Source organism: Gobio gobio (assembly GCF_949357685.1).
Source record: "Gobio gobio genome assembly, chromosome: 20".
In the NCBI taxonomy this organism is placed as follows: Eukaryota; Metazoa; Chordata; class Actinopteri; order Cypriniformes; family Gobionidae; genus Gobio; species Gobio gobio.
Genome location: NC_137113.1, coordinates 10,916,907 through 11,061,085, shown reverse-complemented (window position 1 = coordinate 11,061,085; position 144,179 = coordinate 10,916,907). Strand labels below are relative to the sequence as shown.

The 144,179-nt window shown below is 39.4% G+C and overlaps 1 protein-coding gene across 1 annotated transcript; it reads left to right on the top strand.

The window, feature by feature from the left end:
* Positions 1 to 58,813: 58,813 nt before the first annotated feature.
* Positions 58,814 to 129,268, top strand: cdh10b (cadherin 10, type 2b (T2-cadherin)). Its single transcript, XM_079801389.1, has 12 exons — positions 58,814 to 59,024; positions 66,733 to 67,071; positions 92,151 to 92,445; positions 98,764 to 98,883; positions 99,872 to 100,039; positions 101,027 to 101,214; positions 101,922 to 102,175; positions 113,172 to 113,308; positions 113,765 to 113,883; positions 114,070 to 114,178; positions 115,633 to 115,884; positions 127,990 to 129,268. The coding sequence occupies exons 2-12, from the start codon at positions 66,874 to 66,876 to the stop codon at positions 128,478 to 128,480; spliced, it is 2,331 nt and encodes a 776-aa protein (XP_079657515.1). The 5' UTR covers positions 58,814 to 59,024; positions 66,733 to 66,873; the 3' UTR covers positions 128,481 to 129,268.
* The last annotated feature ends 14,911 nt before the right edge of the window (positions 129,269 to 144,179 follow it).

Genomic DNA, 144,179 nt, shown 5'->3' with positions numbered 1-144,179 from the left:
CATGATTTACTGTTATGGTAAGTACATGTAACATTTGTAACAAGGACACTGTAAAATAAAGTCTAACCGAAAATGTTTGTGTTTACATGAAAATGGTTAATCAGGGGCCCGTTTTAGTAAGGAGGTTCAACCAACTCTGAGTTTAAACCTGAACTCTGAGTTGACTTACTCTGAGATGGGAAACTGTGAGTTTTGGGTTTCAGAACAGCTGAATTGAGGTAGTTCAATCAACTCTGAGTAGACTGACTCTGAGTTAAGCACATGCACCCTAACTATGAAAAGCCACGATCAATGGAGCTACGAAATTACGATTCACCATGGCAACAGCACTCAACAAAAAGACGTTCCCATACTTCCGGGTCAATATGTAAGTTTAATTCTTAATTATTTTAATTAGGTTTAATTTTCATGGTATCCAAAAGGCAAAAAAAGAATGTGGCAGCAGCTAAAAATGAAAAATAAAAACATAATTCAATCAGATAAAGTGTTAAGCATAAAATGTTCATGGGTGTTGGTTTAATGACTTTACAAACATTTGACATATTAATTAAATATCATTCAGTGTCGTGCAGCAGCTTTTCCCACATAGACCCTTTTCTCAGACTGTGATGACGCGTTTTAATGGTCATCAATATCGTAAATCCTGAAAGTTTTTTTTTTTTTTGTAATGTATGTACATCACTAATACTTTGTATTATATTACTTTTGCATCAAATTACAAAAAACAAGTTACCGCTCCTGTGAGAGTGTTTCTAATACAGTGTCTATGGGAGTGATGATTAAATCACTATTGTGGAGTTTTTCTTTTGCTATTTGAGCAAATGGGGACACAAAAAAATATGTATTTAATTTATTCTTTCATTCACCGCTATAAAAGTTAACCCTATGACGATTTCCGCTCTGAGAAACCCAGAAATGTGAAAAGGGTCTATGCTCTTTTCACATAATGAAATGTTCTCTGATCCCATCTGTTACATTTATTAATTAGGGTAATGACATTAAACATTTGACTTCTACTCAGGCCAGCCAAACTCCAGCACCACTGACAGATGAAGAGGAGATGGAGGAAGAATATTAACATCCAACAGGATAAAGAATAAAGTATTTGTAGGAAATAAAGATGACCAAAAAATTGTAAATAAATGTATTTAACAGCTGTGGTGGTATATGGCATATATCTCGTACTACCATCTGGCAGCATCCTTCCATTCCATACAGTAATTCATTTTCAGAAAGTGTGATGATGGGAATATGAGTGTCATCAATGCGTCCAACCACTGGAAATCCTAAAGGAAATTCTAATTATCAGGTTACTTCTAGAGGTTTATCAAGTGAACGTCAGGATCCGTCCTGTATAAAAGGACATTGAGTATCAGTTTGACAGTGTCCTCATGATCAAAATATAAGCAATGAATGAATGTACCTCCACTGCAAAGAATGATTTTCTCACTATGTATTTTTGTCAAGTGGCAGATAATTTAATTTGTTTTAAGTAAACTTCGCGTACTTTAGTGTTACTTACTTTAATTTATAATTTTTTGATATTTGTACTTGAAATACGACCAAAATACTCAGTAAAAAAAGCATTTGTGCAGTTTGAATGAATGAATAAACAATTTAAACACAGCTGGCACTTTAAAAAAGGAGACTGAAAGAACCTCTGGGTTTACCAAAGAAAACCTGCTCCTGACCAGGGGTGCGTTTCCCGTACAACGACGTAACTCACTGCTTAACTACCATAGTGCGATGGATTGTTGAAGAAATCAACTAGCTAGTCACGCCTGTTTCCCGAAACCGCATTGTCGCAAATTTGTCGTTCAACCACGTTGGTTAATGATGTCACACAGATGGTGGAGTAATAACTTATTTTAATGAATCTGTTTAAGGTTGAATTAATGCTAGTTTTTTTGCTATAAATTATGAACATGGCATCTGAGGACTAATTCAAATTTTTCTCAGTTATTTTGCTTTATTTTCAGATTCAATCATTGGCTCGTCATTACGTACTAGAGCACGTACGCACATGCGCACTCTTTAAAAAACAGTGCTTTAAACCTCTTGACAAACTAAAAGACTTAAATTACATTTGTATGTATTCTAAATAAAATATATAGGTAGTACTGAATGTCAGCTTGCTTATTTTGCTCAAGATAAGTATTTTTTAAGTCCACATGTTATGCAAACAATAAACTATGCTTCAAACCACAGGTCGAAAGCTGTCGTTGCAACCACACAACTTTGCGATGCTATTTGCGAATGTTCGTTGGAACGATGGTTTCGGGAAACACCTCCTCATTGAACTATGCTGATAACGACGTAACTTGCGACCATAGTTGGCTAACGATGTTTTCGGGAAACGCACCCCAGGTTAGGTTCACAGAGTAATTTACCCTGGTAACTGACCCGGAGTATAAGTTACCTCTCTTTCAGAAACGGGCTTGACTTACCCTGCTTTCTCGGGTTTGACATACCTCCCATTCTGAAACAGAAAACGTCTCAGGTTATGACTATAACCATGGTTCCCTGAGAAGGAAACGAAACACTGCGTCCACTAGGGACAGCTTTGGGAACGCCCACAGCGTGATAGCGTCTGATGCACGTATGTCAACTCAGCCAATGGCGAGAGTGAGCGTCACGGATGGGTGACGTCACGTCCAGGAAAGGATAAATATACATCCGGTCCGATCGCACTTCAGCTAAACTGCCGAAGCAAGGGATCACAGGGATGCAGGGAGTATGGCAAAGGGACGCAGTGTTTCGTTCCCTTCTCAGGGAACTATGGTTATAGTCATAACCTGAGACGTTCCCTTTCGAGGGAACTTCACACTGCGTCCACTAGGGACAGCTTTGGGAACGAAATACCAAAACGCCATAATACCAAATGCCTGTCGTGTGAAACTGTGGCACATTCAAGACAGGAGCACTGAAGAACCTGGAGCACATTCCAGGTCAAGATCATAGTATCTCACGAACGTAAGAGGCGAGGACCAACCGGCCGCATCGCAGACTTCTTTGAGGGAAACCCCTGATACCAAGGCCTTAGAGGCCGCCATACTCCTAGTAGAGTGGGCTTTGACAGCTAAGGGACACTGCTGATCAGAAGACCCATAAGCCAGTGAGATAGCCTCGACTATCCACTTGCTCATTGTATGTTTGGACGCAGGGAGACCCCTGTTCTGAGGTCCAAAACAAACAAACAATTGATCCGCTTTCCTCCACAGGGCAGCTCTGTGGACATAAGCATCCAGTGCTCGCACTGGACATATAAGGTTCAATCTTTCCTGGTCTGGATTAACAAATGGAGGAGGACAGAGAGCCTGCAGCACTATAGGCCGTGGAACAATGGTTAACACCTTCGGAACATACCCTAATCTGGGGTAAAGGAAAGCTTTAACCATCCCTGGTGCAAACTCCAAGCACGAAGGGGATATTGATAAGACCTGAAGGTCTCCTACTCTCTTAATAGAAGAGATGGCAAGAAGGAAGATGGTTTTCAGAGTCAGAAAACTTTTCTGAGATGATGTCAAGTGGCTCGAACAGAGCCGCAGATAAACCTTCCAACACTATAGCCAAATCCCAAGTGGGAACTCTAGTGCGTACCGCAGGCCTCAGCCTCTTAGTGCCACGAAGGAAACGAGTTACCAACGGGTTCCTACCCACAGTAATACCATCCACATGGGCATGGTAAGCAGAAATAGATGAAACATACACCTTTAGTGTAGCAGGGGTCAACCCAGAAGAGAATCGCTCTTGTAAAAAATCTAGCACTGAACCAACAGGGCAGTTGACTGGATCTAACTGTCGTTCTTGACACCAAGAAGTGAACAACCTCCACTTCAGGGCATATAGTCTCCTCGTGGATGGAGCTCTGGAGCTAAGAATGGTCTCCACTACCTCGGTAGAGAGACCAGACTCTATGAGCTCGGCCCCCTCAGCGGCCAAACCCATAGGTTCCACATTTCTGGGCGGGGGTGAAATATTGAGCCCTCCGCCTGAGATAGAAGATCCCTCCTTATCGGAATCTTCCAAGGTGAGCCATCGAGCAGTGTTACAAGGTTCGAGAACCAAATCCGGCTCGGCCAGTAAGGAGCTACTAGCAGTAGACTTATCCCCTCCCGGCGAAATTTCTCCAGAACTCCCTGGAGCAGAACAACTGGGGGAAATGCGTACAGACGCCGCCTCGGCCACGTCTGTACCATGGCATCCAGTCCCAGAGGAGCTGGATGAGTCAAAGAGAACCAGAGTGGACAGTGCGTCGTATTCTGAGACACAAACAGATCCACTTCTGCCTGGCCGTAAATCTCCCAAATGAGCTTCACCACCTCGGGGTGAAGTCTCCATTCCCCTGGCCTCAGCCCCTGTCTCGACAGGATGTCCGCTCCTATATTCTGGGCCCCTGGGATAAAGATTGCTCTCAAGGAGAGTAACTTCCCCAGAGACCACAGGAGGATCTGGTGCGCTAGCTTGCACAGTGGGCGTGAACGCAGACCCCCCTGACGATTTACATTTACCATTTACGATTTACCGTACGGACCAACACATGATGGCCCCTCAGGTCTGGGAGGAAGAACTTCAATGCATTGAAGACTGCCATCATCTCCAGGCAGTTGATGTGCCACGAAAGATGATGGTCCCCCCACAGACCCTGAGCTGAGCGGCCTTCCATTACCGCTCCCCAGCCCGTGAGAGAGGCATCTGTCGTCAGGGTGACTCGAAGACATAGTGCCCCCAACACCGGACCCAGGGACAGGAACCAGGCTTTTTTCCATATGACCAAGGCGCGGAGACACCGCCGCGTGATCTTGATCATATGAAAAGGGTTCCCCCTCGGGGAAAACCCTCTGGTCCTGAGCCACCACTGTAAGGGCCTCATGTACAGCAGGCCAAAAGGAATCACGTTGGACGCCGCTGCCATTAACCCCAGCAACTTTTGAAACTGCTTGACAGTGAATGACTGGCCTAGTTTGACTCTCTTTACAGCTGACAGAATCGCAGCAATGCGCGTGGGTGAAAGCACTGCCCGCATTGCTACGGAATCCCAAACCACGCCTAGAAAAGTGGTCCTCTGTACTGGAGAAAGCACACTCTTCTTCGCGTTCAGCCTCAACCCCAACTTTTGAATATGCGCGAGGACGACATCTCGATGCCGAACCGCCATCTCCTGCGACTGTGCCAGAATCAGCCAGTCGTCTATATAGTTCAGAATGCGTATGCCCTGCAGCCTGAGCGGGGCCAGAGCTGCATCTACGCATTTCGTGAACGTGCGGGGTGAGAGAGCTAGACCAAATGGAAGAACCCGATACTGGTACTCTTTGCCCCCGAGAGCGAACCTCAGGAACTTCCTGTGTTGTGGAAGGATGGAGACATGGAAGTATGCGTCCTTCAGATCTATTGTGACAAACCAATCCTCGGATCTGATTTGGGTCACAATCTGACTCAGCATCAGCATCTTGAATTTTAGTTTTCTGACTGTACAATTCAGACGACGAAGATCTAATATGGGGCGCAACCCTCCATCCTTTTTTGGAACTAAGAAGTACCGGCTGTAAAAACCCGACTCTCTGTTCTGTACAGGGACCTGTTCTATAGCCTCCTTTTTTAACAAGGTTTCTACTTCCTGTTCCATTATCAGAGCCTGCTCGGGAAGTGCTGATGTTACCAGCACTCCGTTGAAACGAGGTGGGTGGAACCCAAACTGAATTCTGTACCCCTTTTCTACCGTCTGCAGGACCCATAGCGATATATTTGGTAGACGTTTCCATTCTGCCAGAAAATCTACTAAGGGAACCAGCCTCTCGAGGCTGGTCTCTGATATTTCCACTGCAACCATCTCGGCGGCCTGAAGCGTACTGTCAGCACCTAACCGATCTGGCTGCGTTTCTAACCTCCTTGGAGGCTGCGAGTGTGACACCTTGTCCTGTGGACGCCGAGTCACGAGCTCGCTGGAAACCGCTGCGCCCCGAAGCACCAAGGGTGGCGGGGTTGGCAAAACGGTCCCCTGAGGGCAACGAAGTGGAGTGGGCACCGTATACTGAGGTGAACACCAATCCACCCCGCGGGGGGGCGCCCTCGGAGACCTGACGCTGCTGGCGTCAGGACCTCTTTTGGCCTGAAACCTTCTTCGCCTGAAGCACGACCCTCAGGTCGGTCTTCGGCTTAGAAGGCTTCGGCTGAGAGTGCCGACCTGGCCCACCGTATCTCTGAGGTGGAGCACGAGATGCGACACTCTCTTTTTGCTGCTGCCTGTATGAAGAGCTAGACGGCTGGGGCTGCTCACGCCCAGCAGCCCCAGAGGGTTGGTGGCGGCACGGGAGATATTTTTTAAAATATCTTTTTTGCTTTTTATTCTCCTGAAATCTGTCGATGACTTCATTTACAGCGTCGCCGAACAGCCCAGCGGGTTCAACTGGCGCATCAAGGAGAAAAGCCCTGTCTTTGTCTTTAATGTCAGACAAATTGAGCCACAGATGTCTCTCTGTCGCCACCAAGGCTGCCATAGACCGCCCAATAGCTCTAGCGGTCTCCTTGGTGGCTCTCAGAGATAAATCTGTGGCCCGACGCAGTTCGCGCACTGCCTCAGGGCTCACTGTTTCACCGCCATCCAAATCCCCCAGCAGTTCAGCCTGGTACGCTTGCAAAATACTCATTGTATGCAAACACGCACCAGCCTGCCCTGCTGCCGTGTACGCTTTCCCCACTAGCCCTGATGTTGTCTTTAATGGTTTAGTGGGGAGCGTGGGGGCCTTCAGGGACGATGCCGACGCAGGGGACAGATAACTCGCAAGCGTCTGATCCACTTTAGGCATCGCCCCATAACCATATTCTTTCAGCCCCCTTATATCACTGTATGTTTTTACTTGAGGGCTGAAAAGACATGATGAATATGGTTTCTTCCATGATCTACACAGCTCACTGTGTAAATCAGGAAAGAAAGGAAGACGCCGTGGTGAAGGTGACACATTTGACGTCAAAAAGCGCTCGTCTAATTTGCTTTTCGCTCGCGCTCGTCTCAAACCCCGCCGAGAGATCCATCTGCGATCCCCATGATGTCCTTCTCCGCTGTGCCTCGGCAGCAGCGGGTCCAGAACCAGAGGGAACGCGATCCTGATCACCCTTCTCAAAGAGTGACAGGCGGGAGCGGAGCATGCGAAGCGGCAGCTTCTCACAATGCTCACAGTCAGCCCCCTCGAAGGCTGACAGAGCATGCTCCACTCCCAAACACATCACACACAAATCATGTGTATCTCCACCCGTAAGGAAACGGGGACACGGAGGAGTACACTGTTTGAATACTGATGCATTCGCCATTTTTAAACTGATAATTATTGTGCTTTTGACGGACAACAATAAATAGACAGAGACAGTTTTCACACAGATCGCTTAGCTGAGGCAAAAGAGCTGAAGTGCGATCGGACCGGATGTATATTTATCCTTTCCTGGACGTGACGTCACCCGCCCGTGACGCTCACTCTCGCCATTGGCTGAGTTGACATACGTGCATCAGACGCTATCACGCTGTGGGCGTTCCCAAAGCTGTCCCTAGTGGACGCAGTGTGAAGTTCCCTCGAAAGGGAACCCAGAGTTTCCCTTATTTCAGGGTTAACATACTCAGAGTTTTCACTTAACCTCCTTTCTGAAACGGGCCCCAGGTGTATATGTTTACACAAAATAATAATAAGTAAGCGCTAACAACAAGATTATGTTGGTTAATGATGTCAACACTTTTGGGAGCATTGTTCTTCCACTATCCCTCAATATGTTAGCGTTTCAAAACTCAGGTGGTTACAAAGCAAATCACAATGGCATTCATAGAATAACTTTAAAATAGTCATAATAACCTTAATTTGTAAAGCTTTTCAATGGTCCAGGAAAAGCATATTTGAATGTGATTATTGAATTTAGTGAATTCATATTCTCTATTATTCCACATAAAGCTCTAAACGTATTTTCGCCTTTAATTTTGCAGCTCTAGAGTAGATACCAGCTTTTACAATGGGCCATGAAAGAATGGGCGCCTAGCGCCTACATTATAAAACACTGCTGCAGTCTGGAAGGTAAATTATCACTTTGTCTGTTCAAGAAATATTGCACAGCTTTGAAGTTATAACTGCAGGTAAATTATACATTCATATTCTGCTCTCTGTATTTGGCCTTCATTGTGCCTTGGAAGTTATTACCTGCTCAGGACTTTGCATATTTGTTTAAAGTGAAGATATAGGAAACATGATTAACTACGGAAAGTATTTGATGTAAACCAAATGCAAGCTCTTGGAGGTAAAGGAGGAAATGGGAGCACCAAGAATAAGAATTTCATTGCATTTAAAGAACAAATTAACATTTAGTATTTCATAACTGTATTCAAATAGAGAGGCACAGTTCAAAGGAAGTGTTCAGAAACACAGAGATCATTACTCTAGCTGTGAATGTTTTCTACGTAACTGTTTTAAAGGTTCTGTAAGTAAATTCAGATGTTTTTTTTTTTTTTACTTCTTAAACAAGAATTGGCTACTACCCTGACTTTATGCTAGCTTATACAGATGGTATAGGGCTGTTGCAGATGAGAGATATGTTATGATTTTGCTTTACCCTAAAAAGATCATACAATTATGGAATATTATTATCACACATCTGTTTTTGTGCTCATTGTTGGTTTAATAACAAATTGTGGGTAGTTTTCTTTCACATGACCCAGTCTGTCCAACATTGTGAAAAATGCTAATTAAGGGATTAATTATTTTGGATTTTCAAAATGAACCACTGTAATCCATATGGTGCATAATTTATTCACACTAAGAAATAATGAGTTACATTTTTAAATAGCATGACAGTAGCTCAGTTCAGTTTTCAAAAGAGTGCAGATTTGTCAGTAACTAGTATTTATTTGTGTTGTTCACACAACCTTACAGCTGTGCAAACCTAGTCAAACACAATCTCCAAAACTGTCTGCGAATACTTTTAGGAAAACTGTTCTAATTTTTCGATACAACAAGAAGATTCACAGATATATATATATATTATTGGCACCCATTTATTAAATACTTTTTGCAACCTCCTTTTCCCAAGATAACAGCTCTGAGTCTTGTTCTATAATGCCTGAGGAGTTTGGAGAACACCTGACAAGAGATCACAGACTCTTCCTCCATACAGAAACTCTCCAGATCCTTCAGATTCCCAGATCCATGTTGGTGCTTCTTCTCTTTTGTTCACCCCACTCATTTTCTATAGGGTTCAGGTCAAGGGACTTGGATGACTATGGCAGAAGCTTCATTTTGTGTTCAGTGACACATTTGTGTGTTGATTTTGATGTTTGTTTTGGATCATTGTCCTGAGGGAAGATTCAAACACGGCCCATTATAAGATTTCTAGCAAAGGCCGTCAGGTTTTGATTTTTTATCTGTTGGTATTTGCTAGAATCCACAAAACCATGTATCTGAACAAGATGTCAAGGACCTCCAGCAAAAACATAGGCCCACAACATTAAAGATCCAGCTGTATTTTTAACCGTGGGCATGGGGTACTTTTTATCCTTGTTTGCACCAAACCACTCTGGTGTGTTTGCTGCTAAAAATGCTCTTTTTATAGTTTAATCTGACCACAGAACCAGGTCCCGTTTTAATTTCCAGTCGTGTCTGACAACTGAAAATGCTGAAATTTGTTTTTGGATGAGTGAGGAGGATTTTTCTTGAATCTCTCCCAAACAACATGTGGTGATGTAGGGATTGTTAGAATTTTTTTTTTTTTTTTTTTAACTTCTTAACCCGCACCGGTTCGTGGGCGGGGGGGTTGACGGAAGTGGGGGGGGGGGGGGTGTACTTTTATTTACTTTTGTTTTATACAAAATATTCAATCAACTATCACAAACTATGCATCATTTGAAAGCTAAAACACTCAAGATTCATGTTCTGAACTTGTTTTGCAATAAATACACCAGAGAGGAAAGGGTTAAATGAAATGCTAAAGGACCGTCCATGTAAACATTAGCATAATATCAGCGTTACTCATCTTTCATCTCCTGTCGTTCAGATCAGATCGGACGAATCCAATAAACACCCGCATACATCTCTGTGTAAGAGTCCATTCTTCAAAATGCATCCCACTTTTTAATCCAAAACAACGAAAAAATAGGGAAAAAACTAAAAATCCTCCGTTGTTTGCAAGAGAGTTTTGAGTTAGCGTGATCAATCATGTCCATTTTCAATGAAATATCGATTCTATTCCGTGTCTGGCAAACTCCCCCTGCTAGAATAGCTTCTCCCACGTGCAATGGTTCAACCCTCGTCTCTCTCCTTCAATCAGAGACTCTTCTGGGATGCATCATATAGAGGAAGTGCCTTACAGGCTTGGTGAGCTGTCAATCATTGCGCCCATGGTTTTCGTTGGATAAAGGCACTCGGTGCCCAGCCAATGCCTTTCCAACAAAGGTTTGATTGATGGACTTAGTAACCAATCAAAAGGCATTATCTTGCGCAGTTTGCGTAAGTAGGCTTTGGTGAATTCTGTTTGTGCGCTGGCTGCGCGTTCTCCATGGCGCAACTGCAGTGGAGCGCGCAGTCTCTCACTGACGCTTCCCATCAGCTAAATGAGTTTTTTACACTTTGTAATTTCTGTAAATAGTTGCTTTAGTTTTTCAGTAACTGTTTATCCATTATAATTAGTAGTATATTGCAGTTTATTGCAGATTTATTTGAATGAAAAACTACTCTTTACAATAGCAAATGTTCTGAAATAAATGGCCTTTTTGAAATGACGCCTAGACTTTTCTTGACATAAAAGCTCACAGAAGCTACATTACTGAGAGAATCATCCTCATATTTGAATCATGACATGATTAGACATTCAGTTTTATATTTAAGTTATTTTCAGGCTCTTAACATTAAATTATAATATTTTTTTCCCTAAGTGAAAACAAAAAACAAAAAACGTGAGTCACTTACATGTATATTTACATGTATATTACTCTGTTCCCATATTACTTTGAGTTATTATGACTCTTGGGTAGCAATATTTCAAGTGTCTAGTTTAAAATAAGACCAGGTTTATGAATATAGACCATAGGGTTTAAGAGCTGCAGACATTTTCATTTGGGTATATCGTTTTCAAAGAACTCCTAAAAAATGGGGCGCTTGTTAAGAGGTTAAGTCTTTCTGACCCTAAGGCTCAACTAATCTCTGCAATTCTCCATCTGTGATCCTTGGAGAATCTTTGGCCACTGAAACTCTCCTCCTCACGATGCATTAGGACGATATAGACACACGTCCTCTTCCAGGCAGATTCAGAACATCTTTAGATGATTTTTTTTTATTTAGTTAATCTCAAACATCCCAGGAAACATCTGAGATAAATGTATCACTAATAATCGTAAAGGAATAATATATAACAATTATTTAATGTTACATTAAACTATTACAAACATGACGTATAAGGTTTCCATACCTACCTATTTTTCCACTTTGGCTAAACCCATACAACTTATTAATTATTGCCCTGATGGCTATTTTCTTACAGTCACTTTCTATTTTGTGAAGCTCAACAATCTTTTGCTGCGCATCAGAACTATATTCTGTGGTGTTACTCATTGTGATGAATGATTAAGGGAATTTGGCCTTTTAGTTTCCTTATATTTATACTTCTGTGAAACAAAATGTCATAGCTAGACAATTTCATGTTCCTAGTTACCCTGGTGTTCTAAAATAATGTAAATATAAATGGGAGATATTTTACTCATTAACAATTCTAGGAGGGCCAATAATTGTGGCCAACGTGTTTTGGAGAAAAACATTTATTTCGTAATATGAGTTTCCTCCAGTTTCAATTATTTTACTTCAATGAAAGTGAATTACCAACGAACACAATGTTTTTGCAATTTTTTTGAATGATAGATCAAAAGGATAAACAATGCAGATTTATTTTTACAGCCATCTTGGATCATATTTACCAGGGGCCATGACTGTATATTTAAGGGCTGTCAAGTGATTTAAAATGTTCATCTAATTAATTACTAGATGTGGCGATTAATTAATCTTATTAATTTATCGCAAATTAATCGCACGTGAAATTTGGCTGAGAAATTACTCCCAAAGGATCATTTAAAGTTGTCAAATAGACATTACAAACAAACTTTAACTGGACAAACTACCTTTAATTTTTTTTTTTATAATATGGAAATATTACATTATTTTTAATGAAATTATACTCTAGGTAAGAAACTAAAACTGCCAGTAGGTGGCGATAGATGTCTAATTGAGTAAGTCATTGAGTCATTCATTCATTCGATTCGTTCACATGACTGATTCATTCAGGACTGAAGTAAATGGTTCTCTTTAGGGTCCATTGAATCATTGGTTCACCCAATCGTCCAAAACAACACAATATTAACTTATTTATTTTATTAAACTGTTGATTAAGATCAGTATCGCATTTGCACTCGTCTCAGACAGAAAAACAGAACTTATATTGCTATAATATGTGATATTGCTAATACTGTTTATCATGATGTAAATGAGGGCGTTTTCACACTGGCAGTTAAGTTTCGAAACAGGGCACGGTTCACATGTAAAATTGGTAATGTGAAAGCTGTCATGTGGACCTGGGTGAGCTGAGCTCAGGGGTACCGAATTCGAGACTGCCCGAATGAGGTGGTCTGAGTTCGGTTGCACAACTTGTGTTCGAACTGTGCCACGATTCCTGTGAATGTGAAAGCAACACAGAATCAGGTGCGTGAGAAAAGTAGCCTGCGCGAATGCGTTTTATCAATAAAACACATATAAGGCATGATAGTGTTGATGATTTACCTTGGATACGAGTGAGAGTGAGCCTGCATGTATATGTGTATTCATGCATAACTTCTGGGACCGGAACAATCGTGGTCTGGGACCACAACAAACGTGCCCAGCATAAAAACGCCCTGAGACTAAACAGGCATTTTTGCCCTATATCTTGAATTTTAGGGACATTCTAACTGCATTCTATAGGCTTAATCACACAGTGAGTTATTGGCCTGCATAATATTATTCATCAATAAATTGTATGAAATGTAAGATGATCTAAATAAGTCTGGGGCGGGGCAAGTGCGTCAAATGCGTTAATATTTTTAACACGTTATATTTTACTGTAACTTATTAATCAAATGAATGCATATATATATATACACACATGCTATATTGCCAAAAGTTTTGGGACGCCTGCCTTTACACATTAACTTTAATTACATTCCATTCTTAAAGGGTTTAATATGTAGTTGGCCCAACCTTTGCAGCTATAACAGCTTCAACTTTTCTGGGAAGGCTTTCACAAGGTATAGGAGTGTGTTTATGGGACTTTTTGACTATTCTTCTAGAAGCGCATTTGTGAGGTCAGGCACTGATGTTGAACAAGAAGACCTGGCTCGCAGTCTCCGCTCTAATTAATCCCAAAGGTGTTCTATCGGGTTGAGGTCAGGACTCTGTGCAGGCCAGTCAAAGCCTGACAAGCCAGACCCACGTTAAGATGTTGGGTCTGGGAAGTCACCATTGACAGGGCTCAATCCGAGGGGCGGGACAAATGGTTGTCTTTCAAATTCCCTCTGCACGCAATTGGATAGCGCTACTACCAACCAGAGAGTAAGGTGAAGTGGAGCTAGTTTCCTTTCTTAAGAATGACTTCAGTGCCGTTCTTTGTTCTTTTCTCAAAGAAAAGCTTAAATCAAAGTCTTCCAGAGTCATTATGTTAAGCCCGCCCACCGACTCTATGCGCAATGTGATTGGTCTGACCAGAGTTTACTTTGGCCTGACCAGTGGTTTTTCCAGCTCGCAGGTCTACCGAGAGTTGCTGGACTACACTCGCGGCAAATTAGATTTGCTGCCGCTAGGGTGCGTCTAGATTTCTAGGCTAGGCCAGTCAAGTTCCTCCACACCAAACTCGCTCATCCATGTCTTTATGGACCTTGCTTTGTGCACTGGTGCGCAGTCATGTTGGAACAGGAAGGGGCCATCCTCGAACTGTTCCCACAATGTTGGGAGCATGAAATTGTCCAAAATGTCTTGGTATGCTGAAGCTTTGAGTTCCTTTTACTTTGGAACTAATGGGCGAAGCCCAATCCCTGAAAAACAACCCCACACCATAATTCCCCCCCTCCAAACTTTAAACTTGGCACAATGCAGTCAGGCAAGTACCGTTCTCCTGGCAACCGCCAAATCCAGACTCGTCCATCGGATTGCCAGACAGAAAAGCGTGATTCGTCAGTCCAGAGAACACGTCTCCACTGCTCTAGAGTCCAGTGGCGGCATGCTTTACACCACTGCATCCGACGCTTTGCATTGCACTTGGTGATGTAAGGCTTGGATGAACTGCTCGGCCATAGAAACTCATCCCAAGAAGCTCTCTATGCTGTTCTTGAGCTAATCTGAAGGCCACAGAAGTTTGGAGGTCTGTAGCTATTGACTCTGCAGAACGTTGGCGACTTCTGCGCACTGTGCGCCTCAGCATGCGCTGACCCCGCTCTGTAATTTTAGGTGGCTGCCACTTTGGCTAAGTTGCTGTTGTTCCCAGTTGCTTTCACTTTTTTATACTAATACTAATAACAGTTAGAATATTAAGTAGTGAGGAAATTTTCACGAATGGATTTATTGCACATGTGGCAACCTATCACAGTACCACGAATTCACTGAACTCCTGAGAGCGACCCATTCTTTCACAAATGTTTGTAGAAGCGTCTGCATGCCTAGGTGCTTGATTGTATACACCTGTGGTCATGGAAGTGATTGGAACCCCTGAATTCAATGATTTGGAGGGTTTCCAGTACTTTTGGCAATATAGTGTATATAGCGTTTATACAACATTTCGGCAGCACAAGTGTGTAAATCAATAAACAACAACGGAGTGTCTTTGAAAACACTTTTTTGTGCAGAAATACTTCCTTCAGCCACAGATTCAAATCTCCAGTTGACAGTTGTGACCAAGCCTCTGTTTAGAACTAAAGGTCACTTTAGAACTAGTAAGGAAGGAACGCTTCATTGACGTTTATTGTATTATGTTGAGTAGAGGATTATGAGAGACAGATCAACGAAAGGGTGTATTACCTGCATCTAGATGATATTCTTCAGGTCAACCTTATATTCAAAACCACAAAATCAGTTTGAATGTCCACAGTTTGTCCTTTTAACAGTTAAGGGGATTTCCCATGACAGCACTAGTCAATGCATTTGTAAGTTGCATCTTAAGGAGTTGTTTAAAGTAAAAAAGATGTCCTTGTTTCCTTGTTTTTGTCTTTGCTGTCATCTAATGGTGTAATGTAAATTTCACTGAAGTCGAAATCACAATCACAAACAGACTCTCTCAATCCCAAATAGTTACATTTATATATATATATAAAATGTTACGATATGGCAGCAAGGCATAACATGGAAGAATGCAGATGTTTGAGACCTGTTTATGGAGCCAAAAATCATGAAAATCATTCCAATGCTAACTTCCAATATAAAAAACAAAAAACCATTTAAAACAGAATACATTTTCCCACCGTGCTGACTGATAACAGCTTAATTTAAAGGTGCAGTGTGTGAATTGTAGCGGCATCTAGTGGTGAGGTTGTGAATTGCATTCACCCAACACTCACCCCTCCCTTTCGAAGCACATAGAGAAGCTACAGGGGCCAACACACAACAAAAATGTTGTCGTCGGAGAGAGCAGAGAGTGACTAGCGCTCTGTAGAGAAGTTTGTCAGTTTAGGGCTACTGAAGAAACATGACGGCGCAAAATGGCGATTTCACTGTAAGGGGATCTGCGGTTGTCTGGCTATCACAAGACCAAGCTTAATCTTTTAAGATTGAACATTGGTCTGGGGAGTCTGCTATGTATTTTCTACTGCACAAGAGGCGTGATCAACGGGCATAATTCAAATGACTCTGTACGCAATTGGACAGTGATCAACTGGCATCGATTCATCGCTTCTCTATCCGTCATCGTGTTAAACCCGTCAATAGCGCGCCAGGTGGATACTGTGATTGGTTCCCGCAAATGTGTAACAGAAGCAAGATAAATTAATGTACAGATTTCCAGTCTGAGCTGCAGGGCGAAATCAAATCGCTGGCAGATAAGGCTGGGTTTACCCAGTCTAGATCCGCGGTGTATGTAGATAGAAATGCTCATTATAAGGTAATAAAAACATAACGGTACATTATGTAAAGTCTTTATACACCACTGAAAACATAGTTATGCTTCTTATATTATATTGCATTTCTGTCAATAGATCCTCATAAACACTGCACTTTTAAAGACCAAACTACCAACAACACAAGCGCAGACTTCTAAATGCACACTTTCTTTCTACCTTTCGACATATACACACAACTGGGGTTGACTGAATTACCCCTCCCTTTTAGCAGACCACAGATATCAATACATGACAAGTGATCCACCTCAGAACACAAACCTGCTAATTGTTTTCAGTGCATCTTTTATTTAGGGGCTCATCCAGTGTCTCTGTGTGAAAGGGGGACTCTAAATCCTGCACTTCTGTGCTTTATTGTAATTATGATGTCAGGCCCAGTTGGGAATTCACTGACCTCTGTGGTTTCTAGTACATCAGATATGGAATCAAATGAATAATTAAATTTTTTTTTTTTTTTTCATTCGATGGATTGCGATTGATGCTGTTATCTTGGATATCCAATACCATTCATGTCAAGGATCAATCAGCTTGATGATCAACATCTCATATGTTCAGTCATGACATTGTGGGTCACAATGGGAAAACGAGATAACCTAATCCTCTTCCTTCCTGTACATACAGGAACTCTACATCCACAAACGCGGACATGCGGATTGGATGTCAACTTTCACTTACAGCTTCCCGCCTACCTTCCTTTCTTTTTCCTCTCTTCCATCAGTCCTACACAGATTGCGAAGTAGTATTTTCATCATAAGCAGCAACAAGGGAAATAATCTAGTCCCAGTGAAGGTTACAGGCAGTAATAAAGGAGGAAAAACCCTCAGTCTGGAAATGAAGCATTTTCTAATCAAAGACTCCACACACCTCACTATTGTGTGTTTAACTAAGGATGTGAGAGAAAGAGAGGGCAATGCAATCTCATAAAGAAACAAAACGTTAGTGATTTTTCTCCTGAACCACCATAGTGCCACTGCGGTGCTGTATTTAAATGTGGCTCAGTGCCGTTTCAGAGGAAATGTTTTCATCATTTCACATTCATGTTATTCAAAACCTGCATGATTCTCTGTCTTTTGTGATTTTTTTTAAGAATATTAAAAAATGCACCAAAAAAAAGTGGTCCATTATAGTTGTGCACTACATTCCAAGTCCTCCCTAAACCACTTCTCAACAATATAAAAAATATAATAGGCAGACAATATATATAAAAAATACAATCATTTTTGTTACAATACACTATTATATAGATATTATTATTCATTTGTTTGCCATTTTTAAACCACAATTGTACACTGGTAAACAAAATAGGAATGAAATGATTAAGTAATGATTAAATGTTGACAGCATTTCCATTTGTTTTTACAAATATAGGTTTGGGTATCCTTCAAAGTGAGTTTAATATGACACCAGAAATCAGCACAGAATGAAACAGTTATGATGTCTAATTAGTTAAATGTCCAAAGGTATTGTATCATTAAAACCTGCATTTTCTGTAAAGCTGTTTTGAAACAATATTTATTGTGAAAGGCTCGGCACAAATAAACTTGAATTGAATTATCTGTCTTCTGTGTCTCTTTTCTTTCAGGAATATTTGCAGCAATGCAGGTAAAGTTCCAAAAATGACAAATGCACGACAAAAGTAGTCTATTGCAATAGAGTGCAACAGTCGGGTTCCAGAAGTAAAAACTCCATTCTTTTTCTCCATATAGAAATTGATTTTTAATGATAACTTATAAACCTCTAAAGACAACCTTACTGCGAAATACAAAGTTGCTAGCAGAGAGTAATTCTGCCATCAGCCCTCATTATTTCAACTTATTTCAAAATAAATTAAAAAAACAATAACAAGGAATAAGGAATTGATTGTATATATATATATGTATATATATATATATATATATATATATATATATATATATATATATATATATATATATATATACATATATATATATATATATATATATATATATATATACATATATATATATATATATATATATATATATATATATATATATATATATATATATATATATATATATATATATACATATATATATATATATATATATATATATATATATGTATATATATATATATATATATATATATATATATGTATATATATATATATATATATATATATATATATATATATATATATATATATATATATATATATATATGTATATATATATATATATATATATATATATATATATATACATATATATATATATATATGTATATATATATATATATATATATATATATACATATATATATATATATATATATATATATATATATGTATATATATATATATATATATATATATGTATATATGTATATATATATATATATATATACAAAAATATTTTTCAACATAGGGCACGATTATGGCACAAATCATAATTACACCAATAATTATTCCCTTGAAGTTGAAATTGCGATTATTAATTATGATTATCACAAGTTACATTGAATGATGTTTTGAATAGCTTTATGCTACTGTTATATTGTTATATCAAAATAAACAAGCTGAAAACACTCTTCCTGAAAAACTATTATTGCTTTTGTACCATTAAAGGAACACTCCACTTTTTTTGAAAATATCATTTTCCAACTCCCCTAGAGTTAAACAGTTGAGTTTTACTGTTTTCCAATCCATTCAACCGATCTCCGCGTCTGGTGGTAGCACTTTTAGATAAGCTTAGCATAGATCATTGAATCTGATTAGACCGTTAGCATCTTGCTCAAAAATGACCAAAGACAATGACCATTTAAAACTTGACTCTTCTGTAGTTACATTGTGTACTAAGACCGACGGAAAATGAAATGTTGCGATTTTCTAGGCCGATATGGCTAGGAACTATACTTTCATTCCTGCGTAATAATCAAAGAACTTTGCTGCCATACCATGGGTGCAGCAGGTGCAATGATATTACGCAGCGCCTGAAAATAGTCCCCACGCTCCCTGTGCAAGCAGGTTGTCACGTTGGTTATGTTGACGGAAGTTAGCCTATTTTCAGGCGCTGCATAAAATCATTGCGTCTGCTGTTCATGGTACGGCAGCAAACTTTTAATTTTCCGTCGGTCTTAGAACACAATGTAACTAAGTGTCAAGTTTTATAATACGAAAAATATCAAAAGTCTTTGGTCATTTTTGAGCGAGATGCTAACAGTCTAATCAGATTCAATGATCAATGTTAAGCTATGCAAAAAAGTGCTACCGGCAGACCCGGAGATTGGCTGAATGGATTGGAAAACAGTAAAACTCAACTGTTTAACTCTAGGGGAGTTGGAAAATGAACCTATTTAAAAAAAAAAAGTGTTGCTTTAAGCCTCAAATGTCAAATATATATATATATATATATATATATATATATATATATATATATATATATATATATATATATATATATATATATATATATATTGTGACGAGTCCACCCAGAGGAATCAGCGTCGCCCTGGCAACAACACACCTGCACGTCATCACCATGGGCTGATCGGTCACAGCTGCACCTCATCAGCCCGGAGACATAAAAGCAGCTACGGATGAGCAGACAGACAGACTCTGGTCTCGAGCTGAATGTACTGCTGGACTAACCTCTCTCTTTGTTCTCCTAGAAAGCAGCGAGTGACCGACAGCCCACTTCATTGGAGCACGTTTGGGACACCCACTTTCACCAGGATCGAGCACCACACGGGACGAGGATTCACCAGCCATCACCTACCGGCTCACTACCTGTTTTCACCCTTATCACGAGCACTGTAATTAAAATCCACCCTCCGGGGCCTTTTTCACTCAACCTGCCTTGTCGTGTGATTCCTCACCCCGTGACAGTGGTGGAGAATGCGGGCAGAAGCGTGAGGAATCACCGACAGGTTCACCGCACCCAAAAATCCTAATCTTCTCTGTTTGTTTTGTTTCTGCACGCCAGGACCCGGAAGTAGCGCGCTCGCTCCCCGAAGATGGAGGAAGTGTTGCTGCGCCTCACGGAGGTGAGCATCCGCCAGCAACAAATCGCGGAACATCTCGCCACCCGCCAGGGCAAGACGGAAGATGAACTTACCGCCATCCGTGTTGCCGCCGCCCAGCGCGTTCCGCTACCTGATCCGCGTGCCCAAGCCACCCGCCTGCTGCCGAAGATGACGGCGGATGATGACGTCGAGGCTTTCCTGCAGGTATTTGAAACCACTGCTCAGAGCGAAGAGTGGCCAGAGGGCGATTGGGCACGCGCGCTGGCACCTTTGCTGACTGGAGAAGCCCAGCGGGCTTATTTTTCACTTCCCCGTGCGATCGCTGAGGATTAGGACGAAGTCAAGCGGGAAATCCTGGCGAGGTTGGGTCTCTCATCTATCTGTGCCGCCCAACAGTTTCATGAATGGGAATTCAAGCCTCGTGTGCCAGCCCGTGCCCAAGCAGCCGAACTGAAGCGCATCGCTCACCATTGGCTGATGGAAGGAAGTCCCACGGAAGCCCAGGTAGCGGAACGGGTGGTGATCGATCGCCTCCTCCGTGCTCTTCCCCGTTCCATCCGGCAGGCGGTCGGGATGAAAGACCCGGCCAACACCGCGGACCTCGTGGAGGCGATCGAGCTGGCGGATGCCATCCACCACCGTGAGGCAGGGGAGCGAGTGTTGCCGTTCCCCTGGAGGGTGGTCCAGGAGCGACGGCCGCTCGAAGGCACCTCGCGACCAGTTAGCAGGCCGACGGTTCCCCCGCCGCGAGACGAGCCCATGCCCAGCGCCGAACCCATGCCGCCTCCGCGTGCGTGGCTGGCAGGCTGCATCATCCACCAGCGGATGCCATCGGGAGCCCCGGAAGCAGACGTGGTGATCGAGGGAAGACACTTCAGAGCCCTGCTGGACTCCGGCAGTACGGTCACCCTCATCCAGTCAAGAGTGTGTGGGCCCCGAAGAGGCGAGAAGAGCTTCCTCCCCATTACGTGTGTGCATGGAGACACTCGCCAAGTGCCGGCCCGTCGAATCACCATCTCTTCGCCCCAAGGTACCTGGCCGGTGGAAGTCGGCCTGGTAGAGGACCTTCCGGTGGCCGTACTGCTGGGGAGAGACTGGCCGGGCTTCGATGCCCTGCTCGCCGCCGCCACTCAGCCTGTCAGCCAGGAGGGGAACCGTCAAAGACGGAGACGGCCGCGAGGACCCCGCCGCCGACCAGCGCTACTAGCCTCCGACAGCGGGAGAGATGGTGAGTCCCCCTCCCAATCTACTAATCCGTTCTTTGATGTGTATCAGCAGGCTGCCGGAGGGGGCTCATTCGCCAAGGAACAATGGGAGGACGATCGCCTGAAGCACTGCTGGTCCCAAGTGCGGACCATCGACGGGAAAGACGTCCTCCCACGGCCCCATCCTCTCCCGCATTTTGTCGTTGAGAAGGGCCTGCTATACTGTGTCGCACAGCGGAGGGGGGAGGAGAAAAAATTGCTAGTTGTTCCTCGGACCAAGACCGAAACCATCCTGGAGTTGGCGCACTCCCATCCGATGGCAGGTCACCTCGGGGCAGCTAACACCACGCAGCTAACACCCACCACTGGCCGGGACTGGAGGCAGAGGTGAAGAGGTTCTGCCAGGCCTGCCCGACCTGCCAAGTGACGTCGCCCAGGACTCCTCCCCCCAGCCCACTCATTCCGCTGCCCATCATCGAGGTGCCCTTCGAGCGGATTGGGATGGACATAGTGGGGCCGTTGCCAAAGTCTGCCCGTGGCCACGAACACATCCTGGTCATCGTCGACTATGCCACCCGGTACCCCGAAGCGATTCCCCTCCGCAAGGCCACCGCGAAGAACATCGCCCAGGAGCTGTTCCTGCTGGCCAGCCGGGTTGGCATACCAGCGAAGATACTGACTGACCAGGGTACCCCGTTCATGTCCCGGCTAATGGCAGATCTCTGCAGGCTGCTGCGGGTGAAGCAGTTGAGGACCACGGTCTACCACCCACAGACGGACGGGCTGGTAGAAAGGTTCAACCAGACCCTCAAGCAGATGCTGAGACGTGTGGCGGCGGAGGATAAGCGGGATTGGGACCTCATGATTCCTTATGTGCTCTTCGGGATCCGCGAAGTACCCCAGGCCTCAACTGGCTTCACCCCCTTTGAGCTTCTCTTCGGCCGCCAACCACGAGGGCTCCTGGACATCGCCCGAGAAGCTTGGGAGCAGCAGCCTGCCCCTCATCGCACCCTCATCGAGCACGTCCACCAGATGAGGGAACGGATCGACCGGGTGATGCCATTAGTCCGGGAACACCTCAGCAAGGCTCAACAGGCGCAGCAACGCCGGTACGACCGGGCAGCCCAACCACGGGAGTTCCAGCCGGGAGACCGCGTCATGGTCCTGGTCCCCAGCTCTGCCTGCAAGTTCCTGGCCACCTGGAAAGGACCCAATACCGTGATCGAGAGGATTGGGCCAGTCACATATCGGCTGCGGCAGCCGGGACGATGGCAGGCAGAGCAACTCTACCACATCAACCTCCTGAAGAAGTGGGTGGGGACCCGGGACCAAGTAGCAGCCTTGAGTATCACCGACCCCGTGGTTGTAGACGTCAACCCCCATCTTTCGGCTGCCCAGAAGGCGGAGCTGCAGCACCTGGTCAGTCAGTTCCAGGATGTGTTCTCGACCCAGCCCGGGCAGACCAACGTGGTACAGCACGACGTCCGAACACCACCAGGAGTCATCGTCCGGCAACGGCCCTACCGTGTCCCGGAGGCTCGTCGGCAGGCTATTGAGGAAGAGATCCAACAAATGCTGAAGTTGGGGGTAATCGAACCATCCCGGAGCCTGTGGTCCAGCCCCATCGTGATGGTCCCAAAGCCGGATGGCACCCTCCGCTTTTGCAACGACTTCCGACGCCTGAACGAAGTCTCCGAATTCGACGGGTACCCCATGCCTCGGGTCGACGAGCTCCTGGATCGGTTGGGAAGGGCCCGGTACATCAGCACCTTGGACCTCACCAAAGGCTATTGGCAGGTACCACTCTCTGAATCCGCTAAACCCAAGACTGCTTTCTCGACCCCCAGTGGCCACTGGCAGTACCGGACCCTTCCCTTCGGCCTCCACGGGGCCCCAGCGACCTTCCAGCGGATGATGGACATCATCCTAAGGCCCCACCAGGCCTACGCGGCGGCCTACATCGATGATGTCGTCATCCATTCCGAGGCATGGGGAGACCACCTGGAACGTCTGCGGAGGGTGCTTTCGGAGCTCCGGCGGGCTGGACTCACTGCCAACCCCCGCAAGTGTCACCTCGCCCTCTCCGAGGCCAAGTACCTGGGTTTCCGAGTCGGAAGGGGCCTCATCCAGCCCCAGGAGAAGAAAGTCGAGGCCATCCACTCCGCCCCAAGACCGCAGACGAAGACCCAGGTACGGGCCTTTTTGGGGTGGGCAGGGTATTACCGATGTTTGTTTTATCCCCAACTTCTCCTCTCTAGCCGCCCCCCTGACAGACCTGACCAGGAAGGGGCAGCCGGAGAAAGTCTGCTGGACCCCAGCCCTCGAGGAGGCTTTCGCCCGGGTCAAGACAGCCCTGACGTCGTCGCCGGTACTCCGCGCTCCAGACTTCGGTTGCCCCTTCCTGCTGCAGACGGATGCTTCCGACACAGGACTGGGAGCCGTCCTGTCCCAAATCCAGGAAGGCGAGGAGCATCCGATCATCTACATCAGCAGGAAGCTGTCCCCGGCTGAGACGAGGTACGCCGCCGTCGAGAGGAAGGCCCTGGCCATCAAGTGGGCAGTCCTGGAGCTGAGATATTATCTGTTAGGCCGCAAGTTCACCCTGGTCACCGACCATGCGCCCCTGCAGTGGATGGCCCGCGCCAAGGACACCAACGCCAGGGTGACTCGCTGGTTCCTAGCGCTCCAGGACTTCCACTTTGAGGTACGTCATCGGGCCGGGGCCGCCAACGCTAACGCCGACGGCCTCTCAAGGATATGGACAGCTTATGCAGGTCTGTCAGGGGTCATTCCCCACCCTCCCTTTGTTTCACCCCTACTGTCTCCATATGTTCGCAGGACCAGAACGACGCTTAGGGGGGGGGGAATGTGACGAGTCCACCCAGAGGAATCAGCGTCGCCCTGGCAACAACACACCTGCACCTCATCACCATGGGCTGATCGGTCACAGCTGCACCTCATCAGCCCGGAGACATAAAAGCAGCTACGGATGAGCAGACAGACAGACTCTGGTCTCGAGCTGAATGTACTGCTGGACTAACCTCTCTCTTTGTTCTCCTAGAAAGCAGCGAGTGACCGACAGCCCACTTCACTGGAGCACGTTTGGGACACCCACTTTCACCAGGATCGAGCACCACACGGGACGAGGATTCACCAGCCATCACGCACCGGCTCACTACCTGTTTTCACCCTTATCACAAGCACTGTAATTAAAATCCACCCTCCGGGGCCTTTTTCACTCAACCTGCCTTGTCGTGTGATTCCTCACCCTGTGACTATATATATATATATATATATATATATATATATATATATATATACAGTGAGGAAAATAATTATTTGAACACCCTGCTATTTTGCAAGTTCTCCCACTTAGAAATCATGGAGGGGTCTGAAATTGTCATCGTAGGTGCATGTCCACAGTGAGAACATAATCTAAAAAAAAAAATCCAGAAATCACAATGTATGCTTTTTTAACTATTTATTTGTTGCTGCTACTCAGCTGCAAATAAGTATTTGAACACCTGAGAAAATCAATGTTAATATTTGGTACAGTAGCCTTTGTTTGCAATTACAGAGGTCAAACATTTCCTATAGTTTTTCACCAGGTTTGCACACACTGCACACACTTGCCCACTCCTCCACACAGAACTTCTCTAGATCAGTCAGGTTTCTGGCCTGTCCTTGAGAAACTCGGAGTTTGAGCTCCCTCCAAAGATTCTCTATTGGGTTTAGGTCTGGAGACTGGCTAGGCCACACCAGAACCTTGATAATTCTTACAGAGCCACTCCTTGGTTATCCTGGCTGTGTGCTTCGGGTCATTGTCATGTTGGAAGACCCAGCCTTGACCCATCTTCAATGCTCTAACTGAGGAAGAAGGTTGTTCCCCAAATCTCGCAATACATGGCCCTGGTCATCCTCTCCTTAATGCAGTGCAGTCGCCCTGTCCCATGTGCAGAAAAACACCCCCAAAGCATGATGCTACCACCCCCATGCTTCACAGTAGCGATGGTGTTCTTTGGATGGTACTCATCACTCTTCTTCCTCCAAACACGTTTAGTGGAATGATGACCAAAAAGTTCTATTTTGGTCTCATCTGACCACATGACTTTCTCCCATGACTCATCTGGATCATCCGAATGGTCATTGGCAAACTTAAGACGGGCCTGGACATGTGCTGGTTTAAGCAGGGGAACCTTCCGTGCCATGCATGATTTCAAACCATGACGTCTTAGTGTATTACCAACAGTAACATTGGAAACGGTGGTCCCAGCTCTTTTCAGGTCATTGACCAGCTCATCCCGTGTAGTTCTGGGCTGATTTCTCACCTTTCTTAGGATCATTGAGACCCCACGAGGTGAGATCTTGCATGGAGCCCCAGTCCGAGGGAGATTGACAGTCATGTTTAGGTTCTTCCATTTTCTAATGATTGCTCCAACAGTGGACCTTTTTTCACCAAGCTGCTTGGCAATTTCCCCATAGCCCTTTCCAGCCTTGTGGCGGTGTACAATTTTGTCTCTAGTGTCTTTGGACAGCTCTTTGGTCTTGGCCATGTTAGTAGTTGGATTCTTACTGATTGTATGGGGTGGACAGGTGTCTTTATGCAGCTAACAACCTCAAACAGATGCATCTAATTTAGGATAATAAATGGAGTGGAGGTGGACATTTTAAAGGCAGACAAACAGGTCTTTGAGGGTCAGAATTCTAGCTGATAGACAGGTGTTCAAATACTTATTTGCAGCTGTATCATACAAATAAATAGTTAAAAAATCATACATTGTGATTTTTCTTTTTTTTAGATTATGTCTCTCACAGTGGACATGCACCTACGATGATAATTTCAGACTCCTCCATGATTTCTAAGTGGGAGAACTTGCAAAATAGCAGGGTCAAATACTTATTTTCCTCACTGAATATATATATATATATATATATATATATATATATATATATATATATATATATATATATATATATATATATATATATATATATATAATTTTTTTATTTAAAGAAACCAAACCAAAGTAAACTATGCATGGTATTATAATGTTATACTAAAACTAAAATTAAAACAATGTGAAAAAACTCTTAAGATAACCTGTAGAAAGAAAAAAAAATAATAATCTTAAGCCCACAAAATAATGCAAGTAGACTTTTTTTGTTATTGTGATTACGAAAAACGATTACATAATTGTGGCATCCGTAATTGTAATGACGATTACAAATTTGATTAATTGCAACCCTAATTCTACATTTTTAAATTTATCAAATTAATAGTTTTATATCTCTCCATCATTTTACTTCGATTATGCTGTTCACAATACTTCATGGGATTGTAGTTATTTCCCTCACCAAAGGTGTTTACTCAGTCTGTCTGGCACCTTTGTATTTTTGTCTGATTTTCAAATAACTCCGTTTCAAATCAAAGTTTGTGATCTAACTTTTCTATTATTTACCTCATAGCTGGTTGGCTTGGTTTATGTCTAAATACTTTAAGAAAGACTAAAAAAATCCCCATGGTAAAAAATACTTCCGGAATCAATGCTGCAGAAAAAATGGATGGGCACTGTTGAAATCTATTGTGCGCTATATCGAGTAACCGCGTCTCAACAATTAAAAAATAAATAAATAATTGAATAGGCAGATAAATGTTAACATCACAATTATTTTAGTAACTATTATATAGATATTTTTATTCATTTTATGGTGTGTTTGTCATTTTTTAGAAACAGTTGATCCACAATGATTATAATTTTATTATAATCGTATATTGTCTAATTACTTGAATGTGTTAAATAAATATAATGGCACTGGCCATTTAACTAATGTCATTTATTAAGTACAATAAATACATTCCACAAACTCAATATTCTATTAACCTAAAATTATGTGTAAACAATTGCAGTAAAGTTTTTTTTTCATTCATAATATACATATATTTCACTTAAATTTGTGTCTGCTCTCCACACAAAGCTATCGTACAACTTCAAAAGATTTGAATATAGCTTTTCAGTCATGGCATACATTCATGATTTATGAATTAAACTACTTTTTTATAACGGTTATAGGTGTAGGTGTAGAGCATGATATAATAATACCATTGGTTTACGGTTAATTAAACACATACTGCAGTTGAAACCAGTTTCCTGTTTTAGACCATTCAAAAATGTGATGATATACAAAGATTCCCAGAAGCTTTGACGAAATCCTCTACAAACTGAGGTGAGAATGTCAAGAGGGCAGTGTTGCAGGATAAAATTCACTACAACACGACATTTCCCATATAAAACTGCCCTATGGGAAATGGGTGTATTTGTGATGTGTCTAGGCATGATCTCTGGCTTTTACTTAATCAAAGGATACAGTATACATGCATCCATCAGTCATAACCTTGCCATAAGTGTCAATTATTTTCCAAAGCAATCCTCTGATTGCATCCCATTTTAGAGGACAGAGAAAGAGAGAGAGAAAGGAGAGAAAGAGAGACTAAAATGTAAATTTGACCTTTCTTCATTCTCCAAATCTGATCTGAGGTCAGTACTTTATCTCTTGTAACATTTATCTGCATTCAGTAATGACCTTCCCATCATGCTCTACTGGAATACTGATGGGACTTAAACTTCACTAGCTGTCAGAGGCCATGAATACTCACACTAAACATGATCATGTCCTGCAGTATGTAGAGCTGTAAAAAAAAAAATCTTGACTAGTCCCCATTATGTCGGCGAGCACACAGTTTTCAGTATCTGGTAGCCTAATCTTCAGCAATCTTTCCGGTTCTCTTTATGAACACTAATGGTGCTGTTTCAGCTCATTGCAGATGATGCCATTTTGTCTTGAGGCTTAATCTCTTGCCATTTCTTTCCCTCGCTCTCTTTCTCTGCAACTGCAAGTAAGCGATATATTTTTGAAGAATGAACTATGATAAGCAATCTAAAGATGTGACATATTGTAAGAATACGAGGTGACGGAACAAGTTTAGAAATGCGGGGAATCATGCTGATGCTGCTAGTTAACCTTCTAGACTGCCCAATCATGGAACTAATTAATATTCATGAGCAAAATCCTTTATCAGAAGCCCCATTTCCACCGAAATTACCCAGAAGAATTTGTCCCAGGAACTCTTTTTCCCCCTGACCTGCTGCTGTCTGCGTTTCCATCGCAGTCTAAAGTACTGTGAAGATTAGTCCGGTGACGTAGGACTGCCCATGACTTTCCAGAGCCCACTGGATTTCGTCCTCCACAAATACACTTAATAAAGCCTGAACCTCGTCGTCGGTCCATCGGTTGTATTTTTTAAACTTCATTGTTGATTTGAATACCAAACAACTCTTACTGAACGCACCGCAACAGCAATTAGGTTGAAATAAAATGATGCGTGAGCTCAACCAATCAGCATGTTCAGTGCCCAAGTCCCATCCCCGAAAGTTCCTGAACTTTGAAAAAGTATTACCTCGCAAGCAGGGCCGTTTTGAGGGGGAAATCTTTACCCAGAACTTTATTTAGACCCCGGTTCCTGCGGTCGAAACCACCAGAGTGCCACCCCAAAGTCCCTAGTTTCTGGGGAAAGTTCCCGTGGTGGAAACCAGAGCCATAGAGAGAGAGAGTTGCGACAACTCCATAGACTCCAATGGAACGGTTTTTTTTACAGCAATGGCGGCTCGCGGAGACTCTCAATAGTTCCCGGAAGTAGCAGCCGCGCCATAGAGTTACAGCAGAACAGACCGTTTGTGATGCACTTTGAAAGGTAAGATGTTTAATCAGTAAGATTTGAAATGATCAGCACATTTTAATCAAAATAACTTGTACATTAAAGCCTGCTTGTGTAGATTATTCATCATTAAAAAAAAATATATTTTAAAAACAACATCGCTGTAACTACATACTCATGCTACATACACATGTCGATGTGTAATAAAATTATTGAAAATCAATGCATTTATTGACTATTAATTACCAAAAAGCGCAGTTCTGTCACTGTGACTATCAATTTGAATTGCCCGTCAAAGCACTTCCTGGAACTATTCGAGGTCTACATGAATCATGTGACTATCAAGCGTTTTGAACTTCCGTTGTCGCAACTCTCTCTCTCTATGGCTCTGGTGGAAACGCGGCTAAAGTAGTATTAATGCTGCCTTCATGTGCTATCGGAAATGTCCTACTTCCCACTTTTAAAGTCGTGATTACAAGCTCGTCTCATTCAAGTGTTTCGTTGTCGGAAAGAACAGGAAACATGGAGGACAATGGGTTTATTATCGCCTGTTCATTGGAGAAATCGTATTAAAAGCCAAAGTTATATTTAGCGTCCCATTCATTGGCAACCATATAAACATTAACCGTGCTAGATAGCTAGATAGTCAGCTTGCTAACGATTCTGGAATTTCCGTCTGGAACTTAGTTATCAAAAATATGACCAGGCTTCCCAGTAGTAAATATGACTTGAGACGGTGTTCATGTCCAATATTTTTTTAACTAGGAATCTTGTATTTATGTTAATTCCGATAGCGTGTGAAATAGAGCTGCACGATTAATCGTTAAAAGATTGCAATCTCGATTCAACCACCCATGTAATCTTATTCCTAAATGACAATGATTCCACTATGTCTGTTAAACCTTGAACAAGTACGATTACAGCGAACATTTAGATCTGTGTCAGAGAAAGCAGTTGTCATGTTTAGGTATGAAACAGCTCCACAAACTTCTTTTCAACCACACAGTATCATTATTTCTATCTTAAAATTATTCAGGTTATCACAGAAGTACTGGGATAAAAGTTTATAGTACATAAATAAAACGGATATAAACACTGAAGTCTACGGTAGCGGTCAAAATAGAGCAAATCACCTTTTGAAAGTTGAACGATTATATCGATGGCATTGTTACACCAGTAGGTGGCGACAAGTGACGGTCAAAAAAAGTCTTTATGAGTCATTGAATCATTCATACAAATAGATATTTTAAAAATAATTCAAATTATACATTTTTAAATAGACTGCAGCAATTAACATTTTGTCAGAACCTCCAGTAAATTACATCCCATTTTGTTTAGTTGTCTGTTCAGAATAGTGGGAGGATCATCTCGATTTGAAACAAAATTATGATTCTCAATTTATCCAGAATTGTGCCGCTCTAACGTGAAGGCAGCATTAAAATGCTGAAAATAATTTAATATGAAATGCCAGTAAATGAAGCACTATCGTACAGGTTTTCTGAGAAATCACAAGTGCCTTCCTTAAAAAGAAATCTATATAAATCCAGCATGCCCGAAAATCAAGAGTTTTCTAAAATATATTTGTAATTGTTGCTGTTCTCATTCTTCAAATAAAATAACACTCATACTGAGTTTAGGGGCCATTTGGAAAAGCATCAAGGCTAACATTATGCACCGTAATGACAAATAATCTACACTCTGGTCAAAATTGAAGTAAATTGGTAGCTAATTGAAGCTGAGTAGATGACTGGAACCCATCCAATTAGATCTCATTACTTCAGCATTCTCTTCATTTTCTCCTCGATGATGTGCAAATTGGAAGCTAGTGATTGTAAGTTTTCAAATGGCAGGTAAGCCTATGTTTAAAAAAAAAAACATGGTTTATGGGACTAACATATTCAATCAAAAGTTTGACCACTCGAGACTACAGTTTCTTCCCAAAGCAATAGACATGCTGATGCAGTAGATGTGTTATGTATTCTTATACCCTGAAGAGAACATTCTGGACAAGCTACTTCCAAAACGTCCAACATGACAATTTCCATGAGACACGTCATCATAAAGCCATGTCATTTTCCTAAGGCTGGTTAGACTGAAATGGTCATTTTCACAGCAGACTAATAGTGGTTGACAGATTCAATGAAAATAGATGTTTTCTGGCCTTCTAACCTCACCTAAGTGATGTTAGTTTTTCTTACTGACTAGAAATGTAAGGAATTAAAAAAAATTGGATTATTTTGTACAATGTGTGTGTGTATGTGTGTCAACTAGCCAGAGTGATTCCAGTGTAACCTTTGTACAGTAACCAAAATCATGAGCCTTACCACTCTGACTGATTCGTGTTTTGATTTTGAATCACTAAAGAGATTAAAAATCTATAAAGAAAGCGATCAAAGAACGCTCCCTTTCCAATCGCTGGAGTAGTGTGCGCTGCAGCTGTCAATCAAACAGCACGAGTTTATCAGTGACTGAGCTCTGGGCTCATGCCAAATCTCTTAACTATATCACGTTTGCACTGTTAGTTATGATGAAAACATTCATTAGTGTACACAAACTGAGTTGCAATGACGAGATAACTGCTTTCATGCGCTCAACATGTCTGTGATTGGCTACAATAATCCTCACTGCAACCTTTCATGCCACAATCTGAATAGCATAGATCTAAATATAATGCCACAGATCTAAATGTAATGCCATAGATCTAAATGTAATGCAACACTTTTCAGGATTAGTTAACCATGAGAACTGTAATAGTAAAAATGTGCTAAAAGAGAGAGTAATACTTAGCTATTTCAAATGGAAAGACGTTAGACAATCGCCGCAGTGGGTGTTTACACTGAACTCTCACAGCAGACACGCCCCTTAAAACAGAGCGTTCAGAGCAGAGGGCTAAAATCAGTATAGGAAAAATGCCTTTTATTTATAAAGTATTACAATTTTTGATGTAAAAAGCATTCTAACATTATAAGTGCACCCCAGGAAACATCATAAAACAATAAAACAACGCAGTTCATGACCCCTTTAATAGAACGGGATGTCATGAAAATTATTCGGTTCCGATTTAGAACTAACGTTAGTCATGAATATAAAATTTGACATATCTTGTAAACAACAATGTAAAGAAGTTTATAGCGTAACTTACGTTAAAGAGGAAATATTGTCAATTTTTGCTCCACACACAAATTAATTTAAAACGAAGTCATCTCATCTTATCGCCAAGCAAAACACAGTTGTTGTGGCGTTCCAGAATGTAGACCCTATCAGTGTTTTGAACGAATCGTTTGAATGAATGATTCAATGACTCACTCATAAAAATCATTAGGCTCGTTTGAGATGTGCCTTGCCTAAAGTGAAGCCAAAACGGACCGTTTTATTAACTGGCAAATCCAGAAAAGTTGGGGCATTTTGTAAAATGCTATACAATCAAGAATCTGTGATTTGTTAATTTTCTTTAACCTTTATTTAACTGACAAAAGTACAAATAAAAGATTTTCAAAGTTTTCACTGACAAACTTAAATGTATTTTGTAAATATAAACACACTTTTTGCCCAATCTCGTCTGATACAAGACAGCTTCTCAAAAGTCTGTGGTCATCGTTGTCCTATTTCCCTTTTTATGATGGCTGCACATTTTCAATGTTATACACTTTCTAATGAAAGTCTGGATGGTTCTTTTCGTCTTTGGAACTGAGAACTCAATGTATGTTTTTTCCCAAAATCAACGTGAACTGTGTACTCATGTGACTTCTGCAGCACACATTTCCACTGTGTTTTGGATGATTTGAGATGAGCTCGGGCCCAGAGAAATCAGCGCCATCTCTGCACTGAACAGATGTATAGCTTTCTCCTTGCGTAACAGAGATTCAAGTGGCATTCTTGATGCAGAAGCAGACTGTGTTGTTGAGTGACAGTGTGTTTTCAAGTACTCCAGAGCCCATGAGGCTATATATAACACAAGTAGCATGATGGTTTCTTATGCAATGCCATCTGAGGGCTCAAAGGTCACGCATACATGTATTTTAACAGAAGTCTCCTGCCTTGCCCTACATGGACTGAGATTTCCTGGATTCCCTGAATCTTTTCACAATGTTACGCATGGTAGTTGGTGAAAGCAATCTTGCATTGATTTGCAATCTTGTATTGATTTGCAATCTTGCATTGAGAAATGTGATTTTGGAATTGTTTGACAATTCTCTTATGAAATTCGGCACAAAGTGGTGAGCCATGACCCGAGTCTTTGGTGGATGTTCCTTTTACCCAAACATATTTATACCCAAACATATACCCAGAGTACCGTACTTAAGTACACTTTTGAGTATCTTTACTTTACTAGAGTATTTTTTTTCGGGAAACTTTGACTTTAACTTCACTACATTTGAAAGACAAATATCGTACTTTTTAATCCACTACATTTCTATCAAGGTCCTCAAAGTCGAAAGTCGTTTCTGTAGTAGCTTTGAAAGTCAGTGGATGATTTTTTTTCTTCTTTAAATATTTTTTATATATTTGCAGACAGCCTATCAGTAATCACTCTTGTAGGGTCATATGAAGTTTCTCAAGTCATATGAACATTTCTTTGAACACTGATCAGTTTATAGCAAAATGGAAGAAGACGGTTCCTCGGCGCAGTGTGTGCACCAATGGCCATACTTAGAAAGTATGTTTCAGTTTTCTGAAAAGATTAAAGATTTGTTTCTTTGGCATACACTTGATGCATGTCTCACAAAATGTTCAAAAATGTAAATGTCTGGGAGAAAGAGAAGAACATATGGATGAATCTGACGCGAAAGAGAGCTCAGTTCAGTTCTTTGTGCGCACAGAAAGCTGTTTAAAGATGTTCCAACTTTTCTGGGTTTGGGGTTGTATATGAAAATGTGAAAAGATGTGTCTTCCCTCAATTTATAGATTAGTATAAACCAGTGTTCATTTCGTTGACGAATAATTTTCGTCATAATTTTCGTCAACTACCTTTTTTCACTGACGAAAACGAGACGATAACTAAATAAAAACTAGTGTTCGATGACAAAAACTATGACGAAAATCAACTGTCATTTTCGTCAACAAATAAAAACGAGACGGAAATGTTAGGGAGGGACGATTAGGGAAGAGATCCAGTCCGAACTGATATCCTGTGTAACAGATGCACACATTTGATTTGAGCGTGCTGATCTAACCGCTGGAAAACACGGCGCTGTTGCGCTTCTACAGGCTCATCCCCAATACAGCGCTCCAGAGCAGCTCACAATCAATGAATAGTGCACATTTATGCCAGGCAATTGTTTATGAACTAATGCTGATGAATAATGACAATGTTTACTTTACGATGTTTATATAGTAATATGTTTTAGACGGTTGTAACAACGCATATTTTATCTCCTGAACTTAAATGAGCTCCTGCAACTGCAATAGTCACAGACATTTCAAAAAGGCACAGACATTTCAAAATAAGAGTCAATGTGTATTTCGAGCTTGGTTGTAATTAAAAGTCACGCATTATATATTCGTTTTTGGTTACACAATAAACTGTATTTCATTTTATTCCCATTTAATTCATAGTCAGGTGGAAAGACCAGTATTTGACACATATTCAATGTATCAAAGTATCAGGGTTATAATAGTTAGCTAAAACCATTTCATTACTTGAAATTAAATAAATGTAAACTGAAATAAAATAAAAAAAACACTTATTTGAAGCGTTAGCTTAACCTGATATGGCCTACTAACTAAAACAGAAATACAAAGTTATAAAAACTATATAGATGCTTTTAAAAAACAAACAAAATGTCAGGGTTCTCCTCTGACAGCTCTGTATGTTTTGTCTTTGTTTAATGTGTCTTTGTTTGTGTTGTGCATGAACACATGGCTTTGTCTTGGTTTGTGTTTGCCATGTGCTCCCTGTGTCCTGCCTCCTTGTTTCCTGTTACCACGCCCCCTTGTTTAGTCCTTGTCTAGTCCTCATTGATTAACTGATTGTGTGCTCACCTGTGCCTTGTCTGAGTGTGCTCACCCTTTCCTCATGTTCTCTGCTCCTTGTTTGTCTGAGTGTGTTCACCTGTTCCTCTTGTTCTCTGCTCCCTTTATAAGGTGTGTTCTTTCCCTCATGTGGTTGCTGGTTCGTTATACGTTATACCTACGTGTGTTATACTAGTAGTGCTAAGTTTTGTGCTGCCTTTTGGTCTTGTCTCCTCTTGTTTTCTGTCTCTAGTTCCTGTCCTGCAAGTAGAGCTTCCCTGGCAGCTTGCTCTCCTTGCCAAGCTGAAAGCTTGGTGAGTTTCCTGAAATGACCTGACTGCATTACCCTAGGAATCCTGCCTGGCCATCGCTGGTATCCTCTGGTCTCATGCTACTCTGTCAGAACTGCTCTCCCGTCTACCACCTTCTGGAGCTAGTTATTGTGGCTGCTCTTCCTGCCTGTGATTGTGCTCCTAACCCGCCTACCAGGGCCGGCGTTTGCTATAGGCGAGCTAGGCGGTTGCCTAGGGCGACAAATGTGTTGGGGGCGCAGCCAGGCGCCCTCTAGTGGCGCCCTTAAACTTACTTCCCATTAAGCATAGAATTAAAACAAGCGAAATAAAACATACTGTTTATTAAACATGATCATCCTTGGGCGCCCCCTCAGCCGCACGTTTAATTACTTAACCTGATTATTAGATTGAATTGAAAGTGAATATTGTCTAGCACAGGCGTTATGTCAGGCTAGTGCTCAGCACTGGCGCGTTCTTCAAAAATGAAGCGGTCTAAACCCTCGAGTGCACAGGGACGGAAAAAGAGAAAGGCAGACGATCAAAAGAAAGCCCAGTATAGAGGTAAGTCTTCTCATCTCAGCCATAAAGGTGTCAAACGAAATAAATTTACTTCGTATTATCGATATTATCAACTAATATTGGACGGCATTGGACGTTTTATTGCTGTCACTAAGCTATCACTAGCTAGCTGGTTATCTACATATTACTACGCATTTCACTGACAATAAGGAAATCCAGACGAGACAAATTTTAATGCTGCGTCAATTTTGAAGGTGAATAGAAATGCCAGAAACAACTGTTCATCTTTTATTATTTAAGATAGGCATAGAGCTACAAGAACTTATATATTTTAATTTTGTAGTGGTAAGTACAGTGTATCCATAATAGCACTTTTGTTTGTAGAGGGTATAGTTAAAACTCAATCTCGCCTAGGGCAACCAAAGAGCTAGAGCCGGCCCTGCCGCCTACTGTTTGGACTGTTCACCTCCTCACCATTTCTTGTCTTGTCTGCTGTTAGTCAATAAACCCCTGATCACTCATTCCTGCATTTGAGTCCTCTCTCATAGAACCGTGACACAAAAAAGTGAATTGAGCTCTCTTTCTTGTATTTTTAATGTCAAAACGAAATGATGTCAAAATGACTGTCACTTGAACTGACGGTTATGTAATGCTTAAATGCTTAATGTATTACAATTTAACTAAACTCATTAGATTTTAGGATACTAAATCTACTGTAGATATATTTAGTCGACTAAAACTAAAAACAATTCTGGTGACTAAAATATGACTAAAACTAAATGGCATTTTAGTCAAAAGACTATGACTAAAACTTAATCAAAATTTGCTGTCAAAATTAACACTGGTATAAACATATTTTAGTTAACAATCACATATCTCAAAGCACTGTCTGAGAGTTTGGAAATATTTACACATTATTTACACATTTATATACAATTTATACACATTAAAACATAATATCACTGTTTAAAAATCAAACATTTTAAAAGAAAACAATACATCATGGTTGTTCAAACCAATGAGCATTAAAGGGTTAGTTCACCCAAAAAATGAAAATTCTGTCATTAATTACTCACCCTCATGTCGTTACAAACCCGTAAGACCTTCGTTCATCTTCTATAGACAGCAATGTAATAAACACTTTCAAGGCCTAGAAAGGTAGGAAAGACATTGTTAAAATAGTCCATGTGACTACAGTGGTTCAACCTTAATTTTATGAAGTGACGAGAACTTTTTGTGCGCAAAAAACAAACAAAAATAACCACTTTATGCAACAATTTCTTCTCATTTGTGTCAGTGTCCTATGCAGTTTACATTGTAACCACAGTGCAGAGCTTCCTAGTTCTACATCAGTCGCCGACACACCATTGGCCAATGCTGTTCACGTGAACACCACGACGCATGCGTGTGATGCTGACACAGAAGTTAGCCAATAGTGAGCTGTTGTTCTGATATAGAACTAGGAAGCTCTGCACTGTGGTAACAACGCAAACTGCGCAGGCACTGACGATTTTAAACTGAATCGTTCAATCAACAAATTCTTTCAAAAACAATATGTGTGTTCAGCTTGATGAGGCGCAGGCCGATAGGTGTATACGTCATAGCACAGCAAGAGTGATTAGAGAGCAGAAGGTTTTGTATGCTTTCGAATCACTCTTGCGGTACTTTGATGTCATACACCTATCGTTCTGGGCCATATCAAGCAGAACACACATTGTTTTAGAAAGAATTTGTTGATTGAACGATTCAGTTTAAAATCGTCAGTGATTTTGAAGGGGTCAATTGAGTAAATGATTAAATGACTCACTTTAAAAGCTCAGTTAAGTTGTTTTGTTCCAGAATGGATTAGTGCATTTGAACGAACCTGTTAAAGGTCTCATGACATAAAAATTTCACTTTATTTTTAACATTAATATTGTTAAAAAGTTCCCCTAGTTCTCCTAGCCTAGGCTGGCTCCGCCCTCCTACGTACTTCCGCTCAATTTTCATTTTCCATCAGTACTATGTCTGGGACTGCTGTATATGCTTAGGTTTTCGCCCAAACAATTTTTTACCGGTCCAATCACCAAACAGAGGTAGTGACTGAGAGCGATGACGTTGATGTCGTGCGCTAGTTTGAGTTGTAGTTCAGTAATGGCGGCGGTGAAAGATGCGAGTGTTTGGCACCGCTGAAGAATGTCCAGAAGTTAAAGCCGGAGTGTGGCGAGGTGGACGAGCGAGCGAGACATGGGACGAGCGAGCGAGATCGGTGTGCGTGATTGAGAATGAGACACACCGGTCTCGAGTCCTCTCATGAGGGAGCAGGGAGGAATATAAGTACGAGCACAGTGAACAATCACTGCTGAGTTTTGTTGGTGGCCATGATGTTTGTTGGTGGCCAAGCTCGCTCCGTTAGTGGTTGAAGGAGTTGGCTGAAGCCGCCCGTCTCCCACCACCCGCGAGAAAAACCCAGGCTGAATTACCGACTGCTTTTGACAAACACCAAGGTCGTGTGGTAACGTAATTGCTCTCCGAATCCACATCTCTGAGTTTGCAAGAATATATACACTTCAAAATTCACGGTTTATATCCTTGTTGACCCCTGCAGAGCACCGTACGGTTCCGTGAGCTGTAATTTGCATTTCTAGACTTGTATTTCTTTACATGCTGGCTAGTGTTTAAAAGAGCAATTTATTTCATCACCGCTCAAAAAAAGAAGAAGAAGAAAAGCACGTAAACATTTGAATTGGGCTGTTATTTACGGCAGCATTTATTCTTATCATACCAAGCATATGACATTTTATTTACAGCATATACAATCATGTTATGATTGCACGAGATATGCACCACGAGAGCAGCGCGTTCCGATCACAAAACTCTCCTCTCCACCGTGAATAAATCACAATCCGAATGCACGAGGTTTTATCACTGACACTGAGGTGGTGTGCACAGTTAATGTGAGAATCAAAGGTGAACGGCACGTGACATACGTCACGACCAAACGTTAACGATTGGTTATGCAGATCCATAGTGACTCTTGGCAGATCCAATAGTTTTAAACTTCAACAGAGTTCCCGCCTTCAAGGAAGTAAACGCTTGTCAATGGAGAGTGGCCAGACTCTAGGTACAAATGAAATGTACGAGAGTCTGGTAAGACCAGGCTACCCTTAGGCTGTCTATGGTCCCGCAGTGGCTAAAAATGGAGATATAGGTGTAAACCAAGCCCTGGGTATCCTGCTCTGCCTTTGAGAAAATGAAAGCTCAGATCTGGAATCTTCCCTGTATGTCGTCATATGGGGAAAGGTTACCTCCCCTTTCTCTGCTTTGCCCTCCCAGAGAATTTGGAGTAAATGGAATCAGTTTATTTTTTACATATAATTCAGTCGCAATGTCAGCACAGGCTTTGCAAACAGACTTTTACGATATGGATTCAACAGCACCGTCGTATGATCAGTGATTTCTGATGTGTCGCTAATCATTCAAGTTCACACAGACTTTCTTTCTAAATCGTTTGATGTTATGCATCAGTGAATCAAGCCAGTGATTAAACGATCAACTTCACATTGTTTTTCGTAGTAGCTTGAGAAAATTTGTTTTATTTAAATTGTGATTAAACTTCAAAGAGCGATCAAAGAACACTCTCTTTATAATGGCTGAAGCTGTCAATCACACGTCGCGAGTGTATCTACACACTTGCCCAAACTGCCGTTATAATGAATGACGCTGTTATGCAGCACAACGAAGCTCTTACTGTATTCATGTCGATATTGTGTTTGCTGTTAGTTGTGTTGAAAGCATTTTGTGAGAGAAAACGCGCTGCAATGACGAGATCACTGCATTCACTCGATCAACAGACTGTCTGTCTACTCAATGCTCATCACTGCAGCTTTCATGTGATCGGAAAAGATCTAAAAATAATGTTATAATAACTTAATCTCGACAGCTGTAAGAGTAAGAAAGCATAGTAAAAGTATTCGAGAGGGGTTCCATATGTAATACGCATTTAAAATGCAAAGATGTCAGCCAATCACAACAGTGGGCGTTTACACTGAAGTCTCACAGCAGACACGCCCCTTCAAACAGAGCATTCAAGCCAGAGGGCTAAAATCAGGATCGAAAAATGCCTTTTATTTCTAAATTATGACATTTTATGATGTACAAATCATACTAATAATATAAGTACACAAAACATTATAAAATAATATAAAAAATCCACATCATGGGACCTTCAAGTGATGATTCAAAGACTCACTCACAAAGACAGCTCTTGTCACCATCTAGTGGATATTTCTCTGAAAAATCCCCACCCGTTTTACATTAAAATGAATGAAAGACATCGCCAGGTCTGCATAATACAATGTGAGCTTGAAAACAAATTAAGGCTGTGCCAATGTGTGGTTTCCTGAAAACAGATACGTTTTAGCTATAATGAGAAAGACTTTACACTCACAGTCTCAGTAACAGTCACAGTAGCTCTGTCCGGCGTGTGGCAAAATGATGAGAAGCCTCAAACCGGGTTATTTACAGGTAAACATGGCAGTGATATATGAGTTCCATCTCACACACTTACGACTCTATTCCACATTATGATAGATCACCTCCTCCAGATTCACATTGTCCTGTCAGCTATGACAATAAAAAACGAGGCACACCAAAATAAAACAAACAAACCACAAAAATCCACATATTCCAGTCAGCTATAACTGTAACAAATGTGGTGTGCTAGGAACACAGTCTTGATCCACAGTGAAAATTTAAAAATACTGACGACAATATGTTCCTCCTGTCTTTACCTCACTTTGTCTTTTTCCTGCACAGTGTGGAAACTCAGATGAGGAGCCCTTTGTAATAAAGACAGTTCTGAGACAACAGCTGTTATCAGGATTGTTGATTTGTGGCTATAATGATGAGTGTTGCAATCCACAGCCCAGTGTTCACTATGACAATGTGTATGAACATTTCTCTTACAGATAATCACAACAGTGTACCTCACTCAAAAACAAACCTCAATCCTGCACAGAATGACCATGACATTGCACCAAGGTAATATACAGTATTTGTTTTCTATGGACATTACTAAATGTCAATACCATCCTAGCTAACAAAAATATGTTTGTTTTGCTAACATTATTGTTAAGTTACGACAACTTTATTTTTAAATGTTCTCTGTGTAACCAGTCCTGCTCAACCCGCTCCGAGTGGGATTCGAACCATGGTCTCCAGTGTAGCAGGCGGGCGCGCTAACAAGGATGTTAAAGGTGCTCTTAGCGATCCTGGGTGGAGTAACTTCTTGTTGACGTTCGAAGTGTTGTCAAACAAAACAGAGGCTAGCTAGACCCTTTCTCCTCCTCCCAAGCTGATAGTGAGGAGATGTTTGCTGTATTTTTTTTGTCACATACAGCTCAATTAAACATCTAAAATGTTGTTTATTTGTACATTTTCTGAGAGGAGTACCTTTCCCTTGTCCATAAGAACGACAGACTGACAGATCTGACACATGCACACAAAGACAGCACGTGATCCTGATTACAAAAAATTACAGTATTTCAAAATATCTGTCTTGGCGAGTATTCACACAAACATCATCTCTTATGTCTTATGTGAACTTTTGGTTAACTTTTGTGGAAAAACATCTGATATGTAACATTATTTTAGATCCGTGTGGTACAGGTCCTAATATATAGGCTGTCTGTTTAATTAAAGGTAGGGCAGGTAGGATTTGGTTAAAAAACTTTTTTTCAAAATTTGTTTAAACTTTCTTTATATATCAATACATAATTCAAATGTAAGTACTCTGAAAAAGTATGAAAGTATGAAAATTGAGTGTCTGTAGACCTCTCACGACTGTTTTAAAGACAGCTCATTATTTCCATTCACTCCACCTTCTCCCTTCTGGGCTCTTTCCAAAGCCACGCCCCCAAAACACATGAACGTGCTACGCCGACCGTCAGCTGAAAGACGCATTATTTACCTGAGACGAGCGGAGAAGAAGAAGCGGAGTGCATGTAGTGACATCATGTCAGAATCACATGTAATAAAAAATCTAACTTTATCATTATGAATATAAACAAATAAGATGTCTTTTAGTACTCACTATCAAGGTAGAATACCGATACTGGTAAAGTTTAAAATACACACACAACACGTCTACGACACACACAGATAGATACAAGATAAAAGCATCAGTAAACATAGGTAGAGAATATAAAAACAAACCGCGGAAATAAACGTGCAGGTAAAGTTCCCGTGAACATGGTAAAAGAGTTTAGACAGAGGGTAGTAGCTAAAGCTAACTTAGTTCTAAAAAAAGTTCCTGGATGCGGTGTACTAGCTTTTTACACATGCATTTTGTTATCTAAAGTTACATTTTGCGAAATTCAACATGACAGCGATCAACTTGAGCTAAGCATATTGACTATTTATCATCTCTACTAATGGCTCGCTAAGTGTATAACATTGTAACTTTATGCTAAGTAATGTTATGTTAGCTATATTAGGTAGCTACTGGTGCTAGTGAGACATGCTTCATGAAAACATAAACCAAAAAAATTTATAATCAAAATGAAAGATTACCTGTCCAGCAGAAATACAGCCTCGTGAACAAAATCAAACGGGTGCGCCAGGGTTGCCAGGTTTTCACAACAAAATCCGCCCAATTGCTACTCAAAACTAGCCCAAAACAAGCCCAATCGTGTTTCTCTGGTAAAAATTTGGGGGGGTAACATATGTGCCTTTTTGGTAGGGCTGCCTGCTAAAATTCGCAAATCCCGGGGCAAAATATCACATAATTGTGGTCGCTTCAACCCGCGGACATGAAAAACAGCCGGCGGCAACAGTGTTTGAAGTAGCCCGACTTGGCAACACTGGGGTGCTGCATGTGGGCAGATCCTGGAGCAAAAGCGGTGGTAGCCATGGTAGCGAGAGAGAGTGACAGTCACCCAAGCCAATCACTTGTTTCGGCCCGAACGAAAATAATGAGCTGTGTTTATTGCAGATTAAAAAGTCTAGAGTCACTCGATTTTTATACTCTCTTTTTCAGAGTACTTACATTTTAATTATGTATTGACATATAAAGAAAGTTTAAACAAATTTGGACAAAAGTGTTTTAGATCATTCTTACCTACCCTACCTTTAATGTTAATCAAATACTTGTGGTATCATGGGAAAAAAAGTTGAATATATATTTTTCCTATAGATATTTGGTGTTGACTTGGTGTCAACTTCAAACAGTTGTAGCTCAGTCATTTGTTGTCCCATTCAAACAATTAATACATCATTTTGAATGTGTTTTAATAGAGAATGTGAAAAAAACAATAACTTGCGGGTCATATGAATCAAACAAAAAAAGAAAAACTTACTCACTGCTCTTGATTGAATAACTTTAGTAGCTTTAATAAGAATACAGTTCTTACTTGAATGCTGCTGTTAAATGCTCTGGCGAGGAGATAAACATGGCAGACTAACTCAGGGCGGGGTCTATGCTAATAGGGCATAGTCTGTCAGCAGTTCTGGGCGGGGCCTAAGCAAATGTGCCGTCACACTTCTGGAATCTGCAAACGGCTTGTTCAAACACTGCTTATGATTTATGGGGATTAAAAAAGAGGAGTGGGTAGAATTTTACCATTATAGGGTGGTTGTGTATGTACACTGCCGACACACATCTATGTTTAAATGGATGGTTGATTATGATTTCACTTGTTAAACTTTAGATAGTGTGTAATGTTGCTGTTTGAGCATAAACAATATTTGCTCATTTACGACGCTCATGTTTTAAAGAAATTGCTTTTTAAGGACTACAACAGATGGCTGGTAGGGACGAATGTGCCCCACCACGCGCAACACTCGCAGCGCGTTGGGCACCAAGTCCTGATGGGAGCACCACTCCGCACCCCCCATGACATCACTAACCCTGACATTTTCATAAAGCCTGCCCCCGGAAACAACAAAGGGGGTGAGATTATCATGACAGAATATGCTTATCAATGACTTGAAGATAGTTAACTCCACATCAGCTACATAAATTCATCAACTAACCATTCAGGAACATCCTGTTTCATTCTTCTTGAGTCTCTCCATCATTGTCCAACTCTGGTTTGAAAGGTGATAAAGGGCGGAACAGTTTCCACACTGTAGCCTACATAGCGCTATTACACTCTTTAAATTTTAAGTTGATATTTTTCATGTTCTATTCTGTAACTAATGTTATTATAAATAATGTCAGAATAAAAAGGTAGCATTTTATGGGTGCAACATTCTGTCACTGGCAGTCCCTTATGAAAATATATTTTTTACTACAGTGACCATAGTTCAACTAGTATTTGTAAATTTCCATGGTTACCACAAGCAAACGTATTTTAACCACGTGTAAACAAAAATATGATCTAATATATGATCGCATATTGAATTTTAAAATGTCTTTCAAATATGATGTTAAGTGAGTATCTTTACCCATTTTACTCTTAGTAATTTTAATAATTTATTACATTTAATAATTAAAAAGTTCAGTTTTGAAGTATCGTATCGGTATCGATATCGGTGATACTGGCCTTGAAAGTATCGGTATCGTAGCGAAAACAAAATAAGTGGTATCGCCCATCCCTAACTGTAGTTCTTGAAGCTCCGCCCCGTGAGCAGCAGCTCATTTGCATTTAAAGGGACACACAAAAACGGCACATTTTTGCTTACCCTCAAAAGGTGACACTTTTAACATGCTATAAAAAAATTATCTGTGGGGTACTTTGAGCTAAAACTTCACATACACACTTTGGGGACATCAGAGACTTATTTTACATCTTGTAAAAAGGGGCAATCAACCACCCCTTTAAACACCATGTAAAAGTGAATTTTGCATAATAGATCCCCTTTAACGGTACTGGAAGAATGTTAGTTTATAATTAACCTTTCCAGAATGTAAGCCAAAGTTCTGAGAACGTTCCCTTTTAGCTGGGATAATATTCTTTGAAAATACTTACAATCTCCATACTATATTCATTTGACAGTCAAAGAATACCATGGTGTTTTTCAAAGTACCATAGTTTTGCAGTCACTAATCCCCAGTACTTTTTGTGAGGGCCATTTTTCTTGTCAGGCCCACCAGTAGCTCAGCACTCAGCAGTTTCAAACAAGTCAATAAATATATAATTATTCTTGTGATTTTTTTTTTTCTTTTCTTTTCTTTTTTTTTAAGTAATTGCTATCAAAAGCTTTTAAAAGACTAAAAAGCTGCTTTTTTTTTTTTTTTTGTCCACTCTGCCATCTTTCCTTCAAATGTGTTTGATGTCTACAAATAAGCTGCTCTGACTAATTACGCAGTCAGGTCTAATTCACAGTTGAGGTAGGTGTTTGGCGGCCCCTTTCAGTCATTGTCCTCACGTGAATGTGAATTGACAGCTGAAGGAAGGTTGAAATGAAACGCGCCTCATTGCGACTGACGGTGCTGGAGATGAGAGGCAGGGAGCTCAGAGAAACATGCTGCGACACCAGAGTGCCATTCATTATTCCAGCAGCGCTTGTCCTAATGTTTCTTCTGCAAAACTTGAGGATAGCAGCCATTAGTCAGCATAATCTCAATGAGAGGGCCCGATTCTCTCCGTGTAACTGACAGGCTGGTGTCACATGATCACTGTAGTGATGTGGGTACACAGAAACATGGCTCTGGTAATGTTTTAACGAGGCCTTATAAGCGAAACATCAATCGAAAATGTAGTGTCTGATAGTGTTTTTGTGTGGACATCTGCAACATATTGCACTGTAAGATTGATTGTCTGACTCACACTGATGCAAGCGATTCAATTGAAGGACAAGCCATCTAAAGAAAACATCTGTTATAACTTGCACATCTTTTAACAACTTCAACTTTAGTAGAAAATTGATAACTTTAAGTTTATCTAGGATGCTTAGGATTTTATGAATAATATTTCTGTTCTCTGAAATGGACACGTGTGGAAAATGAATGTATTATTCATTATTAGTTTAAGGAAGAAACAATAAGCTCATTAAAGTAATTATTACAAGTTGTGATGATTGCAATATATAGAAATGTTTAATATCATTGCGCTGCTGCACCCATGGTACGGCAGCAAAGTTCCATGATTATTATGCAGGAATGAGTGTATAGTTCCTAGCCATATCGGTCTAGATAATCGCAACTTTTTATTTTCCGTTGGTCTTAGTAGGCTACACGATGTAACTATACACATCACAACATGCAAATAGGAAAATGCTGGCATTATTTTGTCACTTATTAAACAGTAGGCTAGCTTGAGCAGTTTACCTGGGTGCGTCAGACAGAGTTATGGCACACACGGAGATGAGAATGGTATGTATGGAATTATCTAACTCTGGGGGATACGGTGAATAAGCTAAAGTCCCAAAAAGTCGGCGTGTTCCTTTAAAGTAATGTAAAAACATATGTATCCATGACTTATTGATCATTTCATTTTTTTTTTTTTTTTTTTACAGTGTACTAACCTAAAACTTATGAATGGTAGTGTTTTGCTCTTATAGGGCCTGCATAGGCCTATGCATGCATACATACATATTAACATATGTCAAAAAGACAACTTGGGTAGTTTTATCACAGCTTATTTTAAGCCTGAGACATTCATAACTTATTTTCAATCCCAGAAACCCCCTGGAGCACTTGCCAGCCACGGAAGCATCTGGTGACGAGCAACCAGAAATCTCCTGATAGCCAACAAAGACAGTGGCTGTGCTCAGGGTCTATCGCCATGCCAACCGTGTCTTTCCAGGATTATCTCAGCATCTGGGTTGGTTTACTCACATGGAGGCAATCCTCTCTATTAATCCACACAAGCTGAGCTAACCAAAGGTTAAAGAGCTAACCGCTAGATTCACAGATGATTTTCCCTAACAGAACTTGATTTATTATAAACCAATTTTGAAAATGGCCTAGCGGTTAACGCACATTAGTCCCTGACACAACGAGCTGTGGTCAGGGCCGGCTCTGTAAATCTGGGGGCCCTAAGCAGGATAATTTTGGGGCCCTGCCTTGCAGTGAATAATGGAGTATTGCACCGCAAACCAGCAACTGTATACAATCTAACACTTACATATTTCATCGGTATATCTTTTAACATGATTGCCTACAATTATTTTACTGCTTATTAAAGTACACTCACTGAAACAGTAAAAGTAAAGATTATAGATTTGCAAATTTAAGGTCAATTTGTTGTAAACAAATAAATATTAATAATTTAGCATTAACAATATATAGCTAACTTACAACATTAGCCATAGTGGTATGCGGCTCGCTATGCTCTGAAGCAGCAGTAGAGTCACCTCCTCCAGCTGTTGAGATTACAATATAATTAATAATAAATACAGTATGCAGAGTAGATAAAACACATTAATTTTAAATTAATATTAAAGTACAATTAGACAACATAGTGAATTATGATTATAAAACTAAATTTTTTATTGGCAAGAGGAAAATTAGCTATGTTGAAGTTGCGCACAAAACTATTCAAAAGAAAGGCAGTGGGAAATATTTACTTGTGTCAGCCTCATGAAATGTTTCTCCACGACCACCAAAATATTTAAGAATGGCTCCTCCTGAGAAAGTGACATTTAGTTTTTTACAATTATGTTAAGGGTAAATTAAAAGAAATCCAATGTTAAATTATATTATTTAATTACTGGTTGATTAACTCTTACATACTGTTCATATTTTAAACCTTCACAGCATGGAGTGAGATATTTTTTACCTTTTATGATTACATACAGTAATACATTCACTGTAAAAAAAATCAGGTCCCCAATTGAACATTTTCTAGTGAGCGATCACATCTAAAATTTTCAGTTGGCCAAATTTAATTTCTTGAATTTTAATTGAATTAAAATGCATCAATTCACATTAATTCAATTTGGCCAACTGAAAAATTTAGATGTGATCGCTCACTAGAAAATTTTCAATTGGGGACCTGATTTTTTTTACAGTGTTCTTTACTAAAATTTACCACAAATCCATTTTGCTTTTAGGTGTCTTGTATCGATCATCATTCAAAAATGTTTCAGAGAGGACACTGTGTTTTCTTTAGGTTTAAATGGTCTGGGCGATTTAGCTTAACAATATATAAAATATTTCATAATAGTATATAGATTAATATTTATTAATAATCTTTAATTGCCTATTCAGTTAAGACCATAAGAAAAAGCTTGTATTTAACCGCTTTATTTTAAACTTCATTTTGATTTTGACTGTCAAATGATTGCTCTTTCTCTTCCTATTACTTTCTTTCTCTCGAATGTTCTTAAACTATTTTTTTATTGTAATAAGCGTCTATTGAGACAAAGATTTTTCGTTTTTTTCTTTCCCAGAACTAGTGTAGGTCATGTAACGTTAACTGTTAAAAAGAAAATACATTCAAAGGAGGTGGGTCTGTCTCTACGCGGTCTGTAGCCCAGAGCTGGGGCCGACGGCTGGACCATAGCGCAAGCAATGTAGATTCAGCATAATCGACGGACAGCTAACGTTATGCTGCGTTCACACCAAACGCAAATAGAGTGTCTGGCGCGAGTGATTTGATTTCAATGTTAAGTCAATGGAAAGGCGCGTTGACGAGCGTCTAGAGGTCCCGCGGCGCGGAAGGCGCTTTTCGCGCGGTGCGAATGACGCGAATTGAGCGTCTTGCGTGATAAACTGCGGCGACGCTGGCGAGTGCAATCTGTAGTTAGGGGGCCCCCTAGTGGTGGCGGGGCCCTAAGCAGCCGCTTAGTTCGCTTATAGGGAGAGCCGGCTCTGGCTGTGGTGCTCGGCTTTCAACATGGCTTGATCCTGTCCCCTATCATTTCCTGTCTTCTCTCAAGAAAAAGACTAAAAAAGTTCTAGTGGACATTTTGACATTGACATTGAAGGCTGATGTGATTCTGCATATAAGTCTGTACCATTATAAAACACTTTGTGAAAGATGATGGCTCATAACTGGCCACTTATACTGTGTTTAGGACAAGGTTGTGAATAAGGAATTTAAGTTCAAATTGAAATCCTGTTTGCAAACCATTATTCCTCTTAAATTCACTTTCATTGCATGTATGTTTATTTATTTGTTACTTATTATTTACTATTTCCTTTAATTTCAGTGTTATTTAAATATTATTTTTTTAAATATAAATATAATTAATATTTTGATTTAGCTTTTATTTTTATCTTTTCATTTTAGTTTAAGTTTTAGTAATTTATAATTGTGCTTTTGTCATTTTTATTAGTTTTCCTGTAATATTTATGTTTAGCTTTAATTTATTTTTCATTTTTTATTGCATACATTTATTTTGTTACGTAGTTGCCAAGGAAACATTTATCTTTTTTTTCACCTATTTTCAATGCCTTTTCTCTCAAAAAAGAAGAAACAATCCCCTTTTGTTCAGTTTAATGAATTGAAATGAGCTAAAGCAACATGTTTTTTTGACATTTTGTCACAACTTAATTTAATTGTGTTCAATCAACCTAATATATTTAAAACGGAAGTTTACTTACTTCATTTGCGTTAAAACTGCATGAATCGTTTGTTGACATAACTCACCGGGCAGTGGATCTGTAGTTCCAGCATGCTTTGCAAGGACTGCATGATAGTACATTTAGGGATTTGAATGTTAAAATGTTAGTGTTTAATGTTCAGCTATGTTGGACATTTAGAGGACATTCTGTAATGTTTTTGAATTTTGTGGTTACGAGTGGTGCCTTTGTTATAGGGCTGTGGGCACTCTGTGGTATCTATGCTAATGTCAGGAGAGATACTAGTATTTTAATATTTGTTCATTATATACATTGTGTACAATGATTGATTAAACTGATTATAATTGATTTTCCAATTACATGTTTTAATTTAATTTTGACAAGCATAAGTCATTTTATAAATGTATCAATTTCATTTAAACTATATTTGATCAAATTGAGCTGGACCAACTAAATGACATTTCATTGCATGACTTTATATTTTATGAGTTGGGACTACACATATTTTGTCGGATGGAAATCCTGTCCTCAAATAAATTGAGTTTGTCTAATGAGTTTTTTTCTTAAATAGTTTTCATTTTAGTTAACACAGAATCAGAGTGAATCCAATTTTTAAGTATAGCTGCTTCACATCATTTGTTAAAGTCTTTAAGCTGATTCAAATAGATAACTGATTAATCTGTGTGATTTGTGAGTCTTTAAATCTGTTTCATTACAAAGAACCAGCTCAGAAGAGTCCCTTCTACTGTAGACGGTTATCTGAAGTGGTTTGCTCTGATAATTTGAGGACGCGCACTAATAGAAAAACATGTCCATTAGCTGAAACCTACAAATAAACAACCCATTCTCACTCCCAAGGCGTCAAAATCTGAAGCATGGTCAAGTGCATGGTCAAAGATGCTAAAGGCACTCCCACTCACTATATCGATTCGCTGGGTGCTCCATTCATTTCAGCTGTTTACCCAATGTGTCAGATCACACGGCAATTTTTGAAATGTAATGTGTTCATGATCTTGGGCGGATGGAGACGCTGATCCCTTTTGGGGATTTCCTTCACACAAAATAATCGTTTGGCCTCGGAACACTTGGAATATTTGTACTTTTTGAATAAATTGTGCATTCAGTCGTATTTGTATGTTATATCTGTGTTTTATATCATCACAAATGGGTAGGTTTAGGGATGGGATGTGGATGGGTTACATGTTAAAACGTGTCTAGATAGCGTAAATAAAATTATGCTGGCTGATTAAATTGAGAATCACACTCCAGCATTGTCATAATGGCAAAATCATCATGACGATAACGTTCCCATGCCCAATGCATCTGTGTATGACGCCAAAGGTTTCTCACTGAAATGGATGGAGCACCCAGCGCGACGAAGAATGATGCCTAGGGGTACCTTTAGCGTCTTCATTGTGACGCGAAAGGCACTTAACCATGCTTCGGATTTTGACGCCTTGGGAGTGAGAACGGGTTGAAATATTATGGCCAATCACGAAAGTCGACATTGCGCAATCAACCATAGAAAACCCTGCTGCATTTTTATTATATATTTTTTACTGAGCCACGTTTTTTTGCATTTGGATTGCCTTTTATAGGCTATAGGGGATTAAAAGATAGAAATCCCTATTATTTCCCTAAAAAAAAATCTTACTAATTTGAACTGGAACACCACCCCCCCCTTTAAATTCACTCCCCAGAATCTGTACCCCTGGGCCCCTCAGATTGAAATCGTGTTGGGGTTGGTGCTGTTTGTCCCCCTTGGGGCTGTGAGGACAGCTCAATAGAAAGATGTGTTGTCTATTTATTGTCTCTGTCTTATTCTGCGGCTCCCAGTGATTCTCTTTCATTACATCCAATTCAGACTGCAAGCACAACCCAGCTAAAACAATTTCTTTTGACGTGGCGTAGTAGATTCAGTAGCAGCACGGCTGAGCACTACTGGAACCACAGTCAGAGTATTTTAGTGCAGCGTTTCATCCTAATGTAGACATTCACTAAATGTTAAACTTTTCACCCTCTAGCAGTTAAAAAACAAACTACATGCATTTTGCAGAAATACATTGTGCTTGGGCTCGGCATGACTGTGCGGATGAATATGGTTATCCTAATGCTCATAAAACATTCACTACTTGACTTATACAGTGGTGCTTGAAAGTGTGTGAAACCCTTGCAGAATCTGTGAAAACGTGAATAAGAGGGATCATACAAAATGCATGTTATTTTGTATGTAGTACTGTCCTAAATAAGATATTTCACATGAAAAGATTCACATATAGAATGAAGGGTTCATAAACTTTTGAAGGGGGTCATTTTTATAAATTCAACTCTTTTTTTTTTGTCTTGTGGACTATATGTGAACATCTTTTATGTAAAATATCTTATTCAGGATGGTTCTACATAAAACATAACATATTTTCACAGATTCTGCAAGGGGTTCACAAACTTTCAAGCACCACTGTATATTTTAGATATAAACAGTTTAGATGGAAAGGATTTCAAGCTGACTAGCTGAAGACGTTACTGTGGCTATACTCATTAATAGACATGGCACTTTCTTAAAAATAAATTCCAGGACAGCACTACAAGCACCATAATGAAATAACCCTTCACAATAGATAATGCATTACAATAAACCCTGTTAGAGAGCTACATCTTGCATGTCGTGACCAGGGTTGCCAACCTCTGGAAAAAAAAGTTAGGGACAGAATAAGGGACACTCAAAATATTTGTACTGTACCAAACAGTGTATGTTTCCATTTCCAGTTTCCATTTCCGTTTCCATTTACATTTCCAGAGATATAGGGATCTCAATGTGGCTCCATGAGTAAATTGGTACACATTTGCAATGGTCACACATTTTCTGAAGAACAAATCATGTTGAAACTAGAAATGTATAATTTTTTTTTTTCTATCAACTATCTATCAACACAATTGAACACAATTTCTGTCTAAATGTCATGTGCCATCAATATTGCGCATGTAACTCTAAAAGTCAAGTCAAGTCAAGTCACCTTTATTTATATAGCGTTAAAAGTATGAAATATATATCTCAATATCCTTCTATATTCTCAAACTTTTCTTTTGTAACCTTAATTCTAAAGGCCTATGATTCAGTCCCATAGATATAATGTGGCTCCATGCTCAAATTACTGAATATTTATTTACCAAGGGAATTTCGTCAGCCTCTTTTCAAAATGATAAAAAACTGTTTATTTATTTTATTTTTTTCAGGAAGATACATGGCATAAAATTTGAAAGCATAATAACTGAACGTCTGAAATGTCAGCCAATAAAAGTTTTTTTTTAATTTTTTTTTTTTTAAACAATGGCACTTGAAATGTTAAACTAAATGTTGTTGCAGCATGTAGGCCAATGAATAAATGAAAATGCATATTTTTAAATTAAAGAGAACTTAGGGGATTGCTTTTGGTGCTTGAGACTGTATTGGTCATTTTGTGTTTCAATAATGAGTTTAAGAATACGCTACAAGTTACTTAAATATAAAAACTTTTTTTTACTCTATTTAACAACTTACAATAGTGAAAGACGACTTCCCTTTTTGATCACGTCTTTCCTCAGGGAGAGTGCATGTTTTATTGCATGGCTTAATGTTGGACTCATTACTCAACAATAATCATGTTGTTTGCAAAAACTAATTGAAAAAAAACAAAACAAACTAATTTGTCGAAATCAAAATGCGAACAGTGAAAGAGATTTGCTGTTAGCGCGAGCCACTCACTGTGAAGCGGGAGCGACCAGCCGGCACCGGCATAGGATTCTGCTGGGTCTTAAAGCCTTCCGCGAACGGCTATGTTCGCAAATCAAACAATGATTTTTCTCAAAGGAATGGTTAATTCTCAATTTAGAGCGTATGCCTGAATATTCCATTCCATATAGCTTTTATACGGAACCCTTCATTCCATATTCGGAACGGTTGGCAACCCTAGTTCTGACACTCCCACATACATGTGTCAAAGTAGCCAGATCAACTTTTTGCTACTTGCGAATATGACGAGACACATATAGGCGACTGACATATGTATATAATTTCCAGCGAAATCCATCCCGCTAGGTCTAAAATATTAAAAAAATAATACGTTTTACCATAGTGAATCAGGGACACAAACACGTTATGGAAGCTTGATAATGTATTGAACAACAACAACAAAAAGTTACATAGTGTACCTTTAACCTGTTAACTGTCACCCCCCTTTTTGAAAATATACATGAAAATGCACTATACAAACTTAAATGATTGCAATTCAAGAATGCTTTGGAATATAGACATAAGTTTGGTCTCATTTTAAAGAAGACAGCCAGCAGATTATGGCTCAAGTGAAAACACTTCAAAAAATAAAAGTATGAAAAAGTTATGAAAGTTTAAATTTACTGTTAATCAAATGTACTGTCCTAAATATTTTATATTTTATGTAAAATATATATGTTACAAAATAATTTGTACTCTAAAATTACTATCACATAAAAGCCAAATGTCTAACCAATTTGTGTTCCAAATTTGAAGTTGATATCACAAAAATTGAAGTTCCCATGAGATTTTGTTTAGGCGCTGTACCACAAATAGCCACCGGGTGTCATTGAAATTCCATAGATTTTTTTTACGCAATCTCCTGTAACAAATGTATATATTTTTGTCCAAATATCATAAAACAGTGGGCAGATATAGAACTGTGAGACTCAGACCTTTCCGACAATATGTGTTTTGTCAAGATTAGAAAAGGTTTTTATTATAAAGTTTTTAAAATAAATGTTGTAATATGAAACATGACGACGCCCACTAGGGGAGGAGCCGCTAGAAGAATTTAGAGTACCGTTTCCATGGTAACGCAAAATCCGACTTCAAAACAGTTTTCACAGGATGAATCTTGAGTTCGTAAGCTTTCGAAAGATATATAGTTTGTCAACATTAGATCAGGATAAATATAGGATATAATTGTTTTAAACATGCAGTGGCAAATGGGCCCACCGGTGGGCCAGTGCCAGTTAACAGGTTAAGATCCTGTGCATCCCAGATGAGCAAATGAAAGGAATAAACAAAGGCTGACTTTCAAAGTCATTAAAAATGAGTTTAAAGTGAACAAGACTTGACAGCCTGACATACACAAAAGTTCACAAACTTCATATGACTCACATTGGCTCTCTTTATTCATCAGAGAGCGGTGAAATCCAACGAAAGCTACTGTTAATGCCCTTTTGCTCTTTTTGATGGCACTGCAGTGTCTTTGACATCAGTTTCACCCAAATCACGTCACTGTCTTGTGGCCGTGATCAATAATGCTCATCTGTGGTTGGCCATTTCAGAAAAAAATAAATATAAATAAGAGAACACAAACAGCTGAAAGCACTGCGGTATCCAGCCTGCAGTGTTTACCAGCCTGATGACTCAAACCAAGTCTGACATTTCTGTTTGCTTATGAAAATATATGTGTGTTTATGTGGGGGGAAGTTAATGGTGCCCCTGCAGTGTCCAGTATAGGCTAATAAGCATAAAGGTAGAGTAAAATGTAATTGGGAAAATAGTAATACGTGTAAGTATCTCTGCGTGTGTGTGAAAGTGTTTATATTTTCATATGAACTCTGCATTAGCGCTCCCCTACATCATCAGTCATGGTCATGAAATTCCTGTGGTCTCAATTTCTCATGCACATCTGCATAACTGTGCTGGCCACATGGTAGCTCTGTTTTTTAATTGTTTATTATTTTATTTATTGTTGATAAGGCCCAATAATGTGTCATTAGTCAGAGAGAGTCAATTTATGACATTTTAAAAAGACTTTGGCCCAATACTGCCCCCAACTGGAGACATTACACGTAATGACTGTACCCAACCACAGACTAAATGAGATGAACTGGAATAGGAAAAAGAGAGTCTGTTAAAGCTCTGAGATCTACTATTGGCTGTTTAGAAAAAACTAGATCACTATATGAACCTAATGGACAGTGTCAAACAGCAGCAGTCCCCCATGCGGCGATTTATTCCACTGCAAAGAGATATTCATTACATAAAAAATGTCAGATTTTTGAGTTTTGAGCCTAATCCAGCTAATTTCTTCTTCTTAAAAATGACTTGAAGCCTCACACAAACTTGCAAGACAGACAAACTGATGTATTAAACATAGAAATCCTTTTTCTTTTCTTTTTTCCTTTTTTGTTGTTGGCACAAGTAATCTCCTGAGCTGTACCGGTCTCCCAGCATTCCTCTCAGGATGAAAATAACCCTTATGTTTACAGTCTGTAAAATACTTCCAAAAGGGTTTGTCTTTCCCATTTTATCACAGCGATGTGTATGTTCACAACAGAAGTGCATACACACATTCTGTGTAAATTACAGAAGATGAGGACTTGGCACTACAACAAAGCAGTGTGTTACAGCACACAGACTGTGTTAATTGAGCCCATCACTGCTCTCAGACCAAAACCTCCATTACATTTCTTTCTCATTTAAAACACTGAAGTCTTCCTGTCTGTGTGACTTTGGTAAATGTTCCCTATTAGCACTGAGTCCTAACCTGGCTTCCAGCAACGAGTAATTTGTCAGTCCTAACAAAGTGTGATACTGCCGCACGACATGCATGACAATCTCAGACAATCAGAAAAAAAAAAATAGTTTCAAACGTTTTAGATATATTTTAAATCTTGTTTTCAGTATTTTACGTATTAATATATGATGCTATAATTTGATAGATTATTAAAAAAAATATTTTTTAAAGAGGTCTCTAATGTTCACAGAGGCTGCATTTCTTTGACCAAAATACATCAAAAAAATACCTTTATTCTATTTTAACAGATTTTAGAATAAAGTAATTTATTTTTGTGATGTCAAAGCTGTCATGATCTTTCAGAAATCATTCTGATATGCTGATTTGCTGCTCAAGAAACATTTCCTATTATTCCTATTGAAAACAGTTAATATTTTTTTTGCGGCAACCGTGATAAGAATAGCATTTATTAATAAAAAAAAATAATTGCTTTGCTGTCACTTTTAAGATAGATTCATAAAGAGATCGTAAAACGAATCCATATAAAATGAGTGGTTTAGTCACACGATCGCTTTATATGATGAACAGATTTAATTTAGGATTTTATTCACATATAAACTTTTATCAACACACATCAGTTGTGGTAAAAGGAATTTCAAGCATGCTTGCTTGACGTGTGAGAACCAATGAGGTTCATTCTCGTGTTACACACGTGTGAGCTTCCGCAAGAACCATTGAGGTTCATTCTCGTGTGTTACGCAGCACGTTTGAGCTTCTGCAAGAACCAATGAGGTTAATTTTCATGTGTTACACAGCATGCTTGAGCTTCTGCAAGAACCAATGAGGTTCATTCTTGTGTGTTACACAGTACGTTTGAGCTTCTGCAAGAACCAATGAGGTTAATTTTCATGTGTTACACAGCATGCTTGAGCTTCTGCAAGAACCAATGAGGTTCATTCTCGTGTGTTACGCAGTACGTTTGAGCTTCTGCAAGAACCAATGAGGTTCATTCTCATGTGTTACGCAGCACGTTTGAGCTTCTGCAAGCACCAATGAGGTTCATTCTCGTGTGTTACGCAGCACGTTTGAGGTTCTGCAATCACCAATGAGGTTCATTCCCTTGTGTTATGCAGCACGTTTGAGCTTCCGCTAGAACCAATGAGGTTCATTCTCATGTGTTACGCCACACGTTTGAGCTTCTGCAAGAACCAATGTGGTTCATTCCCTTGTGTTATGCAGCACGTTTGAGCTTCCGCTAGAACCAAAGAGGTTCATTCTCGTGTGTTATGCAGCACTTTTAAGCTTCAGCAAGAACCAATGTGGTTCATTCTCATGTGTTACGCAGCACTTTTGAGCTTCAGCAAGAACCAATGAGGTTTGTTCTTGTGTGTTACACAACATGTGGGAGCTTGGGCCACAGCCAATGAGGTTCATTCTCGCTCTTCAAGCAATTATGGTTGAGCATCTTATATGTGAATAAAAGGCTAAATTCAATCTGTTTGTCATATAAAGCGATCGTGTCTCTTCAGAAAATTTGGATTAAACCGGTCAATTCACATGAATTAGTTTTACGATCTTTGAACTGTTTGATGCAAAAAAGTGGTAGTTGCGTAGCTGTCAATGGAGGGACAGAAATTTCTCAAATTTCATTTAAAATATCTTGATTTGTCTTTCAAAGATGGAACGGGTTTGGAACGACATTAGGGTGTTTAATTTTCTACTCAATTTTTTAACCCGTACATTTTCATATTGATACAAGACGGATCTACAACTTTGGTACGGGTCAATTGGTCTATCATGACTTTTAACTCTCTGTCAAATGCTCTAGTAATAGGTCTCTTAAGTTTGTCTTTGCAGCATAAAAAAAAAATCCAGCTTTTCTCCATCGGTTCGTTTTATGTCAGGTGATGGACTGATAAGAACCGGAGGAGAGAGCTGGTAATGACACTCCCGCTGAGTGCCTGGACATAGTCCACCCCGCCCCCAACTCCTACCTCACTTTTGCCTCTCTCCTTGTGTTGATTTACTTATTATGGGCTCTTTCTCCTTCATTCCACTGTCATTGAACCCTGATTAGATCAAGCTCGAATCGCTTTGGACAGTTAGCATCGATGAGTCCATCTATCACGCGACGTCCATTGGCTGTGGATCGCTACCGCCATCTATTGCCTGTGGTTCTAACGCCCGTGGCCCTCATCTCCTTGACCTCTTCCCTCTCGCTTCCTCGTTTTCTATCTCTCTCGGTCGTTGGCAGTATATCTTCCTAACACCCCCCCACCACCCCCCCCCCCCTCCCTCCACAATCTGTGGCAAGCGAAGTCAAAACCGCAGCTCCAGGGGAGTAAAGCCTCTTCTTCTCTCTCTACCCCTCTTTTTTCTGCTGTCTTTCATCGGCGACGACTGAGTGGCAGCCAATCATGGGCTCAATCCTGCTGCCACAATCTCCCTGACACTCAAAAAGAGAAAGAGAGAGGGAGAAACACATATGAAAGGAAAAATAATACTCAGACAGACAAAAAAGGAGGTAAAAAGACGAGTAGAAATAAAAAAGCATTGCAAAAATTTAAGACAAAGGAACTAGAATAAAAAAGAGAGATCAGTCAGACAGCTTTCTCACTCTCTCTCACACACACATACACATAGTAAGCTTCAGAACAATGTTCAGTCTTACAGCGAAAACTGAGAGGGAAGGTGACAAGCGTGGAGCTTATGCTAAGGAGATATAGAAGTGTGCCTGAAAACACAGCAGAAAACAATGGAGTATAGACAACGAAGGTAAAACTCTCTCTCTCTCTCTCTCTCTCTCTCTCTCTCTCTCTCTCTCTCTCTCTCTCTCTCTCTCTCTCTCTCTCTCTCTCTCTCTCTCTCTCTCTCTCTCTCTCTCTCTCTCTCTCTCTCTCTCTCTCTCTCTCTCCCACTCTCTCTCTCTCTCTCTCTCTCTCTCTCTCTCTCTCACTCTCTGTGTGTGACTCTCTCGTCCGTCCGTCCCTCCCTCCCTCTCCGGCTCTGTTGCTCTTGTGCTCTCTCGGTCCCCCACTCTTGCTCAGACGGATGAGGAGAGTCCGGAAAGAGAGCAGTCATGTACGTAATTTTCTCTCTCGCTCGCTGAATCTAAAGGTTATCATTAAGACAGATGTGTCCTGCAGAGTGGTTGCCGTGGAGATCATTTTACACTGGAGGAACTATTTGATTAAAGAGTGGCTAAGACGGATTTAAAGCAACTGAGAAAGACTTGGCAAACGCAGAAAGAGAGTGTGAGTAGACGGTTGATTAGTTTCTTTTGCAGGTGGTTTTGGATAATATGTCTAGGATCTAAAAAGATAGTTTGGTCGCTTTTGAAATGTCTCAATGCCATATTTATAGTCAAAGAGTTCATGTTGTGGAAAACTGAGAGGAAATTCCTGGCTAGAAACTGTTAAAACTGTTTCTTGTGCTGTGCTGTTGAATTTCATCTCTAGACACTGCGTTGTTTCTACTTTCAAAAGATGTTTAATATTCTTGTTTGCCAATGCAGAGGCAAACTTATATGTCATTTTTGATAAAAAAGGCTTTTTTTTGTTATTGCTTCTATGGTAAAATATTTTTTAAATAAAATCTGTATTACTACATCCAGGCAAGATTGTTATAGGTGCATTAAAAATATAAAAATGACGGCAAAAGAGGTATCTAAAAAACTTCATACGGGCAGCCAGCGCTGCTCTGCAGTAATTTTATTTGACAATTGCTCTGTTATGAATTCTGCAATTACACAAATGCTTTTGCTTGATTCTGATAAGCAGATTATTGCCTTGACCTGTGTGTCATCTGGCAGCTATTTTACAGGCAGCCTCAGTTTGAAGATAAACGATGTGCGTGAATGTGAGTGTGTGTGTCCGAGAGAGAGAGCGAGAGAGAGAGATGTGCAGGAATATTTCATAAATATGTATTGCATAGGACACAGTAAGAGTCTACCCCACTGCTCATGCCTAATCATTCACTCACACACTGTTTCTATCACATACACCCATACCCATCACAGAAAACTTTATGCAATTTTACATTCTCAAAAAACATCACACAAGCTTGTTTCCTAATGGGGACCAAAAAATGTCCCCACAAGGACAAGGATTTTGGATATTACCATCCTTCTGGGGACATTTTGTCCCCATAACGTAGGGTTTATCAGCCACACACACACACACCCACAGACAATAGGATACGCTGCTGCTAAATACAGCCGATCAACTGGATCTTGGTATTGGAGGTCATTAGTGAGTGGTCATTATTGTCCAACACAAATTAACCTCTAAAGTGCTTGTTGCATTTCTGCTTTCTAAATTAGCCACGTTAATAGCATCTCTTTTTAATGCAAAACGATTCACTTGGAAACACACACAAAAGCCTGTGAATAGAAGATCTGTCACTGACAGCATACACATTTAGGAGGCAAATGTCTAGGGAGAAATTTACAGGCTTATATAACTCCTTTTATCTGTCTGTTTGATACAGATTCTTCTTTCTGGGAAGATAAACTTTAAGATAAGATCTCTTTAATGTCTCAGTATTTTCTCCATGAGATTAAATTGAATGCAAATGGAGACCTCCTGCTTCTCAGATTCTGGAGAAAAACATCCTAATAGTCTCCTACGGAAGAGATCTCAACAATGTCTCAAACTTTGCTCAGATTTGCGAGGTCAGAAATTTCAATATGAACTCAAACATTTCTGGTGAAAAAAAGGAAAACTTTTGTCAGGTGCTTCATATAAAACAATTTAGGGGTTCCCATTATGGGATCCTTTTATGGATTTAGTTTGTGTTTTAACTCATTTTTAATTAAAACTTATGAATTAAACAGCTTGTAATACATTATCACACGTAAAACATTAAATTACCTGTTAAACATAAAAGTTTTATGCAATCATTTTAGACATTTCTCCTTGTATAGAACCCTTTTGACATAAAGTGTTCTTTAAAATTGATTCAAGAACCCTAGGGATCTATATAAAACCCCACTGAACCTTTTTTTCTAAGAGTGTATATTTCGACTGTATGTCAAAGCTGATACATAAAGTATTTTCAGTTTCCAAATAAAATGTGCCCTGCAATGAACATAAAATGGATATTATGCTTAAAAAAACAAGGTAAATCAGAATCAATCAGAATCCACTTCCTGAATTATGCCTTCAGCACGAAACCATTAGCATTTATTTTTACCATTTTAGACTGAAGACACATGATATACACTGGGAAACAGAGCGAGACACAGATACAGAACTTTCAGTGTTATCTGAGAGAGAGTTAGCTCCACCAAGTGGCTCAAAATACAGTGCCAAGCAGCAATGAAGATCAGTCTTCATCATTGTTGATCTGCTATCTGCTTAAGCCGTCACGACTTTACTTCCACAAACAAACATTTCAAATCGCAAAATCCTGCTGGCTCAAGCCCCAGCCCTAAATTTAAAGTGATGGAAGGGCTCTGCTATATTAAATGTTAAAACAAAACAAACCCTACGTCCATCTTTATCTGACCATAGCAGAGAGTTTGATGCCCCGCAAGTAATCTGGACAGACCAGGTGGCTGCTTCGATTGTGAGATATCAGACAGGCCTTGGGCTATATTTCAATCTTTTAGACCGTATACCGTCTATATATTATTAAGCGATTTGTTCATCCTGCTCCAGAAGTTCTCCCGAGCTGCATGAAGTCTCCATCCTTTAACGCATGAGATGTCAAAATCTCAAGGTCAAGGAAAAGAGACACACCGAAAAACTTTCCCCCAGCAATAATAAGCGCGACAAATGCACAGACACAAGCTGCCGTATCCCACATATGGCTTCAGACATCCATCAGAACACAGTCAGGTGTGGACAGAAATAACCCAGTTTCCCTAAATGATCCGTGTCTGATATGGTCTTAGGGGGAATATCCGAGGGAGAGAAAGAGGGGGGTGTTTGGAGGCAGATAGCATGAGTGAACGAGGCTGTGTTGAACTCTGGCAGATGTATTCCCTAAAGACAACACTGCCCCAGACTGCTTTTATAAACCTCGGGAGAAATATAGGAGTACCTTGCAGACAGGACTACAGCAATTACATAGACTATGGCGGGTCTGTGTTTGCGGTAGCGGACATGAGCGGTGCATCACTGTCAATCAGGTCTGCAAGTTACAAAACGTGATCTTTGTCGTCCATTTGCAAAATGCCGCCCTGCATGGGCAAAAAAATGTTTTGTGTGTTACACAGATCAACGGGGTCAGCCGTGTGGAGTTTTCAGAAGGACAACGCGCCGTCCTCTCTGCCAATTAATTAATAATTACATAGCATTACCTCATTATGCCTCGACTAGCATATCCACATAGGCCTAAATTCACATACACACACTAATTAGACGCTCTTAATAGGACAAGTGAGAAGATTCTTCCTCCTCGCTCGACTCCCTCGCGCATCCTTCGTTCCTCCCCTCACATAGTATCGCGGATCCTCCCTTACCCGCTCATAAACAAGTTTTCAGTGCACTAATCAAAGTGAGATAATTAAGTGACAGTCCTAAACATCTGGCGAGAGATTTTTGTCTTTGTTGTATGGTAACAGGCAAAATAATAATAAAAAGATTCACTGGCCTAATGCTTAATAGGCATGCTGTATCAAAGATTAATATCCAGAATGCTATTAAACCTCAAGGACAGCCTTGAATGATAATTAGAAAATGCAATCATGAGAATCACCACGCATAAATTGGTGCACACAATTGCGGGCATTTTTTCCCAGAATGTTCTTGACATTGCAGAGGAAGGGCTAAACTCTGAGTGCACGATAACAGGATATTTTTTTTTTTTTTTTACATCTCTGGGTTTCTGGCACCCTGTGAGTCCTACAGTCATCATAGAAACACACAATTTCCTGTCCGGGACTTTTCACATGTTTCATGCTCTCACCGCTGTAGTGTTAACATCACCCCAGCAGAGCTGGATATATATATACAGCACCCTCTTACTCCATTATTATGTTGTTTAAACTTGCAAAAATTGTGTACAGCGTGTGATTTGATAACTCAATTCGCCATGCCTAATGAAAATAAAAGCACCCTGAGGAGGTAAATGTCAATTATTCAACAACGCTTGTGAACAATGGGAACCACAAGTCGTAAACATATGTGTGGATAAGAATTCTTAAATCTCATTTCTCAGATTTTTTAGTAATCTCATGTTGTAATCTCAACAACATTTTAAACAGTTTAGTCTTGCCAGCAGACCAGTCTCTAATAAAATCTCTCATCAAATTCTTCCAAAATGAAAATATCTGAGCTATGCTATTCACATTTAAAGCTTTCTTACTATGTTTTAAGAGAAACAAAATTGTGTATTGAGACATAACTCTATTGAGAATCTCCATTATCTGAGGTATGAAAAAGCAATATCAGAACAACAAGGATGTGAATTTGAATGCTTAGAAAAAGATCTTAAAAATGGCTCAAACTGTGCTCACATTTGACAATGTACCAACATCTTAAAAAAAAAAATTGCTAAATGTTATTGTATAGCTCTCTTACTGTCTATTTTGACTATTCATTTATTCTAAGGGATTTTAGAAGAATCACCCAAAACAAAAACAAAAAAGATACTTGAATATGATATATCTGAGAAGTCTATTAAAGGAGAAGAACGTCAATTCTCAAACAGCATTCATGGATTGGAGCCACCATTCCTTTCAGCAAACTTCAGGGAACTTTAAAAATACGCACACTAAACAAAGATAACTAAGGACTTCAGGGATTCTTTTAATACATACAAATAAATAATCAAAATAATTTTTCTTTTGTGAAAAAAGTTAAGATACCAAATTCTGCACAATCACACAATTGTGTGTATTTATTTGGGACTTTAAGATAATCATCTGATAGAAAAAAAACAGCAAAGATACTTGAATGAGATGGGAGAACTCTATTAAATCTCCTGGAAGAATGTCACAATTCATGGATTGGAACCGCAATACATTTCAGCAGACTTCTGGAAAATGAATATGAATGCAATAAACACAAGTACATAATATAAATAAATAAACAAATAGTAATGAATGTCTCAGAAGTCTGCAATAGACTAAACTGTCAGTGATACAATCCACATTCATTTTATAGCTATATTCTCTTGAATGTGAAAGATGTGTGCTATTTTTTATTTCTCCTATGCAATTTTAGATGGTCCCTTTAACACATTCTGATGACTAAAAATAATGTTGCATCTACATGTCTACTTACTCTCATTAGAGTGTTAGTAGAGATAGAGTATAGTAGACTGGTAGGCTTAGGGTTAGAATAAGTTAACATGTACTTGCAAAGTTACTTATAGTCAGTAGAATGTCTGTTGGAGGACCATCAGAATAAAGTGTTAGCAGATATTAAGCAGACAGTCTACTAATACTCTGAGAGTTAGTTGACACGTAGGTGCAGCGTTACTTATAGTCAACAGAATTTTCAAAAGGGACCATCAAAATAAAGTGTTAACGAAACATCTGAGATAAAATGGATAGTTAAAGGAACACTCTGACTTTTTGGGACTTTAGCTTATTCACCGTATCCCCCACAGTTAGATAAGTCCATACATACCATTCTCATCTCTGTGCGCGCCATAACTCTGTCTGACGCACCCACCGTTAGCCTAGCTTAGCACAAAGACTGTAGGTAAACGGCTCCAGCTAGACTACTGCTCAATAAGTGACAAAATAATGCCAACATTTTCCTATTAACATGTTGTGACGTGTATAGTTACGTTGTGTACAAAGACTGACGGAAAATAAAAAGTTGCGATTTTCTAGACCGATATGGGGTGCGTTTCCCAAAACCATAGTTGCTAACCTGTTAGCAACTTAGGTCGTTGGCAATGGGAAATTGCATTGCAACCACCAAAGTTGCTAACTTAGTTAGCAACTATGGTTTTGGGAAACGCACCCATGGTTAGGAACCATACTCTCATTCCTGTGTAATAATAATGGAACTTTGCTGCCGTACCATGGTTGCAGCGGCGCAATGATATTATACAGCGCCTGAAAATAGGCTAACTTCCGTCAACATAACCAATGTGACAACCTGCTTGCACAGGGAGTGTTCTGGGGACTATTTTCAGGTCCTGCGTAATATCATACCCATGGTAAGGCAGCAAAGTTCATGGATTATTATGCAGGAATGAGAGTATAGGTCCTAGCCATATCGGTCTAGAAAATCGCAACTTTTCATTTTCCGTCGGCCTTAGTACACGATGTAACTATGCACATCACAACATGTAAATAGGAATATGTTGCCGTTATTTTGTCACTTATTGAGCAGTAGGCTAGCTGGAGCCGTTTACCTCCAGTCTTTGTGCTAAGCTAGGCTAGCGGTGGGTGCGTCAGACAGAGTTATGGCACGCATGGAGATGAGAATGGTATGTATGGACTTATCTAACTCTGGGGGATACAGTGAATAAGCTAAAGTCCCAAAAGGTCAGAGCATTCCTTTAAATGACACATTACTGAGAACTGAATTAAATCCTTCAGTGCTATGAGGAGGGGAGCATCAATAAGCAGACTTCGTCAGGCTTTGAAAGAGTGTGCAATAAACATGCATGAATCAGAACTCAATTTTATTACTCTTTTGTCCACGCTCGCCCTTGAGCTAAGACCACGGATGGAAAACGTGTCATAGAAACCGTTAAATCAATCAAGTCTGTTGTGGACCATGACACTGACAGATGGATATTTATCTGTCCGTCAAGGTCACGCCAGAGACTTGAGCAGGTTTTTGTATGCCAGCTGCTGATTACATGCTTCTCAATGTGCCTTACTCCAAAATCAAATGTGGGCGGCACTTTCCCTATGCATAGACACAGACCGTCTCAGTTCGTGCCAATGTGTGATTCATACCGGATGTGAAAGGCTGAGAAAAATCATGTTTAATTCATGAAGACCTCTGCAGACCTTCTCAATGTCAAAGTTCTGCCCTACTAGCTAACCCTGAGCTGCATTGAAACATATGTCTGAATGGAAGATTGGGCCACAAAAGGCCTCCTCTGCTGGGGCTGACAAAATTCATTACTCGCATTAGCGAAGCCAGTGATTCCACAAATTACAGTAGTCTGCACACTTTCAAACGCTGCCTAGTGAATAATTCCTAACTTCATCCATATCTCATTAAGTAAATTATTTGATTCGTATTCACAAGACAATGTTCATTTACATGCATAACTTCAGTCCCATCAAATAGAACCAGAGCCCTAATTTGCCTTTAGACAAAGAAAGGAATCGCTTTGTTCGCTGAGATGGCCCCAGTGACACTGTGTGTGTTTTATTTCTTTCTTTTTCCCCCTACTTTGCCTAGCCTCCCCTTCTTTTCTTTGATTCAGATCGTTAAACAAAAACGCCACAACATTATGAATCTGCTCCTCATTTGCTTGCGCGACCCCTGGAGACGTTTGCCGTAATGAATGCCTGTCAGGCTAACCTGGCTCCTTGGCCTTTTCCTGCAGACTCCTGGAAAATGGGCTTTCTTCAAATGAGGGAAGAAAGATTTATTAGGATTAACTTCCAAAAGCCAATAAATTATGCATACATCCTCCAAATTACCTATCAGAACTAGTCCTAGAGGAGAGACCGCTTCAGTGAGCCGCTGCCTTTGCTTCTTTTACGCTAGTTTGTGATATAGAAGTGGAAGTCCTCTGCGGTTCGAGCTTGCTATCGACTTGCTGCGTTTTGCCAGTAACCGCAAATCTATACAGAGTGTGGAAAGTAAATGTTTAGAGATGTTCAGGCTCAAGAAGTTCATCAATTAGAGACCACCAAGTGACTGCTGTGTGCTAAAATCACTTAATCTTTTGTGATCAATCAATATTAATGATGCATTTCCTAGTTAGCCAACATGATTCTTAGTCAGTGCTGTTGTAATATGTGGCAGTCGACCCAGAGGTAATTTAGCAAATGCAATGCTTTCTTAAAGATCTTTTTTCTCTCCATCACAGGCCCCAAGAAGACAGAATTGAAGAGAATTAAGGATAAGATGCCCCATTTCGTCGGTCCCACTATTCAGCAGTATCTTCAACACAGAGCTCTGTTTCTTAATTGATTCCTTATCAAGGACTCTCCAGGAGTGATCGGATAAAATGATAATCAATCAAGTTACTTTCCTCCTGTTGTCCTGCTTGCTGGGCTGGAGCAGTGCACTGATCCGGCCGGTGCCTGGAATTAGCACGTTGGATCGGGATGGACAGACTCTACACCGCACTAAACGAGGATGGATGTGGAATAGTTTCTTTCTCTTAGAGGAGTGGACAGGAACTGGAAAGCAGTATGTCGGAAAGGTAAGAGCTGTTACTCCTAGGGTTGAAAGAGCTGCAAATGCTGGGTACAGGTATTATATATATTCAGAGGTTTTTTTTTACCCCCTATGAAAAACTTCCATGGTTTTACAAAGTGCTATGATGATAATACCATGATACTCTTTCAAATGCCTTGCAGTGCCATTTAAATGGAATATAATAAAACAGGACCACCAAAATAGCATATTTTTACCATTTTTAAACAATGCGCTTTTTCAAAGAGCCATTTTAGGCTGTTAGCACAATGAAAAAATATATAGTGTACTTTATGAGTCAGGGCTCGACAATAAGGGCTGCCTGATGGCCCGGGGCTAGCGTGAAAGACAGTCAGTACTGCCTGCATCTGAAAGGAAGTTTCACCATTTGTGTGTTTTTAAGCCTTGTCAAATTAAATGTGCAAACGCAGGACCCGCGAAAGTAGACGCGAAAGTACCCACGTCTCTCAGTTTGGTACTCGTGCGCTGTGTTATAAGTTTTGTGTGTGCAACACACATCCAAATCGCAAGCCCAGAACACTGTGTTTCACAGCGCATGAATACTCGTTGACGTTTTGTCGAGTATCTCCATAAACATAGTCGTTTATGTCTAAAGTGAACGCTAACGCGTGAGAAAATGCATGTGTAATAGTATATTGGATCTATACAACTCTTAAAGTGACAACAGCCTAATATTCCTGCTGCTGTCTGTTTTTATGTTAACCAAACAAAAGACAGAAAAAAATAGCTCACTGCTCTTGACTGAATAAATTCAATAAGCCTTAATTTATATTTATGCAGTTAGGACTATGCAGTGATATTTGATTACTATTTCTGTACCTACAAATCTAGTTTAAACCTACATGTTCAGTTTTGGCGTTTTAACCTTATTTATTAAGGTTACCCTGTTAAAAAAAATGGCATGGCGGCAGGTTTGAGCTGGTTTAAGATGGTCCTGAGCTGGTTCTGAGCTGGAGCTAGTTTCTTAGGACCAGCACCGGACCAGCTTAAACCAGCTCATGACCAGCTAAGGACCAGCATAAACCAGCTCAAACTAGCTCACACCATGCTTCTGCCATGCTTCAAAACATACCTAACCAGCATATGCTGTTTTTTTTTTTTTTTCAACATATGGATTAAAAACAACTAAAACAAAAACTAGACCTATATTATTTTATTTATTTATTAGTTTTTTTGTGGTGGGGCCAGTGAAGATTTTAGCAGGGTAAGTACAAATTTGAACCACTGGCCCGACCAGGTCAGTAAAAAAATCCTTAATGTTGAGCCCCATGGGTGTGCTTATAAACAGTTGAGGTCCTGGAATTGATTCTTAGTGAATGCATGATATAATAAAATACATATATTTAATGCAATGGATTAAAGCAATTGCCAAATGCAAAAATGGGAATCAAACCTATGACTGTGCAATTGGTATCATCATGGGAATTACAGCATACAATATGAGCAGTTTCAGTCAGTCTGACCATTAACACACAACACAAACAAGCACAAAGGGTCAGTTACAAACATGAATCACAAACATCAAATGAACTCATACCTAGTGGATGATGCTTTCAGCATGATAGCTAATGATGTATTAGAACAAAATCAATGAGAATGTAGGCTATTAGGATGAATTGATGTGTGGGATACAAAGTGCCATAATAACCCTCTTTAATGACCACATCCTGACGTTCCGAAACAGAAATGATTGTGTGGTATTAACTCAAAGGTTTACATTATAACCGCAACCTGATAATAACAGCTGATGTCCTGGCTTTCAACATGCACGAAAGATGCATTTTAGCTAAGATCAACTCGGACACGAATCAAACCCAGACTTGCCAGTTGTTGAAAGGTGGGCCTACCAGTGCAACACGATTCGGTTAAAATCAAATGCAACTCGTATGGCGTCAGATCAGAGTGGAACGCTTGTCAAGCCACCGGCATCAGACAGCAGAGACAGCAGCAGTTACAACCTTGCGAGCATGCAAGGAGGGGGTCGGAGCAGCCTGTCAGCAGCCAATTTTACGTCAAAGACTTCGGCTTTCATCATCGCATTCATTGTCTACAAGTAAACGTTTTGGGTGGAGAGAGGAGTGGTAACAGACAGATCAACATCTCTTCCTCTTTTGGTGCAGGCTTGTTTTTGTGGAGAATACTGCAGGAAAAGAAACACGCGAGTGCACGGAAACAGAAAGGCAAGGAAGCGAGAGTGGGTGAGGAGAAAACAATAAATCAATCAAAAACGAGAATGAGATTCCGCCCTCATAGCGTTGCATTTTACGTGACAAGGCAACAAAACAGCGCTGACTGCGAAGAGTCCATCGGATGAGGAAGTGTCAGACTCAGCAGTGTCCTGGCCTCCTTCCCAGAGCTTTGATGCTTCTCTCTTTTCTATAGCTCTCTCCCCTTCTATCTCTCCCTCTTTTCCTGGCTGCTGCGTTTCTCTGGCATGACAGCAATCACATGCTTTTGGCCCGCTTCTCATCTACCGTCCACTCTCATACCCAATTAAAGTGCCAGAAAGACACAGGGCTCCCATAAATACTGTAGGAGGGCGAGGGAGAACGAAACATCCACATGCTGGTTCAGGGAGACCACTGTGGAGCGACTTGATCATCCATTCCATCCATTTCCCCACTTTTCTTACTAGTGTGTGTGTGGCTGACGTGTGAGATCTTGTGTAGCCCAATAGATGGGTACTTAGGGCCCCAGCGAGAAGCCATCAAAGCCATTGATGATTCTCCTCATAAAGATAATTTAGAAACCTTTACGGAGCCTAGTGGGATACCATATTTATGTCCATCCAACCAAGGCCTCCACTGGCCCCCTAACACAGACAAGCCCTAAAAGAGGATTTATTTTCCAGCGTGGAGCCAGAAATAATCCATAAAATGGGAAGAATATTTCCAATAAAACAACAGTCCTCTCATCGCTTGCTTCAGAGGTCTACTTCTATTTTGTAGTCTACAGCCATTCGATGTGTTTTCACAAGAAACATCTATATGGTACTGTAATGAAGTTCGTAGATATGGGAAGAAGGAGGTGGGAACCGGCAAACTTTTAAAGACTTTAATAAATAAATAAACACAAAAAAACGACAGCCGCACACACACATATCAAAACGTAAATAAAACATAACGTAAATCCAGACCTGGTCTTCTCTCGTCCTTCACTGGTGTCGCTCGTCCTTATATGCCTCTGGGCTCCCTCATAAGAGGAGTTGAGGCGTGCCTCACAGGTGACGCTCATTCTCAATCACGCACCGGTCTTGCTCGCTCCTCCCACGTCTCTTGCTCACCCACCTTGCCACATACCCCATCACCCCTCCCTCAGGGCCCAATCTCCGCGTCTCCCACATCTGGGGGTATGGACAGATGAGATGAGAGAAACGGGAGACGGAGACACAGAAAGTGACAGGATGAGAGAGTGGAAAGAGGAAACAAAAGAAAAATGTTTTGGGTCTGGTCCCCCGACACACTGCCGCTCGGCCCTCAGCCTGCCGATAGGCTCTTCCTCGCGGTGCCATGCGATGGTACTGGATACTCGGTGGATGGCTTGATCCTCCTTCGCCCCCTGGGGACCAGCGGTGGCTCCTCCTGTTGAGGGCAGCCGGCAGCGAGTCCCTCGTTTCCTGCTCCTCCCCAACATGGCGGACGGCAGCAGGCTCCAGCCCACGGCGAATGCCGGTGACTCCTCCACTTCCTCTAGGACGGCAGCCACCCCACCTCAACCCAGGGGCACGGCAACAAGCTCTCCATCCCACGATCTTCACATGCTCCAGCACCATTGCCTCGGGCAGCCACTCGCGGTCTTCATTCATCCGCACTGCCTGACCTCCTCAGCACCACGATCCCCCTCAGCAGCGAGGGCTCTTCGACAGCATGTCCCCCTATGAACCGGCGAACATTTAAAGACTTAAATAAATAAACATAAAATGAAAGTAAAAGCACAGGCCCTCACAGACGACTGCCACGCACACACATAACAAAAAAAAAAACACAATGTAAATCCAGGCCTGGTCCTCTCTTGTCCTTCACTGGTGTCAATCGTCCTTTTATGCCTCCAGGCTTTCTCATGAGAGAACTCGAGACGCTCATTCTCATTCACGCAACGGTCTTGCTTGCTCCTCCCATGTCTCTCGCTCGCCCCCCTCGCCACAGGTACAACTAAACAATGCAAGCTAGAGTTTCAAGTAGTTCAAATAGTTTTAAAAGTAGTTAGCTACATGACAAAAACTACAGTAAACAACATTAAAACAATATTTTTTTGACAGCTGTGGAAATCTGGGGTGTTTTCAAGTTTAATTGGTGGCATTTCACTCTAGCAGTGGCATAAAGCAATGAGAAAAATATAAATATACAAAAAAATACCACCAATAAAACCAGAAAACACCCATTATACAAATGAGCCATGCATTATTTTACTTATACACACACATCTCTAAAAGCCACTGAATACTTTGCATGCACTGCGACTAGCATGAATGTAAAAGTGAGAGATTCAATATTAGCACTACAGAGCAAGTATACTATAATTTATAATTAATTTAGTCCATGATATGTGAAAACAGCTACTGCCTTGAATTAATATGAAGACGCATCAGGCAGAAATGCAAAATAAACAGGATTAAATAGGCCATTTTCTAAATGCAATTTTGTGATGGCTCAAGCTTAAAACTACTGAAAAATCTTTCACATTTGAACAGCCCTACCAATATATGTGTAAAAGAGAAAACTCACAAACCAGAAACATCCTTCTGGCCATCCACTGGTTATTATGACCGCCCAGGCGTCGTGGCCCTGTTGTGCAGAAAGAAGCTCAGAAGTGCTGAAGCCCGCCATGCATTTTCGCCGCTTTTGTGTCATGAGTTTGATGTGGGGGCAGCGGCTCACATGGCGTGCCATCAGCGCTATTGATGTGAACAAAATCCTATTAACCTTCTCCAAGCCCCATAATGCATTGTGCAAATAAACCCGTTCCCATTTTCCCGGTGAGCTCTCTTCTTCTGTCTACCTAACCCTTTTGATCCTCTTCACGTAAATACTCTGTGCTTTAATAAAACAAAGAAAGAAAGAAAAAAATTGAATGCCATGATTTTGACCATTTTTGCAAGCATTAATAACGAAAAGGCATTGAGCGATGGCTCACATTTGAACGTTTAAATATTTAGCACAGGTTCATTAGGACTTGTCAGGATTATAAACTCATCTGAGCATGGAAAACCACATCATGAAGCGATAGAGGGTAAACTCAACTGTGTGTTATTAAGCTGACAGTTGTAGCACTATTGCAAGTAATTATGTGATATATTACAGCTATTCTAAATATTACATGATAACATAATTTTGGTATGTCAGGGCAATTTTTTACAAGTTAAAAAAGGTCACTTTTGAATAAGTTATCTGTGGATGGGATGGAGGTAATATATAGGCTTAAATTGCATTTTTACCGAACAAGTAAGTACTTCTGAATGCAACGTTGTAGTATAAATGTCTGTAGTATGAATGTAATCTGGATTCGTCATGTTGTCGTTGTCATGTGACCTAACAGCATCAGTTTTGTCGCTTCATTGCCATTCATAAATCCTCTCCCGTAGTCTCATGGGGTATTAAAGTGCCCACTGGATGGGCACTTCAGAATCTTGCCGGAAGTATTAGGTCATCCGGGAAGTTTTTGCCTGCTATTTCTTGGATACTGGATAACACTATTAGTTTCACATAAGGTTTTCACATATAGTAGGGAAGTATATTTTTTATATATCCACTTACTGTACTTCTACTGCATTTGTCCACTTATTGTTTTTATACTTCAGTTTCTTTTTCAGATTTGAACTTGACCTGTCACTCCTTAACTAAAATATTACGACTGTATCAATATCTGACAGCATATATATATATTGTTTAAGTTGTAGTAGTAGTAATATAATAATAATAATAATAATAATAATAATAATAATAATAATAATAATAGTATTATTAATATTATTATAAATCCACTTACTGTACTTCTACTGCAATTGTACTTTTTTATATTTGTTCTTTACTTTAATTTTTATTTTCAGATTTGAACTTTGAGGTTTTGTCACTCAAACTTCTAAAATATTGCGAATGTACCAATATAACACAATAGTTTTTAGTTAAATACTAGTACTAGTAGTAGTAGTAATAATAATAATAAAAATAACAATTATTATTATTATAAATCTGCTTACTGTAATTCTACTGCAATTCTACTTTATATTGTATTTGTTCTTTACTTCTATTTTTATTTTCAGATTTGAACTTGACTTGTCACTCTTTAACTAAAATACATTACGAATGTACCAACATCAATATGTACCAATATCTGTATAACACCACAGTTTTAGTAAAATACTACTTATTCTACTACTACTTCTACTACTACTAGTTTACCTCTTTAACTCACATGAACTACTAGTAGTAGTAGTAATACGTAAATGAATAATTAATGTTAATAAAACATCAGTGACAGCATTAATAGTCAAATGAAACATAATTACAACATTTATTGTTTTCAGCTGTTTAAGTGTTGATGGCTTTTGCACTAATGTAATTCCGGTCTCATTACACGTCTAGCAAGGACCATGATGTAGATTATGCATACTTCAAATTAAAACTCTGAATACTTGGGGGTCGTCTAAAAAAAATGCAAACAATGTACAAAATACAAAAATCTGCTAAGAAGCAGACTGAACGGGTTGGACAAAACCTGATAAATATCTTGCGGATTTTTCCCCCCTACTTTCTGTCACAGCAAAGTCAGGCCTCACAGGAACCTCCAGCTATCTAAGTAGTTGCAGTGCGTGTCCTTATCCACTCAAATGAACCAGCAGAGTCCACAGCCAGCAGAGGAGATTAGAAGAGAGAGAGACCGCTTTGCTGAGTTTGGGTTCATGCGCTTTTCAACTCCTCAGAGAGTCTGCATGCGATGAAATCTGTTGTAAACCTCCACGAGTGACAGGGAAAAAAAGTGTAAAAACTACAGAGCGAACCGCGTGGCCTTATTAACGCCTAACAGCGAAACCTCAAAAAAAAGAGGCGACCGGGGTGGGACGAGACAGCGAGAGGGAGATTGCGCTGCTGTGTTTGTGTGGAGTTAGTCAACTTGAATGTGACTCGGTCCTACTCTGAGTGAGCTCAAGATATACACAAAGAAAGAAAGAAAGAAAGAAAGAAAGAAAGAAAGAAAGAAAGAAAGAAAGAAAGAAAGAAAGAAAGAAAGAAAGAAAGAAAGAAAGAAAGAAAGAAAGAAAGAAAGAAAGGGGGAAAAATACATAATTATTCTGTATCCGTTCTGGGCCCGGGCTCTCATTTTCACAATCTCCTCTCTGCAGTACTAAGCAAGTGTTCACCACCGACCTGACAAGAATTGTCAATGATTTCTCCCGTGCTCGGCTGACAATCCCTCTGTGTGTGTGCAGGGGATTTAATTCCTAAAGCTGCTCCGAGTCAAAGGCTAATTTTGTGCTACGCGAATTAGCAAAGGCAAATGAAAGCAAGGCCGGGATAAATCCACGCTGCCTTTACTTCATATTCAACTGTCAGCTCATTATAATCAAGAACATCCTTCAAAAAAATAATGGAAAAAGCACACTTTGCTTGGAATACTGGCACGCTTCATGTGTTTCTCCATGTTGCCTCTTTGGGGACACGGTCGTATTTTTGACTGGCTGAGATTATTTAGGCAACCTCACGCTGGAGACATATTCCTGCCAATAAACAAAGGGTATCTGTTCAGGATTGCCGGTGCCACAGAGAGCGAAGTGTTGTGCCAAGAAGTGCTCCCAGAGCAAATGAGCAAGTGATCAGTATTCAGTGCCATGCGGCACTCTCCCTGTAGTGCATTTGAAATGAACAGAGGGATTGTGGTTAGGGTTGAATCAGGATCTATGAGGTTGAATCAAATCGCTCATATTTTTCACGAGTCACTGCAAAAGGCCGCCACATGGCTAACAGACACCTTATTCTGAAATGTCTTTTAATTCGTCCCCAGTGGTCCAAAGGTGCTTTGCCTATTTCTTTTTTTTAAATCTTTTTAGCTGTTTTTTTTTTTTTTTTTTTTGGAGCTGGCAGTAATTAGGACACCCCTAGTCTTCCAGCGAGCAGCCAAATGGAAAACATTGGCTACACTGTGGAAACGAAACATCTGGTGTATTGCGATATAGACCTGTTGGCAAATAAATAAATAAATGGGGTTTACAATCAATTAGGCAAGTTACTAAGGTGCCTGCAGCTATAGTAATCGTACATGTGCCGTGTATTCATGATATGCAATGTGTTTTGTCCAAAGCAGTGTAAACAACCAACAGAGCAAACATAAACTTAATGCTTGTGTGAAGCACCGTGTTAATTTAACTCTGCACTGCTAAAGATTATTATACAGTACAGTACAAATATCTAAATATTCTTAAATCACAATACATGTACTTGAGAAGCAAAATACATGAGATATTAAGTCTTGTTTTCCGGAAAAAACAAAAACATTTGTTTGGGAAAAGGGGGTGGAAAAAACATAGAAAACATATTACATAGAATAAAACTTTACTTTAGCTTTCATAATAATGACTGCAGTGTCATCATATCCAATTATACTTTTGAATGGTCGAAGTGAGAACATACATTATTAAAGCATTTACTGTCGCTATTCAAGAATTTTATGAATATTAAGACTATAAAGGCCAAAGTATACTTCACTTTTTACGAATTCGCGAGGGTCAGCGTACAGTGCAGGTTGCACATGCGCATTTAATTTTTGTGCAGTATGTACGTGGGTTGTAACTCGTGGTGAGAGATTGCTCAAAACTGTAGTCAAAATAAGTATACTTTGCAAGGCTCGCCTATGCATAAAAAAAAACCGAAGTATAATTTGCGCACAGTAAGGCAAATCGCCTATAGCTGTGTGACATAGCTTCAAAATTAAGATATTCAAAAACTTTGGGGCACTATTCATTTTGTATCTACAATATTCTAAGGGCACATTTACATGACAGTGATGTACTAAAAATGGAAAAGTTTTTTCTTTGTTCAGATGACAACGTTATCAAAACGATCCCCGTTCACACAGATCCACGAAAACAACTAAAAATGCTGTATTATGCATGCCAGGCCACCAGTCAGCAATGTCACTTAAATGGTTAGTTTACCCAAAAATGAAAATTCTGTCATTAATTACTTACCCTCATGTCGTTCGACACCCGTAAGACCTCCGTTCATCTTCGGAACACAAATGAAGATATTTTAGTTGAAATCCAATGGCTCAGAAAGGCCGCCATTGGCACAATGCACTGTACACTCTCAAGACCCATAAAAGGTACTAAAGACGTCGTTTTACTAAAGAAGTCCATCTCACTACATTGGTTCTACAATAACTTTATGAAGCGACGAGAATAATTTTTGTGAGCAAAAAAAAACGAAATAACAACTTATATAGTGATGACCGATTTCAAAACAATGCATCATGAAGCTTCGAAGCGTTATTAATCAGTGAGTCGAATCATGATTCGGATTGCGTGTCAAACCGCCAAACTGCTGAAATCACGTGACTTTGGCGATCCAAACCGCTGAATCGACTCACTGATTCATAACGCTTCGAAGCTTCAAGATGCCGTGTTTTGAAATCGATCATCACTATATAAGATTAGATTAGATTAGATTCAACTTTATTGTCATTACACAAGTACAAGTACAAGGCAACGAAATGCAGTTTAGGTCTAACCAGAAGTGCAATAGCAGCAAGTGCAGGATATACAACGTTTGAATAAGTGCAGGACATGGATATGTACTGAGTATATATAAATATGTCTATAAATAGAGAGATGGTTATTACTATAAAAAAAATTTACAGGTGAATATGTACAGTGAATAATATACAGATGGTTAATACTATAAACAGAATTTACAGGTGGATATGTACTATGAATATAATATAATATACAGATGGCTATTACTATAAACAGAATTTTACAGATAGAGGTATACAATGATATGTTAGGCTAAAATGAGGAATATGGCAGTGGATTAAGGTAGTGCAATAAATTATGGACAGAAGCTATCCGAAAAAAAGTGTAAAAGTGCAGTGGAAGTGATTGCATATTACAGTTAGAAGTACGGTGCAAAATACAAATGTAAACAGTAGGTACTGTAAATAACAGTCGGCAGTGCAAATGAGCATAATCCAGTTACGGTGTGGTAGTGCAAAATGAATAAGTAAACAGTTGTTACTGTAATAAAGAGTCGGTAATGCAAATAACAAAGTGAAGGTGGATGTGAGGTAGGAGAGTTGTCAGTATATGAGGGGAGTGGATCAGCGGGGGTTTGAGTTCAGTAAGGAGACAGCTCTGGGGAAAAAACTGTTCTTAAGTCTGCTGGTCCTGGTCCGGTGGATCCTGAAACGCCTGCCGGAGGGCAGGAGAGAAAACAGTCTGTGGGCTGGGTGAGAGGAGTCCTTGAGGATGCTGCGAGCTCGATGCAGACAGCGTTTCCTCTGGATGTGTTCGATGGCAGGCAGTGGAGTCCCTGTGATGCGCTGGGCAGTTTTCACCACCCGCTGCAGATCCCCAGGAACTTGAAACTGGAGACACGTTCAACAGCCATTCCATTGATGTGGATGGTGTCGTGTGTGCCTCTTGACTCCTTCCTGAAGTCCACGATGAGCTCCTTCGTTTTGGTGGTGTTGAGGAGCAGGTTATTATCAGCGCACCATGTGGCCAGGTGCTGGATCTCCTCCCTATAGGCAGTCTCATCGTTGTTGCTGATGAGACCAATCACCGTTGTGTCGTCCGCAAACTTGACGATAGAATTAGATCCATACACAGGCTTGCAGTCGGCGGTGAAGAGGGAGTAGAGAAACGGACTTAGCACACAGCCCTGTGGTACACCAGTGTTGAGTGTGATGGATGTGGAGCAGGTGGATCCTGAACGAACATTCTGGGGTCTGTCAGTTAGGAAGTCCAAAATCCAGTTGCACATTGAGGTATTGATGCCCAGGTCTCCAAGTTTGGCTATTAACTTGGTTGGGATGACAGTGTTGAATGCTGAGCTGAAGTCCGAAGCCTCAGAAAAGTCGTTATTTAGGGGTTTTTTTGCGCACAAAAACTATTCTCGTCGCTTTATAAAGTTATTGTAGAACCCCTGTAGTGAGATGGACTTTGAAACGACGTCTTTAGTACCTTTTATGGGTCTTGAGAGTGTACAGTGCATTGTGCCAATGGAGGCCTTTCTGAGGCTTCGGATTTAAACTAAAATATCTTCATTTGTGTTCCGAAGATGAACGGAGGTCTTACGAGTGTCGAACGACATAAGGGTAAGTAATTAATGACAGAATTTTCATTTTTGGGTGAACTAACCCTAATATTGATATACACCGTTAATTCTGAAGTGAATTGCACTTTTCTAGATGTCAGTTTCAAAGTTCTGTCTCGATGCCAGATACATTTTTTTAATCAACCTTGTTGCTGATATAAAGATATTTCAAATGAGTTTGATGTGTTTTGTGGAATGCGGCAACTCAATCTCACAGCAATCGTCCAGATTAGTACAACCTCACTCGTATGTTTTCGTACGATTTGTCTAGACTCCAGTGATGGGTAGGTTTAGGGGCGGGGTTAGGGATGGCGCTACCCAATGAGCTTTTTGAAACATTTTACAAATTCGTACAAGTGAGGTCGTAGCCTGACAAGCCAGACCCACATCAAGATGTTGGGTCTGGGAACACACCATTGGCAGGGCTCAGTCTGAGGGGCGGGATTAACGGTTGTCTTTCAAATTCCCTCTGCACACAATAGGATAGCGCTACAGCCAACCAGAACAACGAAGAAGGCGAAGAGTTGATATATTAAACTTTCGCCGTATCCGGTCAGCAAAACCCCAAACACATCTTCCTTTCTTAAGAATGACTTCAGTGTCGTTCTTTGTTCTTTTCACAAAGAAAAGCTTAACTCCAAGTCTTCCAGAGTCGCCGCCAAAGCTGATTCGAAAGACCCCTGTTCGCCAGCTTCTTTGTTTACAAGTAGCACACGGAACTGCGGCAACTTATGTTAAGCCGCCCACCGACTCTATACACCCTGGCTGCAAATTAGATTTGCTGCCGCTAGGGTGCGTCTAGATTTCTAGGCTAGAGAGGTCGTACAAATTAGAACGGAATACCCAGCACGTAAAATACGTACGAATTAATGTGGGATCGGGTTGTCAGCGCCAACTCGTGGATATAATCCACTCTGTGCTATCGGGCCCTATCATACACCGGGGGCAATGCGATGCTAGGCATGACGCAAGTGTTTTCGCTAGTTTCATCCCAACGCAGTTATAATTTTTCCGCCATGTAAATAGCAATCCGCCATGTAAATAGCAATCCGCCATGGTGCAAGCGCAACTAGCTTTTAAAGGGAATGGGAGATTAGACCCTGATTGGTTTATTGCACATTACGCCCAAAACACACCCATTACTCATTAAGAGACTAGGTCCAACCCTTTTGGACCATGCGCCTGGTGCACCGACCATTTGTTCCGTCGTTAAACTACCAAAAGTGGATTCGGACATGCCCTAAGTGCATCTGCGCTGTGGACTTCAGACCATGAGCTCAGATCGTTAAAATAGGGCCCATCGTTACTCTGGAGCAGAGCAGCAGACTGAGAGCATGCCTGCACACACATACCCAATCTTTTACAGAACAGACTCGAGCCAAAGGCACACGCCTATAGTATAGACTAAATATGTGAATAATCAGATGCTCCTGACGTCACCGTTTTCGTAGATTCATGTTTTTGTTGTATACACAGAGATGATAAAGGTCTCATTTACAAAAACTTGCACTTTGGAACCCGTTTACAAAGGTTCCCCAACTTTAGCTCCCAAAATACTGTTTGCTGTGTAAATGAAACGCAGAAAAAGTTTTCAGTTTTTTAGTTGAAAACTGTGTTGTGTAAGCGGCACCTTAAGATTAAAGTAAACTTTATAGTTCATACGCAATGTATATCGGATACCAATAAAACCCTTAGTCAAATCATAGCCTATTTGAAAGGATTGCTGCTTCCATAGACATTTTATAATTTATGAATGGTTTTTGCTAGTGACTTATCTGTATTGAAGCGTCTCTGGCTCAGCACCAGCCAAAGCGTGAACGCAGATTTAGCAGTTGATAACGTGACGCACACCTATGTGATCGTATGCTTCAAAGGGTTAATTATCAAATGTAAAAAAATATTTTTTTTTTGTCTTTTGGAAGCTGAATTCAAATCCACTTGGTTGAATGTTTTAAATAGGCACTTGGCCCCTCAGTTGGAATGGGCATGACACCTCTGATTTTGCTTCTTAAATAAATGGGTTTTAATTCAAGAATGTTGGTATTGGAAAACAAGACAAAAAAACTAAGAAAATCATGTTTTGTGCAGTGTTATTTACTGTTTGTTGATCTAAACCCTCGGCCCTCACGGGTCCATTTAGCATTTTACAGGTCTGCCTGAGTTTGTTTGCACTGTGCAAGAAGAAACACCCACAGCCCTAGTGGCAACTTTTCAGAGTTTTCAAATGCGTTATATTTGGAATGAAGCATTTTGTGTTAATTACTTAAAAAGCGCTGAGACTGCTTGTAAACACCGTCAATGTTGATTCAGCCTCTCTATTCTCTGCGCAACAAATTTTGCGAATATTTCCTGCTCTCTGACTGCTGGAACTATGCAAAGGCTAAAGACTCACCCGCAGCACTTTATAGAACAAGACAGGTTGTTATGAGACGCATTACGCCTTTGCTAAAGCGGGGCCTAAAACATCTTTCACACATTGCCTTCATTCCTGCAGGGAATTTCAGGCTCAACCACAGTCCACCTCAAATTAATGACCTAATGAAGCCTGTTGTTGTCGTTCAAGCGTGTGTTTACCTCAGAGATTAATGCAATGTTTTATGTATACCCTTTAAGTGCGCATAGACGCTCGCCTGACAAATACCAATTAGCCCTGAGAAGCTGGGGTTTGTATTGGCTTTATGCGGTTGTCTGCTTTCATTGCATGTCTTTGTCTCAGATGTCTTTTTATGGATTTCAAACTCACGTCTGTGTGGGCCATGGCAGCGCTGGAGGATTTCTTCACAATAAAGGACATAGAGAGACTAATTATGGTGCTGTCAAGGGACTTTATACATAGCGGAGATGAAAATGGAATCTACATCTTCATATCGGCTTCTTCTGGTTACAACTAACATGAAAGTCCTTTTCCAGAAAATACTCTTTGGAGGAACACCGTGCTTTATTCTGAAATGAAAGAAAGAGAATTAAATGATGCATCTCATATACAATGTATGATAAGTGCCAGAAGTGTAGCATACATTGACATATATTCCTTAAAGGTCTTCAGACGTTAATTTAAAAACATCAAGGTTGCACAAGGGTAGATTTCAGACTGTAGCCGATTTGATCTGTCATGCTTTTCTGTCTGGTTTAAATGTTAACTCTGCCCTAAACCGTGGCTAATGTTTTAGCATTGAGAGGATGCGCTCATGTAGCTATTCATTTCTGAAACTTTGTATTTCACTATCAACATTTACGAACAACGATTAGAAGTTCAATATCTCTTTTAAGACTAGTGAGTTAGAAACTGTTACTTTATACCTAAAATTTTATAATTTTGAATCCTATGGTGAATCCTATCATGTGTAGACCATCATAGCGGCTACATTAAAGGTACACTTTATAACTTTTGGCCCTCTAGCAGTTGAAAAAACAAAACTACATGCATTTTGCAGAAGAACTTTGTTTTTGGTTGTTCTTCAGCTCTGCACGACTGTGCGGATGAATATGGTCATCCTACTGCTCATAAAACATTCACGACCAGACTTTGAGATATAACCAGTTTAGATGGAAATTTGGAAATTGAAAATGGAGGTAAGAAATGAAATTCACCACTAGCTGAAGACGTTACTAGCTATACCCATTAAAGGGCTAGTTCACCCCAAAATGAAAATTACCCCATGATTTACTCACCCTCAAGCCATCCTAGGTGTATATGACTATATTCTTTCAGATGAAGACTCTGAGTTATATAAAAAAATATCATTGCTCTTCCAAGCTTTATAATGGTAGTGAATGGCTGTCCTGATTTTGAAACCCAAAAAAGTGCATCTATCCATCATAAAAGTAATCTAAAAGGCTCCAGGGGGTTAATAAAGGCCTTCTGAAACAAGAAAAATATCCATATTTCAAACTTTATACACTGAAATAATTAGCTAGATGGAAGACGGCCTACGCAAGTCGCCTTACGCCAAAAGAGTAACCCCTGATGCGGTGTATGATGTGGCATATACACTCTAAAAAAAAAGGTTCTATATGGCACCAAAAATGGTTCTTGGCACCAAAAAGTGGTTCTTCAGAGGTTCTTCACCAGTTCTTTGACTAAGGTGCTATATAGCACCTCTGAAGAACCGCTGAAGAACCACTGAAGGACCAAAATTGGTGCTATATAGCACTAAAAAGGTTCCCCTATGATTGTGAATCAAGAACCATTTTAGATGCCATATAGAAACTTTTTTTTTTTAGAGTGTAGGAGTAGTGTAAGCTTTGCGCCTCTCGTGGTTGAAACAAATAGGGCTGGTTCAACAAACTCACACTCCTCCAATATTTCTCTTTAAAAATTCTCGTTTTAGACTTCTAATTTGTGACCGGTGTTTTGTTTTGCTCTATCCTCTGTGCTTCCGTCAATATGTCATGTGTCAGGTCAAGGGTTACTCTCTCGCCATAAATCGATATGTATTGCCGTCTATCGGTAGCTAGTTATTTTAATTAATAAAGTTTTAAATATGGATATTTTTCTTACACAAACGCATTGCTTTGCTTCAGAAAGCATTTAAGAACCCCCTGGAGCCATATGGATTACTTTTATGATGGATGCACTTTTTTGGACTTCAAAATAAGGACCGCCATTCACTCCCATTATAAAGCTTGGAAGAGCAATTATATTATTTTTGAATACAATTCCGATTGTGTTCGTCTGATAGAAGAATGTCATATACACCTTGGATGGTTTAGGGTGAGTCAATCATCGGATAATATTTGGGTGAACTATCCCTTTAATAGACACGGTACTTCCTTGAAAATAAATTCTAGCACAGCGCTACTGTCACATGGTGTCTTGGTGTTGGTTCATGTTCATTGTTCTTGGTTCATGTTTTAGTTTATCATGTTCTTGCTTTGTTTTAGTGTCTTGTTCACAGTCTTGTCATGCACTTCCTGGTTTTGTCATGTTTCAGTGTCATGTGAATCCCATGCCCTCATGTGATCTTGTGTCTTGTCCTGTCATTGGTTCATTGTCTCATCACTGTTCACAGGTGTCACTTGTCTTGTCATTAGTCTGTGTGTGTATTTTAGCCCTCATGTTTGCCATGTGTCTTTGTCTGTTATTGATGTTGTAACCTGTTGGTGGTGAGTTTTCTAGTCAAGTCTGTTTTGTTTAGTCATGTTTGTCACAGCCAAGTTTTGTTTGTTGTTTTGCCAAGGTTTTGATTTATGTTAAGCTTTATGTTGAATAAAATAACTGCACTTGGGTCCAACAACTTGCCTCCAGTGGATCTATATGTTACAGAATAACAGACCTACAAAATGGACCCAGCAGTTGTATCCTTGCTTCGTCTACGCCAGGGAAACCAAGCCATAGAGAACTATGTGGAGGAGTTTTGTGGACTTTGCTACCAGGTGAACTTTAATGATGTTGCCCTCAAGGGTATTTTCTTAAATGGACTTAATGACCTTTTAAGGTATTTGATGCCAGAGAGCAATTCTCCAGGAACTCTAGCTGGATATATTGACTATGCACTTCAGTTGAGTGGCTCATCTTTTACTGTGGGAACGGTGGATGAGGAGCTCCACGTTCCCACAGTACTCTCCACCCCAGTGAGCCCAGCCCACGTCCATGCTCCAGCCCACGTCCATGCTCCAGCCCACGTCCATGCTCCAGCCCACGTCCATGCTCCAGCCCACGTCCATGCTCCAGCCCACGTCCATGCTCCAGCCCACGTCCATGCTCCAGCCCACGTCCATGCTCCAGCCCACGTCCATGCTCCAGCCCACGTCCATGCTCCAGCCCACGTCCAGGCTCCAGCCCACGTCCAGGCTCCAGCCCACGTCCAGGCTCCAGCCCACGTCCAGGCTCCAGCCCACGTCCAGGCTCCAGCCCACGTCCAGGCTCCAGCCCACGTCCAGGCTCCAGCCCACGTCCCCGTCCAGGCTCCAGCCCACGTCCCCGTCCAGGCTCCAGCCCACGTCCCCGTCCAGGCTCCAGCCCACGGCCCCGTCCAGGCTCCAGCCCACGGCCCCGTCCAGGCTCCAGCCCACGGCCCCGTCCAGGCTCCAGCCCACGGCCCCGTCCAGGCTCCAGCCCACGGCCCCGTCCAGGCTCCAGCCCACGGCCCCGTCCAGGCTCCAGCCCACGGCCCCGTCCAGGCTCCAGCCCACGGCCCCGTCCAGGCTCCAGCCTACGGCCCCGCTGTCCCACCCAAGAAAATTTTGAGGGGGGGCAGGGGGTACATGGAGGCCATGAAGGCCACGCCTCTGTGGGCCCCTGAACCGCCATTACCGCCATGGCCTGATGAACTGCCGTTGCCGCCATGGCCTCCCACGCCTGAGGGTCCAGGTCCGCCCACGCCACAGGGTCCAGGTCCGCCCACGCCACAGGGTCCAGGTCCGCCCACGCCACAGGGTCCAGGTCCGCCCACGCCACAGGGTCCAGGTCCGCCCACGCCACAGGGTCCAGGTCCGCCCACGCTCCCAGGCCCGGCCGTGTCATGTCTGGGTCCGGTGCCCCTGCACGGGCCTGGCCCCCCATCCCTCCCCCAAGACCGCCCCCCAAGACTTTTTGTTAAGACTCTTTGTTAGGTTATTGATGTGTTGGTGTTGTTTGGGCGTCAGGGGCCGCCCATAGAGGGGGGGATCTGTCACATGGTGTCTTGGTGTTGGTTCATGTTCATTGTTCTTGGTTCATGTTTTAGTTTATCATGTTCTTGCTTTGTTTTAGTGTCTTGTTCACAGTCTTGTCATGCACTTCCTGGTTTTGTCATGTTTCAGTGTCATGTGAATCCCATGCCCTCATGTGATCTTGTGTCTTGTCCTGTCATTGGTTCATTGTCTCATCACTGTTCACAGGTGTCACTTGTCTTGTCATTAGTCTGTGTGTGTATTTTAGCCCTCATGTTTGCCATGTGTCTTTGTCTGTTATTGATGTTGTAACCTGTTGGTGGTGAGTTTTCTAGTCAAGTCTGTTTTGTTTAGTCATGTTTGTCACAGCCAAGTTTTGTTTGTTGTTTTGCCAAGGTTTTGATTTATGTTAAGCTTTATGTTGAATAAAATAACTGCACTTGGGTCCAACAACTTGCCTCCAGTGGATCTATATGTTACAGCTACAACAACCATAATGAAATTAGCCTTCACAATAGATAATGCTTTACAACAAACCCTGTTAGAAAGCTCCATATGGCAATTTATATGTTCAATAAAATACCTTACTCACCTGTTGAGTAATAAAAACACACATCTCCGCATCGCTTTTCAAATCCCTCAGTTATCCATCTCCAAAAAGCCAAGCCAATGTTGATCCTTGTTTTATTACGAGCTCTGACGCATTCTCTTTTTGCCAGCACTCTCCTCTCTTTGATGATGTATTGACGCATTATTTAAATGTAGTTTATTTTCAACAACAACAAAAAGAAGTTACATCGTGTATATTTAAAAAAAATAAGAAAGAAAAAACATTCTTTATATTTGACAATTCCATCATAAAAAATAAAAAAAAATGCATCTTGAATGCATTTCTTTCCAAAAATTGGTTCAACCAACATCACACTTGGGTCTAGAGTCGCTGGCTGTAAATATGTTGAAAATAATTAGATCTTATCTCAAGTTATTTATATCTGCTTTGGCTTTCCTGCATGCTGTGTCCCTCACTCGCTCTGTCACTCAGGAGAATGTGGACCCGTGAGATAGAGCGCACAAACATTTCATTAACCACATGCTAATGACTCGCATGCTAATGTTTGCATAGATTACTGGCTTGGAGCTGAAAGCAGAGACGTCCCCCCCCTTCGCTCACTGGGGCTGACAAATTCTGGATTATTTATTTGGACTTTTCCATCGTTCTTGTCGGTGACTGTAAACATCGAGGTTTGTCATTATGTCACAGAGGTTTGATTTACACCAGCTTTATAGATGTCAAGTCCAGGACACTTGAAAAAGCATGCAGTGATAAATATTCTTTAATATTTAATATTGCATTGTGGTCACTGGTATGCTCAGTTGTAATATAATCTGTTACACAACCATATATAGTACATGCAACATGTCCACAACCATATATAGTACATGCAACATGTCCACAAAGCCCCAAAACCTCTATCTATCTATCTATCTATCCGTCCGTCCGTATATTTAAGTACAAATGCCTTTTATATCCCTACACTAATAAAGGAAAAACGAAATAGACGTCTGATTTTGTTCACTGACCCACAAACCCCTGGAGTGAGTCACAAATGTATGAAAGCACACTGTGTTTACTAGATGGGGAAATTAAAAAGCATACGGTACTACATCTGCACTCATCTAACATAGCAAGGCAGCTTTTTATTTTAATTTCACTCTTAAAAATAAAGGTTCATCCATTAAACCTTCCCGTTGCACAAAAGATTGTAGTGGGAGAAGGTTATTCATACTTCCTCCCCAAAGAAAGGATCTAGGGGGAACCAGACATTGTTCTTCTATGGCATTGTTTCAAAAACCCATTTTTTTGTTCTTCTTGGCACCTTTATTTTTAAGAGTGCAGTCTAATGAATAAGCTCACAAATAAAAACGTTCAATGTTCAATTGGGCTCTTGAACTGAGCTATTGTTATTTTTGAACATTGAATTGTTAATCAGAATTTAATGTTAAATGGCCAATAGTACATTTTTGACATCATGGAGAAGATTAAATATTCTGCTATAAATGTGGTTTCCAAATCAATACATATTGTAGATTGCATTGCATTGTATTAGTTTGCTTAAAAAAGCAAACGTTTGGGGTCGGTATTATCTGTTAATGTTTTTGAAAGAAGTCTCGTATTCTCACCAAAATATACTGTACAAAATACAGTAAAAACAGTAATATTGTGAAATAGTATTATAATTTAAAATTACTGTTTAGGAATAAATGTATTACTCCAGTCTTCACTCTTCAGTTTCAAATGATCCCTCAGAATCACTCAAATATTCTAATTTGGTGCTCAAGAAAAATGTCTTATTTTGATCAAGTGAAGATGTTTTTCAGGAATCTTTGATGAGGCACGATATTTATTTAAAATATAAATATTTTGTAACAATCTAAGTCTTTGATGACACTTTTAATCAATTTAAAAGTGAAACTTGATCAAATACAGTTTGATATCGAATCTCAAAGGCCAGAACTCAAGCAAAGGATATGAATCATGAGACGTACTAAAGGTTTGCCTCATGAATATTAATCATTTGCATGACTGGGCGGTCTAGAAAGACTACAAAGCAACGTCAGCATGGCCAAATTAATATTCATGAGATTAGCCATCACCATGTCATAACAGTCACTGACTGGACTGCAAATGTAATGTCCATTGCAGTACTTCAGTTGATTCTAAAAAAAGAGAATATTTCATATTTGGTCTTTTCTAGCTTTCCACACAAACCCTCATTAATATGAACCGCATTTTGCCGTACATCTTAAATTGGCTTTTTTTGACTATAATTTAACAACAAACATTGATATTACTTTCTGTCAGCTTTCTAACACTGGAGCCATATGTCTTTTCTAACCACTTGAAGAAGAAAAGTCCAATTATATACATTGTGCATCTGCTAATATAGAACATTTGTCAGGTGTCAAGTACATGCTCTTCAAGATTTATTAGATTTCAGCTGAATACCATTTGAAAAAAGAGTCTTAAACCAGATTTTAATAGCACTACAACAGTGTGTGAAAAAATGTGTTGTATCTACCATCTGGGTCTACACATGTTGACGCTGTCACATGTTGCCAAAACAGTTGTTTTAAACATATTTCAAAGCTGTCTCCAATATATTTAGTTTTTCTTCTTCATGCACTGAGATTTGAAGTGTCATCAACAATTATTGTAATTTAAACTGTGTGTTATGCTGTAAATATGGATAACTGATATGGTCCATGATGCCTGACGTCAACCTATCAGATGACTTTTGTGAGGGAGCGGTGTATGTTTCTCTTCTCTCACTGTGTCAGCGGTGACAGCATAATCCCAGGAGAACCAGAACGATCAATAGAGTGTGAGCCAACTCTGAGAATGGAGTTTACAAAACGAATCAAACTTGTGTCACCTCTAGACTGCCAATTCTGACATACTGTAAGCAAAATCTTTCTGAAAACAGTACAGATGCACTTACATCTAGCATAATAGTTGAAAATGTTCTAAATGTTGTGCTGTGATAAACTATGGTATATCATGTCTATCATATGACTATAAATTACACTAGCCACACTTCATTAAATAGCACAATCATTTTCTGTACCAAATCAGCATATTAGAATGATTTCTGAAGGATCATGTGACACTCAGGACTGAAGTAATGACTGCTGAAAATCCAGGTTTGCCATCACAGGAATTAATTACATTACCGATCAGGCATAACATTATGAAGTGACATGAACAACACTGATTATCTCTTCATCACGGCACCTGTTAGTGGGTGGGATATATTAGGCAGCAAGTTAACATGTCAACCTCAAAGTTGATGTGTTAGAAGGAGGAAAAATGGGCAAGTGTAAGGATTTGAGCAAATTTGACAAGGGCCAAATTGTGATGGCTAGACGACATGGCTAGCATCTCCAAAACTGCAGCTTTTGTTGGGTGTTCCTGGTCTGCAGTGGTCAGTATCTATCAAAAGTGGTCCAAGGAAAGAACAGTGGTGAACCGGCGACAGTGTCATAGGCAGCCAAGGCTCATTGATGCATGTGGGGAGCGAAGGCTGGCACGTGTCGTCCGATCAAGCAGACAAGCTACTGTAGCTCAAATTGCTCAAGAAGTTAATGCTGGTTCTTATAGAAAGGTGTCAGAATACACAGTGCATTGCAGTTTGTTGTGTATGCTGCATAGACGCAGACCAGTCAGGGTGCCCATGCTGACCTCTGTCCTCTGCGGAAAGTGCCAACAGTGGGCACGTGAGCATCAGAACCGGACCACAGAGCAATGGAAGAATGTGGCCTGGTCTGATGAATGACGTTTTCTTTTACATTACGTGGATGGTCGGGTGCATGGCTGGGGAACACATGGCACGAAGATGTACTATGGGAAGAAGGCAAGCTGGTGGAGGCAGTTGATGCTTTGGCCACGTACCACCTACCTAAGCATTGTTACAGAACATGTACACCCTTTCATGGAAGCGGTATTCCCTGGTGTCTGTGGCCTCTTTCAGCAGGATAATGCGCCTTGCAACAAAGCAAAAATGGTTCAGGAATGGTTTGAAGAGCACAACGAGTTTGAAGTGTTGACTTGGCCTCCAAAATTCCCCAGATCTCAATCCAATGAGCATCTGTAGGATGTGCTGAACAAACAAGTCCAATCCATGGAGGCCCCACCTCGCAACTTACAGGAATTAAATGATCTGCTGCTAACATATTGGTACAAGATACCACAGCACACCTTCAGGGGTCTAGTGGAGTCCATGCCTCGATGGGTCAAGGCTGTTTTGGCGGCAAAAGGGGGACCAACACAACAGTAGGTCATAATGTTATGCCTGATTGGTGTATATTAAAATAAAATAAAACAAATTTATTTTAATTTGTAATAATATTTCACAATATCACTGTTTTGATTGTATTTCGATCAAATAAATGCAGCCGTGGGGAACATAAGATTCTTCTTTCAAAAGCATAAAACAATCTCATTCTAAAGGGTACATTTACTAGCCGAAAACTGGTAAAAGGAGATAAAACGGAGAGGGTCATTTATTTCAACATTTTTGGCCATCATATTTTCGTGTTTGTGTTATAATGAAAAATAAAAAAAATACTCAGTAGGTATACACATAAACATGTGTATAATTGACTCATCAGCATGCTGATGGGAATTGAAAAGAACCAATCAGAAAGCCACTGGGGAGGCCAGAAAACTCCAAACGCAACATTGTAATGAAAAAGCTTTTAGTTGAGAAAAAGAGAAAAAATGGTGACATATTCCACACAGAACACATGTTTTTAATATAATGGAGGCTCTACCCCATCATTTACTCATTAAAAAAAAAAAGTGTTGGTAATTTTCCATACAAATAAAAAAAATGGGGAACTTAGCTTTCAATTTTAAAAAGGGCACAAATGCTAAATAAATAAATCATAAATGAAGTCCATTTGACTCACACACTACAATCCAAAACTTCTGAAGTCATATGATTTGATAGTTGTCTGATGAACAATCGTGAAAATCTTGGCATCTTCAATTTGTAAATGAATTGCCAGAATGAGTCAGATCTCCTCATTGAATGAGTAGATTCAGTTCACAATCAAAAGCTCACTGGAAGAGAAACAAAAATATCAGTGAAATTCAGCAAAATCCAGTTTGTTATCCACACAAAGACTTCCGAAGACTTGGAACATAGTGCACAAGTCAAATTGACCACTGTTATAATGCTTTATTAAGTAATTGAATGAAAGAAGACCAATACATTCCTCCTCTTGAGGTCCAGAAAAAAATAACAGCATAATGGTTTGTACTGACATGAGGTTGAGTGTATCTCTGTAAGAGAGGCACATTTGGTTGCATTTGACTTCGCCAGGCTTAATGTAATGAACCTTTAACATTTTTAACAACTGCTATGGGAGGATTTAGCATGGAATAAATAATAAATGCCTTCTTGCAACTGCTGTTTGGAGTAAATATGAAGCAAAATCACATTCACGCAGACTCCCCCCTACAATTGCTTTTGCCAGGACATAGAACTACTAAAGAAAAGATAGCAATTTCTCTGAGCAGCTTGCTAGTGTGCTGTTAATGCAATTGCGTGTGTAATGGATACCAAATTCGGTTTCAGGACGGACAGGAACACTTGTTTCACAATGATGCAACCACCAAATGGAGGTTTTTAATTGTTGTGTGTCAAATTATCTACATCCTGATAACAGTGGTTAGAAAAGCCTCTAAAATCGTTTCCAATTATAGTGTACATTTAGCCGTAAGTGGACAGATTATGAAATTGTTGGGTGCAATGCTCAGAATGTTTTTGGTTCTTCTTTATTTGCTGCTTACAAAAACAAGGGCTGTTTCTTTCAGGCGCTGATTGATCATTTAATAAATATGAAACATTTCAAGGCACCTATGCTGATTGGATATTTTGTCCAGGACTGTATGGCTGGCCTCTTCTGGTAAAATCCTAATCAGGAAAAGAGGAACTGCAATCAAATGGAGAGGGCTGTCAGGCTTCCTCTTGTTGCTAAGAGACAGGTGTAAAATGAAAGTTCTGCTCTGAAGGAGCGTTTTTTGTAATTGTGACTGTTCCGAACAAAAACAGGTCATATCTTTCCTCCACAGTTTGAAGGTACAGGAGTCTATTGACAGTTTTCTGAGATATTCACCAAATGCCGTCAACCACGTCAAACACCGAGCTTTCTATGCAGTAAGTTCTGCGCTCCTGCAGATAATGACTAGATCGCCATTCGGCGCTCTGTGTTTGCTGTTGAAAAGGAAAAGAAGAATTCTGAAACTATTACTGATACAGGAGTGAATGAAATATTTAAGTCGAAATTCCGGAGCTTTACCCACAAAGAAAATTAAACCGAGCGGGCCCTTTGAGCAAATTCACATTCATATTCACATATTCATGACTCATTTAAAAACATTGCTTAAGAAACACATTCTGACTTCAGCCAGAAAGGGCTTAAACTGTGTTTAACAAATGGTTTAATTTCTGTTTCCATTTACACATGGTTTAGGGCCACCGCCTGAACATTTTGCCTTGACAGACTGAGTATATTTGCAAATAATTTGCCAGTCACATGCTAAGAAAACAGATCATTTGTGAACTGTTAATTCCAACAGAACTGTCTTTGCTCTTTTAAGCTTCATTCAGACATGGACACGGAAGACGGAAATGTGAAGTACGTCCTAACCGGAGACGGGGCCGGAACTGTTTTCGAGATTGATGAGAACTCGGGTGATATCCATGCCACCAGGAGGCTTGACAGGGAAGAGAAAGCGATGTACACCCTGAGCGCCAAAGCCGTCAACAAAAGCTCCGGACAGGATCTGGAGAGGGCCTCGGAATTCATCATCAAAATCCATGACATCAATGACAACGAGCCAAAGTTTGCCAAGGACACCTACGTGGCCAGTGTATCAGAGATGTCCAATGTTGGTGAGTTGCTGGCTCAAGGTTTAACCCATAACTTCTTGAAATGCACAGCATTAACACATTTAAAAAAAAATAATTTTACTTTAGTAAATGCAATCCATTTATCAGTACATTATGGAGAAATGTCTGTATCCAAACTGCACATTTATTTATAAATGAAAACCAGAAGCTGTCCATACATTGATGCCGATACATCTCAGTTGTAAAAGCAATGCTTTTATGCAGATTTTTACATCCAGGTGCAAGTTATTTTCACTACATCATTAAATGTAATCGCGCACTTACTCCCACAAGAATCTTGTTTACGCCTCCATATAAACGTCCAATGCAAAATAAAGTAGCTGTGGATGCTTTTTAAAAAGCAGGCTTAAAAACAAAAGATTTCAGTAGGATAATTTGAAATGATTATGTGTTGACAGTGCAGTCAAAACTGTCTCCAAAATGATGAGAAAAGTGAAATTGCCCAATAAGACTTTGGGTTTTTATGCTAAACGGAACACACTTTCTTTCTGCCACTTAATCAACGCTGATTAAAACTATGACAAACATTGAACTTCACGTGATTTGAGGGAGGATAAAGATCTTACAATATCCCGTCTGAATTCATTCAATTATCAGTGATTTTAAACCCATTAAGAGAGGCAGAGAGAATCAAAGTAAATGAACGGGATGCAGCAGGCTGAAATCAATTACTCTTCACGATGCAACAAATTAACCCGCAGGTTTATCTCAAATGAATCAAAACTCATTTGCAGTTCCGACAAAAACAAGGCAGCCGTTTTTGATTAAAGATTTTGTGCGATGATAAGATCATTGTGGATCTTAATCATTGTGACCCGGCAAATGAATCAAAGATTAATCACTAGGAAATGAAGAAATTATGCTTGAAGTGGTCCTGGTGTACCTATTTGTGTTTGTCAATTCATAAAGCACTGTTTGAGAACGCCTGACACAATGTCTTTGTCAAAGGTTACCAAACAGGAATTAAATATTTTAGCATTTTTACTTTTGCTATTTTTGACACATAATGAACAATTAGAGGATGAGTGGGTTGAAGTGTGTCAGTGGGTAAGCTGTATTGCCCTCTAGAGCACAATCGTTATCATGCCACCATCTATTTAGGGTGATTTCACACTTGCAGTTTAGTTTGAAACGGGACATGGTTCGCATGAAACATTGGCAATGTGAAAGCTGTCATGCGGACCCAGGAGCGCACCGGGGTACTGAACCCGAGACCTAAGGCTTTGTCCGAAATTGCCCCTTACCCTTAAATAGGGCACTATTTGGGGGGGGGGGGCAGCATTTGTAGTGTTGTCCGAAACCATAGTGGACATTATCAAGTGCACTCATTCAATCCCACAATGCACCACAATAACGAGTATACAACCGATGTACGCTCAACGGCTATGATAATACCCACAATGCTGGGCTCCAGATTAACTGTTTTTACTAGAAGCACTGTAGCCCCTAACTGAAACATTTTTAGAAGCACAAGCAGAACATTTAGGGGCACACTTCAAATCAACCTGCAATGCAATTATCACATTTTCCCCGATTTTGATTGCATTACTGACAAATGCCTTGGTAATACATAGATTTAACGTACATAAATTACAATGTACTGTTTTATTCTAAGTTCACAGGGCTCCACACTAACTTTTGAGGGCAGCAGCACCGGAGCCACTAAGTTCTACAGAAAGTATTTGGTAGCACTGGGCTTTGGTGGTGTAGGTGTAGACAGGCCTTGAGTTGAGGTGTAGAGGTGTAGTTAACTTTAATTATTATCATTCATAATGTCTTAATATTAATTAAAAAGCAAAATGAGTGAAGAAATAAATATTAGGGAGTAAAAATAGCTAATAAGCCAATAAGAGCTCCTCTGGAGCCACATACTGGTTATAATGATAATTTTATATCTTTTTTATTTATAATTAAGTGAGAGTTTTCCTACATCTTGAAACCTTTAGTTTTATAATCTAAACCATTTGGTCGCAGTCTGGAGCCCTGCAATAATGCACTGTGAGTGTTGTGAGCCGAAGGAATTCAAGAGGCGCGGCCTTTTTGCGTCCTTGTTAGCGCTCCAGCCTCCCACGCCGGAGACCCCGGTTCGAATCCCACTCGGAGCGGGTCGAGTAGGACTGGTTACATTTGGTTCTGTGACCCGGATGGGAGTGAGGTTTAGGGAGTGAGTGTAACGGACGTAACCCAGTAAAAGCTATGCGTGTAAACCTCACTCCCTTGGCTTCAAGAGGCACGCTAGCAACTGACGTCAGCAGCTGCTCTCTTTAGCGTCCTTGTTAACGCACCCGCCTCCCACACCAGAGACCCCAGTTCTAATCCTGCTCAGAGCGGGTTGAGTAGGACCGATTACATTAGGGATGACAGTGGTGATGATTTACCTTGGATACGAGTGAGAGTTAGCGTGCAGTGTAATAGTGCTTGAGTGCAATCAGAGCGCCAAATGAATGGCTCGCAATCTGCTGTCTCCTCAAAAGAGTCCATTTGCAAACAGCAGAAAGCCAACTTCATGCTATGCACATACAGAAACCCAAGTATTGTTCACTCCGCTGCACATAATAGCACCAAATTAATAAAAAAAAAAACACAATATATGTTTTCCTGTGACCTGTTTTCATGCGGCGTGCACGTTTGAGATGACGTAAGATTAATGCAAATCAGACCAATGCTGTGGGGGAAATCAGGAACAATCACACTTGGACTCGGACTGCAGCAAAAGTGCCCGATGTGAAAGCCCCCTTAGAAATGGCCCATCACTTAAAGATGCATGTGAATGAGAGACGCACATGGACAATTTTTTATGTATTTTTAACAATAATGATAAGAATAAGCCAAAACTATTATTTTTCACCACATTATTTTTATATACAGTACATAAAGCAGAAAGTAAAAGAATCTCGAGGATTCAACTAACTATGATGACACTGTTTTCCCAAATTTCTTGGAGAGGTCATAATTCTGTGGCTTTATGTTGTGGATGCTTCCTTATAATTGATGTTTATATACGAGAAACAACATATAATTTGGAATATTAGTTATCGTATTAGTTATTCACATTTTGGTAAGGGGCAATTTAAGAAAAAGTATCACATTTTACCCCACACTCAAATTGAACACCAATTTTCAACACCAATGAAATCAACTGAACACCACACTTCAAGGTTTAGTTAGTTGGTTAGTACAAGCTAGTTAGATCCTGCCATAACTACATAATCTGGTGTTAATTCTGCAGTGACCATTCAGAAGTAGCCGTGTAGTCTGCTGAAATGGAAAACATTCTTTAGTGAGCAACATACTGTCATAAATCACAAATATTTCATTATATTACAAAAGGTGCTTCAACAGTGTCCAATATTTTTTGAAGCATGAAATGGACTAATATTTTTCCCTGTCTGCTGCCTTTCACGTCACTGCTCAGGATAGTCACTAGTGAAGGGTTTGGGACTGTATTCATTCTTGTGGTGCCTTTGGCCAATCAGCACTACTGTCACATCCTTGTCATGACATTTTCAATGCAACATGAAATGAAATAACTTAGCGTATAAGTATTCAAATTTCTGTTAAGCTCTGAATGTCTCATCGGAGAGTAGATCTTAATGCAGCTGTGTTTGTTGAAAGATGGATCCCTGAGGCGTGAAACACTACCAGTCATCCTTTCAGACAAACGCAAGACCACTCCAGGGACTCTCAGTCGGATTCTTACATTACAGTGCCTGATCTCCTTTATGTCTCCGCCGTCGAGAGTCTCAAAGCACCTGTGTTTTACAAGCTGAGAACATGCAATGTTATTTTATTCAGATTCTTCAGAAACATGATACATGTCACTATTGATATGCATTTCCCTTACAAATTTAAAACCATGTCACGTTACAGCAGTTCAACTGTGGGCAGAGTTATTTATTCAACACAAATCTTGTAGAAGCAGCCTCGTAAATGGACCACAATCTTTTCCCCCAAGGCTTTTGCACTTGAAACCCAAGTTTCTCTTTCCGGCAGGCACGTTCTCCCTTTCACATCTGTATTTCTCTGTGGGGTTCAAAGTTACATCATCCCAGACACTCCGTAACGTAAATGGGACACCGTGCTCGTTTGACACTTCGCTTGAGCTCTTCCTTTCTCCCGCCTGTGTACGAATTCACGAGCGGCCCTGCTTGCCAAACCGTGAGGTCACGGTGCCACTCGCGTTTAAGCCTAACAAACCGGCCATGTGTTGCGAACGTGCCTGCCGTTAATCAGATCTGGCCATCCATGAAGTCTGAGACTCTGTTTCCCTCCGTGTTATCGGAATGGGATCGGAGTGCGACAGATGTTTCCGCATTCATTAGTATTCTCCAAGCCGCTCAGAGAGCGAATGCCGCTCGTCGGAGGTCTTGTTGATGCCAGGGACGCCGCTGATCCATGGCAGAAACAACATGTGCATTCGGTCCACCTTCAGAGGTGAGACTGAGAAGCCGTGAAGTCACCTCTAAAGTCTATTCAGAAGAAAGAACTGTAAGATGTCAGTAGTACACAAATGAGAAAGGCGAAACCTCAGAGGAAACTACTCACGGGAAGCCGTGACTGTAATGGAAAGCGCGGCTGTTGGCAACTAGGAGTGAGGAGTGATTTTGCCCTTCATGTGGCAGGACAAAAGTTGTTGTCGCTTGTTAAATCTAAAGCCGAACCAAGATCAGATTTTATCATGGGTCATGGTGTACTACACTGGTGAAAATATTACAAGACTTTCAGTAGCACAAAGGGATCTGCAATGTAGCTACAAAAAATATATTTTAGAGCCTTTTGATGATATTCGAAATAGACTTTAAAGATCAGCTTGATCTGAAATGGCAAGAGAGCCAATATAACAATACATCATCAAAAACAACAATATTTATCTGCATATATTCTAATAAAGAAGTACAAAACAGATTTATATATATGACCCTGGACCACAAAACCAGTCATAAGTTGCACGGGTATATTTGTGACAATATCCAACAAAACATTGTATGGGTCAAAATTATCTATTTTTTTTATGCCAGAAAATCATTAGGATATTAAGTAAAGATCATGTTCCATGAAGATATTTTGTAAATTCCCTACCATTAATATATCAAAAATGTATTATTAATAGTAATATGCATTTCTAAGGACTTAATTTGGACAACTTTAACATTGATTTTCTCAATATTTAGATTTTTTTGCACCCTCAGATTCCAGATTTTCAAATAGTTGTATCTTGGCCAAATATCATCCTAACAAACCATACATCAATGGAAAGCTAATTTTTCAGCTTTCAGATAATTTATTAATCTCAATAAAAAAATAAATAAAAAAAGCCCCTTATGACTGGTTTTGTGGTCCAGGGTCACATATAGTCACTAACAGTCATTTTAATTATAACACAAAATAGTTAAACACAGCAATATAGATCCCATATATTATTATAAAAAAATAAATACTATACATGATAAATACTACTTTGAATTGATTCATATAATAAAACACTAATGCCATTTTTGCTTCTGAAGTTTAAATCAGAGAGGCTATAATACATCTCTGTATTAATACTTTCATATTGGCGAGTAGAACAAGATTGCAAGATTACTTGTTATATCTTGTGAATCGCCAACAAAATCATTGTTAATATTTAATATACTGTCCAGCCCTAATAGCACATTTTAGCCAAATTTGAGCAGCCAAATGGGTTTGAAATTAGGTTGTTTTTTTACCATTACTTTACACCATGGTCCAATTTTGAAGAGCTTTTTATATCAGAGATTATTTTTCCCCTCCTAGCTGTCCAAAGCTGTATCAAGCTGAAAACGAACCCCCCTAAAATCATGTTACGTCTAGATTAATTGGTCTAATTATAATGTTTCTTTGAGCAGATTATTAGTCTGACGTTTCCCAGCAACATGCAGCAGATTCCATCAGAGCGGAAAATGAATGGGATGACCCAGAGAGAGCGGGCGGAAGAAAAACTACAATTAAAGATATGTCCATCTTACCGTGCAGCTGGAGTAATTATGAGACTAGGATTTAGATAAGAAATACACTGAGATAAAGAAGATGAAAGAACGAGTGATCATGCATTCGCCTTGATCATTGCTCATGCTAGGAGGGTGGGGGTCTCTTCATATAGGATAATAGCGAGTTTTACAACTTGGAATTAGTCGTTCGTGGTGCACCTTTAGGATGCACTGCTTTGATCATGGTTGAGGTTTTAATACTGGATGTGGGGATCATGTTTTACAATCATGTTAGGGCTCTTTGGAGCTGAAATACCTCTCTCTATAATTCTCTTTTGCCCTCTCTCTCAAGGTGCATTTGTAATGAGAGTTACAGCCACAGATGCAGATGATGAAGCATATGGAAACAGCGCCAAGCTGGTTTACAGCATACTGCAGGGCCAGCCATATTTCTCAGTTGAACCTGAAACGGGTAAGTTGCGCAAGATGAGAGAATCATGAGGATAATTTTAAATGATTAAAAGATGGGATACAATACTAGCAAGGTGATACAGAATTTGCTAACATAGTTTCTTCCATGTCGTCAGTGAATCGCATAAAGCCTGTCAAGGTCATATTTCACCCTATAAGCAAAAGATAAGAACATATATTTTGCACAAAACATTTAGGGCATTATTATTGATTATTGATATTTTTTTTTCATTTTGTTCATCAGTTTAAGAAAATGGTCCACATTTTACCCCCGAAATTATCATCACTGCTATCTTTGTTGCCATTTTACCATTCTCATTTCAATGATGATTATTATTACTGTATACAATATTTAGCTGTATTCTCACTATTAAAGTTGTTTTCTAGCATGCATATTATAGGATATTGGCTGTTTATTCGTACTTGTTAAGCACATATCAATGCTTTATTCTCATCCCTTAATCTTACCCAATACCTAAACTTCACAACCAGCTTACTAACTATTAATCAGCAGTAATTATGAGTTTATTAAGTCATAGTTAATAGTTAGATAATAGTGAGAATTGGACCCTAAACTGAAGCGTGACCAAAAATACTACTATATATTGAGTTGAAATCTACTTAAACTACAGACAGTGCAATGTAATGTAATCTTATTTTTAAATCAAGCAATCTATTTGTATAATTTTTATTTTTCAAATGCAATTCATGTACTTTAGTTTTCTATCTGCTTTACTGAATATGGTACTTAATATTCCTTAAACACCTAATAACCTTATCACAACATAATTTGAAGATTGACATCCTACTCAATTAAAACTCGCTCTTTAAAATACCCCAAGGCATGGAATTCATTTCCTTGGTTTTTCATTGTTTTTTTTCTTCCCCTCGTCCAACCTTCTTTTTTAGCATGACATTAACATATAAATAATAAAGGCAGAGAAGCTCATTAGATGGCACCTAAAACCTGTGTCCATCCATTCTGTCAGGCATCATAAAGACGGCGCTTCCGAACATGATTCGAGAGAACCGGGAGCACTATCAGGTGGTGATTCAGGCTAAGGACATGGCTGGACAGATGGGTGGTCTCTCCGGGACCACTACAGTGAACATCACCCTTCTGGATGTCAACAACAGTCCTCCTCGGTTCCCACACAGTAAGATGACACAAAATCTCCTCTCACATACTGTACATATGTTGATCCATCCATCCATAAATGAAAGTGTAATAATCTAACACAACATACAAAGCTTTCTCCTCAATCTTGGACAAAAAAAAAAGAGATCAACTGCAAATAGAGTACAAGGTACAAAAGCAAAAACAGCCCATTTTTTGGTCACATAAAACCGAATATGACTAATTTTAATACTAATCACATTGGATTGATTATAATACGGAATTTAATGAAAGAAAAGTACTACTGAAATGTCTTGAACAAAAGGCATAGAACGAGCCCAGCAGGTGTATATGAAATGAACAAGGGTTTGATTGCCAGTCAACTATTAATAATTGATTCAGGCTAGATTATCCGAGAGTTTATGAGCAGAATTGTGCTTGGACTTGCAAATAGACTTCAACAAAATCAGCATACGAAATTAACTGTTCCCCCGCAAGTGATATTTCATAAGAACCACAAACATGTACGTTGTGGTTCAGTTGAATTCTCATGGAAATGCCGGGCTCCATTTCTCCTACTGACCGAGATGAGTCACAATGTGAACCCAGAACAAAATCTCCACAGAAAGAGGCTTTTAGAGTGAGAGAGAGAAGGGTGGATGGGGGGAGAGAGAAAGAAGGATAGAAACTACAAGACAGAGAGATGGAGAGGGAGAGAGAAAGAGAGCGCAGCGGGAGCTTCATTTGGGGTGATAATCCCTCTCTCTTTGCCACAGTCTCAAATCCAATACAAGAGCCACATCAGAAACAGCTTCAACAAACTGGGTTTAAAAAGAACCTTCTCCAATGGCTCATCGGAGCCGAAATTCTATTAAAGAATAACCACTGAGAGCCAGCTTTGCTTTCCCCCCGTGAGAAGGATAAACAAATAGACAAACGCACGCTGAAGCGCCTCACTCGAGAACAAAGAGTTCGTACAAACACCTGACTGTTTACTCAATTGATTTGTTTTGCTCTCCTTTTCCAGGTACCTACCATCTCTCCACTCCAGAGTCGGCCGAAATCGGATCATCGGTGGGCCGGATCAAAGCGTACGACGCAGATGTGGGGGACAACGCCGAGATGTGGTACACCATCCTGGACGGCGACGGCCAAGATGTGTTCAATATCATTACAGACGGCACCAGCCAGGAAGGAGTGATAACAGTAAAGAAGGTAAACAGGCCATATATCTAAAGTTTCAAACACTGTAAGTCGCCAGTTGGAACTAAAATCCGCAGCAAGTGGCGGTCTTTCCCTCATTCTCATTTTCTCATTCTTTCATACGCATGCACGCACCCATACGAAGCGAAGTGCTTAGAAAGTAATCCCCTAAATCGAAGCCTTCGTGTCCTATCAACTTTACAAAGGTGCTTAATTCTATTCACAGCCCAAAAAGTCCCTTTTTCCCTTTTGTGTGGCACAGGGATCTATTTGCCTGCTGAAATCTGCCTATAGCTTATTTCCACTCTCTGTCAGGTCAGGCTTTGACGAGGCTCAGGCAATTATGCAAATCTTATTGCTTAAACTAGAATGAAAGATAGCTACGGAAGAAGGCCTGAATGGGGGCGAAAGGTAAAAGATCGCACCTTGAGTCTTTAATCGTTTCATAATTAAAAGGCTGCATTAAAGCACTATGCCCTGCCTTTATAAAAAAGACATTCAATGCGGAAGAAAAGGGATATCGATAAGCGCTCTTCAGTGAATGTATCCAAAAACGAGCTTTAGATTTAGAAAAGTTGGGGACGACATTGCTAGAGCATGTCATTAATCTGTGACCGAATAGACCTGAGCTGAAACAGATCAGAAAAGTAAGCCTTCCTTTATACAGACAGACTGGCCTAACATCTTATCTTTCTTCTCGTAACCTTTCTCCCGTTCAGCAACTAGATTACGAGAGTAAGAGGTTATACTCACTACGGGTACAGGTGACCAACACGCACATAGATCGACGTTTTGAGCACCTGGGGCCTTTCAGCGACACGGCGATGGTCCGAATCACAGTCACGGATGTGGACGAACCTCCAGTCTTCAGTCGGGCTCTATACATTTTTGAGGTGGACGAAGACACCCCCGCCGGCAGCTCGCTAGGCACGGTGTCAGCTCGGGACCCTGATTTAATCAGTCACTTGGTCAAGTGAGTAACTATTGCTTAAGTTTACAAACATCACAAAGCCTTACCCATCTTAAAGAAAATAGGGATAGTTCACCCAAAAATGAAAATTAGCCCATGATTTACTCACCCTCAAGTCATCCTAGGAGTATATGAAATTCTTCTTTCAGACAAATAAAATCGGAGTTAGGGGAGAGCAGGTCTAGTTGTAACACTCATGTTTTAACTAGGGTGACCACCCGTCCCGCTTTGCGTTGTTCCGCACAGCATTTTAACCCCTTGTCCCGCACGTTGCATATTGAGAAAATGTCATTTTCATCAGTCTGTTGGTTTTTAATTATCATATTAAGAAAACATGCATGCGTTCTTTTGCCTTTTTAAGAAAGCATTTCATGTATTCTTTTTGCGGCATCGTTTTTCACCTATATTTAACAGCGCTTCGTCAGAAGTAACATCCCGCCTTTCACAAATACAACAGCCGTTTTTAAAATCCTATCCAATGGTTGAAAAGAAAGGAGTAAACACGGTCACTAGTAGGTTGTGACGGCTGTCAATCAAAATGTGGAGCGGTGATTCGTTCCATGTAGAAAACGAATGGATAATTCGGTAAATTGGTTATATTCTTAATATATAATATAATATATAAGACTGTCAATTAACTAATTTCATGTTGCTTTATATTTTATTTGTTCATTATTGGACTTGGTCAGATCTGATGCCTGCTGCCTTTGGGCTCAGTGATGTTGAATTTAAAAGACATGTAAAATGTAACATTGTGATGTAACGTGTTTTCTGGAAGGAACTAAAGAACAAAGTATTTTTATCATCTGAAAGGCAGAATACATTTGTTTTTATTAAGTTAGATAGACATTGTGTAACAGTTTCAGGTTATGTTTTAGTTTCGGTAACATGTCCCACATTGTCCCACACAAACTTAGTAATTGTCCCACATTTGTTTTTTTTGATGGTGGTCACCCTAGTTTTAACCCTTTCCACACATGCCAGAGTGACGAAACTTAGTGTATTTACTAGTTGCCATATCAACATTATTAAGAGAAAAAATAGCGCCAAAATTAAAAAATCTCTGGAAGATATTACTGAACATTTATTTGACCGTAGCAAAAGTAAATTTCTTACTTAAAGGGGCTATATGCAACTTTTTCCCCAAAATAAACGTAACAACAGCCTTTTTATTTGACCATTTATGACTCAAACATCTCCTGATGAGCATACTGACACCTTGTCTGCTCACAGTGGGTGCACCTATAAGCCTGTATCCTATTTTTCCTATTTTCTGGCGGGTCGTTTTTTCCCACGCTGTCTGCGGATGTGACGTCACCACCGCTGCGAGAGCGAGCAGAAAATAAGAGCAGTTCTGTTTTTTGGCCACAGGTGTGAGTTGCGAGTTTAAATTTCAGAAAAACGCATATAGCCCCTTTAAGTTTAGTTTTTATATCTGTTTTTTGTGTTTATTTAAAATAAGGCAAATCTGATATTATTTTAATCTTATATCTGTTATTTATCAATTTAGATCGTTCTTTAATGCTGATCTAAACAGCAGAAGACACGAGCCGCGGGTTAAATCCAAGTTGTGCAGATGGGGTGCATTGTAACACTGCGTTACAATGAGCCCCTATTAGAAATATTCCATTATATTCTATACTTTTATGAATTCTTTTCAGAAACCATGAGAAAACGGTGAATAATGACTGAGAGTCAATGTTTAGAAATGATTCATTATTATTATGTTTTGAACTATGCTGTATAGCTGTATTTAGTGATGTTTTTGTTGTCAAACTCAAAAATGAGTATATTTTTAATGATTAAAAAATGCCATTATTTTATTTTAAAAAGTTAAAAATAGTATTTTGTTGACAAAATATTTTAGTTTGTCTTGGATATTTTTTGGATTATATCAGGTAACATTTTAAGCTGTCATTTGGTTATGTTGCAATGTGCCCCTCACATGTTACAATGTACCCCACCTACGGGCAGTGTTGGGGAAAGTTACTTTGAAAAGTAATGCATTACAATATTGCGTTACTCCCTTAAAAAGTAACTAATTGAGTTACTTAGTTACTTTATGAGAAAAGTAATGTGTTACGTTACTTTTGCGTTACTTTTTCTCACCTGGGCTGGGCTTGTTTTTGTTTATAACAAAAAAGTTATATTTTTGTGTAATGGTAAAGACCTCTTCATACCAAAATTGAAATAATAAACCCCAGGCTGAGGTAAAAATGCAGATTCACGCATGAACAGTAGAGGGCGCAGCTCTGGATAATGTAAAATAGGACGCAGGAGAAAAAAGTTTTACCAATAAAAACAAAAAATCTAGTAATTTTCATCATCAAAGGTCAGCAGCAAGACATTGGTAAATTAAATATAAAGGTATTACGCATAAAAATAGTTGTTTTATTTAACATTTAATTATTGGAGGTTTGCATAGTACTCTGATTTTGCATTTGACTGATTTTATTCATTTTGATGAATACAGAATCTTTATTGTGCAAGTGAGATAAATAAATGCTCACATTTAGTCTAGAACTACAATAACCCTCATGTTTACACACAACGCCTCTGCACTAACTCTCAACATGGGGGCAGGAATTGTCAGTCAAATTAATGTGAAAAAGTAACTTGTGTCACTTTTTTGAAAAAGTAACTCAGATATTTTGTTGCAAATTTGAAAAGTAATGCGTTACTTTACTAGTTACTTGGAAAAAGTAATATTATTACGTAACTCAAGTTACTTGTAATGCGTTACCCCTAACACTGCCTACGGGGCATGTTGTCACATTTCACTTCCATTCTTTCGGGGTAAATCAAGAAAAAAGTATACACTGTATTAATGAAACAAAACCACATAATTGTACTAGACATGTGGAGAATTAATGTGAGAAAAAATAAATACTCTGAACCCCAAGTGGATTTACACAAACTGAGAAAGTCAAAAAGCGTTAGGTTGTGCCCCGCTCTCCCCTATATTAAAAAAGTCCAGGCTAATCCAAGCATTATAATAGCAGTAATAGTTGCTCTGTTTTTGAAGTCCATAAAAAATGCATCTGTCCATCGAATAACGTGCTCCACGCGGCTCTGTGGTGTTAATAAAGGCCTTCTGAAGCGAATCGATGCGTTTGCTTTAGAAAAATATCCATATTTAAAAATGTATAAAGTAAAGTTTCGGCTGACCGCCTTCCATATTCAATGTATGGACAAAGTGTTGAAAGTGCCTCTGCCGATCGAAAGACAAACGCGACCAGGTACGCTCGTCATGACGTCACGTACACATCTTGAATTGCGAGATGGCACTTTACCACGGAAGGCGATAGGCTGGAACTTTAATTGATAAAGTTTTAAATATGGATATTTTTCTTACACAAATGGATCGATTCGCTTCAGAAGGCCTTTATTAACACCCCAGAGCTGTGTGGAGCACGTTATTCGAAGGACAGATGCATTTTTTATGGATTTCAAAAACAGAGCAACTATTACTGCTATAATAATGCTTGGATTCGCCTGGACTTTTTAAATATTACACAGATTGTATTCGTCTGAAAGAAGAATGTCATATACACCTAGGATGACTTGAGGGTGAGTAAATCATGGGCTAATTTTCATTTTTGCGTGAACTATCCCTTAAAAGTGGTCACAGCCATTTTCCGCTTCTCATTGGCCCTTAGAATTAAATGCTCCTACCTTTTTCACATTTCCCGGGTTCTCAGAAGTGGAAGTCGTCATAGTTGGGTAAACTTATACTGTATCCAATATAGCTATAGCACTGATAAAAATGATTCTGTGGTGAAGTAAATACTACAGAAAAAACAAACAAACAAATGGAATTTATATATGGAAAAGTTAGTTCAGGCAAAATAAATTCTATATTAGTACTCAAATCAAAATATCAACATTATAAAATTAAGTAAAACTACTCACCTTTTCTGATACTGGTGCTCCCGTCATGCACTGGGGCTTGAATAATTAATAAGGTTGAGTTTTCCAGCTCTATTTACACTGTTTTACCATTGCTTTTGTTGTTAGGTTTAGTAACTTGCCATTTTGTGACATCTGGAGTTAATTTTCTACTCAAAATGACACATTCATACTCAAAAACGATCCATTGAATGTTACCATCATTGTGTATTTTGTACCAAGTATTGAGGTCTCTGTGTTCAGGTCGGTACTGAGTTTACTATTATGTAGATATAGTGTCTACACAATATCTACTGTATCACACTCTTAAAAATAAAGGTTCTTTGGTGGGGTGTACGGGCCAATGAAGAACCTTTAATATCCAAAGAACCTTTCCATTGCACAAAAGGTTCTTTAGACTATAAAATGGTTGGAAAAATGGTTCTTTAAAGAACCTTTCACCAAACGGTTCTTCCTGGGAACCAAAAATGGAAAACTATTCTATGGCATCGCCGTGAAAACCCCCTTTACTGGCCAAATTAAAATTACTTATTTTCTTTGTTAATTTTACTTAACTTATTTGTTTACTTAATTCCATATGTGAAATTTACTTGTCAATGGAAACTGAAAAATGGAAATGGATATAATTGTTGTATTACCAATAGCAAAGTAAAATACAGACCATAGCGTTTCTATGACTTTCCAAAAGGGAGGAAATTCAGAAGGGAGAAGACAAATTTGCAGTCACTCCCTCAGCCGTTGTATTAGAAACACTCACACAGCAGCGTTAACAAGTTTTCTGTAATTTAATGCCAAGGTCATATAATACAAAGTATATAGTGTTATAAATGTAGTTAAAAAATGAAAATATGAAAGTACTTGGCTAGACTACAATGTTAATAACTGTGGAAATGCATCATCACAGTCTGTGAAAACGGTCTATTAGCTCAATGTTCACCCAATAGGCATCATTAATATTCGGGCGAATATGATCATGATGCTGCCGCATGAGGTCTAGTGATGCACCTAAAGGAACATTCTTGGCTGAAACCAAAAATAGATGTCAAATGTTCGCCTATTATTTCATATATTATATGCAACATATCTGGACTAAAAAATTATATTTACATAATATTTAATATAATTATCATGTAAATAATATTAGACTAACTAACTACATAAAACTCTAATATTAAATATTGTATTTGACATATTAATAATAATTCCTGAAAATAATTCACTTTCATTTACACCATATTTAATATAAATATTTTTAGAATATACATATACTTTAGAATATCAATCAGACTAATTTAGAATAACACACATTTTAAACATTAAACAGTATTATGTTTATTCAAAATAGTATTAGTAATTAATTTCTCTATACATTTTGAATAAAATTAACTCTCTTACATTAAAAGATGAAAGAAAACTTGATTCTGCCTAATATGACCCATTTAATGTTTTGGTGTTGTGAATCTGATACTCATACTAGCTTTGTGATGCACTTGCTTTCTGTCAAACTCATTATATTAGTTTCATTACCATTCAAAGGCTTATTTAGCTAATAAGGAGGCTTCTGTCAACAGATAATCTTAGCCATTGTAACAGGCAATTTAATGGTCCAGTAGATATTTGAACAGAGGGAGTCGGTAATTAAATGCTTTTGAACGAAGCTAGCAAACAAGTGGTTATTTTCACCATAGACACAATTAAAGGTGCAACATTCAAACAAAACCTAACATCCAACATCCGGGAGGAAACAGCAAAACGCCACCTTGAAAATTGCCTCCCAAAGCATCAGAACATAAAGTTCATTATGGCGTATAAAAATCAAGCAGAACCCATCTTCACCTTCCACATTTTGGTGGTTGATCAGATGTTTTGTGCTCGGTTAAATCCAATCCATCAACATGCTCCCAAGCGTGCGCGTGTGTATGTGTGAAAATGCGATGGAAAAGCAAATTATTCATGGGGCCTCAGTTGGTGATTTCCCTCCGGAAGTTTGGCAAGATGAATACAGGCGCTGTTTTATCTCCCCTTCCCTCCCTTTCTGAATTCAGACTTTTATAAGTCACAAAGTTGATGTGAAAGAGTGTGCCTCGTCTTTCGTGTCCTGTCCGCATGCACACTATGAGCGATTGTCTGAAAAGCCTGTCCTTCTGGCTTACTCATGCACGTCACACTCAGTTGCATATTTAAATGTCAGCAGAATATGTAAGCTGACATTGATAAATGGGTTTAATAGGAAAAATTTCCTTTTCTTATTTCATGAAAACAAAAGGCAGGGGATCAACAGAGTGATTAGCATTCAGGCTCTTTCAAACGAGCCACTTCAATATTCAAAACACGCAATATGCGGTTAAGGATAATTGATAGTTGCTAGTTGCTTCGGCTAGGAAGGTTTTCGTCACAGCTGGCTATTCAGCGCATAACGCATAATTGATTACTTAAAAATTAGCAGTTACTGGCATTTGGGTAGCACTATTTTGTTGGGATAAACAGCATAGCTGGTCTTCAGCTTTGAATGCTAGTGTGCTGGTGTCTGCAAGACGTCCTGTAGGTCAACCAGCATCACCAGATAAACTAGGATTTGACCAGCATGTAATGGCTATTAAAGACCAATTTTTTTATGTTGTTTATATGTCTATGTGGTGTTTTTAATATTATTTAAGACAAACCATGTGCATATTCATAAGTCAATAATGAAAACAGTCTCAAAAACGCGGTTTGAAATCGCTGCTGTTTCTGACGTCACAAACTACCTTGTAACCAACCACGTCAACATGGAGGCAGGCTTTAGCATATAATTTACTGTGATGTGAAGCACACTGTAAAATCTAATTAGTTAGACTTACTTTAAAAACAAACAAACATGCAAACCGATTGCCTTAAAAAAACAAGTAAAGTGAAATAGGAATAGTAGGCATGTGCTAACAAATGCTTAGTTAGTATAGTTCACTTACACAAGAATTATAGTAACTAAAAAAGAACTGTAGAGAGTACTTGATCTTTTATTTTAGATTTACTCTTGACTTAGTATAACTACCATTGTTGTGGTTTGCATGCTGAATGTTGAAGTCTGTGTGTGATAAATAGTGAGAGATTACTGTATATCAACACACTTAAAATAGTTTATGATATAAGTGTAAGCAATACAATTGTAAACGATCATTATACGAAATGAAGGGAAGTATTACATAGGCTGCTTTTAAAAGGTGACCTAATTTCTGACTAAATCATAAACTATAATTAATTATTCAGCCAGTCAGAAGCTATGTCAGCTTTTAAAAGCAAAATATGTATTACTTATCTTCCTTTGAAACCAAATAATTGTGATTTCCTGTTGCACCGCTGCTTCAATAGGAAGAGAGTTGTAATAATATGAATGTTCTAAGTGCCCAACCAAAGGGAACACTGATCACCATAACGGTGAGTTTTTTTCTTTTTTTTTTTTTTCTTCGCTTGATAAAATGGCACTCAAACAAATCAATTAATCTTAACTTTTTTCTGAGTAAACAAGGTATAGTATGTGAATAGTACATATTACTAGATGTTTACAATTAGGTAAAGTTAACTAAAAAGTGTTAGTTAGAATCACTGTTGGATTTTACAGTGCTGGGGTGTCTCAAGAGAAGACAGGTTATCCTGGTATATTTTTCTGTTTATATAAAAAATCGGGCCCCACTTTATATTAGGTGGCCTTAACTACAATGTACTTACATCAAAAAGTAAGTACAATGTACTTGCGTACTGTGTTAAAATTGTATTGCAAAACACCTTTGCTGATATTGAGGTGGGATACGGGTAGGGTTAGGGACAGGTGTGGTGGTATGGGTAAGTTTAAGGGTAGGGTTAGGTGTAAGGGAAGTGTCAACTGTGTAATTACAAATGTAACTACAGAAAATAATTACAGATGTAATTACATACAGGTATTTTTCAAAATGTAAGTACAATGTAAAAACATGTATTTACACAATAAATGCAATGTATCAAATTATTAATTAAAATGTTAGTACATAGTAGTTAAGGCCACCTAATATAAAGGGGGTCCAAAAATTGTGTACATTTAGCAATATAGCGGGTGAATATGTTTATGATGTATATTATGAAGCCTTTCTCCTCTGATGTTCTATGAGGTTTCTAAGGATGCTGTATTTTGATGAAGGCAGACTGAGATGGCGAACGGGAATATGGTTTGTGTAAACCAGCTGTTTGATAACAGTCAAGAAAAAGGCTAATCATATGAATTACCGTCATGTCTCTGGCGTTGTAAAGAGCAATACCATTGTGCAGCATTTACTACAGTAACTTGAGTAAAGGTTGACAGAATGTATCTCTGAGCTGATGGGAGTGAGTGGAGGCGGTATAATTTGCATATTCATGGCCAAAGTAACACTACGGCGTGTACTAAATGAAGCAAGGGTGTAGAGTTACATTCAAGCAAGTATTTATTTATTTTTTTCACAGGAAAAAAACATTTAAATATGTCATTTTGATGATCAAATATGAGTTTTAGGGGATACAATACTTGACCACAGGGGGAGTTTTAATTTTTGCCATTTACGGCAAAAATCTGAATGGAATAAATTGTAAGTATAAACAAATAAATAAGTTATTAAAATTTGTTAATGCAAAAATTCTAATAAATAAATAACACATCTTCAATATCATCTAAAATAATTCTGAATATTTCTTTAATATGATACTCAATGACAGCTAATTGTGTCAGGGAAATCACAGTGGATTAAATAGTAAATGACTGAATGAATGAACCCCTATTCAAAGCTATCTACTCAGAATATAAAATCCAAAAACTAATTTCATAGGTTTTCAATATAATACTTAACATAACTTGTTTTTGAAGTTCAATAAAATTCATCTGTGTGTAGTCAGGAGGTTTAAAATGGCCTGTGGAATAAATACACATCCATCTGGAAGGTGTAACTTCTGGTGAGTCATTGTGGCATAACTTACACCATTACAACACTCAAAGCAAAAAGTAATTGAAAAGCACAAGGCAGGGGATGATTACGAGAAGATTTTCAATGTCCCCTGGAGTACAGTTAAAATCAATAATTAAGGAATGGAAAGAGAGCGGCACAGCTGTAAATCTGTCTAGAGGAGGATGTCCTCAAACAACGAGAGATTGTGCAAGAACAAAACACTGAAAAAGGTTACAAGCATCAGTACCTGAGATTGAAAGAAAATCGACAACTGTTCTTCAGTCACAGCCTTATAGGAGAGTGGTAAAGAGAAAGCCACTGCTAAAAAGCCATCATTTGACATCTCGGCTATACAGAAGGCACGTGGGAGACTTTGAAGCCAGATGGAATACGATTATCTGATCTGATGAGACTAAAATTTAGCTTTTTGACCATTAAAATAGACGCCACGTCTGGTGTAAGCTAAAGACTGAGCCTCAGCAGAAACTCATCCTCCCCACTGTGAATCATGGTGGTGGCTGCATCATGCTGAGGGGCATATCGCTTCTCTGCGGCAGGCCCTGGAAGGCTTGCGAAGGTAAAATGAATGCAGCAAAATACACAGAAGTCCTGGAGGAAAACCTGATGGGGTCTGCAAAACACCTGCAGGAGAAGATTTGTTTTCCAGTAGGACAATGACCCGAAGCATAAAGTCAAAGTGACACAAGAAGGGCTAAAAAAAAAAACTTTTTTTAGTGGCCTGAAGTGGCCCAAGCATTTACGGGTAGACTTCCTCTCATGATCTCCATGCAACCTGGCTGAGATTGAGCAGTTTTGAAAAGAAGAATGAGAAAAACTACAGTGGTCAGATGTGCAAAGTTGAAGGATGTTTACTAAAATACTGACTTGAAAACGTAAAAGGTGCAAATTTGGGTTGTTCATTTAAAATTGAATTTAGGAAGCATTTTAAATTCTCAATTTGAAGAACAGAATTTCAATGCAGGTATAAAAATAAGTATTTTTTTCTTTGAGTTGCAATTCAATAAACCAATTCAAGGTCAACCTCCTGTGTGTGTAGCTGATTAAATTGAAATTCACAAACTAAAAAGAAACCAAATGCATTTTGCACAATGATTTATGTGCTTAATAACCTTTTAAAATGTTGCCACATTGTCATGAAAGGATTGTTTTCTGTTGATCACTATCAAAAAGTCTAATTAGATCCTATGTGGGTCAATGCTGTACAACAAGTGAACATAAAATGGTTACACTTTATTTTGATGGTTCCCATTCTGTTGACTTCAAGTAACACAGCAATTACATGTCAACTAACTCTCATTAGAGTGTTGAGTATTAGCAGACTGTTAAGGGTATTAGAATAAAGAGTTTGGGTTGAAATGTACTTGCAAAGTTACTTATAATCAGTTGGGGGACCATCAGAATAAAGTGTTTGTAGATATTAAGCAGACAAAATGTTAATACTCTACTAATACTTTAATGAGGTGGTGGTCTAGTGGGTTAAAACCACTGAACTGATACGCAGAAGGTTTCTGGTTCTATTCCAGCAGTCGCCACCACCATTGTGTCATTGAGCAAGGCACTTTACTCCATGTTGCTCCAGGGGGATTGAAGTCGCTTTGGATAGAAGTGTCTGCCAAATGCATAAATGTAAATGTAATTGACATGTAGGTGCAACTTATAGTAAACATAAATGGGACCATCAAAATAAAGTGTTACCCATAAAACTTCCAAGATGGAGAATACTTTTTTATAGATGCTGTAAACCAATCTGGACCAGCATGGGAATTCAATATCTAGTTTTTTCAGCAGGGTAGTTTGTAGCCGTGGTCTTAAAACACAGAGGTACAATGTATAGTTTGTTGTGCTCGGCATGTAACTAACATCAATACGCTTGACTAGCGCAAATTTGTTCTCTAATAGAGGTGTCAAATCAAATACGTCCCACCGTTTGAAGGAAAATTAAACCAGTCTTGGCTGATTTATTTTGGCGGCCTGCACAGGCACTGTTTGGGCCCTTGATTATGGATGCGTGATGAACCCTTTTTTCACTTCCTGGGGCCATGTTTACTACACTTTAAAACACTGAGGATGTTCCATCCCTGTGCCTGGGCATAATCAGAGCTCCATTGTCTTGCATTCATTACCGTCATTCTTTGTTTCAGATACACCATTGATCGCCACACAGACCTGGAGAGGCTGTTCAACATTGATTCCAACAATGGAACCATCAGCACACTGCAGGCTCTGGACAGAGAAACTTCGAAATGGCACAACATCTCTGTTCTGGCGACAGAACTCAGTAAGTTTGCGTTGTGAGCCTTTGCTGGATCACCACTGATATGAAATGGGATAATGCCGCAAGGTTTACTTATTCAACAATTCGGAGAGATCCTGCCTTTCAATTTCAAACTGTGAACCAGTTATGGCCTGAAATTCATTTGAAGTGTTTTTTGTTTGTTCAAACCTGTTAAAAATAATGTGCTATAACGTTATCTCAGGTGGACTAAAACCTCTAGAGCCTCAAGACATTTTCAGAAATGGCTAAAACCACAACACTACAATAAATGACTGATGACAAAAATCAAACTGTCAACTTGAGTTGTGGTTTAATTCATGTTTTCTCCATTCTCTTTAGAAGAATATATGCCTAGGGTAAAAGGCTGAAAGACAAATACAGAGAAACGAAATTAGACCTCTTGAATGCAAACTGAATATCTTCCAGAATTGCTGAAACGCATTAATCATTGGCGTCTAGGTACTGCCCTGCAAACCAGAGTGCCGGTGTTTATCAAAGTGCGAGACGTGAATGACAATGCGCCTGAGTTCGCCATGTACTACGAGACCTTTGTCTGCGAGAATGCCAGAGCCGGTCAGGTATGTCGCTTTTTCATGTTTATTCATTGTTTCATGCAAATATTTTACTTGAACGCTTCTACTTGCTTTGTTTACTGATCTATAGAGCTTTAGCGCTACATTTATAACTAGGATGGTTTTGTTATTCTATGCAGTTCTATTTTTAGTTCGAATGAAGTGAATAATCTTAGCTTATTATGTTTCCAGCTCATCCAGACCATAAGTGCTGTGGACACTGATGAACCTCTTGTCGGGCACAAGTTTGTTTTCAGTCTAAGCACCATCAATCCAAACTTCACAATCTTTGACAATGAAGGTAATTCAGTGGAAGCCTATTTGTGCATCTGAGTAAAAAATAAGTAAATTTGTATTTGTATAAACTGTATTTTTTATTTTAAAATGTATCTCGCATTTACTTATTTTTAGTAGTTAAGTAAATGCGAGATACATTTTAAAATAAAAAATACAGTGTAAAACATAACTGTCATGATTATATATATATATATATATATATATATATATATATATATATATATATATATATATATATATATATATATATATATAAAATAAGTACATTGTACTTACTGTGTTCAAATTGTATTGCAAAACACTTTTGCTGATATTGAGGTTGGATACGGGTAAAGTTAGGGACAGGTGTGGTGGTATGGGTAAGTTTAAGGCTAGGGTTAGGTGTAAGGGAAGTGTCAACTGTGTGTTTACAAATGTAACTACATAAATGAATTACAGATGTAATTACATGCAGGTATTTTTTAAAATGTAAGTACAATGTAAAAACATGTATGTACACAATAAGTGCATTGTATCAAAAGTTTAATTAAAATGTAAGTACATAGTAGTTAAGGCCACCTAATATAAAGTGGGTCCATTATTTTTTTCAAAAGAAATTAATACTTTTATTCAGCATGCCACATTCAGTAAATCAAAAGTGATAGTAAAGACAATTTAAAATGTAGCAAAACATTTTAATTTGATTATCATTAAAAGTTTAAGATATTTAAAAAAATAACTGCAAATAACTTTCGTGTGGAGATTTTGCAGTGGTGGGGGCATACATATATATATATACACACACACACACAAAGTTTGTTAAACAAATAATTAAAAAATAAGTAAATTGTTAGAAATGAACCCACATAAGCAAATCAGAAAGACACATACATTTGAAGGCACATACAGTCAAACAAAAATGTATTCCGACACCTTCAACATTTTCTCACTTTATCACAGTTTATTAATAAAATATAACAAGAACTCAGAGTTAAACTGTGTCAGAACAAATTAATCTTGATAATGTCAGATTCAACAATTCATGTCAATTCAAGTTAAATTTAAGTACACAATTAGAAAATACCAATTTTGGTCGACCAATTACCAAGCAATGCATATTTATGCATATGTGGTTTAAAAGGTCGCATTAGCAATTAAAGAAAAAACACTTCAGCAAAACATGCTCAGGTCAAAGTGTCTGAAAAATGTTTTTATCAATTTTACTGCTAGTCCACTGAATGAAGAATTTTTGAGTATAATATGTCATTGTTAATATTTTTGTGCATTATAACAGTCTCAGAATAAGGTATAGAACACTAAAGATTTAGAAACTCTATATGGTTATTGTGTTTTAGTGCATTTAATATATAATGCAACAATTAAACTTCTAGCTAAAACTCAATATTTAATATTGTCCGTGAAACAGTACCTCCGAGTCCTCAGTAACTATCTCTTAATCTTGACATCATTGTCTTGTAGACAACACAGCGCGGATACTGACCCGCCGGGGCGGATTCAACCGAAGAGAGATGAACTCATACCTGCTGCCTGTCGTCATCTCAGACAACGATTACCCCATCCAGAGCAGCACCAGCACGCTGACGGTCCGTGTCTGCGCCTGCGACAGCGCATTGAATATGCAGACGTGCAGCACCGAAGCCCTGCTGCTCTCAGCCGGACTAAGCACCGGAGCTCTGGTGGCCATCTTACTCTGCATTTTAATACTACTGAGTAAGTGTTGAACTCCTGTAATACATGATTGGGATATGTTTAGCTATTTAAAAGCCCTGCATGGTGCCTCACTGAACATGGTGCCCCTGTGAAGATGCCCAATTGCCCATATGGTTAATCCGGCCCCGTTTTAAGCCACCGTGAACACTGCAGCCCTGTTTACATGCATCATTTTTGTTTACTCTAATGTGTGATATGAAACCTCTAACTATATACAGTGCACTTTCTCAGAAGAATTTCATAGACTATATCAATATATCTATCATCTATTGGCAACATATGCACTGATGTAACTACGCTAAAGAACACAACACCAAAAAGTACCAATACTGTGGCTTTTCAGTGCAATCAAACTGAGATGAAATGTGTTAGAGCTACGTCTGTTGTTGTCTTACCTCTTCAGGTCATAAATGGGATGTTTCTGTGATTGAGTCCCACATCTCTGGGCTGCAGACTCAGAATTGGGTGTGTTTACTCAGAAGGTACTTTAATCACCTTCTGATGAGGAGGAGACTGTACTTTGGCACAGTTTTGTGATTGGCTGTGGACTTCAGAAGTGGCCACACTTTATGTTCTACACGTTCTTGTGGATCTGGAAACCTCTCATAGAACTGGACAGTCTATCACACTCTTTGTTTACAAGTCTTAGTCTCAGGGACAGATTTACTAAACAGGGCAAATTATCGCGAGAAAGCGCAATTCCAAAAAAGTGTAAATGGGAGTGGAAAGTTCTGCCTGGATCATTTCCATAATGACCAACGCAATCTACCAAGAGCAGTGCAAATTCGCTTCTAGCTTAAGACATACTTTTTTGTTGTGGTAAATAACTAGTAAATTGACCTTGCTTTCAGTGGCTTCTGAAAGAGAAACCCCTTTGTCTGGCTATCACCAGACCAAGCTCAATTTAAGATTGAACATTGGTCTGGGGAGTCTGCTCTGTATTTTCTACTGCACAAGAGGCGTGATCAACGAGCATAATTCAAAAGACTCTGTACGCAATTAGATAGTCCTTCAACCAATCAGACCACAAGAGGCGTGATCAACGGGCATCGATCCATCGTTTCTCTATCCGTCATCGTGTTAAACCCGCCAGTAGCGTGCCAGGTGGATAAGCCAGTCTGTGATTGGTTCCCACAAAAGTGGAACAGAAGCAGTACACTGTCAGAAAAAAAGGTACAGTGCTGTCACTGGGGCGATACCCTACACTCTAAAAAATGCTGGGTTAAAAATAACCCAAGTTGGGTTGAAAATGGACTAACCCAGCAATTGGGTTGTTTTAACCCAGCGGTTGGGTTAAATGTTTGCTTAATTGCTGGGTTAGTCCATTTTCAACCCAACTTGGGTTATTTTGAACCCAGAATTTTTTAGAGTGTAAGGTACAAAACCGAAAAGGTACTGATATGTACCTTTAAGGTACTAATATGCACTCTTAAAGTACTGATATGTACCATTTAGGGGTGAGTAAGGTACAAAGATGTACCTTTTCACTTTTGTACCTTAAGGTACCGCCCCAGTGACAGCACTGTATCTTTTTTTCTGAGAGTGTAGAAATGAATGTACAGGTTTCCAGACTGAGCTGCAGGGCGAAATCAAATCGGCGGCAGATCAGGTTGGGTTTACCCAGTCTAGAAACTCCTACAAATGCACAAGCAATAAGGTCAGCGGCAAAAACAACTGTGACCAAGCCTTTTCAAATTTTTCACTGGGTGTCTTATCTTAACAGTAGTTTTTAATGCCAAAAAAGTAAGGTTAAAAGTGGACGGATGTATGGTGTAGACAGACAGACAGACAGACGATAGATAGATAGATAGATAGATAGATAGATAGATAGATAGATAGATAGATAGATAGATAGATAGATAGATAGATAGATAGATAGATAGATAGATAGATAGATAGATAGATAGATAGATAGATAGATAGATAGATAGATAGATAGATTTGATTATATATTTTCTAGAGCAACCCTGTCTGTTTAAAACGTTCTTATATTTAGTCACGTCCTCAAAACTACACTAAAGATGAAACATATCTGTCCTGAGGACATGGATTAAAAATAAACACTTGTAACATCTCAGCGATGCGTCTGGCGAGCAGAACACAATGTATCCTGACCTCTTGTCCTGCTTTTCTGATGATGCAGCACAGTGTGGGCCATGCAGCGTCCTTCTTGTGATGTTTATTTTTTATTTATTCATTTTTATTTTGAATTTTCTCCAAATATTTCCTCCAGACAATAAAAAAGTAGGGCACCCCATTAAGACATTACTGTAGGTGCTCGTTCTCTCTCTCTCTTTCTTTGCTTTTCTCAGAAAGTGCAGCGGCGTGGAAAAACAGCTTTCATTATTAAATGTATGCAATTGACAAAAAGGCCTTTGTGTTCTTCTGAGGCTTAAGTAGGTCGCATGCTCCTTCCTGACGTCCTAAAACATCACTTGTGAAAATTAATGCGGAATGAAAGCGCAGCTGGTTCTGAACAGCATGTGTCTGTGTTGTTTCTGCAGAGAAAAGGAAAAAAATATGTTGTGCTTAAGTTAAAACATCCATCAATAAATAATTGTCGAAACTGCTGGTGAGTGCATCTCTCAAGTCTCCAGTCTAACCTGAGGCAATCTGTCATCGTTCAGCATTTTCTACTGTCTGCCTCTGTATGAATGGGATAAACAAAATATTTTAAGGGACCTCAGGTAGACTTAGCTATCTTTTATTCATGCTGGCCGAAGTGGTTTATATAAATTAAAGACGTACCATCTATAATGCTTAAAGGCCAGTATCAACGTTTCCCAGTGCTTCAGTGGTGTTGTACGCCGGTCAAGTGCTTTAACATTGTGCTCAAAGTTCTAACAAATTTAAATTTGACCCTTTGGGCCCTATTTTAAGGGTGCTTTCACACCTGCCTCATTTAGTTCAGTTGAATCGCACCAGAGTATGTTTTCCCCTTTGGTGCGGTTCGTTTGGTCAGGTGTGAAAGCAGCAATCGCACTCGGGTGCGGACCAAAAGTGGACCAAACAAGCGTACCGAGACCTCGCTTTCAAACGAACTCTGGAGTGGTTTGTTTGTGGTGAGAACATGATCCGAACTCGAACAGACCCACCTGCAAAAAGTACTGATAATTTTTGGACTAAACCAGCTGCCGTAGTCACCTGCTCTGTGCATTATGGGATGAGGAAGTGTTTGTTGACAGTTTGCACTTTAGCATGGCAGCTCACGGACAAACTTGGAGTAGTGAGGAGGTGCGGAACCTCAAAGAAATTTGGTTTGATGACCATATTAGGTCCCAACTTTCGAAAACTCACAAGAACAGTGCGATCTTCGCTTGAAGTGATGAGCAATGCACGCTCGCCGTTTGCAGTGCATTAGAACGTTGTTTTCAAGCTGCATCCGCACTTCATTATAGAAATGTATTGTTTGCATATTGTGGTGTATACAAACAATGTAATAGATAATGGCCAGGGACAAAACCAGCCCGCGCAGTCACAGTTTAGGAAATACGCCATGGCTAATGAGTGATGTGGATGTTGTTATGTGTCTGCATTTTGGTTCGTTTCAACTGGTTCGGACCAAAGCAATCAGTGTGTTGTGAAAAGGAACCAAAAAAGCTGAAAAATGCTTCAATGTATAATTGTTTGCCGTTGGTTCGGACCAAATGAACCGAACTAGAGATGTGAAAGCACCCTTACATTCTGAGCTCATGGTCTGAAGCGCATGGCGGGCGTGTCCAAATCCACTTTTGCTAGTTTAACAACAGAAACAACTGTGCACACAACTGGGCCAGATGTCATTTGCTATCTGGGTACATTTGAACTTACTTTGTGACCGTTAAAATAGTATGTTCTATACAGTATAAATGTGTGCAGTATGCATGTAATCTGGACGTACTACTGTACACCTGACATGTTGTCATTATAATGTGACCTACCAGCGTCAGTTGCGTCCCTTCACCTCCGTTCATAAATCCCCTCCCGTGGCCTCATGGGATAGTAAAGTGTCCATCTTCAGACTTCAGAATCTCGCTGGAAGCAGTAGGTCATCCGGGAAATGTTTTTTGAATACTATGTATTCAGACATAATGCTCTTTTGGCGTACTGGTGCATGCTATATAGTAGTGAAGTATTTGATTTTGGACGCAGAGCAGCAAAATGTTCCCAACATTGATAATAAAAAGAACCTTTATTAATAACTGGTCATCAATATTAATTGGCAATGTGAGGAGCAGTGTAGCAGCAAAAACTAGTCAATTTAAAAATGTAAACCAAAATATTCCTGGTGCATCGATCCAACACAACGTGTATATATTTCATGATGACTTTAAACGTACAGTATGAAAAACTGTCTGTTGAATTCAAAAGAATAAAAAAATATGGTGCAAGAAACCTTGACTAACATTTTAAAGGTCCCATGGCATGAAATTTTCTTTTCATGAGGTTTTTTAACATTAATATGAGTTCCCCTATCCTGAATATTGTCCCCAAGTGGATAGAAATGTTGATCGGTGTAAACCCGAGTTCTGGCTGTCTTTCTCTGCCTTTGAGAAAATGACAGGCCAGACTAGCCAATCCTGAAGTCTCCTGGTTTGACGTCCAAGCAGGAACGGTTACCTCCCTTTCCTCCGCCCAGAGAATCTGGCACGCCCATGCAAACGCTCGAGAGATCATTGCTTGTGAACGAGTGAATGCTGGCAGTTTCTCAGTGTTTGGATGTATAAATGAAAACAGAAGTCTTTTTTCAGTTCCTTCTGATCTGTGATCAGTGATTTCTGATGTGTAGCTAATTATTTATTATTCGTGCACACGCAGCGGCTTCTCTCTCTCCCGACAGAACAGTGTTTTTGTGTTTTCTATCTTGTGAGTCAGTGTTTTTGTACGTCCTCGTCACGTCCATCTGTTCTATAATGTGCATACAGTCATGAGTTTCTGCTCAACATCAGCAGAGTAACATCTTTAGAGATAAACCTCACGCACGCCGAGGCTCGGGCTGCACTGACCGGTCGGCCTTCAACATCACCGACCCCCAGTACTGCATCTGGCCCACAGCGGAGGCAACAAACGCGGCGCGAGATTATGCAGAAGGGGGGTAAGCGTGAGGGTATCTGGGCTAGGCTAGCCAGCTATCCCCACAATAAACTGGATTACATTCGATTACTGCTGTTGTGTCTTTGTTTGCGCTGTGTACTCAATGCGCGTCACTGACGCTTTCCATATGATAGGAACATATCTAAAAATAATGCTATTATCAACACTTACTCGTAACTCGTTCATCTCGACAGCTGTAATGGTACTTTGCATGTGTTACAAAGTTGGTAATAATGATGAAGACGGACTCGGCGTGACTGGGTGTTTATTCAGAACTCTCAGATACAAACACAATAAACTCGCGCTGACTGACAGCGTTCTCATAACTCAGTAGTTACTATAAATAACTTTGTTAGCAATCGCTGAGCTCAGTCTCTGGTACATTAGTGATGTCCGGTTCGCGAACGATCTTTCTTTTGAACCGGTTCTTTTTAGTGAACCGAATCAGTTCACCAAATCGGACTGAATCGTTCTAAACGGTTCGCGTCTCCAGTCAGCGCTGATCCATAATTTACTAAAGTTACTAACTTTCTGACATGAGTGATAGCCCCTCCGACTAGAAATAGACTAATAACCTGAAGTATATGCTGTAACTAAAACAGTTCACTGAACTGAGACTGACAGAACTGATGTGAAGTGAACTCCGGTCCATCCGTCTCTCTGGCAGCAGCTCGTGCCTTGTTGACCTCGTTAAACCACGCCCCCTCCGCTCATATCAAATGCAAAGATGTCAGCCAATCACAACAGTGGCCGTCTTTACTGAAGTCTCACAACAGACACGCCTCTTGAAACATGGCATTCAGTCACAGGGCAAACAGCAGTATAGAAAAAAATGCCTTTTATTTCTAAATTATAACATTTTATGATGTAAAAATCATACTAACAATATAAGTACACCTCAGGAAACATTATAAAATAATAGAAAAATGCCATGCCATGGGACCTTTAAGTAAAAATTAGGAACATGACCCCCCTATAATTATATGTATACACCGATCAGGCATAACATAATGACCTAATATTGTGTTGGCCCCCCTTTTGCTGCCAAAACAGCCCTGACCTGTTGAGGCATGGACTCCACTAGACCCCTGAAGGTGTGCTGAGGTATCTGGAACCAAAATGTTTGCAACAGATCCTTTAAGTCCTGTAAGTTGTGAGGTGGGGCCTCCATGGATCGGACTTGTGTGTTCAGCACATCCCACCCCACACCATGGATGGCAGGACCCAGGGTTTCCCAGCAGAACATTGCCCAAAGCATCAAGCTGCCTCCGCCGGCTTGCTTTCTTCCCATAGTGCATCCGGGTGCCATGTGTTCCCCAGATAAGTGACGCACACACACCTGGCCATCCACGTAATGTAAAAGAAAATGTGATTGATCAGACCAGGCCACCTTCTTCCATTGCTCCGTGGTCCAGTTCTGATGCTCATGTGCCCACTTTTGGCACTTTCGGCTGTGATCAGGGGTCAGCATGGGCACCCTGACTGGTCTGCGGCTATGCATCCCCATACTGTGATGCACTGTGTATTCTTTCTATCAGCATTAACTTCTCGAGCAATATATTAGCTACAGTAGTTCATCTGTTTGTTTGGACTACACGTGCATCAATGAGCCTTGGCCACCCATGACCCTGTCGCCGGTTCACCACTGTTCCTTCCTTGGACCACTTTTGATAGATACTGACCACTGCAGACCAGGAACACCCCCAAGAGCTGCAATTTTGGAGATGCTCTGACCCAGTCGTCTAGCCAACACAATTTGGCCCTTGTCAAACTCCCTCAAATCCTTACACTTGCCCATTTTTCCTGCTTCTAACGTATCAACTTTGAGGACAAAATGTTCACTTGCTGCCTAATATATCCCACCCACTAACAGGTGCCGTGATGAAGAGATAATCAGTGTTATTCACTTCACTTCAGTGGCCTTAATGTTATGCCTGATCGGTGTATGTGTAAACGTTTCTATCCATTACACAACACAGACAGTTGTGCGCCCTGTGTTCAACCACTTCTGCCATCTCATATTCTGCTGTTCCCCTGCACAGGCACCATCTAGTCCACCACTGATCCTCTCTGGGCAAACTTAATATGGATACTTTCCCCTTTATCCTTCTCCATTTTCAGTATCTTCCCCTAAACCCGTTTGCTGGCGCTGAGTGGACAGGTTACTGAGGACAGAGCCTTTTCTGTACAAACCATCGCTATTCTTTCTCTTTTTTTCTTTGGCTCTTGCTCTCTGCCCCTTCATTTTCCTTTTTTTTTTTTTGGATCCTTTTTTGATGAGCTGGCTAATGCAAACCCCAGAATATACACTGTAATAAGAAGTAGCTGGTTTACGCGGCCAGAGCGAGAAATATCTGCATCCAGCCCACACTCTTCCACCACCATTTCCCTTCCAGATCACAGAATGAGCCCTGCACACACCACAGGCCCCCAGGCTGGGCAGAACACAGCATGTAGCCCCCCACCGTTCCTTCTTCATAATTAACACCTGAGTGGGAGGCAGGGGCGAGCTCTCCGATAACCTGCTGGGAGGAGAGAACAGCCACTGAACAGGAAAAACAAGCTGCAAACTACAGCACCTGTTCCCTTTTTAGGACCATAATTCCCTCTTCTCATCTATATAGCTCAACATATGAACTTTTTGTTAAGATTTCACCCAGCAGTTGTAGCGCTTTTGCATGTGGCATTTCAGCATAAACACATGTGCCTTAAACAGTGTCGCCTGATTTTTGCACAATTTATACAATTTAATAATTAATTTACTAAAAAAACATTCATAAAACAAATTATTTTTTATAAAATGTATACAAAATTATCAAAAAAATTATTTAAATTATTTTTAAAAATATATAAAAATTATAATAAAATGTATAAAAAAATAAAAATACATATTTTAGAAAAAGAAAGTACTTAATCAAATATTCTATGTAGATTAATTGTTTTGACAAAAAACAAAAACAAAAAACTAGAAAGAAATATTAACCTGCAATTTACATGTTATGAATTATATACAGACATGTAATTTCAATTGAATTTGTTTCACTTAATTATATTTGATTATGTGTCACCTAATTTGTGAAATATAATTGATTGTATAATTAAATAATAATCCATGAATAATGCATTATTATATCAAATAAAAATACCAATGACAATAGGCATCGTATCCCCATGGTCTTTACATTAATTAAAAAATAAGTACAATTATTAATTACAATTATTATTATTATTATTATTATTGAACAATTCAATTCAATTCAATAAATTAAATTAAATAACTAAAATTGAAATACAATTATTAAATACAGTTATTATTGTTGTTGTTGAATAATAAAATTAAATAAAAAAATCCAATTATTAAATACAATTATTATTATATCATTATTATTGTTGAATAATTCATAATAATAATTGTTGTTTTTATTTAATTATTATTATTAACTGTTATTGTTTATATTTATTTGTATTTTAAATTATAAGTACTATCATAATGATCTCTCCATGCACTTCCTCAAAAAAAAGAAAAAAAAAAGTCTTACTGCTCTACTTTACATACAGTATGTGCCCTTTGGAACCTTCAACATTTGTAATGCATGAGAGAAGAACGCAAGGTCTTTTTTACTTCTTACACAATTTTAAAAGGTGATTGCTCCAGGCAGTACTAAGTCTTTATCTGCATTACAGTGTGTGTCTCTCTTCTGTATTCATGAGTACCTTAAGCGCATGACACCTTTTGAAACACTCTCCTCTGTATCTTCAGCTAAGCTCTGTCTGTAGTGCTGTGCGCTGCTCGCTGGGTTCTTATCTGGCTGCTCTGCTTTAGCCATCCAAGAACAGCCTGTGATTCTCTAGCAGTCCTTTCTTCTCGCTGCAGTGATTGAGATTATGCACGCTTTCTCTATCTGTTTCTCTGAGCAGCCACAAACTAGCTTGTCTGCTTTTTTTAGCTGACTCAGTGCTTCTGTTTTCGGTGACTGTGACAATTTCATTGTCCTAGGCATCGACTGTCTGGGCTCTCGCTGATTGAATTAACTAAACTTAATCATGAGGTCTCACTCTAAGGTGTGTATCTTGCATGTTGCCATGCCATATATATTGTACTCCGTATATTTTCACAATGCCACAGCAAAATAAAATGTTTTTGTTTGTGAGAATACATATCATTTAAATCTTGTTTAGGGTGACAGCATGGATTAAACTTGAATCTCAGTCAAAAACGTATTAATGAAGGCATTTAAGTCAATATTTTCCTGTAAAAAATAGGGCCTAAAATACCATGCACAAATAATTTTTTTAATCAGTTCATGTAAAATAATCATCTGAAACAGTGTTTCCCTGGTGTGCCGTCTGCCGAATGCGGGGTGCCGTGTAATGGCTAAAACTGTAAAAGAAAAAAAAAATTTCATTATTATTATATACCATCAATGTTTACTTGTCTTTTTTTATTCAAAGTTACTGCAACAAAATTACCCCATTGTAAAAAAAAAAAGTAAAAAAAAAGTAAAGTGATATAAAGTCTCTTCAGAAGAAATTATTGATTGCCTAGACTTTCAATGGATGGACTTTTTTTTTATAATATTAAAAATATGACAGTAGCCTATATACGCTGGTTCTTCCCCATGGTATTGCACGTAGTATCAAATATTGGGTTACACTTTATTTTTAGGTGTCTTTGTTACACTGTAATTATACATTTAAGTACTGAGTAATATTAAGTAGCTACATGTACTTACTATAGGATACGGCCGAAACCGTAAATTTAGGATGCACTTGGCCGAAAACCGAAAATGGCTTCTTTTAAAAACGTATACTAATATATATATATATATATATATATATATATATATATATATATATAAATTGCTTGAATTTAATGGATCTGAAATGAAAAAAATCACGAACCAATAGAATAATCAAACTTTTATTAAGTTACATAACAAAACCTAAAATATTTTTAACAATAAATATAAATAATAATACCAATAATATTGTTCTTCAAGTTTTATGTTCCATCAAATAAAATTGTGCAAAAAAAGATCCACAATTATCTGAATAACTGCACACAAAATCAAAGAATGGTTCTCATTAAGAACATGAGATGCTGCACTGAATAGTCTCTCACTGTCTGTCACTGTTCTCCTCGAAAAATGGCATTTGGGGGGTAAAATATGTGTTTTTTTGGGAGGGTTGCCTGCTAAAATTCGCGTTTGGTCTAAATATCACATAATTGGTGTTGCTTCAACCCGCGGACATGGAAAAACATCCCGCGGGAAAACCGCGGAATTGGCAACACTGCTTGGGGCAGATAAATACCTGCGTGCAATCCGCGCAAGCAATGGAAAGCGACCTTCGTTCGCGCGCCAGTAGTCAAGGGGATTGTCGCTTCTGGCAATGGGTAGTTCAGCTGGATACGTCTCTATTTGTTCTCATACCGCTGACATGCTTAATCTTTGATAGGCAGACACGTTGCGTGATAACCGCTCGACCGTGAGAAAAAACTTAAGCGCTTGCGCACGGATGGGAGGTGCGGGTGACAATCATTTTCGGTTAACGTTTACAGCAGTTTTTTTTTTTTCTGGCCCGAAACCGATAATGCCATTTTCGTCAGCCGAAATTTCGGTGCACCCCTAGTAACTATGCATAATTTACTGGTTACCGCAACATTGGGGCACCACGAAAGCGGTACAAAGACTCCCTTAAAAAGTCCCTCACTGCTTGCTGCATCAATTACCGTCAGTGGGCACGCCTGGAGACGCACAGTCCCTCAGGCCACCTCCTTCTTTGAAGATACCCGTAGGGCAACTATAGAGGACAAAAGGAAAAGAAGGAAAAACGTGTCCCCTCAGTACCCATCCTGGACCAGACCTTGACCTGCAGCCACTGTGGCAGGACCTGCCTGTCCAGCATAGGCCTCGTCAGCCACCAGCGTGCCTGTAGAAGACGTGGATGGTCTTCCTAAATCTTTGTTCGCGAAGCCAAGCCATGAAATACATATAACATGTTACAAGGGCACAGTAAAATAAAGTGTTTCAAAATAAACTTACTGTAAATTACATTTGATTCTGGAAAAACAACATTTAACATCCAGTGTACAGTGTAAAACAACATTTATCAAAATCATATCACTGTAAAAAAAAAAAGTTGAGAAAACTTAAAAGTTTAAGGTAACCAGCTGCAGAACATTTTTGAGTTTTCTCAACTTTGGGTCAATTAGTTGTACAAACTTTTTTCATGTTAAATAGTTGAATAAACTTTAAAAGCTGAATTTGTCATACAAAACATAAGTTGGATTTTTTACAGTGTGTATATATATATATATATATATATATATATATATATATATATATATATATATATATATATATATATATATATATATATATATATATATATATATATATATATATATATATATATATATATATATATATAATAAAGTGTATGTCACAAGGGCACTGTTATAAATGTGACCCTGGACCACAAAACCAATCATAAGTGTATTTTGTTTTTTAAATTGAGATTTATACATCGCCTGAAAGCTGAATACATAAGCTTTCCATTGATTTATGGTTTGTTAGGATAGGACAATATTTGACAGAGATACAACTATTTGACCATCTGGAATATGAGGGTGCAAAAATTTACTAAATATCTTCATTGAACATGATCTTTACTTAATATCCTAATGATTTCTGACATAAAAGAAAAATCGCTACTTTTGACCCATACAATATATTGATGGTTATTGCCACAAATATACCCGTGCGACTTATGACTGTTTTTTGTGGTCCAGGGTCACATATATATCTATATATCTTTTTTTTTTTTTTTCCTATAATACAAAAACAATAAATTGTTTGTTAAAAGTGGCACGTTAAGACAAATGAACCTGTGGGAAGCACTGCTTTGGCTCTGTAGTTAGTATCAGGTGTCTGGTGACATTCAGAAAGCATGACTATCACAGAGCTTTGTTCAGCTTGATTTGCACCATGCTGATGATATCATTTGGTTCATCTGCCTCTGTCTCCATAGTGATTGTGGTATTGTTCGCGGCCCTGCGGCGACAAAAGAAAAAGGAGCCCCTGATCATCTCAAAGGAAGACGTCAGGGACAACGTGGTGAGCTACAACGACGAGGGCGGCGGAGAGGAAGACACGCAGGCCTTTGACATCGGAACTCTGCGGAACCCAGAGGTCATTGATACCAACAAGCTCCGGCGGGACATAATGCCCGAAATGCTGTTCCCCTTCCGCCGCACGTCTCCCATCAAAGACAACACGGATGTGAGAGACTTTATCAGCGGACGGCTGCAAGAAAACGACTCAGATCCCACAGCACCCCCTTATGACTCCTTGGCTACCTACGCCTACGAAGGCAACGGCTCTTTGGCGGAGTCTCTGAGTTCTCTGGAATCAGCCGCCACCGAAGGCGACCAGGAGTTTGAGTATCTGAGTCACTGGGGTCCACAGTTCAAAAAACTGGCGGATATGTATATAGGGCAGGAGTCCCAGAGAGAGACTTAAAGCGGATATGCAACACAGCACACTTAAATATATCTCAGAGCACTAAATTAACACATACACACTGAATCTCCCTCTGTTCTCTGCTGTGTTTCGCATATAGACGAATCAACCAAGACTTGAACATTGCGCTCAACTACTGGGAACTCTTCTTCAGATAGACTTTCTCTCTTCTCTTGAACCTCTTTGTCTACTTTAACTTTGTCTTTTTCTACTTCTGGTCTCTCTCTTTCTTTCTCTCTATCTCTCTCTCTCAGCCTCTGTCTGTCTTTCTTTCTTTCTTTCTTTCTTTCTTTCTTTCTTTCTTTCTTTCTTTCTTTCTTTCTTTTCTTCCTCCCCAAAAGAATCAGTAAAGATGCCTTTTAAGATTAGGGGTTTGTTGTAATCAATGGTGTGGACAATGTGTTTTATAACCAAGGTGAGTGATAGTAGCTTTCTACACTATCGATGTTTACGGCTAAAAAAACACAAAAATAATCATAAAAAAAGCTTAGCTTTTATTGCAGACCAAGTCTAAAATAGGTGCAGTATGTGTATAATATGTTTTACAAGTATGATCATTATGTAAACTACTTGATATCTCTGTTTATGAGGCAGTTTTCCTGTGGAAGGTTTATATGGGTTCTGTCATACTGTGGATTCATTTCAGAACATAGACTTAGAGCTGTACAATGAGTTGTGTACTTGTAGAATATCGGTCATTCTGTTCATGTTGTTTGAATGCTGTCGCATTGTTTTATACAGTATTTATATTTTTATACTTATTTTGATAATAAAGTTTTTAAAATCTTTTCCCTCTATGGTTTGTTCTTCATTCAAAGCTGCTTTGGATTAAACAATTAGTAATTTTCAAACAAATATTTACACATACACACAATTATATACTTTATATATAATAAAAAATTTCTAATTTAGGCAAATTTATTAGGTAAAATATTTTCATGTAGCATAAAACAAGACTTTCTTTCTTTCTTTCTTTCTAAAATTTAATAATAGATAATATTATCTATCTATCCCTCCATCCATCCATCCATCCATCCATCCATCCATCCATCCATCTATCTATTTCATATTTTCATGTAGCATAAAACTATAAATATAAGCATAAGACGATGCTATTTATCTCTCATATATTCTTCCTTCTGTTCATCCATCCATCCATCCACAAACCAACCCACCCATCCATCCATCCATAAATCCATCCATCCATCTAATTAATATTTTGATGTAGCATAAAACAAGACTATTTATCTATCATCTATTCTTCCTTCCCTCCATTCATCCATCTGTTCATCCATCCGTTCATCCATCCGTTGATCTATCTATCTATCTATCTATCTATCTATCTATCTATCTATCTATCTATCTATCTATCTATCTATTATTTCATGTAGCATAAAACTATGAATATAAGCATAAGACTATTTATCGCTCATATATTGTTCCTTCTGTCCATCCATCCATCCATCCACAAACCAACCCACCCATCCATCATCCATAAATCCATCCATCCAATTCATATTTTAATGTAGCATAAAACAAGACTATTTATCTCTCATATATTCTTCCTTCTGTCCATCCATCCATCCATCCACAAACCAAACCACCCATCCATCATCCATAAATCCATCCATCCAATTCATATTTTAATGTAGCATAAAACAAGACTATTTATCTCTCATATATTCTTCCTTCTGTCCATCCATCCATCCATCCACAAACCAACCCACCCATCCATCCATCCAATTCATATTTTAATGAAGCATAAAACAAGACTATTTATCTATCATCTATTCTTCCTTTCCTCCGTTCATCCATCCGTTCATCCATCCATCTATCTATCTATCTATCTATCTATCTATCTATCTATCTATCTATCTATCTATCTATCTATCTATCTATCTATCTATCTATCTATCTATCTATCTATCTATCTATCTATCTATCTATCTATCTATCTATCTATCTATCCATCCATCCATCCATCCATCCATCCATCCATCCATCCATCCATCCATCCATCCATCCATCCATCCATCCATCCATCCATCCATCCATCCATCCATCCATCCATCCATCCATCCATCCATCCATCCATCCATCCATCCATCTATCTATCTATCTATCTAATATTTTCATGTAGCATAAAACTATGAATATAAGCATAAGACTATTTATGTCTCATGTATTCTTCCTTCTGTTCATACATCCATCCACAAACCAACCCACCCATCCATCCATCCATAAATCCATCCATCCATTAAATTAATATTTTAATGTAGCATAAAACAAGACTATTTATCTATCATCTATTCATCCATCCGTTTATCGATCTGTCGATCTATCTATCGATCTATCTATTCTTCCATCTATCAAAATTTCCATGTATCATAAAACTTTCCATCTATGGATATTATTTTCATGCAACAACATACATTACCATAATAAAAGTACCTACAATTCCTACAATATCTGCTATTTTTGAAATAATACAGTTATGCTGGGGTCATCTAATCCATATTTGTAGTTAAAGCATCAAATGAAATGTCCAATACATACACCTTTTCGCGTATGGACAGCTAGATGTATAATTCTGAACAAATCATCAAATTTGAATAGTCAGAACTGGAATTGCCCAATTTTGTGTACAACAACTACTTCTATACAAATATCTATGAATACTAATGCAATCATGTTGGCTACATACAAAAAAGTTCCCTCTCTTGAATGTGGTCCTTAAATGAACCTAACAGGATTTAATCCTAAAAACACAGTTCATCTCTTCTGTCCCCCATTAAAAAATTACGGAAAACTGAAATCATTAACTATTTAACCAAGAGAAGGTCTGTCATTCGAACTCAGCTAATGATAGTTTAAAGTTATAAAGGCATATTTTAAATGTACTGCAGTGTCAATATGCCCTGCTGCATTTAATTAAGGGTTTGATGGATTACGACACACACTAATTATCAAAAATGTAGCTGCAGTCTGTGGCTTTCTTCCACACCAAGACCTTTTCTATTCAGGATATGAGCATGATACATAGATTGCTTTAAAAAAAAAAAAGAAATAACATTTGTTATTCTGATATTAGTTTGTCCACAGGCAGAACCGCAACATGTCTGTTCTCATTCGAGTGTAAAGGCCTTTGGTTGCGGTCATGGCCAAGCTGAGGTAAGAGTATAATTGGCATTTTATTTCATTAACTCTAGACCGCTATTACATGGGTAAGGTTAACGGAGAAATAAGCATCTATTAGGACCGCCGCTGCCCTCTTTTCCATCATGACCTTGAATAGCTCAATAATAATAATCGTTCTTTTGACAATGTAACTATTAAAGTCTTTTCTTAATGCCACAGCATTTCTCATTTTCCGCCTTCCCTCAGAGGAACTGAAAAATATGTGACCTTCACTTCCAATGATAGGCAGCAGCTCCCAGTGTATATAGAAATTGGTGCTGAAAAGGGAAAAAAATTAAAATACTCCATCTGCACAGTCATTGGCTATTATAGGGAATGAAGATGCAAAGCGCTCATCTTTTTCTATACGCTTCTCTCAGGTCCATCGTTTTTTTATAGGTAACTTCACAAGAAAACAAATCTGAAGAAAAAAAAAAAAACAACACACACAAAAAAAGAACTCATTAAAATACAAAATACATGCTATTCCACAGTTGCACGTGCCAAAGTAATTGCGGAGACTGGGATAATGTTAAACTGCTGAGAGAGGCAGAAGCAGGAATGAAGACATTTTGCTTGTGCCTGCACAAGTTACCGAGTCATACGTTTGGTGGAACCTTTTATCTTTCCATGCTAAAACATTATTCAGAGTGTTCACCTCCCCCAATCCCCTCTTGGTGGAAACTACACTCTCAACCCTCACTTCAAATACAAGGGAAATTGCTTAAAAGGCAGAAAAGTTTGTTAGGAAATGCATTACTTCAAGTTGGAAGCTCTTTAGACAAAAGGGATGTTCTATAAAACACTATTATGTTATTTTAATAAAGAACAATGTCTGGAGGCCGGCGTGCTGTTCTGCCGTCGGATTAGAGGCCGCTGAAGCATTTTATTGAGTGAAGGTTGATCTCGGATCAGCTACAAATATTCATGTTCGTGAGGGAATTAAAATCAAAGGGTTAATCTAGATTAGTAGGGTGGTGAGGATGGTTAAGACTAACACTGCCAAACAAATGTAGCTTTATGTGTTCAGCCTCAAGTAGGGGTGACCCAGAAACATCACAGTCCTGCCCTGCCACTGCGCCCTTGAGCAAGGCACTGAACCCTACAACACTCCACAGAGACAGTCCCTCAAATTAGTGTTCAGTAAGTCACTATGGATGAAATTTGTCTGCTAAACGGCAAGCAACCTCAATATTCCCAAAATGCATATATTTTCATTGGTTGTGTAATTAAAAGTAGGCAATATTGAATATCATGTTCAGATTTATAGTCACTAGGTAAATAAACAGCATGCCGTTAGCAGTTGCTTTTCTCCAAAGCGAATTACTGTACACTAATTACAAGCACAGACCCCTGAAGCGACCGGAAGTTAGATCAAGGGCACAATGGTAATTGCTCGTGGACCACTCCTTGATGGGTTCAAATCAGCAATTTCCTTTTACCCTCAACACAAAACTATTCCCAATAGCATCGGTTTATAAGGTCGTTATATATAAAATAATATTTTGGACTCAGGTGTGATCACTTCAAAACTGAATGAAATAACTAAACCACAAAATAAAGTAATACTAATTTAGGGTGTTTTCACACTTGGGTTCTCTTTAAAAGAACTGAACTCAGACTCCTTTAAGTGGACCAATAGATGAACCAAGTGAAAAAGTTCTCTTCATGTTCACACTGTCCCTTTACCTGAAAGAGGACTCAGATCCTTTTTTGGTCCACTTTAGTAGGAATGTGGTCTCTGACCCCTTTGTGTTCATGCTGTTGCTTTTTGGATCTAGTCCAGTTCAGTGTTTGATGGCTGACCCTATGGCCTTCAACATTTGATCCCATTCATTTTCATTGTTTATCCCTCAGTGACCAAGAAATTTGTTTGTAAATATGCTGTTGAATTGAGTTGTTTATCTTTTTACACAAAACTATTTTTTTTTTGCAATACTACATATTCTTGCACTAGCTATATCACACATCCACCTTTGTAAACAACATTTAGTTTGATTCGTATGTTTATTTTATTGCAGAAGGCAATGATATCAGCAGCATACAAAAAATGAACTATACAATAAAATAATTTTAAAAAGATGCAAATTAAATAAACTGCTTTAGAATGTCCAGGTAATGTAGGTATGCTTAAAAACAGCATTCAAGTAATAATTTGAATAATAACATGAAAAAATAAAACTATTCTTCACTGTATGACGTACTCCACTGATTCTTATATTAGGCTAGTAATGCAGATGTTTACATTCACTTAAGACAAAACCAGCTGTTTATGTGAAACGTGTGTGTTTTTGACACTTTAAAATAAATGCAATAAGACGCTACTCCGTTTAGTACACGCGCTGTGACAGCTGGCTTCTGTGCACGATTTAGGTGTATGCGCTCGTAACACCATTTTAAACTGGCATGGCACGCAGCCGCAACTCTCTTACACAGTTCGGAAGCGGTTGAAATTGCAATAAACAAGTGTAAGTTGTGAACGAATAATTTGTAGAGATTTGCCAGAAAAAGCAGCCATGATGAACAGACGATTTGTACAGAGGCATCTGATGACCAAACTATATTGGAATTTGCGAACAGAAAAATCAAGTAAGCCCAGAGCGGTTTGTGTTCAGATTGCGTGTTTTTAGCGAACAGTACCATAAAATGAGATCGAACCGTACCCAAACCACCTCCCGAGATGGTCTCGGTTCGGTTCGCTTTAAAGGGGTCCGAGATCGTGTGGAGTGTTCACATATGGGCCAAAAATCACGCGAACCGCGCTCAGACCCCTGAAAAGGACCAAGTGTGAAAACACCCTTAAATAATAAAACAATGAAAAAATCATTTATTATGTTTTATGTACTTCCATTTTTATTATTATGAATAAAAAATAAATAATATGTATTTTTTATTGTATTATTTAATTTGTATTATTAAAAAAACTAAAAAAAACAGTGCAGCACTTCCAGGTTCTACATCAGAACGGCGGCTCATTATTGGCCGATGCTGTTCATATGAGCGTCTTGTCTCACAGAATTCTGTGAAATGAACACGGGCCCCTTAACTCAAAATCCGTGGCAGTTTTCGTGAAAATCGTCAAAATTCCATGATGTGCCCACGGAATGTAAGTCAATGACAGTAAAAAGCAGACATGATTCTATGAATATTTATGGGCTACTTATATTTTGGAGCAACTAACTCCACTCCTACCCTAAACCTACCCACTCTCAACAATATAAAACACATAACAGGCAAATACAAGTACAGTCACAGGAATTTATTGCAAAAACTGACCAAAAACAGTATAAAAGTATTACCTCATGTTGCATTCCAAGTCTTCAGAAGTCACACAATGTCTTCATGTAAAGAACAGAGTTAATCTTAATGTTTTAATCGCTAAAATGATCCCCCGCTCCGTGAACGCAACGCACTCATTCATATCTCATTCAAATGATACACACGACAGATTGCTACATTTAGCATTACGTGATCTGTCACGAGACACACGAGAGCCAATGGCATTTTACAATCAAAGCCGACGTAATGACGCAATTGGTCACGAAACATACGACAGCCAATGCTGTCAAAGCTGGCGTAACGTTTCTTCCGGCAGTAAAATTTGAAATGTTTTTATGATCTTTGGCAGATGAACTCGACGCTGCTGATCACTTTTGGGGATTTTCTTCACACAAATCAATCGTTTGGCCTCGGAACACTTGGAATATTTGTACTTTGTGAATAAATTGTTCCTGCAGTCGTATCTGCCTGTTATATCCTGTTTTTTATAATACAAAAATGGGTAGGTTTAGGGAAGGGATTGGGTTACATGTTCAAAATGTGTCTGAATACTGTAAAAAAAAAAAATAATAATTGTAAATAAAATTATGCTGGCTGATTAAATCGAGAGTCACACTCCATGTCATAATGGCAAAATCATAGTTTCAGGATGATAACCATGCCCAATGCGTCTGTATACTGTCATTGACTTACATAGGCATCACTTCCGTGGACCCATCACGGGATTTTCGCCGATTCCGTGAAACTGCCACAGATTTTGAGTTTTAGGGGCCCATGTTCATTTCACGGAATTCTGTGAGATCAGGTTGACCACGACACATGCGTGTGATGCTGACGCAGGAGCTGGCCAATAATGAGCCGGTGCTCTTATGTAGAACCTGGAAGCGATGCATTGTGTTTACTGTGAAAAATATTATTGTCGCTTTATAACATTAAGGTTGAACCACTGTAGTCACATGGACTGTTTTATGTCTTTCCTACCTTTCTGGGCCTTGAAAGTGGTAATAACGTTGCAGTCTAAAGGGGGGTCCGAAACTTCTCGGATTTCATAAAAAAATTACTTAAAGGGTAACTTCAGTGATTTAGCATTAAGCTTTGCATCAGTAGAAACCCGGTAGTATATTGGAATTATGGTACTTTCCCCCTCATGTCCCCCTGAGACGAGAGAATTATGCATTTTATTTCTGAAAAAAATCCTCTGATGACGCACATAGTCATGTTGCGTCCTCAGAGGATTTTTGGCCAGAGGCTAGAGACTACAGGAGCTAGTTCCGCATGTTTTCAACCCACCCATAGGGGTGGGATCTCGCTCACAGAATGTAAATATGCACGGCCGCTGCCGCTCGGCTCGGGCATTCATAACGGAGCGGTGCGGAGCAAAGTGAGTGTTTGAACTTTTCAATGAATTCCTATTAAAGTTTAGCTTCCATATGCGATTTGATAACGCGCCAGACTGGACACGCGCCGAAAATGACAGCTGTGCTTACCTAAGCTCTGCTCAGCTCTTCGCTCATGATGAATGAAATCTGACTCCCGCTGCGTCTGTGACGTGACTTTCGTTCGGCTAACTCACACTTTATTGAAAAGACACGTTCAGCTTTTAATTGTAGTGTCTATTCTCTAACTGAACGAAATTATTGTATTACTATGAATATCAAAACAACGTTGGAGTGGAGCCGTGGTGGGCAAGAGATAACCAATAGCCGTGGCTTTGGGAGTGGCCTCGTAGGACAGCGAAGCAAGTGCATTCTGGGAGTTGTTGTCTTTCAACCACATGAGACAAAAATAGATTTTCTGTCTTGTCTCAGTCTAGAAATCACCAAATTCAAAAATAATTTCACATTTCTACTACATAAATGACACAGTTTAAACACACATTCATCTTCCCAGCGCTGAAGTGCCCCTTTAATTTGTGTTCAGAAGATAAACACAGATCTTATGGTTTGGAACGCACGAGGGTGAGTAATTACATTTACATTTACATTCATGCATTTGCCAGATGCTTTTATTCAAAGTGACTTACAGTGCACATTACAGGGACAATCCTCCTGGAGCAACCTGTAGTAAAGTGCCTTGCTCAAGGACACACTGGTGGTGCAGCGACAGATAATTAATGACAGAATTTTCATTTTTGGGTGAACTAACCCTTTAAGCAGTGTTGGGGACTAACTAGTTACATGTAACTAGATTACGTAATTTAATTACAAAATAAATGTAACTGTAATCAGTCACTGAGAAAAAACGTGCAACTAAATTACTAAGTTACTACAGTGCTAGGATATGTTGAATAATATTAATGTATTGCTTTGCCTGTTTCTGATGTGCATGATGCCTCCTGCCATTTAAAGGCTGTTTAGTAAAGTGATACCATTCTGATGCTTTTGATTGGCTCTCTTGTTTGAATTTGCAGAGCACTACGTCTGCAAATTACATCAATCCACATCACAGCTGAAAGCTTTAGGCTACAACCTGTCTAAAAAGTTGCCACCATGACGAGTGTTAAAAATGCGTTCCAGTGCTGGAAAATAGAAAGGTAATCAAAAATCATCAAATGTAATCAGTTACATTACTTTAATAAAGTAATTGAAATAGTTACACTACTTATTACATTTTAAATAGTTACTTGTAATTTGTAACCTATTACATTTCCAAAGTAACCTTCCCAACACTGCCTTTAAGACAATTATTTTGTATGAAAATTATTATTTCTGAAATGTTATGTTTAGATATGCAAATGAGGCATTGCTTAATTAAATATGCACTTATTTGCATACATTTCCAGAACAGAAGTCTGAACATTGGATAAAGGCAAAAAATTATTGTATCATTTTGTTATCATATTAGAGTTAAAGGTTTTTACACCTCGGATTTGGGATCTCTCTTTTTTTTATCACTCTATGAATCAGAAAATACTGTCAGTAGCCAAATATGTATACTATATTTATATTACCACATTTAAAATAAAATAGTATTCCTATTTTATTTAAATCAGGTAAATGTTATATGAGCAAACCCCTGTGTAAAAACCTTCAGAACATAGATAGGAATACAACTGAAAAGTTAGGTGTATGTAAGTGCTGCTGAAGTGGAAACTTCTACGGAGCCCCTAAAAGCACATGGTAGTGGAAAAAAAATATGATATGAAAGGAAATGTAATAAGTCAATGCTTTTGCGTTCCCCCGAGAAACTTGCTTGCAAAACCTTTTGAGCTCTTTATGAGCGAACGTAAAATTTCTCAGCGCAACGCAACCGTTTTTGCGAGGGATTGCAAAATATTTGAGCATGGACACAAAAGCATTGATAAATAATTTCCCCTCCATCTCATATTTTTTTTATTTCACCATGTTCCTTTAGGGGATCCACAGACTTCTGGCTCAGTGCATGAGTAAAATGTAATTTTGAGAAAGCGGCCTTTAAAGATACACTATATTGCAAAATGTATTGGGACACCCCTCCAAATCATTGAATGCAGGTGTTCCAATCCCTTCCATGGCCATATGTGTATAAAAAATGTGTGTGGTACCGTGATAGGTTGATAAGTCCATTCGGGAAATTTCCTCACTGCTAAATATTCCATGGTCAACTCTTATATTATAACAAAGTAGAAGCAATTGGGAACAACAGCAACTCAGCCCATCAGCACACGCTGAGGCGCACAGTGCGCAGAAGTCGGCAACTTTCTGCAGATTCAATAGTTACAGACCTCCAAACTTCGTGTGGCCTTCAGATTGGCTTAAGAACAGTGCATGGAGAGCTTCATGGAATGGATTTGCATGGCCGAGCAGTGGTGTAAAGCAAGGGTTTTCAAACCCCGTCCTGGAGGACCCCCAGCCCTGCACATTTTGTATGTCTTCCATATTTGACACACCCACTTCAGGTCTTGCAGTCTCTTATAATGAGCTCAAGAGTTATATCAGGTGTGTTAGATGAGGGAGACATACAAAATGTGCAGTGCTGGGGGTCCTCCAGGACAGGTTTGAAAACCCCTGGTGTAAAGCCCGCCGCCACTGAACTCTAGAGCAGTGGAGACGTGTTCTCTGGAGTGACGAATCACACTTCTCTGTCTGGCAATCCGATGAATGAGTCTGGGTTTGGCAGTTGCCATGAGAACGGTACTTGCCTGACTGCATTGTGCCAAGTGTAAAGTTATGGCGTGGGGTTGTTTTTCAGGGTTTTGGCTTGGCTCCTTAGTTCCAGTGTAATGCTTCAGAATACCAAGACATTTTGGACAATTCCATGCTCCTAACTTTGTGGGAAGAGTTTGGGGATGGCCCCTTCCTGTTCCAACATGAGTGCACACCAGTGCACAAAACAAGGTCCATAAAGACATGGATGAGCAAGTTTGGTGTCAATGAACTTGACTGGCCTGCACAGAGTCCTGACCTCAACCCAATAGAACACCTTTGGGATGAATTTGAGCGGAGACTGCCAGCCAGGCCTTCTCGTCCAACATCAGTGCCTGACCTCACAAATGCGCTTCTAGAAGAATGGTCAAAAAAATCCCATAAACACACTCCTAAACCTTGTGGAAAGCCTTCCCAGAAGAGTTGAACCTGTTAGAGCTGCAAAGGGTGGGCCAACTCCTTATTAAACCCTACAGATTAAGAATGGGATGTCATTAAAGTTCATGTTCATGTAAAGGCAGGCGTCCCAAAACGTTTGGCAATATAGTATAGTGTAATTGAAATCTACAGAGGCAAATAGATAAAGTGTAAAAAAAATAGATATTTAAATGTGTATTTGGGGGATATGTTCAGCTGGTTTTTTACAACAAAAAGTGATACAGTGGATAAAAAAGTCTACACACAAGGTGGAGTCAACTATTAGTTCAGGGGTTATGCAGTTAGGTTATTTGACATTTTTATTTTCTCTTTTTTTCTTAGAAAAATTTCTCACTTTGCTTTTTTAGTGGCATTGCATAGGTTGTCATTTTTACATTAAACAAGCAAAAGATCCTACATGATTTATTCTTGTTTAATTTTTTACATCATAAAAAACAGCTGTTTTAACTTGAGTGTGTAGACTTTTTATATTCAACACAGAACACAAATATAGTTATCTTACTTTTTGTCCTTCGGTCACTGTTGTATTCTTACAGTATATTAAATAATGGAGCTTTTAAAATATCCATGGACGGATGTGCGGTTCCGCTGAGATTTCTATTGTGCAGGTGTGTAGAGGCATATTTTTACTACTGCGAAACACTGGCCATCTCACATATATAGATTTCACTGTGAGGCAGAAAAGAGGATAATAATTTTCCTCCAACACTCACTCCACAACTCAATCCGAGCCGACAATGTAAATCTACCCTCACTCTACTTACAGTAATGCATCAAAAGTGTGGATATCATTAAATGAGATCCACTTTTCATTTGATCAATAGCTCCTGACCGGCCATTTGTGAAGAAATTTTCTCTGCAAAGCTACCATGCAGACTTCCATTTTAGCTCAGAAGGGTTCTTGTTTCTGCAGGCTCTAAAAAAACATAATCTCCCAGCAGTCATAGCTGAACGTTGAACGTTACAGGCAAATGCAAAATATAGCCATTCCACAGAAGGAGCCACTTATCTATTGTATAGAATATCATCTCGCTCCCACATATTCTCCCACATACAGCATGTAGATCAATCAGAGAAACGCCTGAAGGATAAACATAATGAAATGTACTGTCTAATTGTAATAGACAAAATTCCAAAAAGAAGGTCTTTAAATCTTACTGTGTGTTGTTTATTTTCTTTTGTGAGTAAACATATGCACTTATCATAAATAAATATCATGTTTCTTGCTGTTTACAAAAATTAAAGATCATTAAAATTACTACATACAATCATACAAATTTCTGTTGGCTAAAACGGGACTAAAACATTTGTGTAGTTTTAACAGTAAAATATTACTGTAATACGCTACGGAAAAAAAACTGTTAATAGGTTAACGAAAAGTATCTGTACTATATACACAATACAACTTTAAACAGATCTAACCGGACCTTTAAGACTTTTTACAGTAAAATATTATTAAATGTATAATTTCTGTCAAGTCTTACTTAGTCACTGAGTGAGATCAGATGGTAAACTGTCAAATTAGTGATGTCTTCGAGTTCAACGAAGAAGTATAAGTCCGGTCATCAAAACCGAAAAGAGAGGTTTCAGAGGGTAGAGAGAGAGGAAACAGGCCGACAATTACTCACCCAGTTGTTTGAAAAGAAAGGTTTATTCACTGAGCTTCCTTTGCTGTAATGTTAGCACGTTAACCACTACCTGATAGTATATTCCAAAGGTTACGTTTTTCACCACTGAAAATGAAAAGAATGTAATTTTGCCTTTTGTAAATGTGTCTTATATGATGCATTTAACGTCAAATAATCAAAAAAAAAAAGTAGGCACTTAAAGGTTTCTATTGATAGATATATTTCACATGTCAGTCTGTGTGTCAAGTATTTCCTTGGTTAATTTTTGTTCAAAAATTAAAATGTTCAAGGAGACGGAGACAGAAAGCACATCATGTTGTTTTCTTTAGTTTTCAAAGGCATAATATTTTGTAGTAATTTTTTACATTCACAAATAAAACACTTTTTTGTTTTGAATGATGTACTCTACTGTATGACCATGAATAACAGAGTATTAAGTTGTTTCCACTGCTGAGGGTCAGATGAGAAGCAGGTATTGTGCTATTTAACACACACATATATATATATATATATATATATATATATATATATATATATATATATATATATATATATATATATATATATATATATATATATATATATAATTAAATTGCAGACAAAAATGTTGGATTGCTAGGTTGGCTTGTATGTTTGGTGCGGTAGGGGGCCCAACCTCATATTCTTCCATAGGGCCCAAAATTGCTAGCGGCGCCCCTGTCTTCTATTGTTTAATGAATGTTTATCGTATTATTTTAGTGTCATGAGTGTTACCATGATGGTGTTTTGTGTTTGTGTGAATAGTATACGAGTATACTTCAGCTTGTGGAAAAGATGCTTGTGAACTTTGATTATTCATGTGGCTTCCTATTTTACCACCTGCATTATTATGGTGGTTGTACGTATGTTAAAGGTACACAATAGATGTTAGTAGTAGTGTGCCTTGTTAGATTTACAGGTTTAAATTACAATTTTCTTATTGGTAAATTACAGCTTTATACTGTAAAACGTACAGGTTGTTCTGTGTTTTCTTTTATATAATTATGATGGCAACCACAGCTACCAGGACAGACAGACAGACAGATAGATAGATATACACTATATTGGCAAGCGTTTTGGGACACCTGACTTTACATGCACATGAACTTTAATGACATCCCATCTTTAATCCGTAGGGTTTAATATGGAGTTGGCCCACCCCTTGCAGCTATAACAGGTTCAACTCTTCTGGGAAGGCTTTCCACAAGGTTTAGGAGTGTGTTTATGGGAATTTTTGACCAGTCTTCTAGAAGCGCATTTGTGAGGTCAGGCACTGATGTTGGACGAGAAGGCCTGGCTGGCAGTCTCCACTCTAATTCATCCCAAAGGTGTTCTATTGGGTTGAGATCATGACTCTGTGCAGGCCAGTCAAGTTCCTCCACACCAAACTCACTCATCCATGTCTTTACAGACCTTGCTTTGTGCACTGGTACGCAGTCATATTGGAACAGGAAGGGGCCATCTCCAAACTGTTCCCACAAAGTTGGGCTCATGAAATTGTCCAAAATGTATTGGTATGATGAAGCATTAAGAGTTCCTTTCACTGGATCTAAGCCCAACCCCTGAAAAACAACCCCCACACCATAATCCCCCCTCCACCAAACTTTACACATGGCACAATGCAGTCAGGCAAGTACCGTTCTCCTGGCAACCGCCAAACCCGGACTCATCCATCGTATTGTTTGTAGAAGCAGTCTGCATGCCTAGGTGCTTGATTGTATACACCTGTGGCCATGGAAGTGATTGGAACACCTGAATTCAATGATTTAGAGGGGTGTCCCAATACAGATAGATGATTGATATATATATATATATATAAGTGGTGGGCCGTTGCAAGCTATGATGACTTTCGAGTACGCACCCGCCTCCTCTCATTCAGTCCGGTTTAACCCTCTGAACATGGCGAACAGGATTTTTCCTCAAAAGCATTTTGGTATTGGTGTGACCGGTCTGAATTTTGCGCGGGGTTGCACGTTAATTCTACTTATTCCCGCAGATTTCGCGCTCACATCTGAAGCGCACACACACATACCGTAATAAAGCCGCCTCTGACATACAAGTGCAAAAATGAGCTCCTTTTTCCAGCTTATTAATGGTCAAATACACTCAAAAATGGCTCAATACCCATCTTGGTGAGTTTTAACTTAAACACAGTCGTAACCAGTTCACAGGAACAGTGTTTGGGATCCATGCGTAAATGGAGAAGTTATTTATTATTCAAACTGCAAAAAGACAAACGATCACTTACGAGCACACATATTCTGAATGCCTTCGGCAGAATTCAAATGTGCCATTTTAATCTAGATTAAATCCAAGATTACAGTGAGATTAATCTAGATTTAAAAAATTAATCTATGCCCACCACTAATATATATATAGTATGTATAGATAGATAGATAGATAGAGAGAGAGAGAGAGAGAGAGAGAGAGAGAGAGAGATAGACAGACAGACAGACAGACAGACCTATCACTTATAATAACTTTATCTATAACTTTATAAATATAAATTGACCTTAAATAAGAATACAATATTCACTGGAGTAAAAAACATCCCCAACATCCTCAGTCCCCACTATCTCCAGTATCCCTCTTTGAGATCTCTAACTCATTAATGCAATCATTGAGCCTTATCTAACTATTAACCCCATTGTACATCTCTGAATTGGATGTATCGTTGTGGTTCTTAACCAATGAAAAGGGAAGAAGGCTTAAAAAAAAAACATTCACACTAATGGAGGCCATTTAATCAAATCGAATGATGCCATTGTAATCTGACAAAGTAATATTAATCCAAATATCAATGTAGATTTAATTTGCCAGCCAAATATTTATCCATTTCAATGCTGTGAAAAGTAGACCATTTTTAATAAGGGGAGTAATTGGATACTGCAGCTGCCATATATCCAAATTAAAAAACACAGCATGCGTGACCCTCGCACGACATTTGAATATGACCAATGAGTCACAGAAGGACTGTCGCACCTGGAGGGTTTGTTGGTGCATCCGGCTGTGCTGTTGAACTGTATTTTGCACTG

What these genes read in the sequence shown, in the direction of transcription:
- cdh10b (XM_079801389.1), top strand. Translation starts at nt 66,874, where the DNA reads ATGATAATCAATCAAGTTACTTTCCTCCTGTTGTCCTGCTTGCTGGGC. An exon ending in GAAAGCAGTATGTCGGAAAG is followed by an intron (nt 67,072 to 92,150) that starts GTAAGAGCTGTT and finishes TGCTCTTTTAAG; the next exon opens with CTTCATTCAGACATGGACAC. An exon ending in ATCAGAGATGTCCAATGTTG is followed by an intron (nt 92,446 to 98,763) that starts GTGAGTTGCTGG and finishes CTCTCTCTCAAG; the next exon opens with GTGCATTTGTAATGAGAGTT.